At 37.7% G+C, this 124,204-nt stretch overlaps 2 protein-coding genes across 6 annotated transcripts; both read left to right on the top strand.

Annotated features, from left to right (window-relative positions):
* Nucleotides 1–21,804: 21,804 nt before the first annotated feature.
* On the top strand, nt 21,805–24,213 carry LOC122308065 (putative pectinesterase 63). The gene is made up of 4 exons (XM_043121221.1): nt 21,805–22,381; nt 22,940–23,146; nt 23,271–23,497; nt 23,959–24,213. Exons 1-4 carry the CDS (start codon nt 21,812–21,814, stop codon nt 24,116–24,118), a joined length of 1,164 nt encoding a protein of 387 aa, XP_042977155.1. The 5' UTR covers nt 21,805–21,811; the 3' UTR covers nt 24,119–24,213.
* Nucleotides 24,214–50,439: 26,226 nt separating this feature from the next.
* On the top strand, nt 50,440–115,954 carry LOC122307720 (MAP3K epsilon protein kinase 1-like). 5 transcript variants are annotated; one of them, XM_043120782.1, is made up of 25 exons: nt 50,440–50,592; nt 51,264–51,388; nt 52,137–52,271; nt 57,835–57,855; nt 59,010–59,083; nt 59,181–59,271; nt 59,346–59,429; nt 63,298–63,399; nt 67,253–67,384; nt 67,728–67,799; nt 67,964–68,067; nt 87,217–87,331; nt 87,450–87,812; nt 88,713–89,045; nt 89,148–89,192; nt 95,751–95,930; nt 96,048–96,131; nt 96,489–96,580; nt 96,676–96,759; nt 98,096–98,961; nt 99,794–100,182; nt 100,276–100,410; nt 110,933–111,339; nt 111,614–111,728; nt 115,458–115,954. In XM_043120782.1, exons 2-25 carry the CDS (start codon nt 51,329–51,331, stop codon nt 115,632–115,634), a joined length of 4,260 nt encoding a protein of 1,419 aa, XP_042976716.1. In that variant the 5' UTR covers nt 50,440–50,592; nt 51,264–51,328; the 3' UTR covers nt 115,635–115,954. The 5 variants fall into 5 exon arrangements, 4 of the variants coding, with proteins under 4 accessions (XP_042976716.1, XP_042976715.1, XP_042976717.1 ...); XM_043120781.1 differs by having other exon boundaries at nt 50,466–50,727; XM_043120783.1 differs by having other exon boundaries at nt 50,466–50,727; nt 50,835–51,388; nt 88,722–89,045.
* The last annotated feature ends 8,250 nt before the right edge of the window (nt 115,955–124,204 follow it).

Raw genomic sequence — 124,204 nt, 5'->3', positions numbered from 1 at the left:
TTCACTGGTACCTTCGTGGTCTTGATCCTGAATTTGTTAATTTTTCAACTGCCCAGCTTTCTATTTCTCCTTCGCCACTCTTTCGTGATCTCATTCCCAAAGCCGAAAGCTCTGAAATATTTCAGAAATCTCTTGAAGCACCTGCTGCTTCCTCGGCTGCTTTCACTACCATGAAAGGCTCCTCTAGTGCGTCCCGTAATGGTGGGAATCGAAAATCACGTGGCAAAGGTGGCTTCTCACATGCTGGTCGTGGCAAGGGTCGTGGGCAATATACTCCTCGCTGCCAGATTTGCCGCAATGAGGGACACACTGCAGAACGATGTCGTGATCGATATGTCCGGGCTGATTCTCATGCCCAGATTGCTGAAGCTTTCTCTCAATGCTTTCTTGAAGGTTTCGATGCTGTCTGGTACACGGATACTGGAGCTTCTGTGCACATGACTCCTGATTGCTCTCAGTTGGATAAGGCTAAACCTTATAATGGTAAGGATTGTGTAATCGTTGGTAATGGAGCTTCCTTACCAATCACCCACACTGGTACTCATTCTCTATCTAAAAATATCACTTTGTTGGATGTTTTAGTTGTTCCTCAACTAATCAAAAACTTGTTATCCATCAGTAAATTAACCTCTGATTATCCACTTTCCATTACTTTCACTGATATGTCTTTTACCATACAGCACCACGCAACAGGAAAGGTAGTGGCAACCGGTCGTCGTGAAGATGGTCTTTATGTGCTTGAACGTAGTCATTCGGCACTTCTCTCTGCTCTTCAAAATAATTCTCTTCGTGCTTCTTATGATCTTTGGCATGCACGTTTGGGTCATGTTACTCATTCGGTTATTTCTCTATTGAATAAAAAAGGGCTACTTTCTGTTACATCTTTACTACCTTCTCCTACTCTATGTGTTTCTTGTCAAACTGCTAAAAGCCACATATTGCCTTTTATCTCTAATGATAGGTGCTCTCCACATATTTTAGATCTTATCCATTGTGACATTTGGGGCCCCACACCCATTATGTCTATTTCTCATTATCGCTATTATATTATTTTTATTGATGATCACTCTCGCTTCACATGGTTTTATCCCATGACATTAAAATCTCAAGCCTTCAACATTTTTTTGCAATTTCAAGCTTTTGTTGAAGTTCAATTTTCTCTCAAAATCAAAAGCTTTCAAAGTGACAGGGGGGCTGAATTTACGAGTCATCGTTTTCACACTCATCTCCTTGCTTCCGGCATCCACCACCAAATGTCATGTCCCTATACTCCATCTCAAAACGGTCGAGCTGAACGCAAACATCAGCATGTCACTGAAACTGGTCTTGCCATGTTATTTCAGTCTCATGTCCCTTTAGCTCGCTGGGTTGACGCATTCAGCGCCGCTGTCTACACTATCAATCGGTTGCCCACACCTGTTCTTGATGGGCTCTCTCCCTATGAGGTATTGTATGGTAAGCCACCCACCTATGAAAATTTTCATCCTTTTGGCTGTCGTGTTTTTCCTTATTTACAAGACTATGCATCTCATAAGTTTGCTCCCCGGAGTGCTGCTTGTATTTTTCTTGGTTATAGCATGTCTCATAAGGGCTTTCAGTGTCTTGATCCCACTTCTCAATGTATTTATATTACACGGCATGCTCGTTTTGATGAACTGAATTTTCCTTTTGCTGGTTCCTCTTCCTCACGGTCTCCTCAAACTTTGGACATCTCTATCTTTTGTGAGCCTATTTTAGATTCCCTTTCCCCTATTTCTACATCTCCTGCTCCATTATCATCTATTACACCTTCTTAATCGTTTCCATGTGTGCCTTGTACTGCTGATTCTTCTGGTGTTTCTGTGGAGGATTCTCCAGCTAATCCCTTACCACCAGCTGATTCCTTCGCACCAGCATCACCTTCTGCAGTTGCTGCCTCATGCCCTGCTCCCATTGTTTCCGCTACTCTCCCTGACGAGTCTGCTCCAGCTGCATCTAATCATCACCCGATGATTACTTGGGCTAAGGCTGGTGCTCAACTCCTTGATAGCAAGCCGGTCTCCAACCCCATGGTTGTTTCTCAGCGACTTTCTTGTGATGGTGATCCTTTCTCTGATCCCACCTTTTATCGTTCCATGGTGGGTGCCTTGCAGTATTTGACTATTACTCGTCCTGATCTTGACCATGCTGTAAATTCTGTTAGTCAATACATGCAATCTCCTACTATTGATCACTTCCAAGCAGTCAAGTGCATTCTTTGCTATGTCAAGGGAACACTTCATTATGGGTTGTCTTTTTCTCCTTCTCCGCCCATGGGTATTCTTGCCTATTCTGATGCTGACTGGGCTGGTTGCCCTGACACTCGTCGCTCCACTTCTGACTATGCGATCTTTCTTGGTGAAAATCTTGTTTCGTGGAGTGCCAAGAAACAGCCCACTGTTTCAGCCTACAAAATGGATAATAAAATCAAATAAATTCAAAGGTTGATGCTCGTTACATGTGGATCCAAACCAAACCACTAGCTTCCTTCACTATGTTGCATGCCAGCTTGCATCTCGTTGCCAAGTCAAACCCAAAAAAAATTAGCTTGCATCTCATTGCCAAATCAAACCCAAAAGCTTCTTTATTCAATTCAAATTAAGGGCCCCACATTGCATGCCTCCACTTTTTCATTAGTAAGCATCCTCTCTCTCTCTCTCTCTCTCTCTCTCTCTCTCTCTCTCTCTCTCTCTCTCTCTCTCTCTCTCTCTCTCTCTCTCTCTCTCTCTCTCTCTCTCTCTCTCTCTCTCTCTCTCTCTCTTTTATTTTTATTTTTTTTAGATTCCTTCAATTTTTGGCTTTTAATTTCAACTTGATCTTTATTCTTCAAAACAGTTCTCATGACCAGCTCTCATATTCAAATAAATTTTCATTTAAATGAGAGAGTCCTTAGATGATAGACTTCTAAAAGTTAGATCTTCATTTTTTTCAAATCAGAAATAAAATTTAAATAATAACAATGAAACCTAAAATAAATATAAATAAACTAAAATTTAAAGTTAAGAAGTGATCAAATATACTAAATTATACAAGTCATCAGTTAATATCATAATATGTTAGTAACTATCAATGTATCATAATATGTTAGTATTAAGTATTAATAACTTAATAGTATTAGTATCAATAGTATTACTAATATTTATATATGCTAATATACTATGATATAATATACTATATTAATGTATTACCATATTAATGTAAATATCATAGTATAATATACTATCATGTTTATGGTATCAGAGCCATTTCTAATTCTGGTTGCTAATAGTTTTGCTTTATCTTAACTACTTCCTTTTCTTGATAACTTCTGGAAACACTCTGTTTTTCCTATCTAGTTATCTTTTCTCGATTTTCCTGTTGTACACCACCGCAATCGAATACTACCTTCGGTAAGTCTCTAGTTTTCTTGTGTTGTAGTTAGCCTGGGTGTGGCGTTGAGGCGTTTTAGGGATGTGTGAGCTATGTGCTTGGTAGTTGTGGCCCTCTGGTATGTGTTAGTCATGTAGCTCAGAAAAGGAAAAGGCCTAGGTCTAGGAAGGACCTGAGTTTTGTTTCAGAATTTACCAAGATGAGCAAGATGTTTAGATCTAGTTCATCTATTAGTTCCAGGTTAGGTTTGCCTCCTGATATTATTAACGAAGAAGATTGTGAAATTTCAGATAATGATGATATTGATCAATGGCATTTGCCAAAGATTAAAATTGATTCTTTTTATCACCGCAATTGGTTTCAAACCAAATTGAAAAGTATGTTCCAGGTGAAAACCATAGAACAAACTTTTCCTGTTTCCAAAACACACGAACAATGTGTTTTATTTCAAAAGAAAATTATTAAATCTTTTCAAGAAAAAGGTTTTAAATTTATGCATATTGCTTCAGTTCAAGTTGCTATCCGACCTTTAATTAGGAAGGGTATTAATGCTTCTGTTCTTCTATGTTTACGTGATGGCAGATTTAAAAAGTTTGATGATAGTGTCCTAGGAGTAGTTCAAACCTCTCTGATAGATGGACCTGTTCATTTTAATTGCTATCCTGATTTAACTGTTGATTTATTTGATAAAGATATGTTGTCTGTTTTAACTTTGAACATCTAAACCTCTGGTTTTGATATGGTTGAAGGTAGCAGACCAATGGCTTTAGTTTACTAAATTTACTACAGAGTCTTAAGCACTAGTCTTGAGCCAAAGGCTAAGATTAAGTCTCCCAAAAATGAGGCCCTTCTGATGTACAGCTCAACTTCGAACGCCAACATCAAAACACCTAACATGCTCTTCTGGAAAAACATAAATCTACCAGAAGAATGGATCCTCAAGCAAGAACTATCTCCAACAGAAGTTCCTTTTCAAGATCCAGACCATAGTTATATCCACCAGTATCTTGATGGTACTGTAAAGATTTCCTTTAATCAACCTTTGATCAAAGAAAGAAGAAATTCTTTTGCTGGTTCTAGGTCATCGTTTAGCTCGAACCAAAATCTAAGAGATGCCAATCTCATACGATACTTGAAGGATTAAGAAAATCCTGCTCGTCCGATCATGATTAGGGAACTTCCTACAAAGGAAAATCCCTCTGACCAAGACCTAAAGTTGAAAGAAATTTCAAATGAGCCTCAGGTTACCTCTGCTTAGTATTCAACCAAAGATGATCTTAAATCCAAAGGTAAATCCATAAAGGAAGAAGTACAAGGAGAAGAAGAATCTCTATCTCCAACAGCTTCTAATATGGTTGCTCATGTTCATCACCAATTAATGGTATTGGACAAAGCACTTGATATTGACATGGTTTCTCTGTTTAATGAATTTAATTATACTAAAAACCATGATAAGCGAAAAACTTATCATGCAACTTTTTCAGATCCTAAGAAACAGAAGATTCAACAAGCATATACTATTCTTTGATTTCCTTGAGAATCATTATGCTTCAAAGAATGATGATTCAAAAAATAGTTTAAATGTTTTAAAAACAAGTTTTACTAAAGAAGAAGACAGGAAAGTTGTGAAAACTAGCCATCCTCCTTTAGAAACTATTCTTGTTTCAGTTAAAGGGAAAGAAGTGAAAGTTTCACCTTTTAAAATCTCGGATCCAGGTCCGAATGAAAGTGTTTTGACTGAAACAAAAAAGATTATCGAACAAAAAAATTTTGTCAACCAGACCCTCCATACAATAGGTCAACAACTTGACCGTATAGAGGATAAAGTTGAAAAACCTGCTTCAACTAGTTCAAAATTGGTTGAAAAACCTTTGATTATTTTACTAGAGAATAGGCCAAAAATCCAGCTCAGACCAGCTAGTACTTTGAGTAAAATTGATCAAATGCTTGCTAAGGTTAAACAAGAACGACCCTCTGCTTGTCCTCTAGACAAAAGCAGCCCAGGGGTTGATTTTAATGATTCATTTTCTGTGCATACTTGGGATGATGATGATGATTTGTCTGATAATTCCTTAGTTTAGAAAATAGATTTAATTCAAAATAATTTTTAGGACCTTCAAATTGAAAGACCTGAACTTGCCAAGATCTATTCGAAAGAGCCTACTCCCATAGGTCTTATGAAGAACTAGTATTCCAAACCCACTCCTCCTGATTTATAGTACGAAAAAAGAGGTTTCCAATCTCAATTCTCCATATCTGCTGACCAAATGTATGAATGGAATATTGATGAATTTTTTGAGCAAGAAATTCTCAATACTCTGAATCGTATGTCTATGGTTGCTAATGCGTACTTTAACAACAATCTCAACCAGATTGAGATTGTTAATGTCCTGACTACTGGATTTTTGGGTATGCTTCATGCATGGTGGGATAAACATCTCACTAAAGAAGCAAGGGAAATCATTCGTAAGACTTTCAAAAAGAACGACGAAGGTTTACCCATTTTTGACGCAAACCAAGGACAAGGAGTCCCTGATGCTGTCGATACCCTGATTTACACCATAGTTAAACATTTTGTTGGAACCCCATCCAATATCACCAATAGAATTTCTGATTACCTTAATAATTTAAGATGTAATAAAATGTCTGATTACTGATGGTATAAATATGTTTTTATGTCTCGAGTCATGCTTAGGGATGATTCACAAAAACCTTACTGGGATGGATTTCCTCATTTGTTTGCCATTAAGGTTAAGGATTTACTTACTGATATCTCGGAATTTCTGAATTATGATAATTTTACTTATGGTGACATCATAAGTATCATTTAGAAACTTGGTATTAGTATGTGCAATGATCAAAAAATGCTTGCACAACAGATGAAAGATAGAAAGAAAGCCAAATACGAGATAGGAAACTTTTGTGAACAATTTGGCCTTCCTCCTATTGCTCCATCTAGGTAGCATAAGAAAAGTTTTAAAAAGTTTTCTAAACCTCACAGGGAATACAAAAAACCTGTTTCAAAATCGGGTTCAAAGAAGAAACCATTTTACAAAAAGGTTTCTAAAAACCCCTCAAAATGAAAGTGTTTTAATTGTGGCAAATTTGGACATTTTGCTGATAAATGTACAAAGAAGCCCCAAGGTTTAAAGAAAAGCCTTAATGAGTTGAATATCAATTCCGTTGATCAAGAAGATCTATTTCGTTTACTCGAACATACATCTCCTACATCTTCGAATGAGGATGAACTTAGTTCTAGTGGTTCAGATTGCCATTCAGACTCTGATTCACCCAACTCACCAGATATTAAGTTTGGTTGCAATGATTCTTGTTGTAAACCTGAAGTTAAGACAATCAATGTCCTAACTAAAGATGAAAGACAAGAATCAGTTTTAACTAAAGAGGAAGAACATGAAAACATGCTCTTATCTCTTATTTCACAAATTGAAAACCCTGAGCTTAAGGAGAAATATCTTAAACAGCTCAAGAAGACCTTAACCCGTCGAGAGTCATCGTCCTCTAAAGGGAATATTTCTTTTCAAGAAACTTTGGGACGTTTTCAAAAACAAAAATCCAAAGAGATTTCAACAAAAGATTTACAACATGAAGTTTCTTTAGTTAAAAAAGAAATTTCAGAACTCAGAGAAGAGATTAAGACTCTCAAATCTGAGAATGCTTCTTTTAGACAAGATTTACTTTCTTTAAAAATAAAAAATGAATTTGATCATGACAGTCCTTCTGGTGATGAAACAAATCAGTCAGACCATGTTGAACCCTCTAATCCAACTAAGGATATTTGCTTACTTCACCATTATATTCCACAGAAATGGTTTTGTTAAGTAGAAATTATTGTTTGCCATGAATTCAAATTCTCTGCTATTGCTTTGATTGACTCCGAAGTGGATCTTAATTGTATTCGTGAAGGATTAGTTCCTACTCATTATTTTGAAAATTTCGATGAGAATTTGTTCTCTGTAAATGGATCTAAAATGAAGATCTGCTATGAGCTAAACATAGCTCATGTTTGCCAGGACAATGTTTACTTTAAGATTCCTTCTGTGCTTGTTAAGAATTTGACCCATGATGTTATTCTTGGAATGCCTTTTCTTAACATGATTTACTCGTTTCTTTCTAATGCAAATGGGATCACAACTAACCCCTTTGGACAGAAAGTAAGATTTAAATTTGCCTCTAAGTTTGAAAGTGATATTGCTAAAAAATCTGTGTCCTTGCTTTCAGCTAAGAAAAAACATTTGGATTTTCTTAAACAAGAAATCAAGTTCAAACGTGTTTCTAATAATTTAAATGATTCTTTGCTTCAATCAAAAATAGAAGATTTTCAAAAAACTTTAATTTCTGATATTTGTTCTGATCTTCCCAATGTTTTTTAGCATAGGAAGAAATGTGTTGTTTCTTTACCTTATGTTAAAGATTTTAATAAAAAATTGATTTCAACCAAAGCAAGACCTATTCAAATTAATAGTGAAACTTTGGATTTTTGCAAAACTGAGATTCAGGATCTTCTTGCTAAAAATGTCATTGGGCATAGTAAGTCACCCTGGTCGTGTGCTGCATTTGATGTTCAGAAAAATGCTGAGATTGAGCAAAGTACATCCTGTTTAGTCATTAATTACAAACCCTTGAACAAAATCTTAGAGTGGAATAGGTATCCTGTGATGACCCGCTTTTACGTGTATTTTCACTGAAAGATTGTTTGTAATTTAATTAATATATTGGTTTATTTATTTTAAATTAATGTATTTTAAATTAGTTTTAATTTATTTGATGTTTTGTTTAATTTATTTTAGTCGTTTTACGGTTTTTAATATCGTTTTTGGCGAATCGGTTTTTGGTTTCCGGAGCGAGGATTCGACCTTATTTCTTCTTTTCTCTTTTTCTTTTTCCCTTTTTCCTTTTTCTTTTCTTCTTTTCTTTCCTTTCTTTCTTTTTCTTCTTTTTCCTTCTCGGTTTCTCTCTCCCCACGTAGCTCTTCTTCCTTTTCTCCTTACCGTCGCCGACCCTTTGACTACCCGGTGCGCCGCCGTCCGGCCGCCGTGTAGTGCACCACCCCCACCATTCTCTTTCCCTCCCACCAGATATCATCTCCACCAATTTTCAGAGCCATCGAACCAGCCGTTAGCCGCCAAGAGCCCCTGGAAGTCACAGCACCTGCTCTATTTTTTCCCCTGTTGCCGGTTGCTTTCGCAGCCCAGAACCGCCAGTGGTGTGGCCTACACCACCCATCCAATTTTCTTCCCCTCTCACCGGTGAACATCCCCACCAAGTTTCACCTCCATCCGAGCCACCATTAGCCACAACGAGCTCCTCCAAGCCACATGGTTTTTCACAGATTCTGGCGCCATCGCATCACCTCCAGCCACCATCTCTTCACAGCTTCTTTCCCTACCTCTTGCTGACCTAAAACACCCATTTCTGACCTCGATTCGTTGCCGGAGCAACTCCCACGAGCTCAACTCTGATTTCAGCTTTTTCCACTTCCTCCGCCATTTCCACCGCTACCCATGGCCAAAACTCGTTTCCTTTAGCTTCATAAATATCTCAAGACCATTTTCTATCAATTTCGTGCCTTGGTTTGTCCCCGTTCGAAAGTGGGTAATTTATTACCCACGGCCACAGTGTAAATTACACTGTTACGTTGCTTTTCCTCCGCCATTTGCAACGCCGCGAGCTTTCAAAAAATACCACATAGCGCTGTAAGTATTTTTCAAACTCTACTTTTAGATTTAAATATATTTTACTCATACAATAAATTATTTGCTGTTGGTTGGCTGATTTCAAACTGAATCCGAGGAGTTCGGTGGTCGGATGGTTTGAGGACGGAGTACTTGGTTTTGGTTGTTTGTGATTGCTTGATTATTTGAGCCATGAGGCGTGCATTACATATTGCATACATGTGCATTTTATTTTAATTGAGAAAATCATGTTTTGTTGGCGTAAATGGATTTCGGGTGCGTGTGTCTCACGAGCCCAAGTCGGGATGGGTTATTATCTCAGTGGAGCTCTTCTGGTCACTCATGAGTGGATAATACTGAGTGACATCCCCTGGGTTGTCGCAGGGCGACGACCGGATCGCACGATACGGTAACGCTGTCGTGTCGACTCCGTGGTCCCTAGAGTGGCGGGGACTAGAGGATGGCCTGGCCAGGTACGCGCTGGGCGCGAGTCTGGGCATCGCTCGTTTAGGTGTCACACACGTAGTCGTTACCTGCAGTGTGGCACAGAGCCAGGGTGTGCAGATGATCCCTAGGGGAGATCATGGTGCATGCATAATTGGATCATTTTTATGGTTTTCGGATGCAGGCCATTTTCTGGGAAAATGACGAGGTTTGGTTTTGAGGCTTTTGATCCATTTTCAGGGAAAATGGTGGTTTGGGCCATTATCTGGGATAATGGCGAGGCTTGGTTTTAAGCGATATGTTTTTGTGCCAAATGGGTTTTTTGGCGTGCATGGAAAAATATGGTTTTACGGGACATGTGCATTGGCTTTTCTTTCATGCATGTTGTTTGAGTTTTATATGTTTTTATCTAGTGGTGTTTGAATTTTACTTACTTGCGGCACCATTTTTGATACCGTAGATTTTGGTACAGGGATCAAGGAAGAGGAAGAGGAGGCTGAGCCCGAGGATGCAGCTCCGCCAGAGTTCTGAGTGGAGTTTATGTTTTGTATTTGGCTTTGAAATAATATTTGTGTTTTGTAATATTTTAATATGTATGTTTTGATCAGTTTTGTATTAAACTAAGAAAAATTCTGGTACTTAGTTATATGACTTTGCTATCCGCTGCGTGTTTCTTCATGCACAATTGTTGCTTATACACACACTTGGCACACGTCGCTAGGGTGGTGACCCGTGATGTCATCATCTGAACGTCTCGATTTCCCCATGTTCATGTGTGGGGATTTGGGGGCGTCACATATCCTATTCCCAATAAACAATATTTAGGTCATAGGTTGAGTGAGGCAATTATTTTCTCCAAGTTTGACCTAAAGTCTGGATTTTGGCAAATCTAAATTAGGGAGTCAGACAGGTACAAGACTGCTTTCACCACTTCTTTTGGTCACTATGAGTGGAATGTGATGCTATTTGGGCTCAAGAATGCTCCTAGTGAGTTTCAAAACATCATGAATGATATCTTTCTATCATTCACCAATTTCACCATTGTTTACATCGATGATGTCCTTGTTTTCTCCAAATCTATTGATGAACACTGGAAACATCTTCAAATGTTTCTTGAGATCATCAAAAGAAATGGACTTGTTGTTTCTGCTAAAAGGATTAAATTGTTCCAAACAAAGATCAGATTCCTTGATTATGACATCTTTGAAGGAAAAATCAGGCCCATTCAAAGAGCCATTGAATTTGCTGACAAATTCCCCAATGTCATTCTTGACAAAACCCAGCTTCAAAGGTTTCTTGGTTCTTTGAACTGTATTTTTTAATTCTACAAGGATATGAGAAAACAGTGTCGTCCTCTCTTTGCGAGACTGCAATCCAATCCTTCTTCGTGGACAGATGTTCACACAAAATTAATTCAACAAATCAAGGCATATGTCAAAACTCTTCCATGCCTTGGGATTCGTACTTTAAACAGCTTCAAGATTGTCAAAATTGATGCCTCAGACGCAGGCTATGGCGACATCCTGAAACAAGTTGTTTCACCAGGTTTTTCCGAACAAATTGTTCGTTTCCATTCCGGAACCTGGAATCTTGCACAACTTAATTATAGTACTGTTTAAAAAAGAAATTTTATCAATAGTAATATGTATTTCTAAATTTCAAAGTGATTTGCTTAACCAAAGATTTCTTTTGCACATCGATTGCAAGAGCTCCAAATATGTTTTAGAACAGGATGTTAAAAACATTGCATCAAAACATATTTTTGCACGATGGCAAGGTATTTTAAGTGTATTTGATTTTGATATTGATTACATTAAAGGTTCAGATAATTCAATTCCTAATTTTCTTATCCGTGAATTCTTGCAGAAAACATGAGTAAGAAGAAGAAACCAATTCTACCAGTCTCTTCTCCTCCCCCTGTTTTGCCAATGCTTATGCCTCTAGCATTTGCATCAACTTTGGCTTCCTCCCCACTGGAGATAGCCAACAGATTTACCAGTCTAGGACAAGTTCCTAGGCCAATTGCCCCAAGCTCATTTGCTTCCACCCTAGCCATGCCATACGATCCGTATGCAAACCCTTTGGCAACGGTGAGGCCCAGATTTCCCTCTACTAATAAGGTAAAATATTTTAAGAAAGCTTGGTTCCAAAATCTTTTTTATATTGAGAAATCAATAAAAACATATCCTTTCCAAATTGCTTTAGAATATTTTCCCAGAGGCTTTCACTGGATCCCAGAAAACCCAGCAAAAAACCTCACATTTTATCTTGGAATCCTGATTCACATAGGATCCATCTTAGTTAAACCTATTTATTGTAAAGTTAATCCTTCAAAGATCATCTTTCACAATTGTTATCTTGTTTCTGTTTTAAAGGAAGAAGAATGGGATACCCACCCTTCAACTTCCAAAACAATTAAGGGAACCGAATCTCAGTATAATTATTACGATTATATTGAGGCCTGGTTAAGGTTTCCTCTCTTCCAAACCCCTAATATGCAGCACTCTTGGTTCTTCAACTTTGACAAGAAGTGCAAACACAGTTTTCCCCTACGGTTTCAGAAATGGTGGAATTTCTTTGGCCCCATTACTGATATTTTCCCTGATAGTCTTCAACCATCTATCAGACATTTTACCATTTCCAATACATCCAAGATAAAAGGGAGAGATCCCAAACTTCCCCCTCTACTTCATTTTTGCGCCAGATACAAAACTCCTTGGATTTGTAAATGGCAATATGCAAAGAATGATGACATCTTGGTTCGCCAATATTTTGTCAAATGATGGGACAAATTTCCTCACCTAGATGACATTATTTCTTATGTTTCAAAATATTTTCCTCTTGTAGTGCCAAATCTCAAGAGCAAAGAGAGTTCCCCTCCCCCTCCCAAGTTTCAACACAAGCTTTGATTACATATCCAACCATCCCAAGATCAAGTGATCAAGCTTCAGATTCCCAGAATTCTTCATCATAGCAGAAGAAAAAATCATCTTTAGCAAAGAAGAAGAATTCAACTGATTCACAAGATTCAACTTCTTCAAAGAAAAAGTCTCCTTTAGACCAATTGAAGAAGAAAGATTTAATCAAACTGTTGAAAAAATCCATTGAGGATGGAAACAACAGTGATGATTCAGCTAAAGAATCAAAGGCCTTTTCAACGGACTTTGATCCTTATAGCAATATTTTCGGACATGACTTTGAAGATTATCCTCATCACCTGGGAGATGATTGAGTAATGCCAGTTGCTTATAGCACTGAAGACTGAAAAGACTCCAGCACTGTCTATTTTCAGCTTTTGGCCAGGACTCAACTTTTGAGAGGCGAAAAGATGGTTTAATTTACTTTCGACACAAGAAGACAAAATGCTTTCGGTGTAGAAAGAATGATTTCACTTTCGGCGGAAGAAGACAAAATTACTTTCGGCGAGAGAAATGTTCCTGTGAGTTGAATAGTAAAAAGTCACTATTCACTTTCACTATTTACCACTATTTATCCTGTAATTCATGGAATTTTACTATTTGTAAAAGCACTTCCTTCACTTATAAAAAGACGCTTAGTTTCATTTGTTGAGCAGAACTAATTTCAACAGAACTTTCTAGCCGAACTCACCTTCAGCAAAAACTACTTCTTTGTTTACTTCAAGCTTATAATTTCCTTTCTTCCCTCTCGTTTTGTTTATCCCAAGCTTGTAAGCTTGTTTACTTTCATTAATAATATTTTGAAAGTTTATTTTTATTTTCAATATTTCATATTTTGGCATTACATGCATTGGAAGGCTGAGCCTCCACATACTCTGATCATGTTTATCGTCTTTCTCGTATCTTCACTTGATATACTATGATATTAAACTATGATATTTATAATATAATATATGTATATAATTTATTAGTACGTAACTTAATAGTATTAATATCAATAGTATTATTAATACTTATAGTATAATATATATTTATTTGCAAATTGCCTCGTTTACTGCTTTCAGAATTTAGGGTAAAAAAAAAAACTTGATTCACTTCATCTTTATTCTCTTGATTCACTTCATCTCTGCTGGCTCCCCTACAAGCAGGCCGCTGCCCTCTCTCACTCTCAGATACTCAGCTCTGTTTGCAACCCCTCCCCTACACGCAGCAGTGCAACCCCTTACTCTCAAACGCTCATCGTTGATATAAAGGTACATGTTTTATTTTTATTATTTTGTTGACCTTTTGGAGTCATCTTCTTGTCTTTATGTTTGATTCTCTATTATATTTTGGCATTTACCGATAAAGAGGAAACATCTAGAATTATTTTTTATGCAAGATCTTTAACCTGGTTAAACCCTTGACTTGCATCATAGAATCCAATTTTATTAATTTAACATCTAATGTATAATGGGAATATGAAAAAATAATTAATGGACAGGAGCATTAAGAGCCAAGATTACCTTCGATGCTCCTATAGCTCCCTGTCTCTGATTAAAAGTTGTTAACATCTATCATATATTTAATTTAATGGATAATCTAAATGAGTGCCTTCTGTACGTGTATTAGAGCCGCCATGTTTGTTTTAGTTGTGACAAGCATATTACAAATAAATCAACCATACCCACCAATGTAATAACAAATATTATTTCTAACAAGTGATATAACATGCATATGATAAACAGTTTATTCCAGTTTTCTGTAATAGACACTTTGTATTGCCTGATTACAACCAACCACCATAGCAACATTATGCCCAAAATAACAAAATCACAAAGATATATGCACCAATCACTTTGATCAATTGATTCCAGTTTCTTATATAGAATTCTTGATATACCAGGTATGTAGCAAAGCATTTATATCATCTCATATTGGTTTGTTGGACTTTTGGACTTGTAATTTAGACTTTTGGAATTTGGACTTGTAATGTCTTGAACTTTTAGACTTGTAATTTAGACTTTTTGACTTATTGTAGTTCATAGCAGAATTTTCTTTTTATTGCAATTTTTTTGTTTTTTAGTTTTTTTTTTTAATTATAGTAATTTTATTTATAGGCTTATAGCAGTTTTTTTTTAATTTTTTTTTTTTACAGCAGATTTCTTGTTTCAATTTTTATTTTATAGCAAAATTTTTTTTACATGGCAAATTTTTTATAGCAGAATTTTTTTACATAGAGAATTTTTTTATAAAGCAGATTTTTGTAAATAGTAACAGATTTTTAATAAAATAGATTTTTTTAAAGCAGTTTTTTTATTCTTTTTAGAAACATATTTTTTAAGAGAGAATTTGCATTTTATTAAAACTGAAAAATCGGACTGAGTCGGATTGGAAACAAGTAAAACCAAAATACCGATTTAGAAGTGTAAACGGTACGTAATCGATTTTGAAAAATGCAAAACCGGTACATACTAGTTCGGTCCTAAATTTTATCCAAAATTGGATCCGTTACACCCCTAGCCCCTTAGGCCCCACCCACTTAGCCAAAACAATAGCAGAAAATCAGCTATTGTGCAGCCCTTTCTCCTTATCTTTCTTAGCTACCACCCTCCCATCCAAGGGCCATTCATCCACCCACTCAAGTAAGCTCTATCCTATACCCAAGCCCCTTGCATTTTATTTCCCACACTTAGCTATTTTCCTTACTTTTCCAAGGGGATACTCTAAGCGAGAGTTGAGACAAAATTTCTAAGCAGCTATGTTTTCTCAATTCTTACCCTTTGTAAGTTAATTTCTATGACTCAATTGTGACGTCGCCAAACTTTACTTGGGATTTGACAAAGCTTGAAGAATTGGAACATGCAATATAAGGTCACATATCCCCATTCATGACAATTAAGAATGCAGTGCACCTAGCATATATCTAACAGTATACAATATTCACAGCGGATAATTTTTTTTCTTTCAACAATATATAATGTACCATAATACTCTATCCCAAAACATAGTCATAATTTCATACTATTCACAAATCCAAAAGTTATAACATACTTCCAACCAATCTATGTCAAAATAAGTACTGAAGACAATGCTCCATAAGTACACATATGAAATAAAACTATAGAGCTAAATCACTAAGCTGCTCATGTAGCTCGACTATGATCTCCAAAACCATTAGCTCCTTGTGCATGCTCTGTGGTCTAATTGATGTCCCGCAACTAGTCAATCATTGATCCTCTATTCCCTAACACATTGCTTACCATTTTGAAAAGAATGATAGTTGAGACTACCACAGTAAGATTAAGAAATGTCAGCAAGTAAGGCTCCTAAACTACAAATAGTATGAATAGGCCTGTTGTCGTAAATGACATGTATGCTTCATGACATAGACTTGCACATGCGTGATATGACTTGAAAAATAACATGACTTGAATTGAACGTAACATGACCTTACATGAACATGGCATTGTGGTGTGAACATGAAACCTTGTTGCAAATACATGTTTTCATAGATTTCATTTCTCGGACAAGCAAATTGCCTCCACACAAAGAATTCCTTCAGAAATACTCAAAACAAAACCTATTTGCCTACACCATGAGTATTTAACTAGAGGTACTCAAACAAAGTAGAATTCCTTCACCCTTAGCACCTTATTCAAATTGTTATTAGGGATACTCTAGCAAGCAGAGTGCTTTCACCACCACTACCCGATGCATGCTTGACTCAGAAAATATTTCATGATGGACTCATATGCACTTGGAGTCATGATAAAATAACATACTCATGCATGACTTAGAAAGACTTCATGACATATTCAATGCTTATGACATGACATTCATGGTAGGGATGGCAATATGTGACACGACTCATTCACTCAACATGAACAAGACACGAAATTAACGGGTTTAAATTTAATGTTAATGAGTTCAGATCAAAACGGGTTGACCCATTAAGACATTATTCATTAATGGGTCACCCATTAAATTTTTACTCAAAATTACCATCATATCCTTTTTAACTAAAAGCAAAAATACTCTAACCTTATTTTATATTTTCTAACTCTCTCTCAATTCTCACGAGTCACGACCTCCTCTCACACCTCCTCTAGATTGTAGTTTTGGTGTTTTTATTATTTGGACTGTAATTTTGGACTCATGTAGCTAGTTTTATATTTTTTGGAGATATTGTGATTTTAACTCTTATGTGAAATTATGTTAACCGGGTCAAATAGATAATTTGTATCAATTCAACCAATTTGCATAAATGGGTTGAAATATGTTGACACGAGTTGAAACAGGTTTTTTCATGTCAATATATTTTTAATTAATTCATGACGGGTCGTGTTGTGTTAACCCATTATTTTAATAGGTCGTGTTAGGGTTTGGAATTCTAACCCTTTAAGTTTCTAACCCTTTAAGTTTAACAGGTCGTGTTCAGGTTGAATCATATTGTATAATATACATGAGAACACAACTCGTTAACACGATTTGCCACCCCTAAAATTTCATTGCATTTAATAGATAATTATGTGATGAAAATGATGACATGGTATTCATGACATGTAACAAATAATCATTTAGCATAAATGATGATGTGGCACTCATGAAATGTAACAGATAATTATGTGATAGAAATGATGATGTGGCATTCATTGTATGTAACATATAATCACGTGACAAAAATGCTAACGTAACATTCATGGCATGTAACAGATAATCATGTGATAGAATTGATGACATAGCATTTGTGGCATGTAACAGATAATGTGTGATAGAAAGGATGATGTGGCATTTAACAAATAATCAAGTGATAAAAATGCTGATGCACCATTCATGGAATGTAACAGATAAACATGTGATAGATGACATTGCATTTGTGGCAAGTGACATAGCATGACATGTTATAAACAATTATAATAAGTATAAATGACTTGAATGTAAATAATTGTAGTCTTATCACCATATAGATGTAAAAATATGGAGTGTAAGTTAGAAGTCAACTTACAAAATTGTAGCATAAGGTACAGTAAGCGTGGTGCTGCTGACTGTCGCAATGACGAGGCTTTGCAGTGAAGGAAGGGAGGTGGAGAGAGTAATTCCCGAGGGGGGGGGGGGGGGGGGGGGGTGGGGAGTCACGGCATAGGGAAGGGGGAGAAGGAGAGAAGAGATGAAAATAGAGAATTAGAATTTTGGGGGAACTAATCTAGGCCCTACATCTTGGGATTCCTAACTTAGATCCAACGATGGACAGTAAACATGGAGAAAGAAACTAACTAAATAATAGGAAAATGGAATAGAAATGTAGTGGGACTAAATTTAAAATCCCACTTTTATTCTTGATCTAAAAATGATAAACTTCATGATAAAATAAAATGAAGATTTTAATAAATATTTCTTAGGAGAAATAAAATCATTTAAATAAGTAGAGTTTTTAATATACAATAAAATAATGAATCTTGAATAATATTTATAAAAGAAATCAAAAGCATTTAAATAAAATGATTTTCTAAAACTATATTATTTTTAGAGCTCCAAAATATCAAGAGGCTTACTTGAAAATTAGGCTTGGTTCAATAATACTATAAATACCCCCATTCAAAATAAGTTTTGGACTCATAAAAATATTTAGGAGATTTTAAAACACTTGTCTCCATTTAAAAAATCATTCTGTAAATTTGGAAACAACGATTTGAGATTTAAAATGTAAAGGAGAGACTTGTGACTAATACGGAGGAAAATGACCAGTTGGTCACAATAATATAGCATAGTATAACTAAAGTATATACTTGTATATATATGTCATGCTATATAGAATAGTATATAGTATTGTTATATGATACTATAGCATAGTTATATATTGATTTATAGATAGTAATTTATATAAAGTGATTTATAACGTGAATTTTATAGTGATTTATAGCATATATCATATTATATAGGTATCTATAGTACAATAACTTTAAATAGTGTAAATTCATATTAGACTAAATACTAACTTATGAGTAAGGTTTTACTATACATTCGAACGGTGTTGGAATGTTTCCAATCTAGGAAAAAACACATTTGAATGTCAATTTCGATGTTCACGCATTCTGACCTTTGGTTTTATTTTGAGCCATTAACAAAATATGTGTCTGCATTTGAATGGTAGCTATGTACATTCGAGCGTACTGATTCTAAACTCATGCATGCGACCCTATGTGCACACAATGGGGAATTCAAAATTGCACACATCCAAACGTTGATAATAAGACATTTGAACACTACGTGACAAATGGCCACCATAGCAAGGTTACACTGAATGTGTCCTTCGTATCTACAGTGGTTATTTCCCCAATAGTGATGTGGTTGGAGAAACCAGAGATGGCTGAGGCCATCTCTAAAATCCCCTGATTGTATGTTTAAATGTAAAAACTTACGTTTGAACGAAAGTCCACTTGAAATGAACATTTGAAAACATAGATAAAAACATTCAAATGTATTTTATACGTGCGAGCTTTATAACTATTTTGCATTCGAAAATTGAAATTAACATTTGAACATAGATATAGTTTGGACTATAAGTTGGATTACATTCCGAAGGTTATATTTGCCTGTTCTAACATAACTTGGATGTGCGAACATAATTCTCTTTAAGAATCATTATTGAAATGGTCGACACTATTAATGTTAGAACAGTGACATAAATATGTTCGGATGTTACTTGTTTCATGCATATATAACCTTGTACTTCGAATTTGAGTCACTCATGTTCAAACGTATATGTGTATGTTTGGATGTACACATATACATTCGAACAATTATATAACATACTTCAAACATACTTTTGAACGTGTTCATAATTTTTCCAATCAGGTTATTCATTAGTACAACACATTTAAATTTAATGAAATAAGTAACAAATTTATTTATTTATTTTTTTGCAAGATATGTCTTATCAGTTCACAGCACATAAATGGGGTAGGGAAGGAACTCTAGACACGTGAAGGGTCGGCATTTGAATAGTTATGGCCGAATGAGAGATCAAGATCAACGAGATTGACTGCATGACTTGGGAGGGGAGGAATTTGAGGTCCCTCTTCATCGCCAAAAGGTGCACCAAAATATGCACTGAGGGGAAAAAGATATACCCATCCATCAGTAGAGGACAATATGTCCTCATTGACCATCGTTTAGATATCCTAAACGAAATGGTCAACAAGTTGTTAGACAAATTTCATACTTATTTAAACAACGAGTCTTGAGCTTCGCTAATCCATTTCCAACTTTTGAATTTATCATTTTATGTCATTTTTTGTTCCCTTTCTATAATGAAGAGTATCAATTAATATATTTCTTGTTTATGTATTTAAGTTCTGAACAATCTTGTAGTTACCATATTTTGTTTAATATTATGTTCCTTCTTTTGGACTTGATATTTAAATCTACAAATTTAAATTCCAATATATAGACGTTCAAAAATTAAGCACATATGTTTGAGCATTAGTTTATATCATGCGCACGAGAAGATATTAGGTTCAAACTATATATCAATAACATTCACATTTCTCCAGTAACATTTCAACGTTCATAAACCAAACAAAATAAGTATAAGTTTAAAAAAGAATGTTCGCATGGAAATCTACTAATGTTCGAATAAACATCAACACTGTTCGTACATACAAATATATGTTTGAATGTTTAATGATAAACGTACTAAACTAACAAATGACAGCATATTATTAATGTTTGAATGAATAACATTTAAAGTTCGAACATTGGACAAATTATCTTTTAAATTTAGTGACAAAAAAAAAACTGTCACTAAAGGTTATCTTTGGTGATAGTTAATTGACCATCACAAATTCTAAACGACACAAAAAGTCAAATCTGTTGTAGTGACGTGTGATGTCCTCGAGTTGGTTGGCAAGCTGATGTGTTCTTCGGAGTAACTTGTATTCTATGTGTGAAGTCTAGTGATTGGACATTTTCTGTGTGAGATATGGTTATTTGTTCTTCTATATGTGAGATGTAATGATTTGAAATATTTCTACATGAGAATTGACAATCTAAAACATCTCCGTGTGAGATTAAATGATCTTAAACATCTCTATGTGAGATCAAATCATTAGAAATATCCATGTGTGAGATTGGATAAATACGATGTGTTTTACATGCTCAAGAAGAGAGGGACTCCTCACCTCGACGATATATATTTATATATATATATATATATATTTATACACTGAGTTTTGCACAAACATAAATTCCATAGAGCTGGGTGATTCATATGTATCTGTGTTTTACTCAGAAGGTGATTTTTTGCCATAAATGACTATTAATTTGCTTAGATGGTGATTTATCGCCATGCACAATAAATTATAATTCATTATATTGAATCTTTTCAAAACTATCAATAATTATTTAAAGTTTTTAAATACAAATTTTTGAATTTATATTTAAGAAACCAATTTAAAATGATGCCTCATTGTAAATTTTGTTCCTCAATTTTGCAAGACTATAGAAAAATTTATTTAAAAATAGAAATTATTCGTTGTATTAAATACAAACCTTTAGTATCATGGGGCTTTACACAAATTAAAAAATATAAAAATAATGTAAATTTTGATTTAGTTTTTTTATATTTTTCTAAAACAAAAACATCTTATTTTATATTTGGGACTTTTATATAGAGTGGGGGCAATGGCCTAACTGGCCTTACCTTAGGCGGACTCTACTTTTGGTTTTCAAACACTGAAGTGTACGTGGAGTACTGTGTAGTGAATGCGCCATCTACCGGCAGTCACACACCACTAAAATAGTACTTTCATCCCCAATCCCCTATGCCTACCGTACCAGTGCCAACATTAGCAACCTTAAGCTCAACATATTTTCATTATATTACTTTTTTTTAGGTAATTAACTGATCTAGCAAGGCTTGAGTACATTTCCTATATTATATGGAACTCGATCGGTTGAATGAATATATGTCCTTGTACCAAACCAACGACACATATTACCTAAAAAAGTAGAGCCAAACCAGACCTTTTAACCCCCTAACAACATCTTGTTTTGTCTATAATGCTAAACTCACATATAATACATATACCCCGACATTGCAGTCATTTAGTTCTACGGAAAGCTCTCTCCAACTCCTAAAATGCCTCCAACCCTAGTCCTCATACTCTTTTTTTGTCACCTCCGATAATAAAGCTTTAATCATTGAAACTATCCTTTAAAAGGACAATGACATTTTCGTTGTTTCGCGAGTGAGTAGGGGCATTTGAATGACAAACAAACAGAAGAAGCTAAAATCCACCGCGAAAACAAAGGACAACTTCACGTACTCCGATACCCCTGATCTGTTCGTTGCTATTTTATTTCTAGTATAAATAAAATACAAAGCGTATGCGTGTAGCACGCAGCAAGAGAACTTGCATCTTCAATCCATCATTCAAAATGGCTTTGAAACTAACACATTTGACAACTCCGGTGTTGTTTCTAGCTACATTGCTCGTTCTCCAGCTCGTCCCAACAGCTTTATGCCATGCCAACCGGACTGTGCCATCGGATCCAGAATCAAACCTAGACGCTTGGATTGCGCTAAACATGAAACAGTACAAGCAGGCTTCAAAGCACAGCCTTCTCAACAACGCCCTATTCGCATCCCTTAGCAAAGCTCCAATGAAGATCATCAAGGTCAGGAAAGATGGTGCCGGAGATTTCAAGACGGTGACCGATGCCGTTAAGAGCATTCCGTCAGGAAATTCAGACCGAGTGATTATATATATTGCTGGCGGTAAGTATAGAGAACAGGTAGTCGTCGATAGGTCGAAGCCCTTCGTGACGTTCTATGGGCAAAAGGGCAATATGCCTACCATAACGTATGACGCTACAGCAAAGAAATACGGAACCTGGAAAAGCGCCACTGTGGCCATTGAGTCTAGTAACTTTATGGCAGTCAATATTATCTTTGAGGTGCGTTTTTGCATTTCTTTTCCTTTTATTTTCTTAGCCAATATACCACTATCGTAAAGGTAAAAGAGAAGGGTGGGGGTAAGAAAAGGGGTAAAAAAAAAAATTCTGTCTTTAATAATTTTTAATTTTAATTATATTAATGAGAAACATTATGAGTGACTTTCATATAAATATTAATTGATATATGATTTCATTTCAATGTACGTACTATATATAAATAATAATGTTTCAAGCTGAAAAAATCTTTATAAATTAAAGAATAGTATTTGAAAAAATAGCAATAAACAACGAAAAGAAAACGGAGAAATATTGGAGCCAAAATCATAATGGCATCACAACAAAGGCCTTGAAGCAAGGGTTCAAAATATTATAAAACGTTTGTTTTGATTGTCGCGTGAGATGCTGCAATACAATATATACAAGCAGGTTGGGTGATCAAATTGAAGGCTAAATTTTCCTCAAATTAAGCATGATGCCAAACCAAGCACTTTGATTTCATCACTAGCTATCATGATTAGATTTCTAATCGTACAATACTATACTGGATGGTTTTTACAGAATTCATCTCCAAAACCAGATCCCAGAAAATCCGATGGACAGGCAGTGGCATTGAGGATATCAGGGGACATGGCAGCATTCTACAATTGCAGGTTCATAGGATTCCAAGACACCTTGTGTGATGACGTGGGCAGGCATTTGTTTGAGAACTGCTACATCGAAGGGAGTGTTGATTTCATATTTGGAAATGGAAAATCCCTCTACAGGGTAAGTTGCCAATCATCTTCACCATTTTTAATAAGATAACGTTCTACAAAAAATTATGTATGTATTAAGTTAAGAATGGAGCTAAAAATTGCGGTCTACGGTGGCTATATGTATAAATATGCAGGGCACCACCATAAAATCGGTCGCAGAGAGATTGGGTGTGATCGCAGCACAAGATATGAATGGCTTATCAGGGGACAGCGGGTTTGTATTCGTCCATTGCAAGATACTGGGGACTGGTGATATGTACCTTGGTCGAGCATGGAAGCAGACATCTCGGGTTGTATTTGCCTATACATACATGGGCAGCAACATCAATGGTGGCGGCTGGATGAAGTCTCAGAACCAAAAGTACGCATCCAATTACCCATATTTTTTACATTTTTATTTAATATTTTTAATTAACATTAAAGTTATATATACTATTTCTCGTGATCTCATTTCTTTGCTCATTATATACATGCAGAACTATTCTATTCGTTTTATTTTTATTACCTTTTTTAAGAAAAAACATATTTACAATATCATTGAAGTGGGTCTTAAACAAATTGATTTTTTCAATTTTTTTTTTTTTTTTGTTTATAAATATAGTCGGTCTCCAACAAGTTGTGTGTTGACACATTAAACTTAAAAAAAAAAAAATTAATATGTGATAAATAATTTTACATTAATATGTATATAATAAGATGAAATATGTATATAATAAGATTAATTAATTAATGAAATAAGAGCGTAGTTTTCTTTATCATTTTCTTCTTGTTATTAATTCACAAAGGTATGTTTCATTAACTTGATTGCATGATACGTTGTAGGAATGTGTTTTATGGAGAGTACCAATGTTCGGGCCCAGGGTCATCTGCCTCCAAACGCAAATTTGGAAAGATGCTTTCTGCCGATCAAGTAAAGCCCTTCTTGAGCACCTCTTTTATCGGAGGAAGCCAGTGGCTTGTCCCAGTTCCAAAGATTGGATAAAAACTCATTACAACTTCCCAAATGCATAAGGGCGGGCAGTTAAGCTGTAACTACATATTAACATCCAATATTACACTCAGTTGCATTTTTTTTTTTTTTCTCTCTTTTTTCTAACACTATTTACATTTATATCAATATAAAGATCAATAAATTTCGTAATTACAATGATGTGATGCACGTAAAGTATATATTATATAAATATATTTATTTACTTAGAATATCACATACAAACCATGTTCCGAATTTCAAAGTTAATCCATAACTAATATTATGGCTAACCAAATTACATATCTCAAAATCCATAATAAACCCAAAAATATTTGGTTTGCAATACTAATCACCTATAACCCTGTCAAAATCCATAATAACCCACAAAGATCATGCCACCTAAGCAAAAACTATATTCCATCTGACCAATCAAATTGTGCCAAACCAAAAAGGATTTATACCCTAGTAAAACCTTATATGGATGGAATCCAATTGAGAACCCAAAATCATGGTTAAAACTGAAATCGTAAATGGTTTTATCTAAATTCTAAAGTTGAACTTAAAATCTTAACTGAATCGGTTTCTACTATTGTATTAAATTACTTGATTAAATTATATTCATATATTATTAATCCTTCAAATTTATGTTAGAAAATCATTATCTAACCTTTTTAACCTTTGATATTTGATTGGACCAAGAGAAATTGGTTTTAGACTTGATAGCAACACAAACCCTCTTAAAATCCCAAATTGAGACCCATTTGGTTTAGACCCATTAAAGCCCATAAAATTGGCCACCTTAGGATTGGTTTTGGCAAAGGAATTTCATCCCCCACATGGCTCATCAGATGTCTTCAAGAGAGTCTAGAAGGTTCTATAAGGAAAAAACTAAATGGTCACCTCACTCTTCCAAGTCTACACTCCACCATTAGGAAATATTTTGGGCTGATTTTCTGTGTATTATATTGGGTAAGAAAGGCCAACACTCAAGCTTCAATTCAGCCCTATCCTCTTCCATATCATGTGCAAGAAGCTTCCCAACCCACTTCCCAAGAAATTCATCTTTCCTTTACACTTTTTATTAAAAAACACCAAACACACTCTTAGACAGTTTTATGAACTCTTTTGCACGTCTTATTCTAAGCAATTGTAAGTATTTTCTCACAAAGTGTTTCTCATGAAAGTTTGGAGTTTTTGTGAGAATATTACAAAGGAACACTTTAAAAATGAACACTTTACATGGATATCATATTTGCTCTATTTGAAGATCATTTGATCAGTAAAATATTGTTTAAACCTTAGAAATGTCATTATACGTGATAAACTGGAGAGGGTGTCAAATTTTGGAGATTTTGACCAAGTTAATGAATAGATTTTTGTCCAAATGTGACGCCTCCAAATTCCACGTACGGACACGGGGAAATCGAGACGTCCAGATGATGACAACACGGGTCACCACCCTATCGCCAAGTGCCAAGTGTGTGTAAGCAACAAATATGTAAAAGAAAACACGCAGCGGATAAACAAAGTCATATAACTAAGTACCAGAATTTTTCTTCATTTAATACAAAGCTGTTCAAAACATACATAATAAAATATTACAAACCACAAATATCATTTCAAAACTAACTACCAAGCATAAACTCTCAAATCAATACTTCGGCAGAGCCGCATCCTCGGGCTCAGCCTCCTCCTCCTCCTCGATCTCTGCATCAAAATCTACGGTGCCAAAAATGGTGCCGCAGATAAGTAAGATCTAAACGCCACTAAATAAAATCATATTAACTCAAACAATATGCATGAAAGAATGCAAATGCACATGACCCGTAAACCACATTTTTCCACACACGCCAAAAATCTCATTTGGTCCCAAAAACATATTACTTTCCAACTCACGCCAAAAGTCTCATTTGGCCCAAAACCAACTCAATCCAATATCCAATTAATCCGAATGCACCATGACCTCCCTTAGGGGTCATCCGCACACCCTGACTCCTGTGACACACCGCAGGTAACGACCACGCATGTGACACCTAAACGAGCGATGCCCAATTCCGCGCCCCGCGCGTACGTAGCCAAGCATCCTCTAGCCCCGCCAGCGAAGGGCCACGGAGTCAGTACGAGAGCATTACCATCCCGCCCGCTCCCGTTGTCGCCCAGCGACAACTCAGGGGACATCACTCAGTATATTATGCTCCTGAGTGACCAGAGGAGCTCCACCGAGATAATACCTCATCCCAGCTTGGGGTCGTGATACACACGCACCCGAAAATCCATTTACGCCAACAAAACATGATTTTTCTCAATTTAAATAAAGTGCACATGTATGCTCCATGTAATGCACGCCTCAAGGCACAAATAACCAACCAATCACAAATCAACAAAACCAATCAACTCCGTCCTCAATCCATCCGACCCCCGAAGTCCTCGGACTCAGTCCGGAATCAACCAACCAGCAGTCAAATAATTATTACAAGAGAAAAATATATTTAAATCTAAAAGTAGAGTTTGAAAAATACTTACAGCGCTATAAGGTATTTTTTGAAAGCTCACGACGTTGCAAACGGCGGAGAAAAAGTAACATAATAGTGTATTTTACACTGTGGCCGTGGGTTATAAATTACCCACTTTCAAACGGGGACAAACCAAGATACGAAATTGATAGGGAATGGTCTAGAGATGATTATGAAGCTAAAGGAAGTGAGCTTTGGCCGTGGGTGGCGGTGGAAATAGCAGTGGAAGTGCAAAAAGAGGCATATCGGAGTTGAGCTCGTGGGAGCTGCTCCGGCAAAGGATCGAGGTCGGAAATGGATGGGTTAGGACGGCAAGAGGTAGGGGAAGAAGTGGTAAAGAGATGGTGGCCGGAGGTGGAACGACGGCGGCCGAAAAGCAAAAAAACCGTGCGGCTTGAAGGAGCTTGTGGCGGCTAACGGTGACTCGGATGAAGGTGAAACTTGGTGGGGATGTTCACCAGTCGGAGGGGAAGAAAACTGGGTGGGTGGTGTCGGCCACGTCGCCGACAAGCGGCGGTTCTGGGCTGAGGAAGCAACCGGCGACAGAGAGAGAAGGGAGAGCTGGTGCCATGACTTCCAGCCATGCGTGGCGACTAACGGCTGCATCGGGTTGGCCTGAAAATTGAGGGAGGTGATCACCGGCCGGAGGGGAGTCGACCGGTAGTGGCGTTGCACTACACGGCGGTGAACTGGGCAGTGGAAGAAACGGACGGAAATAGGGGGGCTGGGTTGCGCGCACAGGGGGAAAGAAGAGGAAACATAAGAAGAAAGAAAAGAAAGAAAGAAGACAAGAAGAAAAAGAGAAAGAAAAAAAGGAAAAAAGGGAAAAAGAAAAAGAGAAAAGAAAAGGTGGAGAAAAGAAAATAAGGTCCAGTTCTCACCTCCGGAATCCAAAAGCTGAACCGACAAAAACAATTTTAAAACCATAAAACGACTAAAATAAATTAAACACCACATCAAATAAAATAAAATCAATTTAAAATACAATAATTTAAAATAAAAGAACTAATATATTAATTAAATTAAAATACTCTTTCAGTGAAAATACACGTAAAGACGGGATGTCACATCCTCCCCCCTTAAAAAGAAATTTCGTCTTCGAAATTTGTGAGGTCAAACATCAGCGCCAAAAAATTAATCTTCCATTAAAACTTGAAATCACTACTAATCCCTCAAAATCAATACAAAATTTGAATGTCTAAGTCTCTCCAAAAATCATGCTTTCGCGCGCACTCTGATAACTCGCCAAAATACATAAAGGTTATATCCTCATAAATTAACATCATCAAGTACAAGCTCAATCCATACCTAATCACAAGAAAACCTTTACCACATTTCTATAGAAAACTATATACCTCCAAAACCACAAATCTCCTCTAATTCCTCAGTTGGCCATCCCTACCCTAATAAAAAAAAAAAAAATCAACATTCCGCAAAAATACATCCATTGATTGATGACAGATATCATTGCTAACCAACTTCCAGGCCCCAAATTGAAAACACTAACATCATCCCAAAATACACATGTCTCTTCTAAAGATAAGGAGCATATCCAAAAGGCCCAAGTCCTTCCCAGCCAACCAACGAGAGAGCCTATAACTTCTATCCGATATCCCACATTTCAAACTCATTACCTATATTTTGAATAACATCTAAGCTTACAATAACTAACTCACTATAAACTAACATTGACTTCACCTAGACATAATCGAAACGCTCTAGGTAACCCACCCACCTACTTGTACTCTAAAAAACTCTAGTTTTAGCACATCTAATTCCTTTAATAGCACTCCACAAAAAAAAAAAAAATCTCTAGACAGACCATACTGTTTAAATCTTCAATCCATCAAAAACTATTAAACAACACTCATGGATCCTAATACTTTATTACTTCATACATATGATTATGCTACCCACCGTTGATGCATAGGTTTCAACTTCCAAGATTACACCACACATGGTGACCTAACAATCTATTTTCAAGTTAAATAACAATATCCCTAATTCTCCCAACTGGATACTTGGTCTCCAAGAAAAGTATAGCTTCACAAATTTAAATTCCTATGACTTCAAGTCGCAATTAATTCTCAAGATAAACATAATAGTTGTTTCAAACCATCATCCTAATGGGTAACCCGCTTCGATTGCACATTCCGTTCAACTTACCAAACAACTCAAAGCCAAAATCTCTTGAATTTAATATTATCACACAGATTCCTCTTCAACTCCTACCAAGCCAAAAAATAGATGAGACTAGGACTAGCGCTCTCCGAAATCCATACACACTTACCATTACTACTCATCGATCTTATGCACTTTTAGCCAACACCAAAATCATTCAAACGTACAAGTGATCCATTACTACATTTCCATCATCTAGACTTATATCCTCAACTCAACAAGAATCATTCCTGAATCTACTCAACTTATATCCTTAAATTAGCAACTAGCCATTGCTTAAAGTTTGGTTCTGAGAATGACCTTAAACCTGCTAAGAATCCATTCCCAAAAGTCTACGGATCATATAGCCTCAAATTCAATCGTATTCAATACCAACACAAAATCTACTATTTCTAACACCCTGATGGACCTATATCTTTCGAATCGATACAATCATTTTCTAAAATCTGCGACTACAACCTCGAGTTAACAATAATTATTTTCTAAACTAGCTCAATATCTTCAATCCTCAAAGAAATCTACTCTAGAAAAATTTTCATATCAATAACTCAACTCTAATCAACCTCATTTTAATGGTTACAAACTAATCACTCACTAGAGTAGATCAAGCTACAACACTAAGTCTGTAAAATTAAAAACTCAATTCTTATTATAAATCAGTCCTTCAACACTGCAATTCTAAAAACTTAAGTCAAATAAGAATCATCTTCCGAAACTTCTAAGATCAATGAACTTACATCCCATAACATTAATGGATAATAAATCATTTTCTGAAATTCTCAAGATTGATGGCTTTAATCCAAAATATTCACCCTAAAAGCTTGTAAAATCTAAAGCTCCAATTGTCACCAAATTACTCATCCGAATCAACAAAATCTAAAACTTGAAATTTAATTATTTCCCCCCAAAGCTTATCGAACCTAACACCTTAATTACCATAAACTTATTTTCCTAAAATCTATAAGGCCCCAAACCTTAAATAAAATTTCCTTAACATATCCTTAAAGTTCGTTGAACCTACACTCTCATATCCTCTAGCCTTGTTACATAAATTCTACAAAACCTTGACCTCAATCATCTTAAGCGACTTAAAGCTAATTTCTCCCCTCATTGCTACGTGAGTTCCCACCTTACAAAGATTGCCTAAACCATGACATTCCATTCAGACCTCAACATCATACAAGCAAACTACATTGCTAAAAAAAAATTCAAGCCTACTACACTAAATGTCCATGCCTAATAATAGTATCCTCGACTATACCGCCTACAACACAACCTTTCATCCCCTTTAAGAAACGAAAAAAAAAAAAAACCAACAACATAAAACCAAAACCAAAACCAAAACCACATAACAAGAAAATAAAAAGAAACCAGCACACAATAACAAAACTAAATAGATAAATACAAACAAACTAGCTCAAATAAATTCAAATCAAATAAAACAAATCAAATAGCAACTTTACTTAAAATAAATTTTAAAACACAACTTTAAAAACTTCTGGTACTACACCTACGGGACATGTGGTTTTACCCAAAGCCAAACCACTCTGATACTACCGGTGAAGCCCCCAAATCCCATGTGATGACCCGCTTTTACGTATATTTTCACTGAAGGGTTGTTTTTAATTTAATTAATATATTAGTTTATTTATTTTAAATTAATGTATTTTAATTTATTTTTATTTATTTGATGATGTGTTTTATTTAATTAGTCGTTTTACGATTTTTTAATCTCGTTTTCGGCGGATTTGTTTTGCTTTCCGAAGTAAGGATTGGACCTCATTTCTTTCCTACATCTTTTCTTTTCCCTTTTTCCTTTTTCTCTTTTTCTCTTTTCTTTCTTTTTTTCTTTTTTTTTTTCTTTTTTCTTTTTCCCTTCCTTTTTCCCCTCCCCTTCCTGCGCGTAACCCCCCCGTTCGTCTCTCTCTCTCTCTCTCTCCTCTCCCATGCCGGAACCATCATCAGCCCAAACCCACCGCCGTCGGCCACCGTGTGGCACACCACCCCCACCAAAATCTTCCCCTCCCTCCGGTGAACCACTCCACCAATTTTCACCGCCAACGGAGCCGCCGTTTGGCCGGAAAAAGCCCAACAAGCCTCACGGATTTTGCTCCGATCCGCCGCCGTCGCACCACCTCCGGCCACCATCTCTTCACCACTTCATCACTGGCTCCTTGCCGTCCTAACCCACCCATTTCCGGCCTCTAATAGTCACCGGAACAGCTCCCACGAGCTAGCTTTCCATTTTGGGAAATCCGGCCTTCCTCCGCCGTTTCCGCCGCCACCCACGGCCAAACTTCATTTCCATTAGTTTCATAAACATCCTTGGACCCTTCCCTATCAATCCCGAGCCTTAGTTTATCCCGTTCAAAAGTGGGTATTTTACAACCCACGGCCACAGTGAATTTTCACTGTTACGTTACTTTCCTTTCGCCGTTTGCAATACCGCGTGTTTTCCAAAAATACCATATATACTATATACCATATAGTCTTTACCTGCGGTGTGGCACAGAGCCAGGGTGTGCGGGTGATCCCTAGGGGAGATCATGGTGCATGCATAACCGGTTTGTTTTTATGGTTTTCGGATGTGCGCCATTTTCTGAGAAAATGGCGATGTTTGGTTTTCGAGGCTTTTGATCCATTTTCTGGGAAAATGGTGGTTTGGGCCATTATCTGGGATAATGGCAAGGCTTGGTTTTAAGGATACGTTTTGTGGACCAAATGGGTTTTTGGAGTGCGTGGAAAAGTTATGTTTTATGGCGCATGTGCATTGGTTTTTATTTCATGCATATTGTTTGAGTTTTATATGTTTTTATCTAGTGGTGTTTGGAGTTTACTTACCCGCGGCACCATTTTTGGTACTGTAGATTTTGGTGCAGAGATCGAGGATGAAGAGGAGGAGGCTGAGCTCGAGGATGCGGCTCCGCCGGGATGCTGAAGTTTATGCTTTATATTTATTTTAATTTATGTTTGTGTCTTGTAATATTTATTTATGTATGTTTTGAATAGCTTTGTATTAAACAAGAAAAAATTCTGGTACTTAGTTATTGACTTGCTTTTCACTGCGTATTTCTCGTGCACATTTGTCGCTTATATACACACTTGGCACACATCGATAGGATGATGACCCGTGATGTCATCATCCGGACGTCCTAATTTTTCCGTGTTCGTGCGTGGGGATTTGGGGGCATCACAGGTGGTATCAAAGCGGTTTGGCTCTTGAGCCACGGGATAATACATCAATAGATGACTCCATAACCCAAGCAATACGGCAGATGACTGAGTTTATGCAGCAAAATTTTAGGCCACAGCAGATAGGGCCTTGGCCACAACTAGGAGGACCTTGGCCACAACAAAGGGGTCCATGGCTGCCACAACAAAGGGGTCCCTGGCTGCCACAAGGAGGGCCTTGTTCGCAACAAGAAGGACTTTGGCCGCAATCAGGAGGTCATTGGCCATATCAGGGAGGGCCTTGGCTTTACCCGAGAGGATCTAGTAGCATGGTGCAAGCCGGATGCACCTATGAGCGCTTTCTAGCGCATAGGACCCCACACTTCACTGAAGAAGAGGATCCGCTTCAAGCTGGAAAGTGGATCAAAGACCTGGAAAGAACTTTTGAGGTGTGTGGTTGCACCGAGGTGCAACAGGTACTCTACACCAGCTATCTATTGCAAGGCACCGCTTTTGATTGGTGGGATACCAAGAAGGTGATGCTGGAAGCAGAGTTGAGATCATTTGCCGCTGTAACCTGGCAGTGCTTCAAGAAAGAATTTAACAACCGCTTCTTTCTCGCATCGGTAAGGAAGCAAAAGGCAAGAGAGTTCTCAAATTTGGTCCAAGGAGGCATGACAGTGGAACAGTACGCCCGAAAGTTTATAGAACTTGGGCGATTTGCTCCCCACCTTATTGCCACGGAGGAGATGCGAGCTGAGCCTTTCCAGGAGGGACTACGCCCTGATATATGCCGTATGGTGGTCAGTCACCGGATATCCACTTTTCAGGACTTAGTGGATGTGGCCACCCTTGTGGAGCGAGAGAATAATCTGAGTATGGGCTCCCCTCCAGGGCATAAGAGGCGGAGTTTTTCTGGTGAAGGAAGTAGCTCGGGTTCGCCTCAGAAATTTATTCAACGGACTGGAACTCAACCGCAAGCATCCTCAGGTGTTTGCATGGGAGGACGTGTGCCTGTTTGCGGAGTTTGTAATAGAGCTCATGTGGGTGAGTGCCCTTCTGGTGGGGCTCGATGTTATAATTGTGGCCAGTAGGGTCACTTTGCCCGAGAGCGTCCAAGACCAGCTCAAGGAAGCCGTGGAGGTAGACGCGGTGGAAGAACAAATCCAAGGCAAGCAGTGTAAGCCCGGGTTTATGCTGTCACACCCGGAGATGTGGATGATGAGGCACCAGCGACCCATGATGCTGGAGTAATTACAGGTATGGATTAATTTAATTTAATTTTATGTTGGATTTAATTTTGGTGTATTTGGTTTCTCATTTGTTTTTTTTGGATTTCATGGGTTATGTGTTTGGTTCAGGGAGAGTTCGTTTGTATGAGTTTTATGCTTGCACTTTGTTTGATTCCAGTGCTTCACAGTCATTTGTATCTTCCACGTTTGCACGGATGTGCAATCTGGTCACGGAATCTTTGCCAAAGTCATTGGTAGTGGCTTTACCCAATGGTGAAATGGTATGGTGCTCCAAGGTTGCGTTGGGATGCCCGTTAAATTTTGATGGAAGTTTCTTGGATGCTGATTTGGTGGTGTTTAAGCTGTTGGGTTTTGACATCATTCTCGGGATGGATTAGCTATACCGATATTCTACGAGTATTAATTGTAGAAGTCGGGTAATTACCGTTCAGCTTCCAGATGGTGATTGTCTGGAATTTGCGGGGAGTAAGTTAAAAGAAAAGCCGGTAATTATATCGGCAATTCAGGTAAGAAGAGAGATTGCATGGGGAGCGGAAGCCTTTTTAGTCCAGATGGTGTACACGCCGTCCGAGAAGAAGTCTTTGGTAGACATTCCAGTTGTGGAAGAATTTCCCGATGTGTTTGTGGATGACTTGCCCGGACTACCCCCTGTTCGGGAAATGGAGTTTGTTATAGACTTGGAACCTGGAGCGGCTCCTGTACATAAAGCTCCTTATCGCATGGCACCGGCTGAATTAAAAGAGTTGAAGACTCAGCTGCAAGAGCTGGTAGATAAGGGATTTATTCAGCCTAGTACTTCGCCGTGGGGTGCGCCAGTTTTGTTTGTTAAAAAGAAAGATAGAACCCTCTGTGTATGCATCGATTATCGGGAATTAAATAAGGTGACCATAAAAAATAAATATCCTCTCCCGCGGATAGATGATTTATTTGATCAGCTTCAAGGAGCAGCTGTGTTCTCAAAGATTGATTTGAAGTCGGGAAACTACCAGCTGAGGATCAGAGACAAGGATGTGCCTAAAACTGCTTTAAGGTCGAGGTATGGGCATTATGAATTTAAGGTGATGCCGTTTGAGTTAGCTAATGCCCCTGCTGCTTTCATGGATTTAATGAATCGAGTATTTCGACCTTATTTGGATTCCTTTGTGGTAGTGTTCATTGATGATATTCTGATTTATTTCCGAGATGTTGAAGAGCATGTGTATCATCTTCGTCTGGTACTTGGAAAATTGAGAGAACACTAGTTGTACGCCAAGCTCAGCAAGTGTGAATTCTGGTTGGAGGAAGTCAGATTTCTTGGGCATGTGATTTCCCGAGACGGAGTGGCTGTTGATCCTAGTAAGGTGGAAGCCATTTTGTCATGACAGCGTCCGACTACAGTGCGCGAGATCCAAAGTTTCTTGGGGCTTGCCGGATATTACCGAAGAATTGTGGAGGGATTTGCTCGCCTATCCGGATCTCTCACAGTTTTGACTCGGAAGAATGCAGAATTTGTTTGGTCAGATAAGTGTGAGAGAAGCTTCCAAGAATTAAAGAACAGGTTGACACCGACACCAGTGTTAGTGCTTCCAGAACCGCATAAGCCATTCGTAGTCTTCAGTGATGCGTCTAAGTTTGGTTTGGGTTGTATCCTTATGCAGGAAGGACGGGTTGTTGCCTATGCATCTCGTCAGCTAAAGGACCATGAGAAGAATTATCCGACGCACGATTTGGAATTGGCTGCGATTGTTTTTGCTCTCAAGATCTGGCGGCACTTTTTGTATTGCGAAGCATGTGAGGTTTACACTGATCACAAGAGCTTGAAGCACTTGTTTTCCCAAAAAAATCTGAATATGAGGCAGAGGCGATGGCTAGAGCTAATCAGTGACTATCAGTGTGAGATCAAGTATCATCCGGGGAAGGCTAATATAGTTGCTAATGCTTTGAGCCGAAAATCGCACTTGGAAGATGAAGCTGAGCCGTCAGAATTGGATTCTTTGCTTTGTGGGATGAGAAGGCTCCTTATGGAAAGTTCGCAGCAAGAAGAGATTCTATCTTCAGTTCTTGATGTTTGGGTAACTGATTTTGAAGAATTGAAAACTCTTCAAATGAAGGATCCGAAGCTGCTGAATATCAGAAAAAGGGTCAGAAAATCTCGAGGGTCGTTGCATTATAGCATGGATAGAGATGGAATACTTCGGTTCCGAGATCGCAAAGTGGTCCCCTCAGAATTCAAGGAGCGGATCATGGCAGAAGCTCATGTGGCCCCTTACTCAGTTCATCCCGGCAGTACGAAGATGTACCAGGACTTGAAGAAAAATTACTAGTGGGATGGAATGAAGATGGATATTGCCTTATATGTTGAGCAATGCCACACATGCCGTCAAGTGAAGGCTGAGCATCAAAGACCCGCAGGTATGCTCCAACCCCTCCCTATTCCTGAGTGGAAATGGGATGACATCACGATGGACTTTGTAGTGGGTTTGCCGAGAACGCCTTGTGGGAAGAATTCTGTTTGGGTGATTGTTGACCGGTTAACAAAAAGTGCTCATTTCTTGCCTGTTAATAACACCGATTCCTTGGGTAAGTTGACCCGCTTGTATGTCAAGGAGATAGTGCGGCTGCACGGCATACCGAAGAGTATAGTGTTTGCTTGTTTCCCAAGGTTCACGTCGCAGTTCTAGAAGAGTTTGCAGGTAGCTTTGGGTACTAAGTTGAAGTTCAGTACTGCTTACCACCCACAGACAGACGGCCAATCAGAGCGCACCATTCAGACCCTTGAAGACATGTTGCGAGCGTGTGTCATGGAATTTCAAGGGAGTTGGGAAAACCATTTGCCGCTCGTAGAGTTTGCATATAATAACAGCTTCCATGCGACCATTCAGATGGCTCCCTATGAAGCTCTTTACGGGAGGAAGTGCAGACCGCCCTTGTGTTGGGATGAAATCGGGGAGAGTAGGATAAAATGGCGGCAGCTCAGAGTCGCCAGAAAAGCTACGCTGACACCAGGAGGAGAGAGTTATCTTTTGAAGAAGGTGATTGGATTTATCTCAAAGTCTCTCCCATGAGAGGTGTTAAGCGTTTTGGTAAGAAAAGGAAACTGGATCCGAGGTATGTCGGCCCTTTTCAGATTCTGGAGAAGGTAGGGCCCGTCGCCTATAAAGTTGCTTTGCCAAAGTATTTTGGGGATATTCATAATGTCTTCCACGTATCGTCCTTGAAGAAGAACTTTGGACAACAAGAGCCACGCTTTGTCGACCCAAAGAGTATTCAGTTGCAACCAGATCTCACTTATGAAATTGTTCCGTCGCATATCATGGATTGGAAGGAGCAACAGTTAAGGTCCAAGACGATACCTTTGGTTAAGGTGGCATAGGGAGATCCATTAGGTCAAGACTTCTCTTGGGAGCGAGTAGCAGATATGAGGGAACAATACCCATACTTGTTTGAGTAAAGCTGGTACGTTTCTTAATCTTTGTCACAATTGGTCTATGTGATTTTATGTGGCTTGTTTTAAGTTGGCGGTTGATCTTGCAAATTTCGAGGACGAAATTTGTTTTAAGGGGAGGAGGATGTGATGACCTGCTTTTACATGTATTTTCACTGAAGGGTTGTTTTTAATTTAATTAATATATTAGTTTATTTATTTTAAATTAATGTTTTTTAATTGATTTTTATTTATTTGATGATGTGTTTTATTTAATTAGTCGTTTTACGGTTTTTTAATCTCGTTTTCGGCGGATTTGTTTTGCTTTCCGAAGTGAGGATTGGACCTCATTTCTTTCCTACATCTTTTCTTTTCCCTTTTTCCTTTTTCTCTTTTTCTCTTTTCTTTCTTTTTTTCTTTTTCCCTTCCTTTTTCCCCTCCCCTTCCCGCGCGTAACCCCCTCGTTCGTCTCTCTCTCTCTCCTCTCCCATGCCGGAACCATCATCAGCCCAGACCCACCGCCGCCAGCCACCGTGCGGCACACCAGCCCCACCAAAATCTTCCCCTCCCTCCGGTGAACCACCCCACCAATTTTCACCGCCAATGGAGCCGCCGTTTGGCCGGAAAAAGTCCAACAAGCCTCACGGATTTTGCTCCGATCCGCCACCGTCGCACCACCTCCGGCCACCATCCTTCACCACTTCATCACCGGCTCCTTGCCGTCCTAACCCACCCATTTCTGGCCTCTAATAGTCACCGGAACAGCTCCCACGAGCTAGCTTTCCATTTTGGAAAATCCGGCCTTCCTCCGCCGTTTCCACCGCCACCCACGGCCAAACTTCACTTCCATTAGCTTCATAAACATCCTTGGACCATTCCCTATTAATCCCGAGCCTTAGTTTGTCCCATTCAAAAGTGGGTATTTTACAACCCACGGCCACAGTGAATTTTCACTGTTACGTTGCTTTCCTTCCGCCGTTTGCAACACCGCGTGTTTTCCAAAAATACCATATATACTATATGCCATATAGTCGTTACCTACGGTGTGACACAGAGCCAGGGTGTGCGGGTGATCCCTAGAGGAGATCATGGTGCATGCATAACCGGTTTGTTTTTATAGTTTTCGGATGTGCGTCATTTTCTGAGAAAATAGCGATGTTTGGTTTTCGAGGCTTTTGATCCATTTTCTGGGAAAATGGTGGTTTTGGCCATTATCTGGGATAATGGCGAGACTTGGTTTTAATGATATGTTTTGTGGGCCAAATGGGTTTTTGGAGTGCGTAGAAAAATTATGTTTTATGGCGCATGTGCATTGGTTTTTATTTCATGCATATTGTTTGAGTTTTATATGTTTTTATCTAGTGGTATTTGGAGTTTACTTACCCGCGGCACCATTTTTGGTACCGTAGATTTTGGTGCAGAGATCGAGGATAAGGAGGAGGAGGCTGAACCCGAGGATGCGGCTCCGCCGGGATGCTGAAGTTTATGCTTTATATTTATTTTAATTTATGATTGTGTCTTGTAATATTTATTTATGTATGTTTTGAATAGCTTTGTATTAAACAAGAAAAAATTCTGGTACTTAGTTATTGACTTGCTTTTCGCTGCATATTTCTCGTGCACATTCGTCGCTTATACACACACTTGGCACACGTCGATAGGATGATGACCTGTGATGTCATCATCCGGACGTCCCAATTTCCCCGTGTTTGTGCGTGGGGATTTGGGGGCGTCACATCCCTCGTACGGACATGGGGAAATCAAGACGTCTAGATGATGACAATACGGGTCACCACCCTATCGCCAAGTGCCAAGTGTGTGTAAGCAACAAATGTGCAAAAGAAAACACGCAGCGGATAAACAAAGTCATATAACTATGTACCAGAATTTTTTTTTGTTTAATACAAAACTGTTCAAAACATACATAATAAAATATTACAAACCACAAATATCATTTCAAAACCAACTACAAAGCATAAACTCCCAAATCAATACTCTGACGGAGCCGCATTCTCGGGCTCAACCTCCTCCTCCTCCTTGATCTCTGCATCAAAATCTACTGTACCAAAAATGGTGCCGCAGGTAAGTAAAATCCAAACGCCACTAGATAAAAGCATATTAACTCAAACAATATGCATGAAAGAATACAAATGCACATGACCCGTAAACCACATTTTTCCACGCACGCCAAAAATCCTATTTGGCCCCAAAAACATATTACTTTCCAACTCATGCCAAAAGTCTCATTTGGCCCAAAACCAACTCAATCCAATATCCAATTAATCTGAATGCACCATGACCTCCCTTAGGGGTCATCCGCACACCCTGGCTCCTGTGACACACCGCAGGTAACGACCACGCGTGTAATACCTAAACGAGCGATGCCCAGTTCCGCACCCCGAGCGTATGTGGCCAAGCATCCTCTAGCCCTCACCAGCGAAGGGCCACAGAGTCGGTACGAGAGCGTTACCATCCCGCCCGCTCCCGTTGTCGCCCAGCGACAACTCAGAGGACATCACTCAGTATTACGCTCCCGAGTGACTAGAGGAATTCCACCGAGATAATACCCCATCCCAGCTTGGGGTCGTGATACACACGCACCCGAAAATCCATTTACGCCAACAAAACATGATTTTTCCCAATTTAAATAAAGTGCACATGTATGCTCCATGTAATGCACGCCTCAAGGCACAAATAACCAACCAATCACAAATCAACAAAACCAATCAACTCTGTTCTCAATCCATCTGTCCCCCGAACTCCTCGGAATCAGTTCGGAATCAACCAACCAGCAGTCAAATAATTATTATAAGAGCAAAATATATTTAAATCTAAAAGTAGAGTTTGGAAAATACTTACAGCGCTATAAGGTATTTTTTGAAAGCTCACGACGTTACAAACGGGGGAAAAAAAGCAACATGACAATGTATTTTACACTGTGGCTGTTGGTTATAAATTACCCACTTTCGAACGGGGACAAACCAAGATACCAAATTGATAGAGAATGGTCTAGAGATGATTATGAAGCTAAAGGAAGTGAGCTTTGGCTGTAGATGGCGATGAAAATGGCGGTGGAAGTGCAAAAAGGGGCAGATCGGAGTTGAGCTCGTGGAAGCTGCTTCGGCAATGAATCGGGGCCAGAAATGGATGGGTTAGGACGGAAAGAGGTAGTGGAAGAAGTGGTAAAGAGATAGTGGTCGGAGGTGAAACGACGGCGGCGAAAAAGCACAAAAACCGTGCGGCTTGGAGGAGCTCGTGGCGGCTAATGGTGGCTCAGATGGAGGTGAAACTTGGTGGGGATGTTCACCAGTCGGAGGGGAAGAAAACAGGGTGGGTGGTGTCGGCCACGTCACTGGCGAGCGGCAGTTCTGGGCTGAGGAAGCAACCAGCGACAGAGAGAGAAGGGAGAGCTGGTGCCGTGACTTCCAGCCGTGCGTGGCGGCTAATGGCTGCACGGGTTGGCCTGAAAATTGAGGGAGGTGATCACCGGCCGGAGGGGAGTCAACCGGTGGGGGCGGTGCACTGCACAGCGGCGGGACGGCGGCGAATTGGGCAATGGAAGAAATGGACATAAATGGGGGGCTGGGTCGCGCGCACGGGGGTGAAAAAAGAGGAAAACGAAGAAGAAAGAAAGAAGAATAGAAGAAAAAGAGAAATAAAAAAAGGAAAAAGGGAAAAAGAAAAAGAGAAAATAAAAGATGGAGAAAATAAAATAAGGTCCAGTCCTCACCTCCGGAATCCAAAAGCTAAATCGACGAAAACGATTTTAAAACCATAAAACAACTAAAATAAATTAAACACCGAATCAAATAAAATAAAAGCAATTTAAAATAAAAGAACTAATATATTAATTAAATTAAAATACTCATTCTGTGAAAATACACGTAAAAACGGGATGTCACACCAAAATTTTTATGGAGAATTTTTAACATGTGTATATGATTATTGGTTGAGGATTTGTTGCATGTTTAAAGATTTTGATGAATGATTTTCTTAGATTTAGAAACCTAGAAACTGGAAAAACAAAAACAGTTTCTATTTTGAAAAAGTTTAAATCTTTATGATCTAAACCTATTCCAATGACTTTGATAATTTTATTAGAAGATCCTTAGCCTCCTATATACATGTTAAAATATTAGTTTGAAAATATTTTATGTTAGTTTCAAATATATGAAATTCTATGCAAAGAGATATTTGGATAGGCCAAAGTGTTGATGCTCTTGGCTAAATTTATGTTTTGGTTGATTTTTAACCATGCGATCTTTAGTTTGAAGCTTAGATCTATTTTAGGACACATTTTTAAATTATGTGATGTTTTGGTTTCAAGATTACATCTCTATAAATAATAGATCAAGAGGTTTATCAAAACAAATTAGAAACAAAAATCTGTTTTTGAACTTAGAAAGAAACAAAAAAGTTCAAGTGCTATTTTGGTGATTTTGATGACTTTAGCTTGATGATTTAAAGTATAATTGTTCTTAGGAATATGTTATAAATATGTTAGGAGTAAAATTTGGATTTTTTTTGAAATTCTTGGAAATGCTTTGAAAATAGATGAAACCATATGATTCAAAGGTTTGCTTTTTTAGTTAAAAAGTTTCGATCCTTTTTCTAAAAATTTTGGTGTTGATGACTAGCATATTTTTAGTGGATATTTTAAGAATGTTTTTAAACTTAGGATAGGAATATCTTTGTTACAAAAAATTTGATTTGATCATGAGTTTTGAAATTGGAAGAATTGCAACAAAAATAAGGAAAAAATCTTATGCAAGTTTCGGCCCCTATAGAGTTTTTAGAGTTATGATGCAAAATCATTAAATTAGGGGTAAAATTGTCATTTTTCTATTTGTATAGGGTAAAATGGTAATTTTATTTTAATTTAGTATTTTTCTATATTTCTAATTGGTAGTGATTAACTTCTAACTTTTAGAAATTAATATTTTCAATTCCTCATGATTATGCTTAAATTTGCTTAGAAAATGCGAAGACAAAAGTAAGTTAGGTTTTAACTTACTAGTAATATACTGTGTGTGAGTGATAAGTAAAGGAACTATAGTGTATATATGTATGTTATCATATATGTCAAACCATGCTAAGTCATCACATATTTAACTGTTGCACAAAATTTATTTTGTCATGAGTTATTGATATGTACACATGTTATTCTATCAAGTATTGCTATATATTGCAAGTATATCATGTTAAATATGCCATATATTAGAAATATGTCATGTCCTGTAATATTCACTATTTCAAGTATGTCATGTTTAAGTATTTTATCTGTTATACGTGATGCTAAGTTATGAAATATTGTCTGTTACATGTTTATGTCATGTTATGAAATGTTTCTATCTCAAGTAAGTCATGTTTTTCGAGTTATGTTTAAGTCGGTTATGTATAGAATACTCGTGATGTAATCACTATGATTGTCTGAGTATCTCTATTTATAATTCATACAAGATACTTCTGGCGAAATCATTTTGATTGTTAGAATTCAACTCAAGTTCAGTTATGCAGATACTCTTGACATAATCATTATGATTGTCAGGGAATCTTATTTAAAATACTTGTGATATAATCATTCTGATTGTCAGAGTATTACTAGGTATTCCAAGTGTAATCATTTTGATTGCTAGGATATGTGATTTAAAATACTTATAATGGAATCATTTTTATTGTCTGAGTATCTATGATGGAATATGTTGAGTGGAATCATTCTGATTATTCACTATTCCTGACAAAATTACTAGCAGAATCATTTTGATTGTCAGAATTCAAGTTTAAGTTCATATAAAGTTAAGTTTCAGTTCAAATTCAAATTCATGTCAAGTTAAGTTTAAGTTCAAGTTTAAGTTCATGTCAAGTTAAGTTTAATCAGTTAAAGAACAAGAATCCAAGTTCATATTAAGTCAAGTTTCAGATCAAGTTTATGTCAAGACAAGTCTCAGTTTAAGTCTAGTTCAATTTAAGCAAGTCAAGTTTTGTTTACATTTCAGTTTAAGTTATGTCAGTTATGCTATGTTGTATGTCAAGTTGTACTATGATTACTTATGACTTTCATTATGCATTCATTCTCTTACCGCCATGCATGTATCATTAACCTGTGTGGAGTTTTTCTATTAACTTGTTGAGATTTGTAATCGAATCTCATTATGGTAGTTCCAACTACCATTCCTCCCAAATGGTAAATCTTGTTACAGACCCAAATGAGAATCAGGATCTGACCAACTGGACATGGTCGAATGAGTAACAGTGCGACATCATTGTTAATATATATAGTAGTTAACTTAAATTATTATTTGTACTATAGAGTTGTATCTCCAGTACTCTTTTGATCTAGTACTCTCCAGTACTCTTGTGATCTTAGTTGTTTAATATGTCATTATATATGAAGTATGTTTTAAGTATTTGTGATATTTTCAGTTTGGTGCATAGTATGTTTTATCTACTATGAATATTGTATAATACTAGATGCATGTTAGAAATATTGTATTTTATAAGTCATGAACAAGGGCAAGTAACCTTGCGTTACATGTCTCAATGCTTCAAATGTCTATCCGATCCCAAACGAAATTTTGGGGTATCACACCCAATGCTTTAGGGCTTGTTTGGGAATAAATCTCATCCCAAAATTCTCATTGCATTTCATCTCATCTCATTCCATATCCTTCTCAAACATAATTCAAGTACAATATTTCCAAACTAATCATTACAATTTTTTCAAACTAAACATTACAATTTTTTCAAACTATCAAACAAAAACTAAAAACCAATTCAAAATTTTCAAATTTCTAAACAAAAATAATATTATAAAACTATATTATAATAATATTTTAACTTTATAATATTTTTTATTCGAATTTTTCTCTCTCTCTCTCTCTCTCCTTTCCAAAATCCAAAAAATACTTAACTTAAACTGTCTTATTACTATTTACAAACTATCTTACTACTATTCACAAAATTTTCATCTCATCTCACTCTTAAATGAGCCCTAACTCAATTTTGTCTTTCCAGACGAATGAATTGAGATGGCGTAATCACGATGGTATAAACTATAAAATGAAAAATGAAAATGAAATAAACACAACTATATTACATTTTGTATACAATTGTAACACACCGCTCTCCTAATAAAGTCATTTTTAGAATTTTTGGGAAACTGATGTGCTACTAAACTTGAACTTAAAAACTTTTTCTTCTTAACGAAGCGCCAGATATGAAAGATCTCACAAATAAATAAATTTAATCTTTATTAAATACTTAAAATAAAAAAGAGAGTTTGCAAAAGTACTTATTTAAAATCTCCAAAGTCTCATGTGCTCATAAAAATAAATTATTAAACTAAAATCATAAAACTAATCATAGCATAATTTGTTTAGGCATTTGCCTCGCCTCCCAAACTCAAGTCCTATCCTGCAGTCACATCCTCATAAAGATCATCACCTTGGGTGGTTAACAAATAAAAACATACAAAAATGAGTCGAATACTTATTAAGCAACATATCATATGATTTTTTTGAAAATATTCATACTCATAAATACATACGTAACTAACATAAACGTAAACTTATCTTTCACTTATTATAGGCCAGTATCCACTGTTGACCCTGTGAGTTAGAGTTAGCAAATTTAAGTAAATTTTGATTCAACCTGTGGCAGCGGGTTGTGGAATTCATACACAAGGAAGACATACCGGGTATACTACCGGTATATACAACTTGGTAATGCAATATGCCCATAACATATGATACCGTCTTCATATCATAACATAAGCCGTTGCATATCTTGTCATTCATATTTCATTATAAACATACTTGCATACTTATCATATCATAGATTTCAAATGAAATTGCATTCTTTTATAACATTACGTGATACATGTTTCCTTACATAAAATCATGATTTTTCATAAATATTTTAATACATAAATCTTCACATAAAATCATGCATGACTTTTTATAAATATTTTAATGCATGGCTCTCATATAAAGTCATGACTTTTCATACATCATTTGATGCATAACTCCATTTATAAAATCATAAATTTTTATAAATAATTTAATGCATAATCCTTAAGGTAAAATAATGGATTTTCATAATTTTATAATGACTTGGGTATGTGAAAAAGGGCTTTCAATGGAGGGCATACATGCATAATATTTCTATAAAAGACATGCCATTTATCGTATATATGTGTAAAGGTATGATCATGCTACTTATCTTGTAGCGTTAATCTAATATTTCTGGCATGAAATCAATCACCTATAAAATAGGCACGTGATTTGCATAAATCTCTAATGAAATACCTACTTTGTAGTTAAAACCTAAAATACTAAAATAACCTATATTTTCTGAAAATACTAAAATCCCCAAAACCCTAAAATCTCGTCACTTCCTAAATTCTCTGATTTTCACAAAATTTCTCTAATAATCATGCCATTAAACCTTCAAATACTTTTATGGCTACATGTCTATTTTCTCTATTTTATTAAAATCATATGGTTAATATCAATTGGGCATAAGTATTATTTGAAATTTGGTAGTTTAATGAGGGAACAGAGAGAGGATAAGTTACAATACTGAGATGAGAGAAAAATAGTGTGCAAAGAGAGAGAGCTACGTTGGTAGAGAAAGTTAAGTTAGTGGAGAGAATTATGTGAAGTAGGAGGAGAGAGCGGCTTATGTTGTGTGATGGAGGGTTGTACAATGGAGGATGAATGGGAACTTAAGGTGGGTGTGTGATGGTGGTTCACGTGTAGCTGCGTGGGTCTTCATGGTGGATGTTGCAATGTGCTACAGTAGTTGGGGGTGGTGGCGTGGAGGAGCTGTTGCAAGATGTGGTGCATGACTCTTGGCTTGGCCTGCTATGGATGTGCTCTGTTTGTTGGTATACAAAACAAGGATACAGGGGGTGCAACTTGGTGGCTCATGTCCAAGCAATGGCATGGGTTTCTGTTTGGCTTTGCATGGTGGCTGAGGGAAGAGACGTGGGCTACCTTCCCTTAGCTACACCGCTAGTCTAGCTTCCGTTGGCGGTTTACTGCATGGGTGATGTGAAGGGCTAAACGTGGCTATTGTGGCATGGAGTTTCCTTTGGGGCTAGTTCTGTGCGTGGAGGTTGGTGATTTGAGGGGGAACTACCGTGACTTGCAGCAAAAAGGAGATAAACATGAAAGGGGTGGTTTGTGGTGGAGCTACGGATAATGGGGCAGATTGGTGGTCTAGGTATCTTGAAATCGACAACTGCGATTATATGAGGTGATACAAATTGGGAAAATAACTGAGGGAAAGGAGAATTATTTATAGATAAATTGGAAGAGGATGCTGAAGAGTTAATGGATGTCGTGACTAATTTACTGAAGACTCTTGATTGCGATCAATTGAGAAGAGAGCTTGAATTTAAAAATATAATATATTAGTTCATTTAATGTAGGGCCGTCAATGACTAAGACTGAGGAAACTTCAGTCAATGATAATTTTAAATTGAAATAAATTTCTAATAACCGATTTTTAAATTTTAAAAAGAGTCTAATTCGTTCAATAAATAAGAAATTGGATTTAACCTAGTCATTGATTCTAATTAAAACTCGTAATCAAGCTAAATAGTTTAGTCGCTCATGGGTTTGTCTAATATGACCCGTTAAATTTAGGCCCATTAAACTTAATGTAGCCCCAATAAATCCATATATCATCCCTAATGATATTAGGTTCGGTTATTATAAACTTATTATAAAAAATTATTATTTTATTTATTTTTGAATTGTTGCAAGTGTAGAAATTTTGTATTAAAATAAAAAAAACTATTAATATTTTAATATGTAATAATAATTGATTTATAATATAGTTGGTTTTGTATCATTGTCCAAACAAATACCAGCCCTATTGACTACATTTTGACACAACAGTGCCCATCATAATTTGAGTTGGATTGTGCTTTTCTAGTATTTTTAGGCTCCTTTGATTTTATGGTCTCAAATCATTTCATTTTATCTTGATATTCAAACGTGATTTAAACATTAACACTTTTTAATTTTTAATTTTCAACCTTTTAATTTAATTATTACCTAATAATTATAACTTTCACAAACTTTCAAACAAAATATAAAAAATAATTCAATTTTTTCAAATTATAAAATAAAAATTATATTAAAAAATTATACTTTAACAATATTTTAATTTTATAATATTTTGATTCAATTTTTTTTCCAATTTCCAGAATCCCATAAAATATTTCAATCAAACTATTTTATTACTATTCACAAATTATCTTACCATTATTCTCGAATTTTTTATCTCATCTCATTTCATTATTATTATTTTTTTACTTAAGTCGGTTTAGGTTGGGTTTGAATATAAAAATTTTTTCATCTCATCTCATCATTAAAAGTTTTTCAATTTCTTATATAAAATATAATAAACAATTCAAAATTTCAAATCTTAAAATAATAATAATAATATTAAAAGATAATATTATAATAATATTTTATTTAACTTTTAACTTTTATCTAGACTCGCTATCCAAACCACACTTTATTATTTATTGTCACAATTGTTTAGACCAAATATTACTCATCTGATGGAGAGTCTGACTTTCAACCCCTGTGTGTGTAAAGCGTTGGGCCCTCATCGGAATCAACCCATTGTCTTCGGTCACGACCCTAACTCTCTCTTTCACCAGCGACTTTGCAAATTGCGATTTTGCAAATTTCAATCGATAGGGTTGTTTTTTATCCGGCCCAGACCGAAAATCCGGATAACCGGATTCAGGTTCCAGTTTTCGAACCAGGTCAAATCCGGGTTGACACTTGGATTTAAAAAACCGGATTAATCCGGTCCGGGTACCGAATTTTAAATCTGAGACCCGGGTTTAAAACCCGGTACCCAGTTTTATAAAATGAAAAAAAAAAACCTAATTCTCTACTGCGATTCCACCCCGCCCCCCATCTACTGCGATTCCACCCTGCCCCCATTCAGATTTCCTCTCTCTCTCTCTCTCTCTCTCTCTCTCTCTCTCTCGATTTTCAGGGTTCGTGCTTTTGGTTGTTTTCTCTGATTGCAATCTGCACATTTTTCTTTATACGGTGATGATGAGGGATATGTTAATATCGATGTTGTAGATGGTCTTGGTTGTATGGGCTTGTGTTAATTTGAATATGGTCCAGTCGTTGGGCAGTTGGATGAAGCCGAGGAGTCCATCACGAAGTTGTTTGATGTAAATCGCAAATTAGTGAAGAGTATTGAAAATGGTTCCCGCTCCTTCAGTGGAGTTTCTGCAACAGACTCAGATGAGAGTGTGAATGTGAGAAGGAGGAGAATCTCAGAACAGGCACGAAGAGGATCCGAAAAAATTGGACGGTTGTAGTTGGAGGTGCAGAAAATACAGTTTCTTCTACTAAAGCTTGATGATGAAAAAGAAATCCGAAGGAAAACAAGAATCACTGAACGAAAGCCTAGAGTTGTTCTGCAAGATTATCTCTATGGTGGTGGATCAAGAATAAAGCAGAAGTGAAAGAAAGCGCCTTTTTGTGCATGTGTTCGACCTCCAACAAGGGGAGATTGAAAGCAATTACATTTATGTTAGCATATAATCAGGATAAAGAAATGAGACATTAGTTGCATTGTTCATCATCTGAGGCGAGTTCATCTACCCAACCACTCGAGTCATCTCTAGTGTCCCAGCAGTTTGAGAAACTCACCATCGAGGGTGCTTCCAGCCAGGCAATTCAACCTATGCCAGCATCTAGTAAATCAATGAGGTTCCCTCTTTCGGCCGGGCAAAGGTAGCACTGGAACAAAGTGTATAGTTAAGCTTCAAAAACTGACTTCTATAAGAGGGAGAAAGGGTGAAAAAAAAAAAATCGGGTAAAACCCGGTATCCGGATTTCGGGGTTTTTGAAACCCGGATTCATCCGGGTTTCGGCCCGTGTCTAAAACTGGGTATACTTGGGCCGAAATTCGGACTGGTTTTAATACACGGGTTCCGGGCCGGATATACCTGGATTTCCGGTCTGAAACTCAGATGAACAATCATAGCAATTAACATTTCTAGGGTTCTTAAAATCTAGTAAGACAATTTGAGAACTCGTTTGGTTACGTAGTTCAGATAAAATGGGATGAGATGAAATTTTTTAAATAATAGTGAGATTTTTGAATTAAGATAAGATTCAATTATTTGTAAAAAAGTCTGTCTGGATAGTGAGATGAGATGAAATAATTTTAACTTTTTAAAGGTTTGATAAAATGGTGGGCCCGACCAATTATTGAAAAGTGTTTTTAATTATTAGGTGAAAAATATTATGAATATATTAAAAATAAGTAATATATATTATTAATTTAAAAACCTACAAATATTTTGATTTTTCAAAAATATATTTTTTTTTTGTAGATGTCTTGAACGCATTTGGATCAAGGGGAAAATTTTTGTAGTGGGCTTGGGGTGGGATGGTGCTGGTGTTTAAATTCCAAAACAGTAAAAATATTCAAAAATAACATTTTAAACTTTAATCTCAACTCAAAATTTTCATTTTATTTACCAAAATTGCCCTTAAGACAAATAAATGAGTGTTTGTTTACACAAATCAAACTTGCTATACAGACTCCATAAGATAGTTTGTGTTTCATTTAAGAAACCAAACCAGTCCTGAGAGCCATGTTTCGTCAGAGGGAGTGTGCCAAATTTATTCTAAAACTATATTTAATATTATATTGTGCATTAATATTTTATTATACAATATTAATTACAGTCATAGAGTGCGTAATCATTATATATTAATTTTAAAAAAGAGTAAAGTCACTCATTAAAATATTAATTTTTTCATGTAAATGTTATATTTATTCATTTTTTTAAAAATTTCGTTTGGTTACACAGATGAGATGAAAGAAAAAAATTTGTGAAATAGTGAGATATTTTGTGAATAGTAATACAATAATTTGAGTTATGATATTTTATGAGGTTTTGGAAATAAATATCATTAGAATAAAAATTTGTAATATTATTTTTTTTGATATTTTAAAAAATTGAATTATTTTTTGTATTTTATTTGAAATTTTAGGAAATTATAGTGATTAGATAATGATTAGATAAATAAGTTGAAGATTAAAAATTAAAAATTGATTTTTTTTTTTGGTATTTGAATGTTGTTTAAGGTTGTATTTAGTAATTGAACTAAACTCAATTAATTTTAAACCAATAATTGATGAGACTTTTTTTGATATTTTAAAAAATTAAATTATTTTTTATATTTTATTTGAAATTTTAGAAAATTATAGTGATTAGATGATGATTAAATAAATAATTTGAAAATTTAAAATTTAAAATTGATTTTTATTTTTTAATTTGTTTAAGGTTGTATTTGATTGTTTGAATAAATTCAATTCATTTCAAATCAATAATTGATGGGATACTATTTTTTTAACTTTATATTAAAAAGTTAAACTCATTTGAACCTATTTCAGATATGTTAATTTGAAAAGTTAAATTCATCTCAATAAAAAAAATTACACCTATTTTAATAGGATATATAAAATATTACTATTCATAACTCAACTCAATTTATTTTAATATCTAAATGTAGACTAAATATGAGATGAATTAAGGCCTCATTTTTTTTATAATATTTATCATTTTATTTTATTTCATCTAATTATTACAATATTTAAAATTTTTTAAAAATAATAAAATAAATAATTAAAATTTTTTAAATCTTATAATAAAAATAATATTTAATTTCTTTTTTAATTTTAATATTAACTCATCATATTTGATATCCAAAGAGATAAGGAATATCATTTCTCGTTAAAATAACTCTTTTTTATTTTCGTTTGTTTCTGTTTTTCATTTTTACCCCTGCATTCCACCGCGCCCCAAGCCCCCTCCCCCTCCCTTTCCCAACCCGTGCTAACGCCAGCTTCGCCGCCAGGTCCCGTTGACACCGACGTCGCTTCCAGCCACTTCCGCACTGCCAGGTATTTTACTGACACATACGCATCTCTTCTTCTCTTCTATCTCTTCCTCGCCTCTCTTCCTCCCAATTCCACCACTCCTAATTCCCAGACCCATCCGATCTATTTGCCTCTGAGCTCATCACCAGTTCCTAAAAGGTCAGTCTTTTTCTTTCCCATATTTTTTCTTGTTTTGTTTTTTTGTTTTTGTTTTTATGAAAAAGAAAGTGATTTTTGGAGGGTGGGTGAATTTGCTGGGGATCCAGAGATTCGTGCATTGCGTGAAATTCCCAGCTTCGTGGTCGGAAAACTGGCTTCGAGAATTGTGGCTCCAGAATCAGTAATATTGAATCAGAAACATATGGTTGCAGAGATAGAGTAGGAAAATTGTCGACATTTCCAAACCTTCGATATTTTGTTGACTGGGGGACCCAAGAAAGCAATAAAAGACCTCCGCTTGGCAAAACCCAATCCAACTCTTTTATCCTATATGTCTTAATTGCCCACAGCTTTCTGAATAGCCAAACAGCGGATCAAAGAATCCAGAAAGCAACAACCCAAGACGCAAATATCACTCGCCAGTCGGAGAGTCCGACATTTTGGCCCTTTCTCTGTGTGTGTGGGTACAGCTTTGGGCCCCTTCATCGGAATCACTCATTGTCTCCGGTCATGACCCCAGCTTTCTTTTTCTCCAGCAACTTTGCAAATTGCAATGGACACTTCTAGGGTTCTTAAAAGCTAGTAGCGCAATTTGGGAGCGATGTCTCGTCAAATGACATCTTCCGCCTTCCACAAATCCAAGACTCTCGGTGAAAAATACGTGAGTGAGGAAATAAATGCATATATCATAATTGGGCTTCTATATGTTGTTTTTCGATCTCTTTGGTTGCCATTTTCTTGGTTATTAACGTTAATTCTGTTAATAGTGCATGTTCGGTTCGGTTACCAATAAATTTTAGTTGTAGGAAGAAATAAGTTTTAAGACTAATACTGTGTAACTTAGAAATGTGGATTTTCGTTTTTTTTTTTTTTTTATTGTTTTGTACTCGAGAAAATATAAACCTAGTGAAAATTCGGTTTGAAATTAGAGAGATATCAGACATTCGCTCCTTGTAATCTTATTAATAATTTCTATCTTTATTAGCTCATAAATGGTGGGTTGGGGCTTCGTTTTTGCGAGTGATTTAAACTGCATTTTTGTTACTTTGAGTTCTGGTAATGCTTCGTTTCATTTTTATTTTTGTGGGAGAAAGAAAAATAAGTTTGAAAATTGGAATATATAGGTTACAGTTGCTTTGGTCACCCTGCATAGACTAAGCTAATCATTGTGATGGGTTAGTTGAGTAAGCCAATTACTATCTTTTGATTCTCACATTTAATAGTATTTTTATTCTAAAGGATTCAGCCATGCCTTAGGAGAAGTTGGATAGATGTTTCTTTTTTGGTCCCGATTCAAATTAGGATAAGAATATTTGTCAACAGTTGATTGAAGGTTGAACTTTCATTTCATATTATGATTTTGAATATTAAGATTGGAGTTTTATTTTCTGTGTGAAAATTTAATGTAGATACTTGGAGATGAGATTGGGAAAGGAGCTTACGGTCGAGTTTACAAGGGTCTGGATTTGGATAATGGAGACTTTGTTGCAATTAAACAATTTTCTTTGGAGAATATTGCTCAGGAGGATCTCAACATTATCATGGTTTGAACAAATCTCTTTTTTATATTATTGTACATCTTTTCCCCTTTTTTTTCTGTATTTTGTTGCCGTTGTGGTGCTTATTGAAGAAATAAATTGGAATGCAGCCTTATCTGATTGCTCTCTAAAATTTGTAGGCCTAGGTTTTCGCTAAAACAATTTCCCATGTTCTGTTTTCCCCCCCTTAAATGAGTTTTTCTGTAATAATGTTTTGAGGATTTTTTTCTTAGGTAGTTTTATTGACAGAAAACCTTATTTTCTCTCTGTACAACCAAAACTTAGATGAGAAAAGTACTCATTTTTTCTCTCCAATGATGGTATACGGTCTGTGACGGTGAGATTTCATTAAGTGGAATTGTAGGCGTGAATATTATGGGGTTTTCGAAACAAGTACTGATAGAATCAAAGGTTTTTTCATTTTCAAGTGAAGGAAGTTCTTTGCTCATTCCTGAGAGAAGCTGGAAGGTGATGAATAAGGTGAGAATGGGGCTATCCATGGTGTAGTGGCTTGCCAAAGCACTGGATGATTGTTTGAAGGGTGCAACAAAGGCTTTCTATACCATGGTACGGGAAAGGAGTCGCAGCTTCATAGCGCAGAGGTGATCTAATATTCGTGGTTAGCACATGGCAATAGTGGAATACACTGGTGGTAGTAGGCATAGCTTCATCTTTGTACCAGAGGAGGTGGAGGGGAAGAGATGGAGGAGGATGATGGAGGCATTGTGGGATTTCATAAACGATGGAAGATGACTAAATCGTAACAGGGGTGGCAGTGCTTTAGTTGCAGCATCGCTTCTATAGGGAGGTTCTGGAGGCAACATTGAAGACGGTGCTACCCAGTGATAGGGGTGGAGGTAGTGGCATTAAGGAAGTTCTAGGAGGAGCCTTTGCAAGTCTGGGTAATGGAGGGGTATGGCAGAGATCCTCATTTCATTGGGAAAGGCACTGTGCAGTGGAAGGGTGGCGGTGGCAGTCTTGCTCTCAGTCTGGTAGAGGGGAGCGTACATATTATGCTGCTGGATGTGAAGGAGCAACTTTGTCTGCTTCAGAATAGTGGACTTTTTAATACGGTGTGAAGAGGAAAAAAGAGTTGTCGGTGTGGGCTTGGAGAAAAGGGGCTTCAAAATGGGCTTTAGTGTGGAGGAACCTAGTCTTATTAGAGAAAGGCAGCTTCAAAATGGGCCCGTTCAGTGCTGGTCCTAGTAGTGAGACAACAATCCATGATAATTGTATCCAGTGTGGAACAACAAAGTATGTGGGCCACTCCGTTGGGTTTTAGCCCATGGGGCAAAATGGAAGGAAGGAAAATGGGACCCACCCTATATGGAGAGTTCATTAAGGAGGTGATCCATAGTCTTCCACCGGCGGGAGTCCGGTATCCTAGCTGGAGAAGGCTTCGACGTTGTTGCAAAGGACGGAGGAACATTCGACAGTGACCCAGAGGGTGACGGCGACGGTGGATGAGTCGTCAGCAGCAAGCCCAGAACGAGATTTGACTGTCTCTTTACCTCCGAGTGCCAGATCTTAGCTGTGTCTCAACTAGAAAAATGTCGATAAGTAGCAAGGACGAAGTTTTCCCCTCAGCGAAGGCTTTGAAGCAGACTGTGGTGGGGCGAGATGTCTCCTCCGATGAGTTCTTTCTCTCAGGAAGCGACGTAGGAGATGTTGAACCTCTACAAATGATTGTTATGTTGTAGGGTCTCTCAGAAAGGGAGGGTGGGATTAGTTTTGAGGAGGAAATGAGGACACCGATGGGCTTGCAGTGGGCGACTAGAGACGGGGAGCCTGTACCACTTAGTTGCTTGTAACCTACCCACTCTAGTGTTTTTGATTGGGTTCTACACAAGGTGAAGGAAATTCAATATTGTGTGGGGATGGAGTGTGAGGGATTTGAAGAACAATTCATGGGGTTGCTCATTGCCATTGAAGTGGGCCATAATCAACTTAAAAAAACTAGGTCCAAAAAACAAAGGGAGCTAAAGAGATTAACGTGGTCTCTTAACTATGAGGGCAGCTCTAGTCGTGAAAGATCCAAAGGGAAGCAGTTAGCTTCTTCTCTATGAAGCCAAAAATTGTCTTGGAATGTTCGAGGACTCAACGAGGCCAATAAGCGTCTTCGTATAAAAAAGACAAGGAGATTTGTTGTCCCCACTTCTCTTCATTGTGGTTATGGAGGTGCTTAGTAGAATGATATCGATTATAGTCATTAATGGCTTTGTAATTGGATTTTTGGTTGGTGACCCCAATAGGGGTACTCTTTACCATTTCTCATTTGTTGTTTGTAGATGACACACATTTACTTATAAAAAAAAAGATGACACACTAATATTTTGTGAGGCAGACCAGAACCAAGTTCGGGCACTGAGGGCACTTCTACTATGTTTTGAAGCGGCATTAGGTTTGAAAGTGAACTTTGACAAGTTAGAGCTGGTGCCAGTTGGCAATGTTCGTAACATCCACTACTTGGCTAACACTCTTGGATGTAAGTTTTCTCCTCTTCCTATGCATTACCTTGGTCTCCCGTTGGGCCTCCCTTGAGGGCCAAATCTATCTGGGATACAGTGATCTAGAAAAGAGAATATAGATTGGCTGGTTGGAAGAGACTGTAGTTCTTCAAAGGTGGCAGGATCACCTTAATCAAGAGCACATTGTTTAATTTATGAACATATTCCTTTCTGTATTCCCAATTCCAACAAGTGTGGCGAACCGGATTGAGAAACTTTATTGTGATTTCTTATGGAGTGTGGAATTAGGGATGAACTTAAATTTCATCTAGTCAATTGGGTTAAGGTATGCTCCCCAATCTCCTCTGGTGGTTTGGGAATCAGAAATTTAAGGACTTTTAATCGAGCCTTACTTAGGAATGGTTGCGGTGATAATATGGAACTGGAAGCTCTATGGAAGTTGGTGATGGATTGCAAATATGGAGATTTTTTTTTTGGGGGGGGGGGGGGGGTTGGTGCACTAGAGATGTCAGTGGAGCTTATGGGGTGGAAGTGTGGAAGCACATTAGACGATGGTCGGGGATTTTTACTCGTCCCACTAGGCTTGTGTTGGGAGATGGCTCTAGAATAAAATTCTGGAGCGATTTATGGTGTGGGAATAATGCCTAGGAATCATTCCCTTCAGTTTTCTGTGTTGCAAGTGAGAAAGAAGCTTCGGTGGCTAATCTAATGGTGATATCTGGGGACCAAGTCCAATGGAACATTAACAGGGCTGCCCAAGATTGGGAAGTTGGCAACTTTAAGGAATTTTTAGGTTTGGCGAAACAAGGCACCTCTTAAAACGGCTTTTTTTGCTTGGACAACATCTCTGATTTTGACGATGGATAATTTGCGGAAGTGCGGGGGGATCATATTAGATTGGTGCTGCATGTGGAAGAAAATTGGCGAGATCGTGGATTATCTCTTACTGCATTGTGAGCTTGGTAGAGCTCTATGGGATGAAGTTTTTTGCAAACTAGACTTAGCTTGAGTTATGCCAGCCTCCGTGACAGCGCTGCTGGCCAGCTGGACAGCGCTGGGAGGTATCCCATAAATCAAAGCTTAATGGAAGATGGTTCCCATCTGTATTCTGTGGTGTTGGTGCAGGAGCGAAATGATCGGCCTTTCGAAGACAAGGAGCACACAATAGAGGAACTTAGATCTCTTTGTATTAGAACTCTATTTCTATGGGCCTTAGCTGTAGACTGTAATGGCCGTGATGTTCATGACTTTCTTGTATCCTCTGTTTCTTCCTAGATAGGTGCTATGTCTTATATACCATCTTGTGTACTTGGGTTATGTCTATTATTATGGGGTGAAGAGGGGAAAACATTCGGAATCTTTTTCTAAAATTAAAAAGATACACCCTGAACCTTTTACCATGTCTTCTCATGGTTGATGAAAACTTGAAGATTTAAAAAACTTTCCAATTAATCCTTTTGCAGCCAGCCTAATCACTAAAACCTGAGGGTAGCTTGTCAAGGTATCACTATGTTTTTCTTTCTTTTCCTATATTCGGGTTCCAATTCTTTTGTTTGGAATTTCTTCCTTCTATCAAACCATTTATAGAATTATATCCTACATGAATAGATCCTTCATCATGAACAATTTATCAAAAGCTTATGTGGAATGGCTTTAGGTGAAAATGGTTTGGGAGCTCAAGCTTTTATGAATAATTATAATCGAAGTCGATATGCTTATAGGTATTATCATAAGAGCACCAACCCCCCCTTATACTCCCATACTTAGTATCAGTCACCACCTTCCATAGTGCTTCCCTCTCATAATTATATCTCCACAGCCATTTCCTTAAAAGAGCCTTGTTGAAGATGTTCAAATTGCAAACCCTCAATCCACCACCAAACCTATTTTCGTTGGATTATTACAAATGGTATAAGAGAGATATTGGCCAGAAATGTGGGATTTTGAGCTTTGTCATCTATAACAGAATGACTTGACAAGAAGGTTAGAGATTTGGGAGGGAGATTGTAATATCCTAGATTGAGAACTTGATGAGGTGAATAGGATCCACATTTCTTGGGAGGGAGTAGTTATTGCCCTTAATAATGATTTTAAAGGGCCCCAAGTGTAATACTCATTAGTACTTTTGGAGTATAAGCCTAGCTATGGCTTGAACTTTTATAGGGCCATTACTTCGTTCTATCAAGACTTATGGATAATGAGTTTTGGTTTGGGTGCCAAATTTTTTAATCTATTTGGTTATGGGATGACATTCACAGCAATTGTGCTGGTTGTTGGCATCTTGTCGGTTGTGGGACTCGTGGGTCTCACATATTATTGGTGTTATTATGATTTTAAAAATTAATGCAAGTTGGATATGCTTAACCACAAAGTTTATCTTTGGTCTATTATGGTAGATGGACTCTAAGGAACTGGTATTCCCTTCTTTTTTATTATAAGTTTTAATGGCTTTCTTTTCTGTATGTTTATATTTTTTCTTTTCCTGAACATTCTCCTCATATTATTTCATGGTTTTTCCATCAGCATATTATAGCACTTTGATTATTTTGTATGGCACAATCTATTTAATTACCTTAATAATTCAGAATTGCAAGTCTGCAGAAAGCATAATCCAGATATAGCATTATCAATTTAATGGATTTGTTGGATACTTATAAATTATTGTAATAATTTTATGAACATTTACTGGGTGCAAGATGGAAAATGTAATTTATAAATAAGCTCTTACTGCGTCCATGATGGTGTATTTCTTTTTTTCCTTTTTACCATGATTATCAAAGCTCTAAATAGGATCTACATGAGGAATTTCCATTTTCATGCCTGTATGGGCCTTTAAGGTGGTGCGATTAGTTCCTTCATCATATCTATGCATGCATGGCAACCATAAAGTTAATCTCATCTCCATGTACATATATCACTTCTGGTGCCTTTTGGATTGCTTATTTGAGCATTATAAGAATAATTTTTTTTGTGTTATTGGTACTCTGCTATACTATCTTCTCATAATATATTGTTCCATATCTCCACTATGTTAATTTGGCTCACTGTGTGCCTTTTTATTTTTATTATCCTTTCATTGGTGGGACGCTTAAACATGTTAGCAAGAGATTGATTTACTGAAGGTACATTCTCTCTTTCTTTTGTTTTTTTCTCAGTTGTAATATATTATTTTATGGTTTTAATTTTATATTCCTTTTAATAGTTCAAAGTTCGAATCACTCTTAGGTATAGTACACTAATGCATGCTGTCCTTTGTTGTGCGTGAAGGCTTTGGGTTAAATGAGAACCCCATGAGATTCTTAATTGATACATTACATTGCCAATTGAATAATATACCCCAATGGTATATTATTCAATTGCCAAAGACCTTGCATAAAACGCGCTTCTCCCATGTGTAACGTTGCTGTTGTGGTTGAGTCATTTGTTTGAGACCATTGGGTGCATATCTAACCTACCTGTAAAAGGAGAAGCTCTTATCATAAGCGGTGGTCCTTAGTCTTAGGGTATGTTTGGATGTAAGATAAGATCATGAACAGTAGAGAAATATTTGTGAATGGTTGTAAAATCTTTTTAAGATGAGGTTTTGATAGGCTTGATGAATAGTAAAAAAATATTTTATGTTTGATATAATAAATAATATAAGTAACAAATTTATGAAAGGAAAAAAAAAGTAATCACAGCAAATGGTGGCTGCATTGGCTGCTACCACAGGTGGCCCAGTTGGGCTGTCCTTCATGGGCAGAGTGTCTGGCCAACATGGGGCTGGTCAGATGGGGCCGCCTGAGGTGGCCAGAAAACCCTGACCACCATGGTGGGGGATCTTGCTGCCTATGGTGGCCAGAGGAGCACCACAGGTTGGTGGTCACCAGCCCATGGCGTTGAGATTTTTTCGTTTTAATTCTTTTTTTTGTAAATATGATTTGAAAAATGACTTTTTGAGTTTTTGGTGTTTTGAAAAATTTGAGTAAGATGAATTTTATGTTTGTAGGTTTGGGAATGAGATGGAGTGAGATGAGAAAATATCTCTGATGTTTGATGTACCAAACATGCCCATAATTTTACGTTATTTCTTTGTCACGCATGTCATGTGTGGTGCTCTGCATGTTTGCTGATATGCTGTTTGTGGACAGCCTTTCAAACTTCAGCATATGATTAATGCTACTAACGATAAATATTTTGAGTTCCCTTAATTTAAAGTTTATGACCAATACCTTTTAAGAGAAATGTCATTCAATGTGTTATTAATGCTGTGTGGAATATGATTCTTCTTTTGCAGAACTTGAATCACAAAAACATTGTGAAATATCTTGGGTCTTTAAAGACAAAGACTCACCTTCATATAATCCTCGAGTAAGTAAAAGTTTTGTATTTGTTGGAAGAATTAGAGTGAGCCTCCGTTCAAAAAGCTTCATGGTTTTTATTTTTTTATTTTTTGTGGTTCACATAGGTATGTGGAGAATGGCTCACTTGCGAACATTATCAAGCCAAATAAGTTTGGACCTTTTCCAGAATCGCTGGTTGCCGTTTACATTGCTCAGGTTTGCTAATATTTTATTCCTGGTCGTTTGGGTTAAAGTTTCCTGAGGTTTTTAGCTAATTCAATGTGACACAGGTTTTGGAAGGCTTGGTTTATCTACATGAACAGGGTGTGATACATCGGGATATTAAGGGTGCTAACATATTGACAACTAAGGAGGTAATCCTGCTGTTGTTGATATTACAGATTTATTTTATTTTTTAAATAATTATTTTAAACAGCATTAAGAATGTTGTTTCCTCTTCTTAACGATCCAGTGCATGCTTTTATAATTGACAAAGTGAGCCAGAAGGTTTTTTTTAATAATTCATTTGCTGCCCGATGTTTAAACTATTTTTGTCTTGAAAAAGTTCTAGCGCAGAAAAGGGAATGATTTAGCCTATCTCAGGAGTTGGGATCAAAGCTTAGTTCTGTTCAACCTGAAAAGATCTCCTAAGGGTGTATAAAAATTATGTTTGTATAATTTATAAAACACATTTATTTGTCTATTCATTATTAAAATGCATCTTGCATTATATACTCTAGACAAATTATCTGGTGGTTTTTTCCTATTGTTTTCTAGCTTGGACTACTTTATATTTTGTTGACAGTGCTAATGAACTATATCTGAAACTCCACTTCCTCTCCTCACCACGGGGGGGAGGTAGGGCTGAAAATTTAAACTGCATTCTGTACCATTTTTTATTTTTATTTTGACCCGACCCGAAACAGGAAACAGGTGAAGTGTTCCGCCTCCGATTTATTTCTTTTGAAATGGTTCGAGATTGGGTAATTACCCGATACTCATTAAGTTAGCCTTCATTTTTCCAGAATCTAGTCTCCTTGACTTCCCTCCCATCTTCGTTCTTTGATTGTTCGATTTCTCCGGACTCTTGATCTTCAAAAGACCTTTGAGCCATATCGTGGTTGGACACCACTGAAGACATATCGGTACTAAAGCGGGTCTCGGGCGAGAACTCTCCTTTTGCATTCCGCTTCATGTTCGAACATTGTTTTCGAGCAACATCCTCAATATGGAGTACAGCTTGTTCATGAACAGGGTATTTGGGTAGTGCAAAGTTCTGGTGTTTGAATAGATGAGTTGGGAGCAGAAGAAATATAAGACAGGTTTGAGGAAGATGAGGCGGCTAAGAAAGGAGCGTCGAAACTCTCAACCATGTCTGCTTTGATCTTGTGGTCCTCGATTGAATCGGAGAAGTAGGTCACATGAAATGTCTCGCCAAAACCGGTTCTTGTTTTGCTGTTGTACGGAGATGAATTTATCAACTGGGGCAACACTGAAGGATGCGACTTGTTCGCATAGGAGCTCGGGCTACCCAACACTGCTTGACCTGCCTCAACTTATTCACCACCCAGTTTTGCTCTCTCTCTGTGTTGTTGCAGAAGTAGATGTCTATGGGTGACATTGTTATGCAGGCACCATCCAAAGCGGAGCCCCCGGAAACAGCCATGAGAAGAAGACGTACCCATCTCTTCATCATAATCTTCAACAAAATCACTCTTCTAATTCCAGGTTTTCGCTAATGGAGGCTGAATGTCCATGTATTTGGGTAGCCATGGTTGAGAGTGAAAAGGAGGAGAAGAGCTGGGGCACGAAGATGAAGCTGGATGTTCTGGCTTTACAAATAGGAAGTTGGTATTCATAGGTGAACACATATTTAATAATTATGCAACTAAGCAACTAATTAAATTAGCTACTAAGGAGTTTTTATTTTCTTTTCGTATGTTCACTTTTTGGCAGCGCCCGTTTGTGATTGGACATTCATGATACGCCAGATACAGTGACTGCACTGACTGCTATTTTTAGTATTTAAAATAAATAAATTTATTCTTTTTAAAAAAAAGGGGTCGGAACACCCGATTCTTCCTAAGGTATTTCCTGATCACGTAAACAGCTAATCGGCTAATCGGAATACACCTAAATCGGGTTGGGTCGGGAGAAGAGTCCTAGGTGGAGGTAATTTCTTTTCCATGAAACTCAAGGGACCTGCGTAACTTACCTTTGGAAAAAAAATACTGATAAAGAAAAAACCTTACCTTTGGAAAAAAATTCTTTTGGGATGGTCTAGAAGAGTGATTTGTACGTTGGGACTTTAGAACAATCTGAAGAGTTGGTGGACCACCACAAATTGGAGGTCGTGTGTCAATGTATCATTGACTGGGACAATAGACTCACGCAGGGATGTCTGCTTGTTTATGTACAGCCTTATGGTTTGGTCCATCTGGACTTTTGTTTACCTATTGATTATGAGAATTTGGGAGATGTAGAGAAAGGGATGTCAGATTGGCTATTGGAAAAAGTGAAAAGTTTTCAACACTTTGTGGGGGGTTTTGGTGATGTTTTTGAAGAGGAACTTATGCCATTATTTACTGCTATTGAGGCTGATCGTTATTGGCAAGATGGGGGAATTAGTTCCAATAAAGGTGGAAACGGCAATAGTGAGTTAAGGAGCTTATCATGTGCTGCTAATTATGACCCCCAAGGGAGAAGTGCTGGTAGGGATTGAGTTAAGGGGAGGCATGCTATTAGTTCTATATGAAGCCTAAGTTACTTTTGTGGAATGTTCAAGGGCTGAATGAGATGAGATGACTAAGAATAATGAGTTTTCTTAAAAAATGGAAGGGTGATACAATTCTTCTTTTGGAAGCCAAATTGGAGCACTGAATCTCATGATAGTATGAGAAGTTTGTGGGGCTGTCATATGGTAGATTGGTGCTTTTTAAATTCAAGGGGAGCTTTGAGGGGATTTTTCTTATGTAGATAGAAGGGTGGTGAAGAAGATTGATATTTGTGTGGGGGAGTATACTTTTGCATGCACCTTTGGAAATGTTGGTGATTGTTTTGAGTGGCTTTTTGTGTGGGCTATAATCTTAACTTAGATGGTCCTAGAAGTTTTTTATGGGATGAACTGATTGGATTAACTAGCTGGTGGATTTTGCCTTGTTATATTGGTGGATTTAAATGTAACTCGTCGGGAAAGATTGAGTACAACTAGTGTTTGTCCACCAATGATAGCTTTTTCAGAACAAAAATCTTATTGGTTCTTCTGTGTCATGCTACCCTGAATGAGAAATTTGTGGAGTTATTCTGCTGTGGCTTGTTAATGAAGTGATCAATGATGGTAGAATTAAGCTAATCGAGTTGATATTTTGGCAGATGTGATGGATAATAAAAATTTTGCATACTTATATGAAAAAATGAACATTATTTGATGATTATAAGAAAGAAATTAACAAATTGTTTTGATAAGTAAAAGATTATATTTATAAGAATAGTCAAAGCTCAAGTACATGGGGTGTACAAGAGTTTACACCTAGTTGAGAGGAAGAGATAGAAACAAGAAAATCATGAAAATCTAGGCCTTACAATCTACAACACTCACCCATAGGAACAGAGTTTTAACAAAGAACAATCTAATCTCCTCCAATGTTCTCTCCTTATCTTCAAAAGTCCAATCATTTTGTTCCTAAAATAGGCACCAAAGAATACATAGAGGAACTATTTTCCACATAGCTGTGATATGTGGAACTCAGTCCAAATTCTTCCTATGGCCCAAGAGCTCAATCACCATAGCAGGCATAACTCAGGCTAGCTCCAATCTTCTAAAGACATCATCCCATAGTGATCTAGTGACCTCACAGTGCAGTAAGAGATCCACAGTCTCACCCTTTTTTTGTTTGGCAGAATCCCATAGAGAAACCGTTTGGACCAGGTGCTTTGTCTTTGACCGTCTTACCACTTCATTAACAAATTCTCATGATCAGCCAGCTTAATTTATATGTTTTTAATCATCGAATTGATCTCATATCGCTTCAAATTTGCTGTGGTGCTTCAGTCTCATACCTTGCATGTGTTTGCATGGCTATAGTTATTTTTGCAGTGTCATCCTGACATACAAGCTTCATCTGCTTTTACAACTTTGTTTTCTCGTCTCTGGGTTTATTGTTCTATATCAATCAGTTAGCATTGTCTGTGAAGTTCTGTATTTTTTGTTAATTACGGGCTTGATTTAATCTATGCTTTCAGGGTCTTGTGAAACTTGCTGATTTTGGTGTTGCAACGAAATTGACAGAGGCTGATGTAAATACACATTCAGTTGTTGGAACACCTTATTGGATGGCCCCAGAGGTACTTTAGTTATAGTATTTTTATAGTAATTTGATTAGCCTTTGTTCTCTATGATGCATTTCAAGTCCTGCCTGGACCAACTGATAAATACAAATTTTTAACTTGTAAACAATGCATGTGTTTGACCCAGATCACTTGATTAGGATTATTAGCCAACTTCTATATAATGGGACTAGGGCTTGGTGGAGTGGAGTGGAGTTGAGTTTTTGTTCTTTATGATGTCTGTTTTAGTTACTTGTAGTATACCTTATTTGATATTAGGAAGCACTAATGTTGGGATTCTTTTCTTTTTCTTTCCTTTTTGTTTTTGTGCTGGTTCTTTCATAGATAGGCGTGGTTGAATAACAAAAGTTCAGTGAATATATTAGTTAGAGAGGCTGGGCTAGTTAATAGTTCCTTATGAGCTGATAGATGTATATCATATGCATGTTACTTGTATAAAGCAAATATTGAACTGGTGTATTATATTAATGCAGCCATCCCCAGTAGTTGGCTTTGAGGATGGGTGCATTGTCTTATTAAAGATATGTTTGGTATTTGGTGTTGTGATCCTTTTCTCCTAAAATGAAGATTCTGCAAAACCCTCTTTTGAGGAGGCTTCTCTGCATATCCAGAAGAAAAGAAATACAAGGATCTTGGAAGGATATAATTTGCTATTGACAAGAAATATTAATGTTCTACAATAGGATTCTGGTCGTTCCTTGCTTCTCAATTAACTAGGCTGGGTTGCATGGCTAATGTGAAGCCATGGCAATAGGCCATATAGTTGTGTTCATGGTTATGCTTTGTGGGTTCATGGTTGTGCTTCTCAATTAACTGGGCTGGTTGATACACCCTTTGGCAAGATGTTTGCGAGTTCATCTCCAGTCTTCACATAGTAGTTCAAATTAGGCTATTGTCACTTACTATGAAGATTTACTTACTGAAAAATCCCTGTAGAGTCTCAAATTGGATGGTTTGCCTTTTGAGAATATTGATTAAGTAAGCTTTGTGTGGTTGGAGAGACCTTTTGAATTGGAGGAGGTTTTTTGGGTGCTTCGTGGGATGGCCAAGTATAAAGCCCTGGGGTCGGATGGGTTTCGATGGCCTTTTATCACGATTGTTGGGATGTGGTGGAGGATATTATGCAGGTTTTTCAGGAGTGATACACTTGGTAAATTTGAAAAGAGCATTAATGCGTCTTTCTTTGCTCTTATCCCTAAGAAAGTTGGGGCAGTGTAGGTAAAAGATTTTTGGCCTATTAGTCTCATTAAGGGGGTGTATAAGATAATTTCAAAGGTGCTTGTCAATCGCATGAGTAAGGTTTTGAGTAGTATTAGTTTGTGAAGGGGAGACAAACCTTGGATTTAGTGTTGATTGCCAATGGATGCCTAGATTGTAGACTTAAGGAGGGTACACCTGGACTCTTGTGTAAGATGGACGTGGAGAAGGCCTACAACCACGTTAATTGGGATTTTTTGTGTTATCTACTTGGGAGGTGTGGCTTTAGGGAGAGATGGATTTCATGGATTAGGCATTGTATAACTACGGTTCGCTACTTGGTTTTGGTGAATGGAGCACAAGAAGGACTCTTTAACAGCTCTAGGGGATTAAGAAGAGGATCCTCTCTCCCCTTTGCTGTTTGTCATTGTTATGGATGCATTGAGTTGTATGTTGAGTGCAGCTGTTAATAGAGGCTTTAATGTTGGATTCTCAGTGGGAGGTGTCATTATATCTCACTTACTATTTGCTGATTACATCTTGCTGTTTTGTGATTCAGATAGCGATCATATGCAGTACTTGGGGGCTGTCTTACTTTGTTTTGAAGCAGTTTCAGGCCTGAAGGTAAATCTCTCGAAGTCTGAAATGGTTCTTCATTGCTGCCCCTGAACGATCTTGATCTTCCATTGGGGGCTGCGTTCAAGACAAAATCTATTTGGGATGGTGTGTTAGAAAAAATTGAAAGAAGATTGGCCGGGTGGAAATGGATATATCTGTCCAAGGGTGGTAGATTGATTCTCATTAAGAGCACCTTCTCTAGTCTCCCTACTTATTTTCTCTCCTTTTTTCTGATACCCGTAAGTGTGGCTTCTTGTATTGAGGAAAATTTAACTTTCCTTGGGGAGGAATAGGGGATGAAACCAAGTTCCATCTTGTGGGTTGGGATAAAGTTTGCTCACCAAGAATGTGTGGTGGGCTGGGTGTGCGTAATGTAAGGGCCTTCAACAAAGCACTTTTGGGGAAATGGTTGTGGAGGTATCATAGGGAAGGATAGGGCTTATGGAGAGAAGTGATAGAGTCTAATTATGGGAGCATTTGGGGGGGTTGGTGCTCTAGTTAAGTTAGGGGGGCCCATTTCATGGGATTGTGGAAAAAATAAGAGCTGGATGGTGAAGATTCTCTCAGTTTTTCAGATTCGCTATTGGAAGAGGTATCAATGTTTACTTTTGGCACAATGTGTGATGTGGTGACACAGCTCTTTAGTAGGTGTTTCCTATGCTTTACCAAATTGCTTGTGATAAAGAGGCTGTTGTGGTTGATTTACTGGTACTCTCCAACGGTGCTGTCTATTGGAATGTGAGATTTTCAAGAGTGGCTCAAGATTGGGAGTTGGACATGTTTACTGGTTTCTTTGATTCGTTATATGCTATGTCAATTGGCAATGAGATGAGGGATAGGCTGCTGTGGAATCCGAGTGGAAATAAAAAATTTTCGGTGCAATCTTTCTATGAGGCTCTCTTGGGATTTTCTAATGATCATAGCTATCCTTGGAAGGCTATCCGGAAGTGCAAGGTACCTTCCAAGACTGCTTTCTTTGTTTGGACTGCATCTCTTGGGTGGATTCTCACCTCAGACAATCTGAGAAAACAATTATTATTTCAGATTGGTGCTTTATGTGCAAGAGTGATGGGGAATCAGTTGATCATCTTTAATTACATTGTGAAGTGGTCCGTTGTTTATGGTATGAGATCTTTAATAGGATAGGGGTGGCGTGGGTCATGCCTAAAAGAGTTAGGGATATTATGTGCTGCAGTTGAGGTATTGGGGGAAATGCCCACATTGCTGCTGTGTGGAGAATGATCCCTCACTGCATTATGTGGTGCTTGTGGCTGGAACAAAACAAGAGGTGTGTTGAAGACATGGAGCATTCTATGGATGAGCTGAAACGATTTTTGTACAATACATTATTTTCTTGGACTTCAGCCATTATTTGTAATACGGATAACCTTTATGATTTGCTTGTAACTCTCACTAGTGCTTTGATGTAATTAGGCATGTTCATTGTATACTACTAGTGTACATGGCCGATGCCTCTTATATCAATAAAATCTTACTTTTACCTATACAAAAAAAAAAAAAAAAAAGGAGAGTTAAGTATAAGACTGTAAAAATAATATATACAAAGTTATTCGAGTTTATACGAGCTTATATGAGTCGAGCCAACTTTATATGAGTATTATTGTATGATGATTATAATTTTGTTTTATGAAGACTTTTTTAATCACTGAGTTGAGCTGAAGTTGAGTTTGGCCAAATCAATTCCCAATGACTTGCTGATTGTACAATTATGATTGTACAAAACATACTTGTTTCGTACAGTTTGTTTAACCATGCATTGGACCAATATATATTTGGTTCTTATGATTAGGTTTGAAAACCTGGTTGTGAATTTCAAATAGCAGTGACCCCTGCATTTCAAGGTGTACATGTGATGATAAAGAATTTTTCTTTCAGCTTATGTGCAGATTGTGCATTATTAATAACAGAAACAATCCTAATAGTGTGCATAAAAATTTGAAATTGCCTCATTTTTATACAGCTATGTAAGTGTAAAAAAGAGGCTTCATCTTGATCAGACATTTGAATCTTTCAGGTGATTGAAATGTCTGGGGTTTGTGCTGCTTCTGACATTTGGAGCGTTGGCTGCACCGTGATTGAACTGCTTACATGTGTACCTCCTTATTATGATTTGCAGCCAATGCCAGCGCTCTTTCGTATTGTTCAGGTGTGCCCATCTGTCTTTATTCACATTTATTATATTTCTTTTGCATTCATCATTAATTATTCACATTTATGTTATTTTTATTATTTGCTGGGAGTAGTGATGGTTGTCATCATGGTTTACTTATTTCTATCACTCAAAGTGCTCAAAGTTGCTTTGTTTTCTGGTGGCACTTTTCCTTCTTGGTCATCTTGTATCCATATTGCTCTCACTCAAAGTTGGCATGACTGTTGTTTTGTAACTTCTCCTATAGTTTTTCTTGTGTTTGTGAAATGTGCAGTAATTTTGTTTTTGCTCGCACTTTGATTAGCAACATTGACATTTGTTTTTCTTTTCTTTCTTTTAGGACGATCACCCTCCTATTCCTGATAGTCTATCTCCTGACATAACTGATTTTCTGCGTCAATGCTTTAAGAAGGTGAGGTGAAAGTTTACTTATTTAGTAATAAAATGTTTTATGTATAAGGTTATTACACGAATGCCACTGGAATCAAATTAATCGATTAGGTTTGAATCACCATCTGATGTTTGATTTATCGGTAACTTATAATTCTTTGTCCGACATTTTCTTACATGTTTCAGGATGCTAGGCAAAGGCCTGATGCAAAAACACTACTTTCTCACCCTTGGATACAAAACTGTAGGCGTGCTTTGCAATCTCCTCTTCGTCATACTGGAACTTTAAGGTAGGTACTGTGTACTTCAGTTTATTTGCTTTGTTTGATGGAGCAGATCATACATTTCTTATCCAGATAATTAATTTTACCGCTTCTGATTTCAAATTTGGCTGCTTTGAAGGAAGTGAGATGGTTAATAGAAACAGCTAATAAATAATTCTTGTTTCATTTTCTTCATTTGACATTTTCATGTTGATAACACATGCACACACATGCGCTGACTTTTCAATTTATGAGGCTTTCAGTTTGGTGTTGCTGTGATAATTGATTTTAGTCATATCTTCTTAATATCTCAATTGAAGTGTGATGCACTATATTTTGGGTTGCCTGCAGTTTATTTTATGGGTTAAGTGATTTGAATTGCTTTCATTCTGTGCTTTTTAATAGATACGAGTAATGATTTGTTACCATATGGATTAGGTTTTCTTTTAGATGGTATTGATATAATTCTAGGGCTTTGTTCTTTTGCTTGCGCAAAATGAAATGCAGATCATGAATTAGAATTAAATTGTCTCGATAAATTAAGAAAGGATTGCAAAATTTTAAGTTTCTAAATATGGATGCATTTTCTAGTGAAAAAGTATGGACATTGCGTAGGCTAGTGTCCTAGTTCTATATGGTATACCAAAGCTTAGTTCAATCCCAATATTTCGAATGAGGTGTATTGTGTGATAGGTAATGCTGTGCAGAGATACCAGCAACATCTTAAACGTTGATTGCTAGGGTATTTCTTTTTTATTCACGGCATGCATTTATTTGAGTGGGAATGCTGTTCATTTGTTGTTCCAAATTATGTATCTTAACTTTTTTTTAGTGATACACATTCAATGAATGTAAGTGATTAAAGCGAGGCCAATGATTTTTGTAATTCTGGTCTCTCTCAATTCAGCTAAGCTTGGGTCTGAAGTAAATTCAGGTTCAGGCTCCATTTGCATAGTGAAAGTATTTTATCTTGTCTCATCTCATCATTACAACCTTCCTAAATTTCCACACAAAATATTATTAACAATCAAATTTTTGCAAATCTTAAAACAATAATAATATTAAAAAATAATATTATTACAATATTTTATTTAACTTTCAACTTTCATCTCAACTCTCTATACAAACGGCACCTTAGATATCTTTTCAATTGATGACTATTTAAGTTTACCCAACACAATATGGCATTGCCCGAAGAAAGGAGGCTTCCGTAGCAAAGCTCATGGATCTCTCTAGTGGCTCTCCTTAGTGGAATATCACTTTCCTTAGAGTTGCCCAAGATTGGGAAATGGACACATTTACAGATTTCTTCAACCTTGTGTATACTTGTAGAGTGATTGGAGGAGTGGATAAAATTATGTGGTCACAATCCAAGAAGGGGCTCCCTGTGTACTTGGGCTATGCCTATTCTTATTAATACATTAATAATCATTTACCTATTAAAAAAAAAACAAACCAAGAAAGGGAATTTTACTCTACAGTCATACTACAAGTCCCTCATGACACACTCTACAAGAACATTCCCATGGAAGAACATATGGAAGACTAAGGTCCCCCTAAAAGCTTCTTTTTTTTTTTTGTATGGGCAGCTTCACTAGGGAAGATTCTTACCTTAGATAATCTAAGAAAATGCCAATTGATTGTATTGCATTGGTGCTATTTGTGTAAGAAAAGTGGGGAGATTGTGGATCAACTATTATTGCATTGTGATGTAGCCATGAGCTTATGGAATGATATCTTTGCCAGAGTGGGACTAGTTTGTGTAATGCCAAGACGGGGCCAACTGACACGGCATTTGAGGTAATTCTCAAATCGTAGCAATGTGGAAGATGATACCAATTTGCCTATGATGGTGCATATGGATGGGGAGGAATGGTCGGAGTTTTGAGGATTGTGAATGGACAATGGACGAGATTAGAACTTTTTTTCTTCATAAATTATTCCATTGGTCGATTGTAATAGACTTTAATGGCATGAACGTACATGTTGCTCATCATAGGATGTTGTATTGAAGGAATTCTCGTATCTCTCCCTCTATCCCCCATGATTTTGCCAACTCTAGCTTCTTTATTTGCTATAATTGGTTTTAGTCAACACTTTTACTATGTTTTGCAGCCACTGATTACATATGCCGGTTGAATTGAAGGTATTCCGGCTAGCAATGGAGGAGATTATTTGTTTTTGATAAGTCTGGAGGATAAGGTTTTTGTATTATGTATCATTGAGAGGAGTAGGTGGTTTTTGGAGAAATATACTTGGGTAGAATCAGTGTGGGCTGGCTGGTGGCTATGGCAGAGTGTTTTAAATAGTGGGAAGGTCGGAATTTTTTAATGCTTCACATGTCACAATCTTACTTGATGCTGGAAAAATACAGTGGAGGCGGTCTATGTGGCTTCATATTTTTGAACAAAAAGATTGGAGGGGAAAGGTTGTTAAAGCCTCTTTGAGGAGCTATGCAGTGCCTTTGTTTATCTCAACACCATATTTGGAAATGGAACTGAATGTCAACTTGAAGAGGTCCATGTATGTTTTGCATGGTCCATTGGGGAAATCAAGTATTACAAAAGTAGGAAATGGCACTATTAAGTTATTTTCAGAGGTGGTTACAGCTTTGGGAGGAGCTCCAGCGACCATCATCCATAACATTACAAGGGCGTTTTGAGAAACAGCTGGAGAAGGAAATTTAAAACACTAAAAGAAAGAGGTGTGAAGAAGAAAAAGTTCGTTACTTGCCTAGCTTCCAATTTTGTGGCAGTAACCTTTATATTTGCCATTGGGAGTGGGGAGGAAAGAGAGAATATAAGAAAAGCACTCTTAAAGACAGCTGGAATCTTTGTACAAGGATGTGGCTGGCTTGCTAGAGAAGATGGACAGAGGAGTTGGATGTTATGGCCCTAACAGGTTAGCTGCTAATGCCTCTTGGGCCTGTCATGGGTCATCTATGGCAAAGCTGTATCAACTGGAAACAAGAAGAGTTGGGATTGCAATTGACTTCTTATAAAAGGACATTTCCTTACTAATGACATATCTCGATCTCCCATTGGGTGTGCATTTTAAAGTCAAGTCAATTTTGGATGTAGTTGAGGTCAATTTGGGTGTCCGGAAGTTGATTACATTTAACAAATGTCTCTTAGGGATGTAGCGTCTAAGAACAAGAATGTCGTAGCGATATCCAAATAACCAACAAAAACACTTGATAGTATATGGATCAAGCTTATCAAAGCCCGGGCCAAGTTAATGAACATAGCAAACACACCTAAAGGTTTTTGGAGGGAGAGAAGGCATACGTTTAATATGGTGACACGCAGTAAGAACATCATCACTCCAAAATTGTTTAGGAACATGCATATGTAGTGAAAGTGCTCAAGTTACATCTAACAAATGCTGATTTTTGCGTTCAACCACCCCATTTTGTTGCGGTGTATAAGAACATGAAGTTTGATAAACAATTTCTTTATTACTTAAGTAGCAAAGACACTAGATTGATATTCTCTAGCATTGTTAGAACTCAAAACTTGAGCTTTTTGTCTAAATTAAATTTTAATTTCTTCTCGAAAGACTTTGAATATGGAAAGAAGTTTAGATCGTGCCTTCATTAGAAACAACCATGTAATACGAGAGTAGTCATCAACAAATGTAAGAAAATACAAAACTTGTTTTGTACAATATTGATTGGTCCCCATATATCAAAATGAACCAATTAAAAAAGATTAGATGCTCGATTATCAACTCGAGGTACAAAAGACACACGATGATATTTGCTAAGTTTACATGCTTCACAAGGAAAGGAAGACACATTTCTAAGATTCCTAACTTAATGTTTTAAAAGAGAGAGATGGGTGTCCAAGGTGACAATGCCATTCAAAAGCAGATGATTATGAGGATGTGAGAGCTTGAGTGGGTGACTATTTGACATCAAGGTAATACAGACCACCTACTTCATGCCTTATACCAATCTTCTTCTCATACATAAAGAGGGATAAAAGGTCACCGAACATTGAAGATTTTGAGTAATTTTACTAACGGACAACAAACTAAAGGGGCAATTAGGAGCGTATAGAATAGATGATAAGGATATAGAATCATTGAGCTTAGTGGATCTAATGCTTGTAACTTTAGCAAGAGAACTATTAGTAAGAGTAACACTCTTTGGAGATGTCATAGTGTCTAACTTAGATAAGGAATAAGACAATCCGGTCAGATGTTCATTAGCTCCTGAATCGATGATCTATGGATCTTGAGTAGATGAGACAAGACATGCGGATCCTTTACCTGAATGGGCAAGAGCAACAAAGGAGGCAACCAAAGCGGATCTCTCACTAATTTGATCAGAATTCAAATGAGATCCTTGTCCAGATAACGTGGCACGTTGAAGTCGGGAGAACGCATCAGGAAATGAGGGAAGTTGTTGATTTGCCAAAATTTGAGAACTCACCGACTCAAATTTTGGTTTTAACCCAAAAAGAAGTGATAGGTTGCTACATTTTGAGTTCTTCTTTTATGCTCATCACTTGAGAATAATACTCTTCCAAGGCCCAAAGTACTTTGTTCCAACCCAAAGAACTGCTTAGACAACTCATAAATAAGAGTTATATTCCTAGCACCCGAATATATTTGCTTGAGAGCCACCACACCTCTTGAGCAGTGTCAAAATGTATCAAACTAATGCAAATATTAAGCTCAATAATGGTCAACATCAAGGACAAGATTTGATTATCTTCTTGTTTCCTTTGAGCAAATGTAGAACTAGTTAAGTCAGACATTAGATCAACCAAGTGGCTATGAAGACCTTTGCCTTAAAAAACATTTAAACATATTTTGAGCACAACATATAGTTTTTTCCATTCAACTTAATCAAAGTAATAGGCACGGGAAACAATCCTTGGCCCAAGTGGTGAAGGCCTTGGTCTTGGGGTATCAATCCCTTCAAGGTCCAAAGTTCAATACCTCAAGGGTCCAAACAATCATTTGGGGCCACATCTCTGAGTGAAAAGCTAGCGATTTAACCAATTCCGTGTAGGAAAACTTTCTGAGCATGCGGTGCATGGGACTGAGGTTTACTCTGCATGGGTGGGTCCGAAGGGTCCTGCCTTGGAGAGGTTCCCCGACATTAAAAAAAAAAAAAGAGTAACAGGCATGTTAAAGTTTGGTGCAAGAGACAATGACTCAAATTTAGGCTGCATTTGGATGTTAAGCTGATTTGAATTGAGTTGAGATGAAAGTTAAAAGTTGAATAAAATATTGTTAAAATTTTATTTTTTAATATTATTATTATTTTAGAATTTAAAAAAGTTGAATTGTTTATTATTTTTTGTGTTGAAATTTGAGAAAATTGTAATGATTAGATAAGATAAGTTGAAATGAATTGAGATGAATTTGGGAACCAAACTGGCCTTTCGTTGCCATGGACGTTGAAAAAGATCACAATTCCACTCGGAGACAGAAAATCCACATAGAATATGAAATATGGATGAAAGACCTAGAAACACCATCTGGAAACATAGAAGTCCAGCTTAAGTACCCGAACAATGCCCTGAGTAACCAAATTTGGGCTTTGTATCGGTCAGAATCAGCTTGTATCAGTTGGAATAGGCATGTATCGGCTCAGAATCGGCCTGTATTAGGTTTGAACCGGGTATATATTGGTATTGACTTCAAACTATCCTTAAACATGATTTAGGTTATCCTAAGCGAGGATAAGTGGTCTAGGTATTACTGTCTTCTCACTACCAAACCGGTGTTATTCTGAATAGGAACAAGCTCTTACTCTAGATTGGATAAGCTTAGACATGCAACCTAACATTCTGAGGCTTCGATGTTGCCGGTGACAAACCTCCCTTCCGGCAGCCAATGACGACTAGAAACTCGCTAGGATGGATAGAGGACGACAATAAGCACAACTTTGGTGCCCAATACCGGAGACGACACTGAAAAAGCACTGGAAACAGCTTGAAAATCCTACCAGCTGCCGGCAACGAAGAGAAAAACCATCAGGATGAATAGGCAACAATGGTTAACTCGGATCCAGTAGCAGAATCTCTGCACTAACCACCACTAGCAGAACCACTACACCACTAATCTGTCAACGAGGAATAATATTAGGCACCGTATTAAGAAAATTATGGAGGAATGTTAGGCACCGTTTGTTGTATATAATTGACTTTCCATGTATAGTATTCGGTGGCATAGTTTATATAATAAAGAGAAATCTCAAGGCCAATTCATTCGGTCATTCACATAGAGTTTCATCTTATCTTTGACATGGTATTAGAGCTTTCTTGAAATTTTTTCTTTTGTTTCGGTCTATCTTAGTATTGTGATCCTACAGAAATTTTTTTCTTACCGAAATTTTCGACCAAGCTCTTCCCTTCCCGGTTCTTTTTTTTTTCCCTTCTCTTCCCAGTTCTGTTCTGTATCCTTCGGCACTCTGTGATTTGTTGGCTTCGTGGTTCACAGCACACTGATCTGCAGGTTCTCGGTAGGTTCTCGGCAAACCACACGAGAGCCACTTGAATTTTTTTTCTCTCGGTTTTTTGGTTGTCGCCCGTGAGCTCCTTTTTCTCTCGGCAGTTTCTCGCCTACAGACTTCTTCCCTCTCCAATTCTCTCAACTCTCATGTAGGCAGTGCACTCTCTTCCCTTTCTATAGACTTCCACGTACATCAATCCTAGCCTACTCCTTTTAATCAATTCTCACTCCCTACACGTCTCTCTCTCCCTCTCTTCAACCGAAGTTGCTTGTAGTTTTTATTTTTGGCAGTTTTTCATTTGCAGTGGGTCGGTTGAGAGAGAGTTTTGAGAATTTTCTGGAGTTAGAGGGAAGTCAGCGTCTTTTTTTTTTTTTTTTTTTTCTTTCTTAACATTTTAGTTGATTCGGACGAAGTTGCTTGTAGTTTTATTTTTTTTGTTTGCTTTTCGTTCTTTGACTTTTTTCCTTTTTCCAGATTTGAGTCAGTTAAATTTTTTTTTTCCTCCTTCACGTGGGTCTCTTTCTTCACGGGTTAGCTCTAATTTTTTTTCTATGGATTCTGCACCTGTGTGTATCAAGTTTACGGGCAACAATTATTCTACATGGGCATTTCAGTTTGAACTTTTTCTTAAGGGAAAAGATCTTTGGGGTCATATTGATGGCACTGATTGTGCACCCAATCCTGATAAATCCAAGGATTGGGCTATGCTTGATGCTCTAATTATGTCTTGGCTTCTTACCTCAGTTGAGTCACATGCTGTCACCCACTTACGGCCTCATCGCACCGCTCAATTCATGTGGACTCAACTTAAAAAAAGTATATCATCAAGATAATGCTGCTCGTCGTTTTCAGTTAGAGCATACGATTGCCATGTTTTCACATGACAATTGTTCCATCCAAGATTATTATTCGGCGTTCCTAACTCTTTGGAACGAATATTCTGATTTGGTTACTGTAGATGTTCCTGTTGCCTCTCTTTCCACTATTCAAAGTCTTTACAAGACTCGTCGTCGTGATCAGTTTCTTATGAAATTCCGCCCCGAGTATGAATCTGTTCACTCTTCTCTGCTGAATCGCTCTCCTGTTCCTTCTCTTGATGTTTGTTTTGGTGAGTTACTTCGTGAAGAACAAAGGCTTAGTACTCAAGCCTCTTTGGAACAATCTCATGGTAGTTCAGGGTTCCCTCCGATGGCTTATGCTGCTCAACGACGAGGACCGCCTGTACATTCTAGCTTCTTACAGTGTTTTTGCTGCAAGGAATATGGGCATATTGCTGCTAATTGTCCTAAGAAATACTGTTCTTATTGTAAGAAGAAGGGTCACATTATCAAAGAATGTCGTATATGCCCCCAAAATCGTCAGGTTCAAGCATTTCGGACTTCTATAGCACATGGCTCTTCCTCCGATGCTTCCTCTAATCTTGCACCTCCTCCAAAAAATTATTGCACATCAGAAATGGTGCAACAGATGCTAATTTCAGCATTATCTGCAATGGGGTTTCAAGGTAAAAATACAACTAAACTCTGGTATGTAGACTCGGGTGCTTCTAATCACATGACGAATACTCCTACCGCTCTGTGTCATGTTTGGCCCTATGCTGGTCAATCTGCCATTTAGACTGCCAATGGTAGTTCTTTGCCAATAACTGCTGTCGGAGATGCCTCTTCTCAATTTACTGATGTGTATCTTGCTCCTCAACTTTCCACAAATCTTATTTCTGTTGGTCAATTAATTGATAACAATTGTGCTGTTCATTTTTTTGGTGATGGTTGTGTTGTGCAGGACCAGGTAACGGGGGAGCCGATCGCGAAGGGACCTAAAGTGGGGCGTTTGTTTCCACTATGTTTACCTGTTCCAGTACCTTCTTTAGTTTCGTCTATTAAGTCTTTTACTTGTCATAATGTTCCTGATCTAAGTATGATGTGGCATCGTCGTTTAGGTCATCCCAATGCGCATGGGATACAATTAAAAGGGTTCCAGATCGGTAATCCGGACAGGGATACAATTATCATTTCTCATCTACTGTTTGCAGATGATACACTCATTCTGTGTGAAGCAGAATAAAATCAGATGCAAGTGTTAAAGACTGTACTATTCTGCTTCGAGGCCGTCTCTGGGCTAAAGGTGAATTTGGAAAAATCAGAGTTGGTGCCGATTGGGGAAGTCTCTAATATCCGCCACCTAGCGAGAACAATGGGATGTAAGGTATCTTCCTTCCCTATGACTTACTTGGGACTTCCTTTAGGGAGTGCCTCGAGGACGATTGCGGTCTGGGATTCAGTAATCGAAAAAATAGAACGGAGATTGGTGGGGTGGAAGAGGTTATACTTGTCAAAAGGTGGAAGGATTACATTGATAAAGAGCACACTCTCTAACTTACCTACTTATTTCCTATCTCTTTTCCCAATTCCAGCAAGTGTGGCGGTACGTATTGAGAAATTTCAACGTGATTTCTTATGGGGGGGCTTGGGGGAGGAGTTCAAGTTCCACTTGGTTAAGTGGGAGCAGGTGTGTCGTTCGTTATCAGGGGGAGGCTTAGGGGTTCGAAACCTAAGGACTTTCAATCGTGCGCTATTAGGCAAATGGATGTGGAGATTTGCCAAGGAACATGACTCTCTATGGAAATTGGTGGTTGAGAAGAAGTATGGTGGCCTATGGGGGGAGTGGTGTACTAGAGAAGTTAGGGGAGCCTATGGAGTGGGGTTATGGAAACATATAAGAAGAGGATGGGGAGTCTTTAACCGGCATGTTAAGCTTTGTATGGGCACGGGATCAAGGATCAAATTCTGGAGCGATGTATGGTGTGCCAGTAGGGCTTTGAAAGAAATGTTCCCTCCCTTGTTCCAGTTGGCCAGAGATAAGGAAGTTTCAGTGGCAGATGTTATGGAGTTAGAGGGGGTTCAGATACTTTGGGATATTAATTTTAGTAGGGCTGCATAAGATTGGGAATTAAGCATCTTCGCAGAATTTTATAGCCTCTTATACTCTATAAGACCAAGTAGCCAGCAAGAGGATGTGTTGTGGTGGACTCTAACAGACAAAGGTAATTTTTTAGTTCGATCTTTCTATAAGGCCCTCACCAATGTGCCCACTTCCATATGTCCCTGGAGAAAAATCTGGAGAAATAAGGCTCCTCCAAAAGTATCATTCTTTGTTTGGACTGCTTCCCTGGGGAAGATACTCACTACAGATAACTTGAGGAAAAGGAGGATCATTATCGCCGACTGGTGTTGTATGTGCAGAAGAGGGGGAGAGTCGGTAGACCATCTCCTTTTACACTGTGATATGGTAAGGGTACTCTGGAATGAGGTATTATCGCGACTGGATTTGGCTTGGGTGATGCCTAAAACAGTGGAGGCGGCGCTGGCCAACTGGTCAAATATAAGGGGCAGAAAACCAATCAAAGATATTTGGAAGATGATCCCTCTATGCATTATGTGGTGCGTATGGCAGGAGCGAAATGAGAGGACCTTTGAGGATCAAGAAAGATCAGTGCAGGAGCTTAAACTGTTATTTTTTAGAACACTTTGTAGCTGGGCCATTGCTGTGGATTTTAATGGCATGGCCATGCATGAGTTTCTTATCTCTAATGTGCCTACCTAGTTAGGGCGTTAGTGTTGTAATACTGGCTTTGCTATTGATCAATACAATTTGTTTATTTATCAAAAAAAAAAATGTATTGCACTCAGTTTTTCTTGATAATGAAGAACGTTCTTCTTTATCTCTTCAATGTGATTCTTGTAAACTTGGTAAAAGCAAAATTCTTCCATTTCCTTTATATGCTAGTAGAGCTTCTCACTGCTTTGATCTTATCCATAGTGATGTTTGGGGACCTTCCCCGGTTAGTTCACATGAAAAATTTAAATATTATGTGACTTTCATTGATGATTATAGCAGATTCACTTGGGTTTATTTTCTTCGCTCTAAATCTGAAGTTTTTCGTACTTTCACTGAGTTTTTTGCATATATTAACAATCAATTCTCTACGACTATTAAGACATTACGCACAGATTCTGGTGGTGAATATTTGTCTACTGAGTTTCAGGCATTCTTGGCTTCTAAAGGTATTATTCATCAACGTTCATGTCCTGCTACTCCTCAACAGAATGGAGTAGCCGAACGCAAAAATCGCCATCTTCTTGATGTGGTACGTACTCTCTTATTAGAATCCTCTGTTCCATCCATGTTCTGGGTCGAGGCTCTGAAAACTGCTACTCGATTAATCGTTTATCGTCCCAAGTCTTACACATGGAGTCTCCCTATTTCCGCTTGTTTGCTAAACAACCTAGTTATGATAATCTCTGAATCTTTGGTTGTGTATGTTTTGTCCATTTACCTCCTCATGAGCGACATAAATTATCTGCTCAATCAGTTAGATGTGCGTTCTTGGGATATAATGTGTGTCAAAAAGGATTTGTTCGTTATGATCCTACTTCACATCGTACACGCATTTCTAGGAATGTTATTTTTTTTGAAAATCAACATTTCTTTCCTGTGTCCTCTATACTCTCTTCTTCTACTGTGGTCTTTCCTCCTTTTGAACAGCAGTTCTCAGATCTTCATCCAGTCAACTCTCGTTTTAAACTAAGTATTGTGTATACGAGACGCTCCCGCCCACAATCTCTGCCGATGGCTCAACCGATATCTGATCCTACCACGCTCCAGGACCAGTCAGTTGCAGCACCTTCAGAGCACTTGGTACGTCGCTCTTCTCGAGTGTCAGTACCTCCGGATAGGTATGGGTGGTTTGCTTCTGCTCTTAATTTTGATATTCCCACATGCTACTCACATGCTGTCAAGCATGATTGTTGGCGACAAGCTATGCAGGAAGAAATTGCCGCTTTAGAGGCCAATCACACCTGGGACATTGAGACATGTCCTCCCACCATTGTTCCTCTAGGTTGCAAGTGGGTTTATTCAGTCAAAGTCCAATCTGATGGAAGTTTGGATCGTTACAAAGCTCGACTTGTTGCACTTGGGAATAATCAAGAATATGGTGTCAATTATGAAGAGACCTTTGCTCCTGTGACTAAGATGACTACTGTTCGTACGATTCTAGCTCTTGCTGCTTCTAGTGATTGGCCACTGCATCAGATGGATGTTAAGAATGCTTTCCTTCATGGGGATCTTAAAGAGTGTATTTATATGAAGCCACCCTCGGGATTGTTCACTTCTCCAACTTCACATGTGTGTAAGCTTCATCGCTCTCTTTATGGTCTCAAACAAGCTCCGAGGGTCTGGTTTGATAAATTCCGCACAACTTTATTACAATTTTCATTCAAGCAGAGCAAGTATGATACTTCATTATTTCTTCGAAAATCAGACAAGGGTATTGTTGTTCTTTTAGTTTATGTTGATGATATTGTGATCACTGGTTCCGATTCTATTTTACTTGACCAGCTCAAGACCCATCTCTTAGAGTCCTTTTATATGAAAGATCTTGGATCTCTCACATATTTTCTTGGTCTTGAGGTGCGTCGTAGTCCCTCTGGTATTTCACTCAATCAACATAAGTATGCTAGTGACTTGGTGGCTACAGCTGGCCTACAGGAGGCTACTTCTGTTGATACACCTATGGAATTAAATGTCAAGCTTTGCAAAGAGGAGGGTGACTTGTTGATCCCAGTTTATATCGAAAGTTGGTGGGTAGCCTTGTTTATCTCACCATTACTAGACCAGACATTTCTTTTGCTGTACAGCAAGTCAGTCAATTTCTTCAGACTCCTCGTCATCTTCATTTGGCTGCTGTTCGTAGGATCATACGCCATGTTCAGGGCACTTCTGCCCGTGGTTTATTCTTCCCGGCTAGCAACTCTACTCGTCTTGCTGCTTATAGCGATGCTGATTGGGCTGGTTGTGCGGATACACGTCGCTCCATCATTGGTTGGTGTGTGTTCTTAGGTAATGCATTGATCTCTTGGAAGAGTAAGAAGCAAGACAGATCCCACAAGTCATTTACAGAATCTGAATACCGGGCGATGTCTTTAGCTTGTTCTGAAATTATTTGGCTTCGAGGTATGCTTGCTGAACTAGATTTTTCAGAGACCGATCCCACATCTCTACATGCCGATAATACGAGTGCTATTCAGATCACAGCCAATCCTGTCTATCATGAGCGCACGAAGCATATTGAAGTCGATTGTCACTCTATCCATGAAGCATTTGACGCTTGTGTTATCACTCTTCTACATATTTCTACTGAACTTCAAATCGCTGATATCTTCACCAAGACTCTCACTCGTCATCGACATTGCTTCTTAAGTAACAAATTGATGCTTGTTGATTTACGGGCATCAATTTGAGGGGGGCTGTCAACGAGGAATAATATTAGGCACCGTTTTAAGAAAATTATGGAGGAATGTGAGGTACCGTTTGTTGTATATAATTGACTTTCCATGTATAGTATTCGGTGGCATAGTTTATATAATAAAGAGAAATCTCAAGGCCAATTCATTCGGTCATTCACATAGAGTTTCATCTTATCTTTGACATAATCACCACTAGCTGAACCACTGCACCACTAACCAACGATATGAACACAGTCACACAATTACCACTAATTGACTATTCAACGCTCTGATACCATTTAGTTAGACATAGAGAGAATACTTACTGTACTTACTGTTATTTTATGATGTTCAACAATACATATACTACAATTGACAATTATACTCTCACAAAGTTACACTAATTACAACCAAGTCCTCTACAAAGTTACAATGTAACACCCCATTCCTGTAGGATAGAGATGTTACTAACATACATATGACAAAATGCCCGGTAAAGAGACTCATTATTCTGAAATACCTCATTTATTGAAAAACTTAATTGAAAGGACATAAATAGTTTTGAAACTTGAAACTGAAAATAAAGTAAAACATGAGCTAGTCTTAAACAAGACTAGTTATTAAAATGACGTAAAAGAAAGCTTAATCCTTGTGTAAATGACACTTATTCCTCTCTAAGTCTTTATACTAGAACTACTCCTGGCCATCCAGCTTTGCATCATCATAATCATCATCTGTGGCAATCAACATAGAAGAAAACAGAAAGACAAACAACAACAAAAATGAGTCGAATTCTCATTAAATAGCACATCATACCGTAAAATATTATTTAGCTTAGCTATCTCCACAATCCCAACTTTTTACTTATCAAAAAAAATATTATTGAGCTTAGCATAAACTTGATTTTTAAAACCTCATCATAACTTATATATAACATTCATAGATTCTCATAACATGTCTATACTTCATTAACATGAGTGAAAACATACATAATCATGGCAAACATGAAGCATGAATGCATGAGTAACTTGTTTATTTTGAATTTTACTTATTACTTGGTGAATCATGCTTGAGTCCATGGCACCACATAACTTGTCATGTAGTGAAACACGCATGAGTCCATGTTTCACTTAACTTGCATGACATAGAGTGAAACACGCTTGAGTCCATGTTTCACTTATCTTGCATGGCATAGAATGAAACACATTTGAGTCCGTGTTTCACTTAACTTGCATGGCATGGAGTAAAAGACGCTTGAGTCCGTGTTTTACCTATCCTGTATAACATGGAGTGAAACACGCTTGGATCCGTGTTTCACCTAACTTGCATAACATGGAGTGAAACACGCTTGAGTCCGTGTTTCACTTAACTTGTGTAACTTGTACATGGTATTTTCTTGTACGTAGTGTAGCATAACATGACATGTCCTAACATGATCTAAACATTTTATAACATTTCATGGCATGCATGATCTGAGAACTACATGAACATGGCATATATGATTTGACTATTTATTACATGGCATGCTTGACTTAAGTTATTGCATGAACAATACATGGCATACATGGTCTAAGTACTACATGAATATAGCATGCATGATCTGGCTATTTTTTTTTGAAAAGAAAGACAGATTCATTACTGAGATTGAATTAGTTCATAACACACTAACTCATCCATAATGGATCTTCTAACCTCACTTGGGCCATCTTCCAGCCACACTCTCACAAGATACATTGACTGCTAACTTAGCTGCTACATGAGCACTAACATTTGCAGATCTTCGGACGAAAACCAATTTCCTCACAGGATAGGCTGCCTTAAGCTGACGAATATCTTCAATTAGCTGGCCACCCCAAGAGTTGTCTTCTGTTTCTGAATTCACAGCATCAACTACAGTTTTTGCATCCCCTTCGAAACATAGATGCATCAATCCCAGTTCAATACAGAAAACCATTGCTCTATGAAGAGCATAACTTTTTGCTTGAAAAGCCGAGGTGACGTTCCTCTTTGGCGCAACCAAACTCCCAATCAAAGCCCCCTCCGAATCCCTTACAACCACCCCTATCCCCATTCTTCCCCTTACTCTATCAAAACCTGCATCAAAATTTGCCTTGTAACAAGGCCACACAGGAGGATTCCAAACCTGTCTAGAGTCACTAATATGATTTCCAGCTGCTATCCCAGGGACTACTGCCTGTACCTCCCTATACACAGAGTAGTCAGCTTGTGCCTTAGTGATAACTGCATTTGGAGACTGAAAATTGCCATTGAAAACCATTCCATTTCTCCTCAACCAGAGGCTGTGTACAACTATAGCAGCCAGCTCTAGCTCCTCCTGTTTTAGTTTCGTCTCCATCTCCTCCCACAGGGACTGAAAATCATGGTAGTCTCTTCTCCATTTCCTGAAAACAGTAATCCCACCCCACACATCTGCTGCAGCAGGGCACCCCTAGCACACATGCACCACTGTTTCGGGTTCTCTCAAACAAACAGGGCAGGTATTATCCTTCAAAATATTTTTCCTGTAAAGGTTATCTCTAGTTGGGAGAATCTTGTTTACACACTTCCATAACATCATCTTTACTTTGCCTGGTACCTTCAGACCCCAGATTCTTTTCCACTGACCATTAACAGCCCCACTGAAAGATGTGTCACCCTCGTTTCTTTTCTGTAGTGTAGATTCCAGCACATATGCACTTTTGACTGAAAAATCCCCTCTAGCTGAAGCTGTCCATATTCTTCTGTCACTTGCTCCTCTACTGCTCAAAGGAATTGACATGATCACTCGTGCTTCCTCTTCTCTAAAAACAGCAGTAACAACCTCTTCTTTCCATTATTTTGTTCCTTCATCAATCAGCACTTCCACTTTGGTTTCTGTATCAAAGATGTTCATAGGGGTCTGAACCTGAAAAGTCAGTGGACAAGGTATCCACTTATCTTTCCAGATGTTAATGCTCTTTCCATTCCCCACCCTCCAGACCATACCTTCCTTTATCAGACCTAAGCTACCCCATAAACTTCTCCACACATAAGAGGGTGAGCCTCTTAGCTTGGCTTCCATTAGGTCACTTTGCTGAAAATACTTTTGCTTGAAAATCTGAGAGACTAACAGATTCGGTTCCTTCAAAAATCTCCACAACTGTTTAGCCAGAAGGGCTTTATTGAAGTAGCTAAGATCCCTGAAACCTAGACCCCCCTGATTTTTAATAGAACCCAGAAACTTCCATGTTTTCCAGTGGATGCCTCTCCCTTCTTGTTTGTTATTCCACCAGAATTTGCCTAATAAAGCTTCAATTTCCTTTAGCAAAATATTTGGTAGCTTAAAGACACTCATGGCATATGCTAGTATTGCCTGAAGAACACTTTTGATCAAGACTTCCTTGCCTGCTGTTGATAGGAACCTTTTCTTCCAGCCGTTTATTTTCTTCCATATCCTATCCTTAAGATCTTTAAAAGAGTTGTATCTTGATTTGGCTATTTTAATTCATAGCATACTTATCTTAAATTGTTATATGATCATATGATGGCTTCCATGTGATTTTAGTAACATTCAATCCATCAATCAACAATCCATAATAGCATAACATATATAAGCTTACTTTCATGTTAATCATCGTAATTCATAGAAGTTCATGAAAGCGATCTAACCTTGACTTGGCTCCTAGCGCAACGTAGATAACCATCAAAACCATATCATATTATCATACCCAATTATAATATTTACATTACGCATACATTTATATGATCTTACTATTTACCTCTTAGCGCTGCTTCCGAAATCTTACATCGTAGCTCGTGACCTATATGAGGCACTAGACGTTACTAAACTTTCTAGAAAACGTGTCGTAGCAATCTAATTACTTAAAATCTTACCATAGAGATAATTTAATAAATATTCAAATATAAAAAGATTACATAAAATAATATTATTCCAAAACTCATATCATAATACTTAATATTCTATGCAAATATATAACTTAATAATTTTATAAAAATCTAGTTAAAGGTTAATTGGAATATGAACTACGATAATAAGCAAAAACAATATAAAAGAATACTTTAAGGGTATGCTTAAAAGCCCTTAAATATTTTCTATAAAAACAAGTCTATGACTAATATATTTATTTAAGTAGATAAAGCCCATGTAAAAGTGAAGTTTCTTCTGAAAATATAACCAGCCCAATAAAGCCACTAAAACAGTTGCTGAAATATAATAAAATAAAGCCCAATTTAAAACACAAGTCCATCTCAATGATACTGTCTAACTAACCTCAAGCTCAGCCCACAAGGAAATTAGTCCACGTATCATGTTTAAAACATAAGCCAACAAAGTTATTTGAGGGTAAAGAAGTAACTTCTCCAAAAGTTCCTTCAGGAGGATTTACGAAAGTCTACAAAACAAGGGGTTTCAGGGGCATTAAGGGAAAGCATCCTAATGGGGATGGGTATTTTTGGGAAAGACATAAACAAAGCAAATAAAAAGGGAAGAAACAGCTACTCCAGAGGAGAATCGTGCGATGTAAAGGCAACTTACCAAGAGAAGGAGAATCAAGGTGCTGGTGGGTCTGGGTGTTGGTCACAGAGGCACAAGCTGGTTGGCAGTTTCTGGCATACAACATGAGAGAGAGAGAGAGAGAGGGAAAAATCTGTCAAACCGAAACAAAGAATGGAGGGAGAGAGAAGATTCCGGCGTGGGCTTACCGGAAGAGAGTGGGTTCGACGGGATTGGGCTGGTCGGCACTTTCTGTGGCTGTTTCCATCAAGTTGGTTGCCTTGGTTGGCTGTGAGTGGTTTTTTCCTGGTTGTAGGGGCTGTTATGTTGGGCTGGTATGTGTATCTTTTCCCTTATGTTTTTGTGTTTAAAACAAAGGGTCATGTGGGATTTATAGATCAGGGAGAGGGAGATGCCGTGAGTCTTGAGGAGAAATTGGATAAAGTCTAGAGTTGAGAGTTTGAATTCAATTCGGGGGTCGTAGTCAAACTGAAAAGAAAACTAACGGGATAAAATTTCTGGATAGGGGATGAAACTTAATCAACAACAAATATCATCTTAAAATCTATTTCAAAACATATCTCAAGTTTATAACAACAATAATAATAATAATAATAATAAATAAATAAATTCTAACTAAATAAATCTAAAGTCCTATTCTAGGTCCGTATGTTACATAAAATGATCAATAATACCTTGATTCCTCATGTTATCTTTCCATGGAAGTCCATCTAGGGAGTAAGGCGGCATTTTTTTCTTTTTTTTTTAAATGTCGGGGAACCTCTCCAAGGTAGGACCCTTTAGACCCACCACTGCAGAGTAAACCCCGGTCCCCTGCACCCTCGAAAGTTTCCCTATACAGAACTAGTTAAATCACCGGCTTTTCACTGGGGGGTGTGGCCCCAAATGATTGTTTGCACCCATTAGGTATTGAACCTTGGACCTTGAGGGAAGTGATGCCCCAAAACCAAGGCCTTCACCACTTGGGCCAATCCCTTGGGGTTTAAGGTGACATTGATAGCGGCTTTCTTTTTCTAGAAAGCAACATTCAGGATAATCCTTAGGTTGGAGAACTTACAGAAGAGACATGTAATGGTAATTGAGTGGTGCTGCTTGTCTAAGTGGGATTGGGAAATTCTGGATTATTTCTTTTGCCATTGTGAGATGGAACTCAGTTTGGGCTAGACTTGGCGATGCTTAGATGTCTTAGCATGCTGTATAGGAGGATTTGACAGTGATCACAGCAGGCCATTGTGGAAGTTGATTCCTATCTGTTCAATGTGGTGTATACGGTGAGAAAGAAACATGGAATTTTAAAGATTTTTTTGATGGATGTCCACTTATGTTTACCTAGCTTTAGCTTTCAGAATTTTGTGATTGTCGTTACTCTCTAATTAGGAGTATCTAATGTATAATCCCGTATAATTGGATGGTGGCTCTTCAATCATTGTTAAAACATATAAACTGTTACTCATTGGTTATGGTGAAAGAAGAATATTGTGCACCAAATTTAATATCTAATTTTTTTGCAAGCAGCTGGCAAAAAATCTTGCCAAGGTGTGAACTGGTAGGCTTTGTTTGTTCTTTGTTATGTCTTCTCAGTGCCCTTATATCTGTACCAACTTTAGATGCCAATCTGGTTTCATGGCATATTAGTTATTGTGGTGTATGATACTGGTAATTCTCGAGTGAACCTGTGCTCTTCATGTTTTTAAGGGGAGAGAAGAGAGGAAAAAGAAGGGGGGGGGGGGGGGGGCACATTTTTTTTGTGAGAGCTAAGTATTTGATGTGGTTTTCCTTATTGCCTGTTTTAGTCATCTGATGTTTAAACTTGATAGCCTTTTATTCTTTCAAGCAAATTGGAATTGGAAAGGAGATTGCATTGCTGATGGCATTATGTTATTCCTATCCTTTTTGCTTTTCCCCAGAAATATACAGGAAGATGTTTCAGTCGATGCAGAGATGTCTCATGGAGATACTCAGAATTCTGGTGAAAACCCTTCTGCAGGGAACGTGGAAGTAGCTGATACTGAACTTAGAGCTGTAAGAGGAATTTGTTGTGGACCTTTTCTGGGAAGCAAGTTACAGGCTGTTGTTAAAAAAGGGAATCATATTGAATTCTATTTGCATTATGTTAATGACCTTGATTTTTGAATTCCAGGACACTGGAAAAGGGGAGTTCTCTGCTGAGGGATCAAATATTAGCAAGTCTGATAAAGATGCCGCTTTGCATACCAATGTTATTGAGGAAAGAGTGGCCAATCCTGATGATTTAGATCAAGTTCCCACCTTTGCCTTCCATGAAAAGTCATACCTACAGACTGGTAGCTCTGAGCCCACGGTGCCTCATGAGGTACCACATACTAGTGAGCATGATGAAGTGCTAATGAATGGTTATGTGGGATCTCCTGAATCAAGAAAAAAAAATGTAGCTGAAAAGCATGGAGGAAAAGGTAACTCCGTCCGTGTTGGAAGTAGATCACCTGGTTTTGGACAAAGAAGTCAAGATAGTAGTTTGCAAAAGGTGAAGTTTCCCTTCTTACTGATTAATTTCTTTAATTGCTTATCATGTGTTTGATTTTTTATTGTTTAACACAAGTGGTTCTTGTCATAAAATGGCAACAGATGGGTTCTAAATGTAAAGTTGCACTTCTTCCTGCTGGATACCTTTTAAGTACTTACTACGCCTTTGATTATTGGTATAGATGAACAACTGGTTCTTGTAATAAGATACATGAACTACTCTTGCATACCTGCAAAGTGCATGCATAAAGATCCAGTTTTGCATTCGATTCACTTCTAGTGAATTCATTTGTCTCTCTTTTTCTGATATTTTGCATTGCATACCTTTTGCCTTTACTTTTTCGTTCTTAACTTAGCTTGATCAATGATGGAGGCTACTGTCTAGTGGACCGAATTTGAAATGTTAGGCAATGAGTTTTAGGGTGATTTGTTTGACCATACTTCTCCATAATTTTATGATCATGTTCTTATTTGCGGTATTAACTCTGCGGCTGTTATCTTATCATGTTTGGTTTTTCTGACCATCCTTTGTCTGGATTTCTTAAGAAAGATTTTTTATAATTCTGTGATTGGAAAATCTACTATGGTGGCATACTGGCATTTCCTTTTTTCTTTGATTTTCTTCTTGGTTCATCGTATGTTATCTTCAGAATTGGTGGGGATATTTGACTTCAATTTAGTTCACATTCTTTTTTCGTTATGGTGAAAATATAGCATAGGATCAACTTTCATGAGGAACATGATGGTTATATCACAGATTTAGGATCAAATTTCATCATGATGGACAGGAAACTATCATTATCTTCTTTTCTCCTCCCTGGTTACTATTAATTTGAATATGAAAATGGATAAATGAAAAGGTTAAGTATTCTAATGGATTTTGTAACTGTCACTTTTGAAGGCTGTGAAGATGTCAGTCACAGCAGGGGAGAATGAGCTTAGTAGGTTTAGCGACCCTCCAGGAGATGCATCCTTGGATGATCTATTTCAACCGTTGGATAAACAACCAGAGGATTGGGCGGCTGAAGCTTCAACATCTGCCTCAACCTCACATTTTAACCATAGCAGTACATCCATAACTGATGCTGGGAAAAATGACCTGGCTACAAAGTTGAGGGCTACAATTGCTCAAAAGAAAATGGAGAATGAAATGGAGCCAGCAAATAGTGGTGGTAATCTGCTTCGCATTGTGATGGGTTATCTTAAGGATGATGTTATTGATATGGATGGTCTGGTATGTTAAGTCCTTTTGTAATATTTGTCAGGTCATTCATACATTCCCATTATCATTATTCATTACACTTGATTTTTGCTTTTCCTATCTTTTGTTTGTCAGGTTTTTGATGAAAAACTGCCTGGAGAAAATCTTTTTCCTCTACAGGTACTTGCATTTTTGTTTTTCTTCCTCAGGAGATTATGGGTGAAATTTCTTGTTTGTTGGTACTCTGTAAACCGTTATTGCTCTTATACAGAACGGTTTCAGGGTAATGTGATTTGTATTCTCCGTGCCCTCATTCTTTTGCTTGCTTCTAATTAGCTTTTTTTTTAACTTCTCTTATATGTTTCGATTAATCAGTTTTACTGAGATGCTATTATTTTTTAACATATTTTTTAATACAACAGCAGCTGTGCAATTTTGTTTCTGAACATGTTAAAGCTGCATGATTGAATAGTTGTACAATAGTTCAAATCCTTATAGTGGATATTCTTTTTCATTGGACATAAAAGAAATAATCAATCTTAGGAGAGGTTTCGAATGAAGAAAGTATGCTAAACTATTTAGATGTATAGATCTCCACACAGCAAGGTAAGACTTCATCAAAACTTGCGATTTGTTCTTTTTACCTCATGACCCATTGATGAGCTTTGGCAAGCTTGTGCTGGTGGGATGTTCAGGATAATTGATTAAATATTATTTCTGTTTTTTATGTTTTCCCTTAATATTTTATTTTTCTCTGCTAAATCAACAAATTTTCCAAAAGTTCAAGCAGATGAAACTCAATTATTTTAATTATTCAATTTATGGCCTGCCTCTTTTCCTAACCTATGGGCAAGACACTCTCTAATATGGAGGCTCGAGACAGAATCTTTAATTGAAGGAGGGCATAAAAGTGTAAAGTTAAAGAGTTGGACTCATGCCTACTGCTCTTCTGACATGTTAAATTACCAATTGTCTCAAATGTTTAAGCTGATGGTTAGGAATGAATTTAATAGGTTAATTTGGATTGTAACATTGTAAATGAACTCATCAAAGCATTTCTTGAAACTTGAGCTTGTTTCCTCTTCTTTCAGCCTCATTTATCCTTTTAAGCTTAGTTTCCTCTTCTTGTTTCAGTGGAGCTCCCTCTATGTTTGTCTTGCGGCCTTATGTGTGTGCGCACAAATCTTTCTTCTCATAGCATAGGATTGCCTTTGGAAGTAGGCGCACAGTACAATTGTGGTGGCTGATTTTGTTTTATGACTCTAAATGAAATGTTCTCCCTCATCGCTTTACTATGTTCTATTTGATTAAAGTCATTCTCGTTTTGTCTTTTAGTTCATTGAATTCCAACATCAACTACTCTGAGAATGATCCAAATCTCGAGGTTTCTTCAGCTAATGCCTTGTCTTCTTTAGATCGATTGAGTTTCTCTCTCTTCAGACATTGTCTAGCTGTGTGTGAGGATCAGTGTAATGTGTTTTTGTCCTTTCCTGTTTTCATTGAAACTAAGGTTGATTCTTTCCATGCTCATTTAACTCCTTTCTGTGAAGAGGATTGTATTCCTGTAGTAACCAAGCAAGAACAAAAATCATCCATTGCAATTACCAGAAGTTTTGACTTGTGCGTTAGATAGAGGTTGTATGGATCACGTCAGGCTGATTGGTGTTCATTTAAGTCCATGGTTGGTGCCATTAGAATGGGCAGAGAGGAATGCACAGTTCTATGACAGCAGGAGGAAGAAAGACTTTCAAACCTAACTCATCCACTACATGATCCTTTGGAGCTGTAATGCCAGAATTGCATTGCCTTGCAATGAATTGCAGGAACGATTTATACCTTCAGTTTATGACATTCAAAATACTTTATTCCCCTTTCCTACCAAATCTCTGTTTACGTTGGCTGCATAAATGAAGGCATAGCCCAAGTACACACCAAGTTTTATTCATAAGAAAAGAAGGCATAGTCCGAGTACACAGAATGTATAAATGAGAAGTACTCATCTAAGGTTTACAACCGAATGTAGAAAATCATAGACATTTAGCCCAGTAAAATCAATGACCACCGCCAATAAGAACAAGGTTTTAAAAAAGAGAACTTTAAGCTCGTCCATTGTCCTCTAGCAATCCTCGAAGCTTCTATCATTTATCTTTTGCCAAATGCACGAACACATATATATAGGGGCCATCTTCCATATTACTGCTGCTTCTAGATTGCCTTGGAGACCTCTCCAGCATGCTAGAAAATCCACCAGCCTACGAGGCAGGACCCACGATAATCCAATTCCTGCAAAAAAATCATCCCACATGGTCCTACCCACCTCACAATGTAAAAGTAGGTGATCTGTTGATTCCTCATTCTCCTTACACATGCAACACCAGTCCAATACCATTACACAATGTTTTCTCAAATTATTTGTAGTAAGAATCCTACCTAATGAGGCTGTCCAAACAAAAACAAAGCTGCTTTTGGCGGAGCTTTTGTCTTACATATGTTCCCCCTCTGAGATCAAGGACCTTATTGTGCACTATTATGAGAACCTTCTCATGGAACCAACTAATTGGAGGCCGAATGTTGATGACTTGATTTTTGAGTCTATTGATCCGCAGAGTGCAAGCTGGTTGGAAAGATCTTTTGAAGAAGCTGAGATTGATTGGTGGTATGGCTAAAGATAAAGCACTAGGACCTGATGGTTTTTCGATGGGAGTTTTCCAAGCTTGTTGGGATAATGTGAAAGATGATGCGATGCATGGTTTTCTTGAGTTCTATTCTTTTAAGAAGTTTGAGAAATGCCTCAATGCGACTTTCATCGCTCTCATCCGGAAGAGACATGGGACTACGGAAGTTATGGATTTTCGTCCTATAAGTCTTGTGAGTGGGGTTTACAAGATTATTTTGAAAAATGTTCTTGCTAATCGTTTAAGCACGGTCAAGGAACAAATTATTTCTAAGACTCAAAATGCCTTTGTTCTGGGGAGACAAATTCTTGATTCGGTTCTAATTGCCAAGAAGTGCTTGGATAGAATATTGGGGGAGGGAGTTCTAGGCATTTTGTGCAAGCTTGACATGGAAAAGGCATAGGATCATGGGAATTGGGAATTCCGTTTTTATTTGTTTGGGAGGTGTGGCTTTGGTGACAGGTGGGTTTTATGGATTTGGCATTGTGTTACTACCACTCGTTTTTCGGTACTAGTTAATGGTACCCCTGCTGGATTTTTAAATAGTTCCTATGGCTTGAGGCAAGGGGATCTGTTGTCTCCCTTTATCTTCGTTATTGTTATGGAGGTACTTGGTCGGATGGTGAGGGCTACCATTGGGGAGGTTTTTTATCTGGATTCTTGGTGCGAAATGGTATTAATGGTTCTATCATAATTTCCCATCTCCTTTTTGCTCTTCTTTTTGGTGAGGCGGATCCTGGCCATATTCAAGCTTTAATGGTGCTTTTTTATGCTTTGAAGCAATGTTAGGTCTCAGGGTGAACCTTGGTAAGTTCGAGATGGTTCTAGTGGATGTGGTGCCTAGTCTTAATAACTTGGCAAGTATCTTGGGTTGTAAAGTGGCTTCCTTGCCTATGAAATATTTGTGCCTTCCCTTGGGGGCGACATTTAAGGCTAGAGCCATTTGAGATGGGGTTGTTAAACAAGTTGAGAAAAGATTGGTTGGGTGGAAACGGATGTAACTATTGAAAGGGGGTAGGCTCGCCTTAATCAAGAGTACTTTATCCAACCTCCCCATTTTTTTTTTTTTAATTTAATTTAATTTAATTTTCTATCTCTATTCCCTGTTCCTGCAGGGGTGGCTAATAGGATTGAGAAGTTATTTTGGGGTTTCTTGTGTGGTGGAGTAGGGGAGGGAATTAAGTCCCATTTTTTTAATTGGAATAAAGTTTGTTCTCCAATCTCTTATGGAGGCTTGGGTGCGCAACTTGAGGACATTCAATAAAGCCTTATTGGGGAAATGGTTATGGAGGTACCACTTGGAGGGGGATTCGCTTGAGGTTATTGATCATAGACACGGAAGTGCTTGGGGGGTTGGTGTTCTAATGAAGTGAGGGGGGTGTGTATGGTGTGGGGCTATGGAAATTTATTAGGAGAGTTTTGAAGAGTTTTTGTCAACTCATATCTGTTTTGTCACTGGTGAGGGCTCTAGAATCAGATTTTTGCATGATGTTTGGTCTGAAGATTGCACTCTCTGTAGGGCTTTCCCAGCTCTCTATCGCATTGCTGTTAATAGGGATGCTTCTGTGTCGGATCTGGTGGCATTTTCCCATGGTTCTCACCAGTGGGATGTTCAATTTAATAGGGATATTCATGATTGGAAAATGGTTACTGTTTCTGAATTTTTCAGTCATATATTCTACAGGAGGCCTAACGGCAACGGGAGCAAAATGGTTTACAGTGAGATATTTTTACAAGATGTTGGCATCACATGGGTTATGTTCCTTTGGCGTGGAAGAGTATTTGGAGGTCTTGTGTGCCTGCCAAAGTAGCTTTTTTCATATGGACCACCTCTCTTGGGAATATTTTGACCAGACATTTTGAGGAAGCAGGGTCTCTTGTTATGGATTGGTGTTATTTGTGCAAGAAGAATGGAGAATCAGTGTATTACTTATTACTGCATTGTGAGGTGACCAAGAGTGTTGTGGGATGAGATCTTTAGAAGAGTTGGTGTAGCTTGGGTAATGCCCTTGAGGGTGGTGGATTTAATAACTTGTTGGAAGGAGATTCAAGGCCGTCTCCAAGTCGCTGCAGTTTGGAGGATGCTTCCTTTGAGCATTATGTGGTGTATTTGGATGGAAAGGAATGTTCGGTGCTTTGAAGATAGGGAGCGTACAATGAAGGAACTTCAAAACTTTTTTGTACACACCTTATTGTTTTTGTATTCAGCCATTGTGCTTAACGGAACTAATTTTCATAATTTTCTGTTAATTTCTGGTTCCTAGAATGTATTTAGGTGTTCTTTTGTATACTTCCTGTGTACATGGGCTTCGCCTACTCCATTCGATAAAATTTTCATCTTATCCAAAAAAAAAAAAGGTAGAAAGTGTCCTTTATAGTGATCATAAAGTGGGTTTCCTCTTTCGAGTTGGAGTTTGCGTTGTATGGACCTTGCTGTGCTTATATAAAGCAAATAAGACGATATAAAAAAATATTCGGTCATCATCAGTCTGACACAACCAATTGTTTTTGTTTTTAAGATGATGTTAAACTTGATGCAACCATTGATTGTTACCATTTGAACCAGGCGGTGAGAAACACACAATTACACCGATGGCAGGAGGAAGATAGAGATTTGAACCCAACACATCCTGTTTCTATTTTTTCTTTAGATAAGCTTAAGAGTCCTTATTCAAAACCTAAGCGCTAGGTGCCTTGCACTGTACAGTTAGAAAACCTACCTTTTGCCTTTATTGAAATGATATAAAACAGGCTTACTAATAAAGCAGCAGTTACCTTGTTTCTGAAATGCAATTCGGTTTTTCTTGCCTTAGAAATTTCCAAGGGTGCGTGCTTCACTGCTTAACAAATTTGAGGGCCATTCTGCTTTTCTACATATCTATGACTTGTCACAGCATGATACTCCATCCATATCCCTACTCATGGTTATTATTATTTCTCCATCCTAATTTGATTTGTTTGATGGCTTAAACTAGGTTTCTTTTTAGGTACATTTTAATCAAAATAGGTCAGCAGTGAAACATTATCTAGTCCATTTTTGTGCGATGATGTTGCACATAACTTTTTAGGTATGTCAATTGTTCATTGTTCAATTAATCTCAATACTAATATCGCTTTATCCAATCTGATTTAGAGTTTTGCTTCATAAAACTTCCTTCTAAGCGAAATAGGGTTAGCCATGTGTATCCTATTTTGTCATGTAGTCTCACTTGTGATCAATATCCTATTTTGTCATACTACTTATAAAAAAAAAATCCTATTTTGTCATACTGTCATACAGACTTTGTTTAACTCTTCACGACTCTTGTATATTGTTATATTCTAGGCTGCGTCCTTTTATTCTTTTTAAATAATATTCTTACAAAAAAAATTACTGTTTGCATTGATCGATACTATGGTACTCCTTTTGCATGTTCATTCGATCTCTACTGACTTTCCCATCTTTTGCTCACTTGATGCCACTCAACCATCATGAAATTTTTGTCTTAACTTATAATTAAAGAGCTACCTCATCTCAATTAATCATACTTTCAGTTGGTACATTGTCTGACATTTTAGACCTAAAAGATTGCTGGCATTGTAATACTTGTATTGGTATTTTTTTATGTTAAATGTATTATGCAATTACATTAACTCCACACACTCTTCATCCACCAACCTAATTCTATGTGTAGCATCTTGAATTTCCCTTTCCTTTTGGCTAGTTACTATGTTTCTGAAAATGTTTACTTTTTAGCATTTTGAAGTTCAAAGTCTTGCAATTCCCTAATAATGGTTTTGTCATGGGATACTTTTTAAGTGTTAATTCTCTAGTGAGATTAAAGTGCCTTCATCACTGCTTAGTTTAAATTAATTCCAGCTTTTTTTGAAATTTGTGTGAGTGCATGTGTGTGGACGTGTGCGTCTTAGATGCCCTATATATAGTTTGTTACACTTGCTCAACCATGCTATACCAATTGATTTCTGTAGCTCTGCATGAATGGTGAATTGCAATGCATTGTTAATGTACAGCTCTTGATATCCTTTGGATACGGATAACTGAAAACATTTTTTTCTTTGCTAGGCTGTTGAGTTTAGCAGATTAGTTGGTTCCTTGAGACCAGACGAATCAGAAGATGTGATCGTGTCTGCCTGTCAGAAACTTATTTCTATCTTTCACCAACGCCCTGAGCAGAAAGTTGTTTTTGTTACCCAACATGGTTTGCTCCCCCTAATGGAATTGCTAGAAGTTCCTAAAACTCGTGTATGTTAGCATTTGTGCTAGCTCGTTGATTTTTAATGTTCTTTCCCCTTTTTAACATAGTTTTTCAGCCTATTATAGAGTTAAATTTGCATATGTGAATACTTCTGACTATTGCAGGTCATCTGTGCTGTGCTTCAAATTATAAATCAGATAGTTAAAGATAATGCTGATTTCCAAGAAAATGCTTGTCTCATTGGGTTGGTAAGTATTACGAATGTTCTGGCTTTATGTTCTTTTGTTGGAAAATTATTAAGATTTTTAGTTCCAACAAAGAGGTTCCCTGCATCCTCTAATTTAGTATTCGTATTTCTCTAATAAGTTTCCTACCTATCAAAAAACAAAATTCTCTAATAAGTTTCCACATTTTAATCTTCTAGAATAATAGGGTAGCTTGTTAAATTTTAACATGGATTAAGCCTTTTTTCATTTTATTATTATCTTCAATTTGAGGAAGGTTGAATAATGGGGGAGGCTAATGCTACTATTTCTCCATTTTCATGTCTATGGTATAGAATAGGCTACTTTAAATGGCTATGTTATTGATTAGTTACCTTATAGATCCCTTTGGTAAGGGGCTTTGCGGTACCTGATCGTCCTCGGGAAGTTCGTATGGAAGCTGCTTTTTTCTTGCAGCAGCTTTGTCGGTCAAGGTGCAGAGTTGTCTCCTTGTGTTATTATTGCCTTGCATTTGGTCTCTCTTCTCAAATGTAATTTAGAATCACTGTGGAGGTTTCTTTTTCTGCAGCTCCCTGACATTACAAATGTTCATTGCTTGTGATGGAATACCTGTTTTGGTGGGCTTCCTAGAGGCTGATTATGCGAAGTACAGGTTTGTGGTATTTTTTTTTCTTTGAATGGAACAATGTATAATTTTGAACTTTAGGTAGTGGCGGTCCTTTTTGTTCAGAAGTGAGTTTTCTAGACCAAGTCATTATTAACTAATTGAATGTTTTTCTTTTCTTTTCTTTTCTTTTTTTTTCTTATAAGAAAAGTTTCATTTCATTCAAAAGGAGGTTACAATTCACTGTCCCAACTTTCAATCTGTGATAGAAAATCTTGGACATAATCCCATCACATCACAATATCTTCTACATTCCATGCATTCCTTGCTAGTCTATGGGCAGCCTCCCTACCCAGCCTACTCACGTGTTGCACCTGATAGCTTCTGAATCCCTTCAACATAGACTTGACTTCTATTATATGTTGCTCACCTGTGACATTGCTTGCTTGGAGGAGTTGATTTCATTGATGAGGCTTTTTATAAAGAAGACAGTGTGGGAGTTGTTCGCGGATGTACTGACTGCTGCAATGATATATGCAGTGTCTCAAATAGTAGGGCTGTGTCCCATCGTCGCATTCTTTGATTGATCATTTTGTATCACCACTGCAAGTCACATTGTCTTGACATGATTAGTGGATTGAGTCTAAATCTTTATTCAATTGTACAATATAACTCCACCCCAAATGTGCTAATTGGAAAACACATTCTGACTTGACTTGACAATATCGGCTTGAGGAACTGGAATCAAATTAAATTGTTTTCTTTATGCATTTATTTAATTTTTTGGCTTCTTAGAATCAAACATGACTGTAACCATTCAAATATGTAAATTGAAAGCTCGTTCTGAAGTGACTTGAGAGTTTGATCATTCTGAATGAAGTTTGATTCCCCTAATGGTGCAGTTATATAAATATCTAGCATTTCTTAGGTAGCAATCAAATTAAGGAAAAATAAAAAACTAGTAACTGTATTTTGACACAATGACATCCTTTTTTTCTCTTTTTTTAGGGGCATCCCGATTGGATGATCACTTATTTTTTTCAAGTATCAATGGCTTTCCACCAATCTTTATCGTTGTTGATAATTTCTTGGGTCAGAATGTGGATTTTTTCTTAAGGAAAGTAACCAGTTTCCAGTGCTCTTGGCTTTGCATTATGTGCTTGTTTTTTCTGAGGGTTTAATATTACATAAGAGAGGTAGATTGTGATATGGCGCTTGTTTCCAGCTATGGTGATCATACTTTATAAGATTTCTTTTATAGTGGATCTGATTGCTTTGTGCTGTATTTGAATCTTGTAGGCCAAACTTATGCTTGCTCTAATTTTTTTTCTTTCTTTCTTCCACATTTCATTACAAAGCTGCTGATAAAGGTCTTTATATCCAGGGAAATGGTTCATCTAGCTATTGACTGCATGTGGCAGGTCTTTAAGCTTCAGCGGTCAACCCCTAGAAATGATTTCTGTCGCATAGCTGCAAAGAATGGAATACTTCTTAGACTTATCAACACCCTGTATAGCTTGAATGAGGCAACTCGATTAGCTTCTATATCTGTTGGTGGAGGATTTCCTGTTGATGGTTCCACTCAGCGACCACGTTCTGGTCAACTGGACTATAGCCATCCTATTTTCAGTCAGTATGAGACACCACTTTCCACAGCTGATCAGCATGACCTACCCAAGGCTAGGCATGGAATAATTGATCAGCATGTATCAACTGGAATGCAAGAATCTTCACGTGCTTCAACTTCAAATTCACAGAGATCGGATGCCAATCAATCAGATCCCCGATACCTCCAATCGGATCCTGATAAGCCTCAATGTAGTAATGCCGCCTTAAAAGCTTCTAAATTTGCTGACCCAATATCATTAGATAAAGTTGCAAATCTATCAATTAAGGAACCTCCAGCGAGTATGCCTAATGATCGAGACAACTCAGAGCAAAGTAAGATTGACCCTTCTCGAAAAGATGCTGAACTTAGACAGCAACGTGTTCCTAATTCTACTAATAGAACATCCACAGACCGGCCTTTGAAATCCATTGAAAGTACGACAGTGGCTTCTCTGCAAGAGCATGTCCGGCCTCTTCTTAGCTTGTTGGAGAAGGAACCTCCTTCGCGACATTTTTCTGGTCAGCTCGAGTATGTGCGCCACCTTTCAGGGTTGGATAGGCATGAGAGTGTGCTACCTCTATTACATGCTAATGACAAGAAAACAAATGGTGAACTAGATTTCCTAATGGCTGAATTTGCTGGTAATCAGTTGCATTTTTTCACCCAATTCTATGCAATGTTTAAACTAGTTCTTTTTGAGCTTGTAAATGTGATACATTTGAAGATTATATTTTCAACACAATACCAATTACTTAGGAGCATATTGTGAACATTCATTGGTACACAGCATACTTCCCCATTTCCTGTTGGCAGGGACAATGTAAGGTGCCCCACATTTTATGTGAAGTCTCTTATAGATGAGACTATAAGCACAGATGTGAACTGCTGTTGGTTTTGTCCCTAGAGATGCCCAGCTCCAAATAAAACTAGCTACATGTATCCTTAAAAACTTGAAAGTGGCAAAGCAGCTATGGGAGATTTGTCAACTAGAAGTGACCCCTTTTCCTGATAACAATATACCTTAACCTCCTGTCATGTTTTTCTTTTTCTTCTAAATTTTGCTGCTACTTTTTTTAATGATAAATAACCTCTAGTCTAAATATTTCATTCTAATTGAAAGAAAAATTTCCATCTTATTTTTGTTTTATACTTTGTTCATTTTTTAGAAAAAAATACTTTTTTGACTGGTAGAACTTGGATATTTTAAGGTAAATATTTAGACAAATGGTATTCCAAGCTAACCGAGCAACTTATTTCGGTCACAAAAATCTGTTCCCACCCCTCCCCTCTCATCCCCCCCCCCCCCACACAAAAACAAAAACATTGAAATCCTAGCTCTTACACACTTACGCCCTGAAAGATAATTTTAACCCCTTTTTTTTTCATTGCAACTGTAATAGCATTAGTCAGTTTTTGATTCAGGTATCTTCCATATTTCTAGAGAGGGTGAATAATTTCTTCATGGATTCACAGATGTTTCTCAACGGGGAAAAGAAAATGGAAATCTTGACTCTAGTGCTAGAGTTTCATATAAAACAGCGGTTAAGAAGGGTGGACCAATGGCGTCTAATGAGGGAGCTGCTTCTACATCTGGGATTGTATCTCAGTCAGCATCTGGTGTGCTGTCTGGTTCAGGTGTTCTAAATGCCAGACCTGGAAGTGCAACATCCTCTGGGCTGCTATCCCACATGGTTTCAACATTGAATGCAGATGTTGCCAGGGAGTACCTAGAAAAGGTGGCTGATCTTCTGCTTGAGTTTGCCCAAGCAGATACAATTGTAAAATCTTACATGTGTAGCCAAAGCTTGCTAAGTCGTCTTTTCCAGATGTTCAATAGGGTAGAACCTCCTATTCTTTTAAAGGTAAAAGAAGTTTCTCCATTTTCTATCATGTCTTTAATTGCTGCTGCATAGCTTACTATGCTTTTTGTATTGCTGTGCACTGTTATCCCATAGATACTGAAGTGTATCAATCATTTGTCAACTGATCCAAACTGCTTAGAGAATCTTCAACGAGCGGATGCCATTAAATATTTGATCCCAAATCTGGAACTCAAAGAAGGGTCTCTTGTATCTCAAATATATCATGAGGTAGGCCTTCTTGACCTATGCTTGAGAGATTTTAGAACGTGGCTAGGCTACAAGCTACATTTATTGTTATGCTTTTCTGAATCTGACATGATCTAAAGGCCTCTTTTAATTCTTTATTCCTTTCTTACTTTACCATCTGTGCGCTCGTGTCTGTGCATGAACGTGTGTATGTCTCAATGTAAAATTTATTCTCCCATACAACATTATGTGTCACAAAAAGGATCAGCTTAATGCAAATTGTGTTCATAGGTAAAAAGAACGCTCCCATACAGCATTTTTCTCAACATTATACTTACGAAATCTCATACTCTTCAAAACCTGCTCTTTATTTTGGGTAATTTGTTCTAGTATTGAGAAGAATTTTAGGGGAGACTGAAGCATCAGAACCTGCATAAAAAGGTATCTCTAAGCACATCACATTTTTTAGACGGCTGAAATATGGGTTTAATTTATAGCAATGTAACATATTCCAGGTGTTGATAAAAGAGGGAGAAAGAATCTGTGAGTGGAAGAAATAGAAAATTTGCTTAGAAGAAAAAACCCCCAAAGCTTATAGTGATTGAGCATGTTTCTCTTATTTATACAAGGGAATCAAACCATAAATTATAGATCCTTCAACTCAGATAAAATCACCAAAATTGATTGACCATATTGCTGTTACCAGGTGATGACTTTAAGTAGCTAAGAATTCTATGGACATCTTTCATGTGAGCTTTATATGGATGGTGAGTGCATAAAATGAGTTGCCACACCTACCGCGTATGCAGTTTCTGGTCCAATGTGCGATTAGTAGATCAGTCTGCCAACTAAACATTGATATTTCCCCTTTTTCATTGAGGACTCTCACCATCTTCACCCAACTTGAGGTGTCTCTATCAAGTTTGTGAGAATGGTTGAATACTTTGGCCTTGAGAGTTCTGTATATTATATAATCTTCACAAACAATTCTATACATGGAAACAATTAAGTATACGCCTAATTCTAGCCCTATACATATCTATAATCTGTCAAATGGTAACAAGAGAAATAAGGAAAGAGTTGTATGAGGAAAGACTAATGAACAATAATGAACAGGTTGCTGTCCATTGACAGCTCCCCTCAAATTGATGCGGGTTGATAAACAAGCATCAATTTCCTACTTAAGAAGCAATGTCGATGGTGAGTGAGAGCTTTAGTGAAAATATCAACAATTTGGAGCTTAGTGGAAATATGCGGAAGAGTGATAACACGAGCTTTAAAGCTTCACGAATAGAGTGACAGTTGACTTCAATATGCTTTATGCGCTCATGATAGACAGGATTGGCCGTGATCTGAATAACACTCGTATTATCTACATGTAGAGGTGTAAGATCGGTCTTAGAGAGGTCTAACTTAGCAAGCAAGCCTCGAAGCCAAATAATCTTGGAACCAGCAAGAGACATTGCCTGATATTCAGATTCGGTAGATGACTTAGAAACTTGTCTTGCTTCTTAATCTTCCAGGAGATCAATGCATCACCTAAGAACACACACCAACCAGTGATGGAGTGACGTGTATCAGCACAACCGGTCTAATCGGCATCACTATAAGTAGCAAGATGAGGAGAATTGCTTGCAAGAAAGAATAAGCCACAGGCAGAAGTGCCCTGAACATAGCGTATGATCCTATGGACAGCAGACAAATGAAGATGACAAGGAGTCTGAAGAAACTGGTTGACTTGTTGTATAGCAAAATAAATGTCCATTCTAGTAATGGTGAGATAGACAAGGCTACCCACCAACTTCCGGTATAAACTGGGATCGGCAAATAAGTCGCCCTCTTTGCAAAGCTTGACATTTAATTCTATGGGAGTATCAACAGAGGTAGCCTCCTGTAGGCCAGTTGTAGCCACCAAGTCAGTAGCGTACTTATGTTGACTGAGTGAAAAACCAAAGGGACTACGATGTATCTCAAGACCAAGAAAATATGTGAACAACCCAAGATCTTTCATATGAAAGGACTCTGAGAGATGAGTCTTGGGCTGGCCAAGTAAGGCAGAGTTAGAATTAGTGATCACAATATCATCAACATAAACCAAAAGAACAACAATAACCATGTCTGATTTCTGAAAAAACAATGATGTGTCATATTTGTTCTGCTTGAATGAAAATTGTAATAAAGTGGTGAGAATTTATCAAACCAGGCTCTCAGAGCTTGTTGGAGACCATAAAGAGAGACGAAGCCACACGTGAAGTCGGAGAGGGAAACAATCCTGGGGGTAGCTTCATATAAATACACTCTTTAAGATTCCCATAAAGAAAAATATTCTTGACATTCTTGGCCAATCTTTGGAAGCAACAAGAGCTAGAATCATTCAAACAGTAGTCATCTCAGCCAGAGGAGCAAAGGTCTCTTCATAATTGACATCATATTGCTAATTATTCCCAAGCGCAACAAGCCAAACTTTGTAACGATCCAAACTTCCATTAGATCAGATCTTGATTGAGTAAGCCCATTTTCAACCCAGAAGAACAATGATGGGAGGACAAGGCTCAATGTTCCAGGTGTGATTGGCCTCTAGAGTGGCAATTTCTTTCTACATAGCTTGTCGCCAACAGTCATGCTTGGCAGCATGAGTAGGATGGGGGAATATCAAAAGTGGACAATGCAACAGTAAGAGCTGAAATAGAATTGCCAGAACTAGAAGAAGGAAACTCATACCTATTCGGGGGTACATATACTCAAGAAGAGTGACGTACCAAAGGCTCTGGAGGTGTTGCAATTGATTGAATTTGAAGTGTGGTAGGATTAGATATCTGGTGAGCCACCGGAAGAGAATGTGAGCGGGAGCGTCTATACACAATACTTGGTTTAAAGCGAGAACTAACTTGATGAAGATCCGAGGACACAGGAAAGAAATATTGATTCTAAAAAAAAATAACATTCCTAGAAATGCGTGTACGATGTAATGTGGGATCAAAGCAAACAAATGCTTTTTGACACACATTATATCCCAATAATGCACAACAAATAGATTGAGCAGATAATTTATGTCGCTCATAAGGAGGTAAATGAACAAAACATACACAACCAAAGGTATAGAGGTTATCGTAACTAGGTTGCGTAGCAAACAAGTGGAAATGGGAGACTCCATGTGTAGGACTTGAGAAGGTAAACGATTAATTGAGTAGCAGTTTTTAGAGCCTCGACCCAGAACATGGATGGAACAGAGGATTCTAACAGGAGAGTACGTACCACATCCACAAGATGACGATTTTTGTGTTCGAATACTCCATTATGTTGTGGAGTAGGGGGACACGAGCGTTGATGAATAATACCTTTAGAAGCCAAAATTGCCTGAAACTCAGTAGACAAATATTCACCACTGGAATCTATTCATAATGTCTTTATAGAAGAAGAAAATTGATTGTCAACATACGTTAAAAACTCAGTGAAAGTACAAAAAACCTCAGATTTAAAGTGAAGAAAATAAACCCAAATAAATTTGCTATGATCATCAATGAAAGTCACATAATATTTAAATTTTTCATGTGAGTTAACTGGGGAAGATCCCCAAACATCACTATGGATAAGATCAAAACAATGAGGGGCTCTACTAGCATGCAAAGGGAATGGAAGAGTTTTGCTTTTATGAAGTTTGCAAGAAGCACACACAAGATATAAAGAAGAACGTTCTTTATTACCAAGTAAATCAGAGTTCAATACATGAGATAAGATTTGAAGTATTTGGATGGCCTAAATGATGCCGCCACACCATACTAAGATATGGAACATTATTACAAGCAAAAGACTTAATAGAAGATGCAAAAGACTTAATGGAAGAAACTGGAGAAAGTGCTAGAACAGGCAAAAGTAGTGGAAACAAGCGCTCCACTTTAGGTCCCTTCGCAATCGGCTCCCCCGTTATCTGGTCCTACACAACACAACCATCACTAGAAAAATTAACGGCACAGTTGTTATCAACTAATTGACCAACAGAAATAAGATCGTGGAAAGTTGAGGAGCAAGAAATACATCAGTGAACTTAGAAGAGGCATCTTCGACAATAGCTTTGGGCAAAGAATTGCCATTGGCAATCTGAATAGCAGATTGACCAGCGTAGGGCCGAACATGACAGAAAGTGGTAGGATTATTCGTTATGAGATTTTTGGCTCTCGAGTCTGCGTACTAGAGTTTAGTAGAATTGTTACCTTGGAATCCCATTGCTGATAATGCCAAAATTAGCATCTGGTGCACCATTTCTAGTGTGCATTTATTCACTGTAGGTGGTGTAGGAACAGAGGAAGCATCTGAAGGAGAGCCATGTGCTACATAAGTCGCTGTTGGAGGGACAATAATCGAAGTTTGAAATGCTTGGGCCTGACGATCCTGGGAGTGGATATGACATTTTTTGATAAGGTGACCCTTCTTGCAATATGAGCAGTATTTCTTAGGACAATTGGCAGTAATATGCCCATATTTCTTTCAGCAGAAACACTACAAGTTTTTAGATTTCATAGGTAGTCCTCGTCCATGGGTAGCATAAGCCACAGTTGCCATCCCGGAACTGCCATGAGATTGCTCCAGAATAGCTTGAGTACTAAGACGTTCTTCGTGGAGTAACTCACCAAAACAAATATCAAGAGAGGGAACATGAGATCTATTCAGTAGAGAGGAGCAAACAGATTCATATTCCGAGCGTAGTTTCATAAGAAACTAATTACGCCGGCTAGTCTTGTGAAGAGTCTGAATAATCGAAAGAGTGGCAACAGGAACATATACTGTAACCATATTAGTATATTCATGCCAAAGAGTCAGAAATCCTGAGTAGTAGTCTTGGATGGAAAGACTACCATGTTGAAACTTGGCAATCACATATTCTAACTGAAAGCGACAAGCATTATTATCTTGATGATAAACCTTCTTCAAGTAAGTCTACATGGATTGAAAGGAGCGATGGGGCCACAAGTTGGTGACAATATGTGGCTCCATTGAACCAAGAAGCCAAGACATGATGTGTGCAACATCCATGCTATCAATATGACCCCAAAGGTCTTTTCCCTTCAGGAAAAGTTCAAAATGAAATGCCCAGATAGAGTGATTTGTGCTCGTAAACTTAACACAGGTGCGAAATCCATTGCAAATAAATAGATCCCTAGACAAAAGAATGGACTGAAATATTAATGTGCACGCGAGAGGGATAAGCTGCACCTCCACTTAGAAACTGCCGAAAAGAACACCGAGACCTCAAACAGAGGCTGCCAAAAATGCCAAGACCCAAAAGCTGCACCTCCACTTAGAAACTGCCGAAGAGAACACTAAGACCTCAAACAGAGGCTGCCAAAAAAAGAAGTTGCTGACCACACCAACCAAGAAACAAAAGGCAGAGAACAAAGATCAATTGGATGTCGGGTTATCAAACCACAGCACAGAGCACATTGAAAACACAAGCGAAATACCAAAACCGAGAAAAAAATTCAAGGGTGAGAATAACCTTAGCAGTGGACTCTTGATACCATGTCAAGTTTGTGAGAATGGCCAAATACTTTGGCATTGAGGGTTTTGTATATTATATAATCTTCACAAACAATTCTATGCATGGAAACAAATAAGTATACGACTAATTCTAGCCCTATACATGGAAGCTATAATCTGTCAAATAGAAAAGCAAATATCACAATTGTTATCAACCAACTGACTGACTGATATAAGACTAGTGGAAAGCTCAGGAGATACAAAAGCATCTCTAACTGTGGAATTAACATCTCCAATAGCATGAATAGGTTATTGACTACCGTTAGCAATCTGAATGGACGACGATCCATTATAAGTCTGAAATTGCTAAGTGTATTGGAAGAACTAGTCATGTGATTAGACACACCCGAATCAACAAGCCACGATAAGGATGGAAGTGAACCTTTACCTTGCAGCCCTAAGGCTGAAAATACTGAAATAATCATCTGCTGGACCATCTTAGCAGTAAGAACCCAGCAGAAGTGGAAGAATAGGAACCCACAGTAGCCTGATAAGCATTAGCCTGACGATTTTGGGGACGAATAGGACATTCTTTGATAATATGCCCCATCTTCTTACAGTACTTGCAAGATTTCTTCACACATTGGGTAGCAATATGTCCATATTCCTTGCAGCTGAAGCATGGAACTTTTCCGATGTCTCATCCCTTGCCTTTTTCGTGAGCAGCATAAGCTATTGCATTTGGTATCATTTTATCGTGCTGATAAGTGGCCCGTGTGATAAGACACGGCTTCTCATGAAATAACTCCCCAAAACAAACATCCAAAGAAGGCACTGGATCACGGTTCATGAAATTGGAGCTAGTGGCTTCAAATTCAGTTTGTAACTTCATTAAGAACTGATCTTGCTTGCTTTGTTCATGAATGTCCTACACAACATAGAGAGATTCCTCTAGTACCGTGGCATAAATCAGGTTAGTAAATTCTCCCCAAACATTATTAAATCCAAAAAAATAATCTTGAATGTAGAGATCACCTTGAGTGTAACTGGCAATCTCGTACTCCAACTAAAAACACCTGGCAGTATTGTCTTGATTATACACTTTCCTTAGGTATTCCCATATAGACTTAGCAATCTTATATGACCTCAAATAGGGGTGGCAATATGTTACACGACCCGTTAACCCAACACGAACAAGATACAATAATAGCAGGTTAGGGTTTAGTCTTAACGGGTTCGGGTCAAAACGGGTTGACCCGTTAAGACACAATTGCTTAATGGGTTGATAACGGGTCAACCCGTTTTGACCCATTATAACCTGTTATAACACGTTAAGAAAGTTAAAGTTACAATTATACGCTTCTACCTAAAAGTAAAATTGTTAGAATTTTAATTTCGATATTTTTATTGTTTAGATTATAATTTTGGACTTGTAGTTAGTCTTATAATTTTTATAGATATTGTGATTTTAACATTTATAAAAAATTATGTTAAATTTAATTAAGTCAGACAGGTTAATTTCAGGTCTATTCAACCTATTTACATAAACAATTTGAAATGGGTCGTATTGTGTCATGTCAACCTATTTAGTAATATTCACTAATGGGTCAAAATGGGTTGACACGACATTACACATTATGTTAATGGGTCGTGTTAGGGTTTAAGATTTTGACACGATAAGCTTAACAGGTCGGGTTAAGGTTTACCTATATAGTATAATATACATACTTTGACACGACACGAACACGACCTGTTAACACGATTTGACACCCCTAAGGTCCTCAAATTAAGAACAATACGAGGATCTACAGATCCTAAAATCCATGTCATCACCCTAGCATCTTTGATCTTCCACTGAGCCAACTCTGGAAGCTCAGTAGGAGCCAGATCACTCCCATCTATATGACCCCATAACTCTTTCCTCAAAACAAATAAACGAAATTGAAATTCCCAAGCAGAATAGTTCTTACCCGTGAACTTCACAGCAAAAGATTCGGAAGACATGATGCCCGTAAGTGAGAAAGAAACAAAACACAGGTGCAGCCAAAAAAAAAAAAAAAACCTGCCCAAGCACCACAGAAGGTGCCGACAGAATTATAGCAGCTACCAGCCAAGCCTAACCTCCACAAATGTGCCAACAGTCTGGAAACTGTTGCCCACCAACCAAAAAAAAAATCCCACTAGAAAGAGCCAAGAATATTCAAAGTTATGGCTCTAAAACCATAAATCAGCTACTATTTGGGATAGGGTGATTGAGAAAATTGAAAAGAGGTTAGCTGGTTGGAAAATGATTTACTTGTCTAAAGGGGGAAGATTAACATCGATAAAAAGAACTTTGTCTAATCTTCCTACTTATTTTTTTTATCTCTTTTCCCATTCCATCTAGTTATTCCGAGGTGGCTAAAAAAAATTTGCAGCCCTAAGAAAGTGCCGACAGTCTAGAAATTGTCGACCACCAACGGCAAACAAATCCCACTAGAAAGAACTAGGAATATTTCAAAGTTATGGCTATGAAACCATGTCAAATTGGATTGAATACCTCCTTTGTGAGGATTTCCTTTCATTATATAGGCACAAGTGTGCATGATACAAGGCTAGAATCGAGCCAAATTTACAGTAATCAAATCTATCTACAAAAGGAAACTAGGACCATTTACATAATCTGTCTAAGGAACATGATCTGTCAAGTAAGGAAGTATATATTATATATAAATTAGGAAAGCTAAATAAGGAAAGTAGGAAAGCTAAATAAGGAAGGTCCTGCTGTCACTGTGTATTCTACTCCTACATTGTGTAGTAGTCACGGCCTTGTGGGATGACATTTTCACAAGGCTAGGCTTGGCATGGGTAATGCCTAGAAAGGTGATTGAACTTTTGGCATGTTGGAGAGGAATTCGGCGAAAGGGGCAGGTTGCAGATATTTGGAAAATGGTGCCACTTTGTCTAATGTGGTGCACTTGGAATGAAAGGAATAGTCGCTGTTTTGAGGATAGGGAGCGTTCCCCGAAAGGGTTTAGGGATTTCTTTTACCACACTCTAGTATTATGGGCCTCTTCTATTGTACTAAATGGCACTTCCTTTACTGAACTTTATGATGCTCTTTGCAGCTCTTAGACTGTAGCTAGGCTCTTTGTATACCTCTTGTGTACTCGGGCCTTGCCCTTTTATGGTTTAATATATTTCCTTTTACTTATTAAAAAAAAAATATTCCAGACCTTGCCAATATATTGGGTTGTAGAATTTCTTTGCTTGCTATGAGATATCTTGATCTTCCATTGGGGGCTTCACATAAATCAGTTACTATTTGGGATGGGGTGATTGAGAAAATTGAAAAGAGGTTAGCTGGTTGGAAAATGATTCACTTCTCTAAAGGGGAAGATTAACATTGATAAAAAGTACTTTGTCCAATCTTCCTACTTATTTTTTATCTTTTTTCCCGTTGCCAACAAGGGTAGAAAGAAGAATTGCGAGTTTATATCAGGATTTTTTGTGGGGTGGTAAAGGAGAAGAAAAAGAGTTCAATTTGGTTAGTTGGAAAAAGGTTTGTCAACTAATTAATTGTGGTGGGTTATAAAAAACTTGAGATTGTTTAATAGAGCACTACTTGGGAAATGGCTTTGGAGATGCCTTATGGAAAAATGTTATTGATGTAAATTATGGAAGTTTGCAGGGAGGTTGGGGCTCAAAAGAAGTTAGAGGTGCGTATGGGGGTGAGTTTGTGGAAGTTCATTCAAAAAGGTTGGGGGGAATTCTCTTATCATATTAAATTGAAGGTGGGAGATAGGAAGATAATTCTTTCTTGGCATGACCTTTGGTGTGGGATTCTCTGCTAAGTCGGACTTTCCCTCTCTTTTAGGATTGCAAGGGATCAAACTGCAGCTGTGGAACATTCCTTCTCATGCATTGATAATAATATTCCGTGGAATGCTGATTTTATTAGGGATGCCAATGATTGGGAAGGGAGGACAGCATGCTGTGGGTTCATTCAGGAAATTCCAAGTTCTCTGTTTCTTCTATTTACAGCATATTAAATAGTGAAGGTTTGGAGAGTGAAGGTTCCTTCCAAGGTGGCTTTTTTAAGTTGGGTGGCATACCTTGGCAAAGGTTTGACTACTGATAATCTTGGGAGGAGAGGTATGTACATAGCTGATTGGTGTGTCATGCAAGAAGGACTTGATGGAGAATCTGTTAATCATCTTTTTCTTCACTGTGAAGTGGCCATGTTTTTGTGGAATGAGGTTTTTAATTGGATAGGTTTACCTTGTGTGATGCCTAATGAAGTGGTAGATCTATTGGCAGGTTGGTATGGATCAAAGGGAGGAAAGTATGCTGTTGATATTTGGAAGATGATTCCTTCATGTCTCGTGGTGTCTATGGCTTGAAAGGAATGAGAGATGTTTTGAAGACAAAGAACGATCGATGGGAGAACTGAGGGATTTTTTCTTTGGTACTTTGTGTTTGTGGGCTAAAACTCTTGTAATGGATGATGTTGACTTTCAGAATTTGTTTTAGATTTTCTTTTGTTTTTAGAGATGATGATGTTAACTTTGAACTTGAAGCTTAAAAACGTTGATTTTGTTTGCAAAGTCTTTTCTCGTAGTTTTTGGATATCATTAGTTTTTTATTCTGAATTCTACAAGCCTTGTCTCGTTTCCAAGCCAATGTCTGCACTATCAAATCATTGATTGATTTAGTTTCCAACAGTCCGATGTTACTTCCGCTTGCTTGCTGGGATTGGTCAATGAATTGAGAACTATGTAACATTCCTTGTCAGAGGAGAGGGCCATGCTGCAATGAAGTCTTAGCTAGGCAGCTTTTAGTATTAAGATATTGCAATCTATTCCTTGTTAAATGTCATCATTTTATGTTTACGGCATCATAAATAGTTTCGATCCTCAATATTACACCTTATATATCACCACTTCATTAGTTTGCTCAATGTACAACTACTTGTTTTAGAAGTGTTGATCTCGTGCATCTTCCTTACAATTTTCTTTTTTCTTTTCTCCCCCTGCCCCTCTCTTCTGATTGCACTTTTTTAGTACTTATCAAGTTTCTAATTGTATTTTGACTATTTTCTTCCTTCAAGGTTCTCAATGCTCTTTTCAATCTGTGCAAAATAAATAAGAGGAGACAGGAACAAGCAGCTGAAAATGGAATCATTCCACACTTGATGCAGTTTATCATGTCAGATTCTCCCTTGAAACAATATGCATTGCCTTTGCTGTGTGATATGGCCCATGCATCTCGTAACTCGAGGGAGCAATTAAGGGCTCATGGTGGGTTGGATGTGTACTTGAGCCTTCTTGAGGATGGGGATTGGTCTGTTACTGCATTGGATTCTATTGCTGTATCTTTAGCTCATGACAATGATAACCGAAAAGTGGAGCAGGCATTGCTAAAAAAAGATGCAATTCAGAAATTGGTGAAGTTCTTCCAATGCTGCCCAGAACAGCATTTCGTACACATATTGGAGCCATTCTTGAAAATTATCACGTACATGATCTTGAATCTCTCCTATATTTCTTTTTTTGATGATGTATGATTCCTCATTATATTCTGAATGTTAACTTTGTTGTGATCCAATTCCCATATTGGGGAATTTTATGGAAAGTGAGTAATTAATGCATGTTGTTGGGCCAAAACCTAAAGGCTCATCCCTTCAGTTGATGTGGCAATTGAAACTCTATGTCAATAACTCTTGGACGACACTCAGTTTTTGTCCCTGGGGTTTTGTTAAATTTAAAATCTTTGCATTTCTGTGTTGCAGGAAATCATCTCGAATCAATACAACATTAGCTGTTAATGGTTTGACTCCATTGCTTATTGCAAGGTTGGACCATCAAGATGCTATAGCTCGCCTCAATCTGCTCAAACTGATAAAGGTGAGAGGGCATTCACTGTTAATTTGATATAATTTATTGTCTTCTGTTGGATAAAAATATGAATGACTTCAATATATTATGGCTGAAATTTTCATTCTATTCTGATGGAGCTTAATTTATCAAGGATCAGTGCGGAAGTAGTAGGTAGTTTTTCATTAGATCCTGAAGGTTAAACCGTATTCAGATCTCTCCTCCCAAGAACATGATTGGGCAACTCCAACATTTAGGGTAGATGTTGAATGAGCTGTACGTGACATATGTTTTTAGGTATTTGATGCTTTTACGCAATGACGATGCATTGGCCATGCTTAGAAGCAATGAGAGGTGCTGCAATAACTGAAAATACTGTGTCAAGTCAAAGCTTTATATGAACTTATTCAATTTTGGCTCAGATATCTAGGCCATGTTTAGTTTGCAAATTTTGGAGAAAATGTGCAGAATATTTTGGTAAGTTTTTAGACTGTTGTTTATGGTTTTGTGAAAGGGGGGTGAATTTTGAATATTTTTTTAAAATATGTTTTCTATTGGGGTTTGTGAAAGTGGATGGTAGAGTTGAAAAGTTAGAACACAACAATTTAAGAGTAGTTTTTGTAAGCCCTGTTTTGATTTTTGTGTTTGAGTAAATGATTGGATGAGAGTTAAAGTAGTGTATTTTTTTTAGATTTGAAAATGTTTGGTTTGATTTTATAATTTTTTAATGTTTGGTTTGATTTTATAATTTTTTAAGGAAAATGATGACATTTTGAAAAATTATGAGAAACTTTGAAAAAACAGGGCAACCAATCATAGCCTTAGCATTTGGGACTGTTTTTTCTCCGGGATGTAGTTCTGGTTGATTCTTGAATAAATGAACTTTTTTATGTTGCTTTTTATTGTGAACCTATTTTTTTTCCTTTACATAAAGAGTCTCTTCTCTTTCCATTGGCTGAGCAGCTTTGTACTAGATTTGAATTTATGCACTTGTCTAACCTATTTCCCAATGAAGCTATGAAAGTGTGTCAGGTTCATTGCCGTCAAACATTCTTTTAAGAACAACTGAAGCTTCCAATTATGCTCTTTTTTTCTTCCAAAACTTGTCTTTTGGTTAAAATTTCTGAACTGTGTATAGTGCTTTTAACATTCGGCATGACCTGGAGGTCCTTATTTGGCTGTATTTTATGGAACGGTGATTCTTGAAGCTAGTCCCAATTGTTGGGGTTTTGCTTTCTTTGAAGTTACCTAGCTTGTCTCAATGATCACTAACTAAAGTGGATGATAGTCGATGGTGTAGCCACATTGAATCTACCTGGTATCATGGATTATATTGTACAATACCATGTGTAACCAAACCCCACCACCACCCCCCCCCCCCCCCCCCCCCCCCCCTTTTTTCTCCCCAAATTAAGGTTAGGAATGTTACTTTTTACAAAACAGTTGTACGAGTTGTGCATAACAGATTCTATAAATGTTTAAAAAAAAAACTTGTAGTTCACAAAATCATGAAAGGCGCTTATTAAAATTTCCTTTTGATTTCCTTTTATTTACCTATCAAAAAAAATATATATATATATAAGTCTTCTGCCTTCTAAAAATAACTTCCATAAGGACGATAAAGGAATGAAATCTTTGTCATCATTTTAGGCCTCATTTCCATCCCTTGGAGGCACATCTTATCCTGCAGCGTTGTTTCTTTCTCACACCTCTATTACTTGGGCATTTTAACAAAACACAATCGCGTGAGTCGAGTTCTCAGTAACTACTTCATACAGTGTACAACATAATAAAATAACACGTCATTTGTAAAGCATATTCATGATACAGTATACAATATAAGTACTGCTTTTACGCATTACGAAATTAATGAGCTTATAGTGCTTTCATGATGAAAACTGGACCTCTAAGATTTACTACGGTTGTTAACAGCATACAATTTTTAAACTTTAATGAGATTTTGACAAACTTTTCAAAGAATTATGTACATCATGTTTTTTGGTTTGCACATGGTTCAAAGTTTCTCTTTTTGATGATACGAATACCATATGACAGTAACTAAATGAAGTCCAAAGTCAGATATGCGAAAATCATGGTTTGATATATTCTTGTTCATGCTCATTTGAAATCATTTAGAAATTTCGAATTTTGAACATCTTTCTATTGAGTAAATAAACTATGCTTAAAACTAGTGTGTGGGTGATGTAAATGTGATTAATTTATGTTCCTTAAATCTAAAAATGTCTATTTTGAGAAGTTCGTGGCTTTACTAGCTGTCTGGAGTTGCAGTGATGTTGCCAAGGTCATGACAGCTTGTGTTTTGTGTGTGTGTTCTGTTAAGGGTGCCACAGTAGCACGTATAGGGCTCCCTGTTCAAGCTTCCAGGTCTTTTACGTGAGACTATGGTTCTAGGGCTGTCTATGTTGCTGTTAGCCACCTTGTTTTTCGGTGTGTTGAGTGGTTCCTCACTTTCAAGGTCATGGGAGGCCCTGGTCAGTAAGGAGGGTCGGGGATCTTTTTTTGATGCTGTAAAATTGCCAACAACAGTGTTCAATGAGAGATAGGAACTTGTGGTTTGGATTATTCCAAGGAAAGAGTATAAGTTTCCTGACATACCTAGAGTTGCTGTCTCAGTGGCTAATTGTGGAACTTGGTGTAATTTCGAAATTCTCAGGCTGCCTGAAATAGAGCACTTCAGGGAGTCAAACTATATTCTCAAGGGAGAAAAGAGGGAGCTTTTGAGGCTGTGGCTTACCTAGAGTGGCAGTGGCTGATTCTTGGTTTGCCGCTGCTGGTTTGACACAAGGAATCCTTTGTGCAGCAGCAACAGGAGAGAGTGGTGGCACAGAACATGAAAATGAGGGAGGTTAAGATTAGTATAGAGGACAGCAGCTAGGGTTTGTAAGGCAGCCCTTGACTTGTGTGGTTTGGAAATCCCCTAGGGTCTCCTAATGTTTGGGGATTCTTCTCTTAATTAAAGGTGGCAGCAGATTACATGCATATATGGGGTTGGTTTAATTAAAGGTTTCCTATTTGAAACCCCAAGAATCTTAGCAGCTATTTAAAGAGCAGTGATTTCTGAAATAGAAGAGTAACACCCCTTCCCTTAGGTAAGGACTGTCACGTACATTCGTAGCATAATGCCCCGTAAAGAGAGTCGCCACCATAAAAAATACCTCATTTATTGAATCATAAAACTACTTAGCATTAGTCTCATAATATAAAATCTAGAACGTAATAAAAAAACATGAACATAAACATAAGATAATCCCCATTTGGCTACGATGTTATCTTTGGAGGCAAAGGAATGAATGAAGAGTGGTCATTGGATGAGCCTAGAATTTTATTTTTTAACATATTATGCTATTGTAGTAGACTTCAATGGTTTGGTTATCCATGACTTTCTTGTAACAGCTGTTAATTTTGACTAGGTGTTATATGTCCCCCGTGTGCATGAGCTATGTCTATTATTCTCATCAATAAAATTCTTATTTACCAATAAAAAAAAAAAAATTATATATAGATATATATAATTTATTAACTACCTTCTTTCAGTGATTTTTTCTTCCGGTTGGAAGTTGCGAGATTGATTCTTTGGAATAGGCTTCTTTTTCATGTTTGGATGAGTTTTAGTTTTGTTGGACTTGCACTATGTTCGACTGTTCAATGTTTAATTGAAAGTTCGAGAGGGATTTTTATTTGTGTTGGCCTTTTGTAGTGTTACAATGAAGGGACTCACTTAAATTGTTCATATTGCAGGCAGTTTACGAGCACCACCCACGGCCCAAGCAGCTGATTGTGGAGAATGATTTGCCACAGAAGCTTCAGAATTTAATAGAGGAGCGCAGAGATGGACAGCGCTCTGGGGGCCAAGTTTTGGTGAAACAAATGGCAACTTCTTTGCTTAAAGCACTTCATATAAACACCGTTTTGTAAATTTAGGTACTTCTCCCCCAGTGTGTATCTTTCTTTCATTTTTTTTATTTGGCATTTTAACGTTTCTACAAGGCATTGGAGTGCCCTTATTATGGGATGCGTCAAGAGCCAGCCCTCAAGAGTTTGGTGTGTTTCTCTTTGTATGCTTCCGTGACCGACCTGTCTAGATCGCCTTTGTTTTCTACTGGTGTTTTATGTTTTCATCCACCCCCCCACCGCTCCAACTCACTAAAAAGTTTTCCCATTATGCTCTCTCTCGATTGATTGTAATGTAAATCTTTGACAGTTTTAAATGATTATCCAGAAAGTGTTCCCAACTATACCGTTTCTCTCAAGTTACTATTCCATTTGCTACCATTGAATTTTAAATTTGATGATTGACCCTCGAATTCTAAGGAATTATTGTGATATCCCTTCAATTAATAAACCATGTTCATATGCGTGTACTGTATGTGTTGATTAAAGAAGTGGATATTCTAAAGGAAAAGAAACTCTTTGTAACGTTCAAAAGGTGTGTATTTTTATCAAAGTAGTTTCTTATCTTGGACATGTAATAAGCAATGAAGGAATCTTTATTAAGCCAGAAAAACTTTTTGGCAAGTTGGAAGATTTTTCGAACCCACTAGTTACCATCTAAGATTCTTATAGAGCTATCATTGCGGGATGTTTGATAAGTGAGATGAGATGAGATGAGAAATTTTAAGATTTTTTATTAATAGTGTTTAGATGGTTGGCGTTAAGATGTTTGATTTGGTTTTATAAAAATACTTGGGTCTCATGGGTCACACCAATGATAGGGAACTGACTGTATTTAATGATAATTTTATATTTTAATGTATATATTTTTACTCTTTCTAATTTAGGTTCGAAAATTCTCAACGTTATTTTTTCTCCAAACTTATTTAATTCAAAAAATTCAATAAATTATCAATTATCAGTTATATATATATATATATATATAAACCATTGTGGATATGCACAGCTTCAAAAACTCCGAACTGATTTGTTTTCAAATTTATTTATTTCGAAAAATCGAAAATCATATCACTTTTCAATAAATAAATAAATAAATTACATCCTTATAATTATTGATTACAAATTCCAAATTTAATTAATTTCCAACTTTATTTATTTTGATAAATAAATAAAATAATCAATTCTAAATAAAAAGCACAACATTGTAATATTCGATTATAGGTTGGAAATGCACAAACTTGCCTTTTTCCTAAGTTTATTTACTTCGAATATTCAGCAGCAATCATAAAATGATTCTCAATAATTATCAATTATGAGTAACAAATACACGTCCAGCACTCGCTCCTAAGTGCCCACATAAGTAGGGGCAATTACATCCCTGATTGCAGCCATAGTTAGGGCTTGATTCGTTGGACATGTCTAGCGGATGAGAGGCCTCACTCGCCTCATCAACCCCACGCCTAGTTCGACAATAATCTGGACTACTCCATCTCTGGAACAACTCATCGTTGAGCGTCACCGTTTTAATAAAATTATGTAGTGCACAACATGCAATAACGACTAGACTTGCCTTAACTTCTCCGTACCGAGGCATTGAGGTCAATATTTATAATCAGTCTTTCAATATAAATACAATTGAAATAATCTTTGTATCCGCAAAATGAATGCCCCCTATTACGATCAGACCATGATATCTTTCTCTCGGATATTGGGATAAAATCCTTGTGTACAAGAAAATAGATAAATCAACTAGATAATAACAGCATGAAAATACTCAATATATGCTCAATAAAGTAACTGCAAAGTCATCCAAACATATTAAAAAGATGTAAAGTCAAATATTGTTAAACAATAAACATTAGTCAAAGGTAGACATAAATGAAAATGGAAAATCCTTATCCCTCAAACTGGTAAGCATAAAATACCAGGCCGAACACTCATGCCGTGATACCCTCATTGATGAAATAAAGAGGAAGCACAGAATGTGCTCGACAGAATGTCAGAGAAAATAAGAACTTTTCAGAAATGTATCTTGAATATTATTGTTCTTCCTCAATACAATGATACTCGTATAAACAAGCTATTTATAACCAACAGTACATACGTAAATCATAACAACCAAATACAAGATTAAATCTCCACTGTACACCTCATCATCTTTCTGTTATGCAAACAATTCCAGAATATTCCAAGAGTGAGAGTTTGTTATTTCTGTCCAGAGGGTGCTTGGTGTGTTGGCATGGTGCGGTTACAGCCTTGTTGTAATTCTGAAGAATTTGATGCTTCAATAGTCCCCCTCGATTCAAGTGGCACAGGGAAGATAGTCAAGGATGAGCGAAGCAGGTTGAATCAATTCGGAGATAGTGGCTTGGTGAGAATGTCAGCCACTTGATCCTTGCTTGAAGCAAATGCAACTCGGAGTGTCTTGGCTGCAACTCTTTCTCTTAGAAAGTGGAAGTCAAGCTCAACATGTTTAGTTCTTGAATGTAACACAGGATTGACTAACAAATAAGTAGCACCTAAGTTATCACACCACAAGGTTGGTGGGTCAGATAAAGAAATGGTTAATTCTTTTAACAAGGACTGAATCCAAAGGATTTCACAGGTGGTGTTAGCCACAGCCTTGTACTCAGCTTCTGTTGAAGAGCGGGCAATGGTGAGCTGCTTCTTAGATCCCCAAGAAATTAAGTGTGAGCCAAAATATACACAAAATCCACCCGTGGATTTACGATCATCGGGACACCCTGCCCAGTCAGCATCCGAGAAGGCAGTAAGTTTGAAGGAGGAAGATGATGAAAAATAGAGACCAAAGTGTTGTGTAAGGCAAAGGTAGCGTAAAATACGCTTTACGACTTGCCAATGGGAGACACGAGGGCAATGCATAAATTGGCACACTTTGTTCACTGCAAATGACAGTTCATGCCGAGTAAAAGAAAGATACTGGAGACTACCGACTACACTCCTATAAAGCTGAGGATGTTCAAAGGAAGGTCCATCAAGTGCTGAAAGTTTGACATTGGCACACATGGGGGTAGACACGGGCTTAGAGTTGTGCATGTTGGTCTTTTGTAACAAATTGGAAATGTAGCGGCTTTGAGACATGAATAAACCAGAGGATACATGAGAAATTTCCACACCCAGAAAATAATGTAAAATACCAAGATCTTTGACAGGGAACTCATTACGAAGAGAATTAATAAAGTCATGAATTAAGGAAACGGCAGATGCAGTCACTATAATATCATCAACATAAATTAAAATATAAATGGAATCAGAACCATGGGAGAGAATAAACAAGGATGAATATGAAACTGAAGCATGAAAGCCTAACGAAAGCAATTTAGAACTCAGTTTAGAGAACCAAGCCCGTGGGGCTTGTTTCAAACCATAAATTGATTTGCATAGCTTACATACGTGGTGTGGGAAGTCAGGATTTATGAACCCAGCAGGTTGATGCATGTAGACATCCTCCTCCAAGTCACCGTGTAAGAAGGCATTCTGCATATCAAGCTGATGGAGAGGCCAGTTTCGGGTAACAGCAAGGGACAAAAGGAGCCTTATTGTGACATGTTTAACAACTAGGCTAAAGGTCTCTGAGTAATCAAGACCAAGTTGTTGATGAAACCCCTTAGCTACAAGACGAGCTTTCCGTCACTCGACGGTGCCATCAGCCTTCCTTTTGGCCTCGAGAACCCACTTAGACCTGAGAATATTGATGTGAGGAGAGGGCAGTACCAACTCCCACGTTTTGGTCTGAAGAAGGGCGTGAAACTCTATGGCCATTGCATCATGCCATTCAGAGTATTTGGCAGCTTTGGTATAACAGGTGGGTTCTTCTGGAATGGATGAAGATGCAGAAATAGTGAAGGAGGCAGATTTGGGTTTCGGCCAAGGGATGGTACTGTCGGAACGAATAAGAGGACGATGTGTATTGGTCTTGGATCTTGTGATGATGCCGTGAGGAGGAGAAAGAGAAGGAGGGAAGGGTTCAAATGATGCCGTGGGTTGCTGATTGGTGGGGTTAGAAGAGAAGATCCCAGAAGAGGAAGAAGTAGGTAGGCTATCCGCTGGAGAAGAAGATAGGGTAGTAGAGAAAGGTGCAGATGTCGTGGGTTGTGGAGAGGTGAGGTTAGAAGATGAGATCGCAGAAGAGGAAGAAGCAGGGGAGCTATCCGCTAGAGAAGAAGAGTGGATGGATCGGGTAGGAGGAAAGGTTTGATGGGCTGGGTTATGTGAAAGATTGATGGGCCGAATAGGTGTAGAGAAGGTAGGCTGGGTAGATGAACTTTGTGAGGAATTAAAAAGGCCTTTGGTGAGGGGAGTGGGCTTAGAGGTATGTGGCTGAGTGGAAAGGCCAGAGTTAGAGGAGGATGGCTGAGAATCAAACGGGAATTTTGTTTTATCAAATCTAACGTCCCGAGAAATATATAGACGACCAGAGGGAACATGTAAACAGTTGTAGGATTTGTGATCAGGTGTATATCCAACAAAGACACATTGGTGGGAACGTAGATCCATTTTATGCTTGTTGTAAGGCCTTAAATTAGGCCAGCAAGCTGACCCGAAAACCCTTAAAAAGGAATAATCTGGTATTTGATTGAACAAAGCTTGAAATGGAGAGATATTGTTTAAGAGAGGGGTAGGCATTTGGTTAATGAGAAATGTGGCGGTTTGGAATGCCTCAGCCCAGTACACAGAGGGCTTGGAAGAATGGGCAAGAAGTGAAAGTCCCATCTCGACAATATGTCGATGACGTTGCTCGACACTCCCATTTTGAGGATGAGAATAGGGGCAGGAAATACGATGGGAAATGCCGAATTGTTTAAGAATCGTGTTTAGGGGACAAAACTCTCCCCCCCAATCAGACTGAATGGAGATAACATTAGAAGAAAAAGTATTACTGACGAAACGTAAGAATGCAATAAAAATGGAAATAACATCAGACTTAGCATGTATTGGAAAGAGCCATATATATTTAGTGAAATCGTCTACAATAGAGAGATAATATTTGAAACTCTTGGTGGACAGCATAGGCGCTGCTCCCCATATATCTAGAAATAGAAGTTGAAAAGGAAAGGAGGAACGAGAAGGAGAGGGGGGATGGGGAAGAACATGAGACTTGGCTTGTAAACATGCAGAACAAACAAACGATGACATAGTAGTAGAAATAGGTAAATGAAAATTCCGAATGGTGAGTGAGGTAACACGGGGGTTGGGATGACCCAAACGGTAGTGCCAAATCTGAGTGGAAGTTCGTTCTCCTATGAGTGCATGAGAGAAAGTGGAGAGGCCGTGTTTGAGAGGTAGAGATGGTGGTGGTTGAGCTTCTGCATCAGCTTGAAGAACATATAGCCCATCCTTAACATGGCCTTGAAGAAGTACCTGCTTGGTACATAGATCCTTCACAAAAAAAATCAGAAGAGTGAAACTCAAAACACACAGCATTATCATGACAAAATTGTCTAACAGAGAGCAGATTACGAGTGATTAAAGGCACATGTAATAAATTTTTGAGAAAAAATTGATGAGAAGAGAAAGAAAGCTTAGCCATGCCAGTGTTTTGAATGGGAAGAATAGATCCATCACCAATGCTCACTTGATCTGATCGAGTGTAAGGAGTAGAGTTGAGGTTCAAATTTGCAAAGTCAGAGGTAAAGTGGTTTGTAGTAGCGGTATCAGGAAACCAGTCAGAAACAGAAGGTGGAATAGAGGGAAAAGTAGTGTAGTTGGCGTGAAGGGTGGGAGGAGGAGGGGTTTGATAAGCATGATCAAACCGAGAATAACAAGACATGGCAGAGTGACCAGACTTATGACAAAGCTGACATGTTGGGCGTTGAGGAGAATGAGAGGGGAAAAAATTAGAGTGAGGAGTGGGAAAACCACGACCTCGACCTCGGCCTCGTTGACCATGACCACGACCTCTATTGGAAGGAGATGCAGAGAAGGAATGAGTGACTGTGGGATTAGCAGAAATCGGACTGGCAGAGAGAAGGGAGTGGGTTTGATGAGCCAACCGTGACTCATGATTGAGGAGATAACTGAAAACTTGAGCAGGAGAAAGTGGGTCAGGACGAGTTGTAATGGAGGTGACAATGGATTCATAGTCCGAACCTAGACCAGCTAAGAGGTAGATGATAAATTCAGAAGGGGAAAGGGGGCGCCCAGCAGCACTAAGAGAGGAAGAAAGTGCTGTAGCTTTGTGAAAATATTCAGAAATAGACTCGGAGCCTTTCTTCAAGGTAGCCAACTGGAACTGGGTTTGCATAATATGGGCGGAAGATTGTGCCGAAAAGAGAGGAGAAAGAGTATTCCAAACTTCACTCGAAGTTTTGCACTCAAGAACCTGAGCAAGAACAGTGTCAGTCAAGGAAGAGTTTATGGCTGAAAGAACAAGTTGATCTTGAAGAACCCATTCCGTGTAAGCTGAGTTGGGTTGTCCGTCCACAGTGGGTGGAGGGGAGGGAATCGTGCCATCAATGTAGCCAAAGAGGCAATGGCCTTTAAGAAAGGGTAGGATTTGAGCTTTCCAAAAAAGAAAATTATCAATATTGAGCTTAACAGTAACAAAATTTGAGGTGTGGTTGGGGATGGTGGTGGAAGTGGTATGTTTATTGGGAGCCATTGCAGGTTAGGAATTTGGATGTGAGTCCTATTCTAGGCTCGTGATACCATGATGAAATAAAGAGGAAGCATAGAATGTGCTCGACAGAATGTCAGAGAGAATAAGAACTTTTCAGAAATGTATCTTGAATATTATTGTTCTTCCTCAATACAATGATACTCGTATAAACAAGCTATTTATAACCAACAGTACATACGTAAATCATAACAACCAAATACAAGATTAATCTCCACTGTACACCTCATCATCTTTCTGTTATGCAAACAATTCCAGAATATTCCAAGAGTGAGAGTTTGTTATTTCTGTCCAGAGGGTGCTTGGTGTGTTGGCATGGTGCGGTTACAGCCTTGTTGTAATTCTGAAGAATTTGATGCTTCAATACTCATCCATGACTTTAGTTCAAATTCCAAGCCCTCTCACTCCTACGAGCATCAGAAATTGCAAGGAAGAATTTCTGCACTTGATGATTGAGTAATCTCTAGAAAGCTTTATTAGATTGTTCAGGGGTAGTGGAGGCCTAATTGCTTCCAGCAACTTCATAAACCAAGTCCGACGATCAAAGGTGGCATTAGACTCAATGTTGGTCGACCCTTTGTTGCGCTTCCTAGACATTGTCCCATACCTCCTGTCCTCATAAGCCTTCGCCCTGGCAGTAGCACTATGAGGAATTTCTTGAAGGCACTGGCTTAATTCTGGCAACATCTACATTGAATACCCCCCCTCCCCTTTATCGCTAACGGAACAATGAGTGTACGAGGCGGTTAATGGTGTCCTTGTTTGCATGGACACATCCATATCATCGACATCAATGGGCAATTTTTGTTGATTGCCCAACATTCGGCCTTCGTTTCACAACTCCTCCTGAAGTAGCCGCTCGTCGTCACTTGTTGGGGACCTTGAGTCGACGCATGATGCAAAGTCCCAACAGCAACTGACAACCCAAAAATTGTGTAGGGCGTCTCATACTCTAGGCATCTCGCGTTATTGAATTGTTTGAATGTGCCTAACATTGAGATCATAACGAAATATCGCATTCAGTTTAAGGTAACCATGTATTACAACATCAAATCGTGAGACTGCGATCCGCAAACTGACGCATGACCTAGCACTCACTCTTCAGAAAATATCTATATGCTGCCAAGTGGAACTTAAAAACTTCTACAAAATATGTTGAACAAGAGCATATGGGTACCTTCAATGCATTCATCCAGTATTCCTCGCTACCAACTAGGGTCTTGGTCTCTATGTCCCATCCCATACCGGTTTGATTCATTATATCCGTAAATAGGCAATGCCTTGTCTTAAGATGTTGGATTTTTCCTTTCACTTGATCTATGCATAGAAGACCCTTGGGCCAACTTCAGACGGCTGTTGAGCAAGGCAAACATGGTCTCGGCTTGTCATCTTTCCTCCTCTCATTGTAATGTTCAGACTTTCCCCATACAACATCCCGATGAGGATATCCTCTATCCCATCATTCCATAGGTCCCCGATCAAAGATGGTTTCCGCATCATCCATAGGGTGCTAATTATTGCTCAATATAACAAGTCAACATTTTGAAACCAATAACAGCACATATATTGAACCCAATAACTACAAAATACAAAAGCATTGCAAGGTTTAAGTAGCAGAAGGCTTTACCAGCTAGAACATCAAGATATTAGCGAGTAGATTCCATGAGAATAGATTAATGAAAATAAAAATTTAATGCATATAGAAAGGCGAAATACCTACCACTGGGCTACACAAGAGGATGATCGTAAATTGTAATGCTACAAGATAAGGTAAGATAAGTCCATAAGAGGAAGTAAAATATGCTAACTAATTACTGGAAAAACACGTCACTTGAGTTGATATCAGTCTCCCTATAACCATGGCTACGGTAAATCAGAAATATTAAGGATCTTCATTAAAGTGGTTAGGTGTATTTTGCACAACTGTTATTCTTAAGAGGCTAAATGCTTAGGTGTA

This window comes from Carya illinoinensis, chromosome 4, assembly GCF_018687715.1.
Source record: "Carya illinoinensis cultivar Pawnee chromosome 4, C.illinoinensisPawnee_v1, whole genome shotgun sequence".
NCBI lineage: Eukaryota > Viridiplantae > Streptophyta > Magnoliopsida > Fagales > Juglandaceae > Carya > Carya illinoinensis.
This window is presented reverse-complemented; position numbering and strand designations above follow the sequence as displayed.

Excerpts from the sequence above, each read along its gene's own strand:
- LOC122307720 (XM_043120782.1), top strand. The coding sequence starts at position 51,329 with ATGTCTCGTCAAATGACATCTTCCGCCTTCCACAAATCCAAGACTCTC. Across the intron at positions 57,856-59,009 it reads AAGAGATTGATTTACTGAAG|AACTTGAATCACAAAAACAT; the intron begins GTACATTCTCTC and ends CTTCTTTTGCAG. Across the intron at positions 67,385-67,727 it reads CGCTCTTTCGTATTGTTCAG|GACGATCACCCTCCTATTCC; the intron begins GTGTGCCCATCT and ends TCTTTCTTTTAG.
- LOC122308065 (XM_043121221.1), top strand. The coding sequence starts at position 21,812 with ATGCGTGTAGCACGCAGCAAGAGAACTTGCATCTTCAATCCATCATTC. Across the intron at positions 22,382-22,939 it reads CAGTCAATATTATCTTTGAG|AATTCATCTCCAAAACCAGA; the intron begins GTGCGTTTTTGC and ends TGGTTTTTACAG. Across the intron at positions 23,498-23,958 it reads ATGAAGTCTCAGAACCAAAA|GAATGTGTTTTATGGAGAGT; the intron begins GTACGCATCCAA and ends GATACGTTGTAG.